The 144,179-nt window shown below is 30.8% G+C and overlaps 10 protein-coding genes, 1 non-coding gene and 1 pseudogene across 22 annotated transcripts; 6 read left to right on the top strand and 6 right to left on the bottom strand.

The window, feature by feature from the left end:
- Positions 1-3,648: 3,648 nt before the first annotated feature.
- LOC113848416 (probable 2-oxoglutarate-dependent dioxygenase AOP1) lies at positions 3,649-7,078 on the top strand. Its single transcript, XM_027477906.1, has 3 exons — positions 3,649-4,041; positions 5,763-6,093; positions 6,565-7,078. Exons 1-3 carry the CDS (start codon positions 3,662-3,664, stop codon positions 6,805-6,807), a joined length of 954 nt encoding a protein of 317 aa, XP_027333707.1. The 5' UTR covers positions 3,649-3,661; the 3' UTR covers positions 6,808-7,078.
- Positions 7,079-12,227: 5,149 nt separating this feature from the next.
- On the bottom strand, positions 12,228-12,335 carry TRNAS-AGA. Its single transcript has 2 exons — positions 12,299-12,335; positions 12,228-12,272 (listed from the first exon to the last, which is right to left on the bottom strand). It is a non-coding gene; the product is annotated as a tRNA-Ser (tRNA).
- Positions 12,336-16,886: 4,551 nt separating this feature from the next.
- Positions 16,887-18,814, bottom strand: LOC113847832 (gibberellin 3-beta-dioxygenase 1-like). The gene is made up of 2 exons (XM_027477127.1): positions 18,342-18,814; positions 16,887-17,445 (listed from the first exon to the last, which is right to left on the bottom strand). Exons 1-2 carry the CDS (start codon positions 18,812-18,814, stop codon positions 16,887-16,889), a joined length of 1,032 nt encoding a protein of 343 aa, XP_027332928.1.
- A 14,955-nt stretch (positions 18,815-33,769) lies between these two features.
- LOC113847530 (pentatricopeptide repeat-containing protein At5g11310, mitochondrial-like) lies at positions 33,770-36,325 on the bottom strand. Its single transcript, XM_027476698.1, is given in 3 exon segments — positions 33,770-34,021; positions 34,023-35,140; positions 35,692-36,325. Coding segments are annotated over 3 exon segments (1,830 nt in total). The 5' UTR covers positions 36,302-36,325; the 3' UTR covers positions 33,770-33,919.
- Positions 36,326-39,662: 3,337 nt separating this feature from the next.
- Positions 39,663-43,185, top strand: LOC113847873 (photosynthetic NDH subunit of subcomplex B 3, chloroplastic). Its single transcript, XM_027477171.1, has 6 exons — positions 39,663-39,898; positions 40,012-40,125; positions 41,004-41,057; positions 41,528-41,590; positions 42,395-42,457; positions 42,913-43,185. The coding sequence occupies exons 1-6, from the start codon at positions 39,749-39,751 to the stop codon at positions 42,946-42,948; spliced, it is 480 nt and encodes a 159-aa protein (XP_027332972.1). The 5' UTR covers positions 39,663-39,748; the 3' UTR covers positions 42,949-43,185.
- A 4,962-nt stretch (positions 43,186-48,147) lies between these two features.
- Positions 48,148-54,754, top strand: LOC113846931 (cyclin-A2-2-like). The gene is made up of 12 exons (XM_027475697.1): positions 48,148-48,273; positions 48,796-49,038; positions 49,665-49,944; positions 50,443-50,579; positions 50,915-51,010; positions 51,794-51,927; positions 52,529-52,604; positions 52,706-52,782; positions 53,635-53,668; positions 53,787-53,936; positions 54,032-54,166; positions 54,378-54,754. Exons 2-12 carry the CDS (start codon positions 48,805-48,807, stop codon positions 54,438-54,440), a joined length of 1,416 nt encoding a protein of 471 aa, XP_027331498.1. The 5' UTR covers positions 48,148-48,273; positions 48,796-48,804; the 3' UTR covers positions 54,441-54,754.
- Positions 54,755-58,878: 4,124 nt separating this feature from the next.
- Positions 58,879-62,728, bottom strand: LOC113846710 (serine/threonine protein phosphatase 2A 57 kDa regulatory subunit B' kappa isoform-like). Its single transcript, XM_027475272.1, has 2 exons — positions 60,976-62,728; positions 58,879-59,560 (listed from the first exon to the last, which is right to left on the bottom strand). Exons 1-2 carry the CDS (start codon positions 62,131-62,133, stop codon positions 59,228-59,230), a joined length of 1,491 nt encoding a protein of 496 aa, XP_027331073.1. The 5' UTR covers positions 62,134-62,728; the 3' UTR covers positions 58,879-59,227.
- A 6,833-nt stretch (positions 62,729-69,561) lies between these two features.
- LOC113846372 lies at positions 69,562-88,147 on the top strand (annotated as a pseudogene).
- Positions 88,148-88,925: 778 nt separating this feature from the next.
- On the top strand, positions 88,926-94,620 carry LOC113846371 (nicotinamide/nicotinic acid mononucleotide adenylyltransferase-like). Of its 5 annotated transcripts, none has more exons than XM_027474546.1 (11): positions 88,926-89,218; positions 89,403-89,457; positions 90,904-90,983; positions 91,089-91,159; positions 91,994-92,079; positions 92,403-92,486; positions 92,682-92,766; positions 93,272-93,351; positions 93,676-93,777; positions 94,162-94,220; positions 94,346-94,620. In XM_027474546.1, exons 3-11 carry the CDS (start codon positions 90,907-90,909, stop codon positions 94,446-94,448), a joined length of 747 nt encoding a protein of 248 aa, XP_027330347.1. In that variant the 5' UTR covers positions 88,926-89,218; positions 89,403-89,457; positions 90,904-90,906; the 3' UTR covers positions 94,449-94,620. The 5 variants fall into 5 exon arrangements, with proteins under 5 accessions (XP_027330347.1, XP_027330349.1, XP_027330345.1 ...); XM_027474548.1 differs by having other exon boundaries at positions 88,928-89,218; positions 94,175-94,220; positions 94,346-94,611; XM_027474544.1 differs by having other exon boundaries at positions 88,946-89,218; positions 91,086-91,159; positions 94,346-94,533.
- Positions 94,621-95,308: 688 nt separating this feature from the next.
- On the top strand, positions 95,309-102,888 carry LOC113846384 (E3 ubiquitin-protein ligase At1g63170-like). Of its 3 annotated transcripts, XM_027474566.1 has the most exons (6): positions 95,309-95,590; positions 95,775-95,829; positions 96,195-96,831; positions 98,052-98,177; positions 98,261-98,543; positions 101,942-102,888. In XM_027474566.1, exons 3-6 carry the CDS (start codon positions 96,221-96,223, stop codon positions 102,161-102,163), a joined length of 1,242 nt encoding a protein of 413 aa, XP_027330367.1. In that variant the 5' UTR covers positions 95,309-95,590; positions 95,775-95,829; positions 96,195-96,220; the 3' UTR covers positions 102,164-102,888. The 3 variants fall into 3 exon arrangements, with proteins under 3 accessions (XP_027330367.1, XP_027330368.1, XP_027330366.1); XM_027474567.1 differs by lacking the exon at positions 95,775-95,829 and having other exon boundaries at positions 95,318-95,590; positions 101,942-102,711; XM_027474565.1 differs by lacking the exon at positions 95,309-95,590 and having other exon boundaries at positions 95,669-95,824; positions 101,942-102,711.
- A 5,448-nt stretch (positions 102,889-108,336) lies between these two features.
- On the bottom strand, positions 108,337-110,947 carry LOC113847298 (polyadenylate-binding protein-interacting protein 5-like). Of its 3 annotated transcripts, none has more exons than XM_027476305.1 (3): positions 110,808-110,947; positions 109,692-110,166; positions 108,337-109,007 (listed from the first exon to the last, which is right to left on the bottom strand). In XM_027476305.1, exons 2-3 carry the CDS (start codon positions 110,112-110,114, stop codon positions 108,849-108,851), a joined length of 582 nt encoding a protein of 193 aa, XP_027332106.1. In that variant the 5' UTR covers positions 110,115-110,166; positions 110,808-110,947; the 3' UTR covers positions 108,337-108,848. The 3 variants fall into 3 exon arrangements, with proteins under 3 accessions (XP_027332106.1, XP_027332108.1, XP_027332107.1); XM_027476306.1 differs by having other exon boundaries at positions 108,653-109,007; positions 109,692-110,161; positions 110,808-110,917; XM_027476307.1 differs by having other exon boundaries at positions 108,340-109,007; positions 109,692-110,923.
- A 1,764-nt stretch (positions 110,948-112,711) lies between these two features.
- LOC113845923 lies at positions 112,712-143,784 on the bottom strand. 4 transcript variants are annotated; one of them, XM_027473629.1, is made up of 24 exons: positions 141,885-143,784; positions 141,563-141,683; positions 137,425-137,623; positions 137,267-137,326; positions 136,274-136,378; positions 135,290-135,430; positions 133,489-133,551; positions 131,574-131,804; positions 131,396-131,479; positions 130,790-130,947; positions 124,297-124,819; positions 123,026-123,196; positions 122,809-122,868; positions 121,910-122,032; positions 120,890-121,162; positions 119,784-119,849; positions 119,505-119,636; positions 118,601-119,422; positions 118,241-118,521; positions 117,814-118,070; positions 115,367-115,614; positions 115,047-115,238; positions 113,794-114,066; positions 112,712-113,326 (listed from the first exon to the last, which is right to left on the bottom strand). In XM_027473629.1, exons 1-24 carry the CDS (start codon positions 143,497-143,499, stop codon positions 113,180-113,182), a joined length of 6,345 nt encoding a protein of 2,114 aa, XP_027329430.1. In that variant the 5' UTR covers positions 143,500-143,784; the 3' UTR covers positions 112,712-113,179. The 4 variants fall into 4 exon arrangements, with proteins under 4 accessions (XP_027329430.1, XP_027329431.1, XP_027329428.1 ...); XM_027473630.1 differs by having other exon boundaries at positions 142,506-143,784; XM_027473627.1 differs by having other exon boundaries at positions 141,563-143,784.
- Positions 143,785-144,179: the final 395 nt, after the last annotated feature.

Here is a 144,179-nt window from a genome sequence, read left to right as displayed (position 1 = left end):
TTTCCTAATAATGATATTTAAATGTAACTTATCTGAAAATAGGGTAACCTTCGAAGCCTTAAATTTTATAAAAAAGAACTAATTATATATATGTGGGAAGATTCTTTTATGAACTACATGATCAGAAGAAAGCAACCAAATACTATTTAATGACAAATTCAAAATAATAAAACACTAATTATTCTTTGTTTACTATATATATATTGTGCGTATTTTTTTTAAAAAAAGGAAATAGTTTTTATTACATAGAAACCACGCAAGTGTTTATATGGCTATTTTTGAACAAAGAATTAGACATAGACGCATTCAATAAACTGCACTTGCCTTGCTTGTAAGAAAGGGGTACGGTTACAAATAGTAATAGCCAACCAAGCATTAATTGGAAAATAAATGAAAAATAAAAATTAAGCAGACATTTATTGTAATTTAATAGATAGCATATTTAATTAATAACGAATCTAATACAAATGTCTTGCATGCATGAACTTATTCGGGCTTTACAGGGTGGCACCCTTCAGGCTCCATACCTCACTCTTCCTATTATTTTACAAACTTCAAAAAGTTTTAATTCGTAATGGGTTATGTTTTATTCTCTTCTACTATTTTTTATTTGTTTGATAAATAGTTAAATGAACATTATATTAACATTTTCAAAATATAAAAAAAATATTCAATGTTTTTCTCTGTTTAATCCAACTAGTAAAGAAATATTGTAAGAAAATTGAAAATTATTCTTCTCAATTTTTTATAATTCTTCGAGTGCTGACTTTTTTACACCAATTTTATTACACTTCAACCCCCGTCTCTTCAACTATGCTATTCTGAATAGTATATTATATTGGTAAATTTATTGAGTATTATTAACTTAAAATAACATTTTGATGAGTTTATATATTAAAAAAGAGTAAATGTTTTTATGATTAATAATAAAATTTAAATATATTAAATAAGAGTGAATAAAATAAATAAATAATTTAAAATTAGAAATACATCATAAAAACTTAAAATTTAAATTAAGACTTAATTGAAAAATGTAAAGAAGAGTGGTGTCAGATTATTTTCAAACAAATCATTATGTTATACTTTTAGAATTTAAATTATGAAGTGAATATAAATAATAACTTGATTTTTAATGATAATGTAGATATTATGCGATTAACTGAGAATGCATTTGAAAAAGAGGTTGATCGAAATGCGCCTTTGTTGGTCAAAACTTATAAGAAAATGAATTGATATGATATGGGAACTGATGAAAGATTATAGCAACTAAGTGTTATTGACAAAAGACCAACTGGAGGCAAAGATGTGACATAAAAAGAGTTTATTGATAAATTTAATGACTTGATTATTAGAACTTTTCATAGGTAAGACAAGGTTAATCATGTATTGAGTTAAGGACTAGCGTCTCCTTAATCTAATATTGTTGTTAAAGTGATAGTGAAAGAAATAATTAATGTTAGAAGTGCACTTCACAAGGTAAGAAGGAAGAAGCACAATTCCAGTTTTAAGTTATGAGCTCGATCTAAATTTATGAAAAATAATTATATGAAAGAATCAAAATTTGGACTAAATGTTTGATAAATGTATCTTGATAGTTACTTATAGCAAAAACTTTGAAAAGATCTATTGTGAATTGGATTAATAATTGTTTGATATGTATTGTTAATTTCTCTTAGAGTTACAACGTGTTAGAGTATTCTTATACTCTGAATATCTTTAATAAAATATTGATGTTTAACAAAATATATATATATATATATATATATATATATATATATAAATTAGATGGTTCAATAAAGAAAAAAATAGAAACTAAATTTTATTATTTAAGATAATTTTATTTAATAATGACGATTTAAGTTTAATATATATATTGTTAGACGATTTTTAATATGCATCCAAGAAAAAATAGTACATGTATTAGTAATATATTAATAAATAAATAAAATTAAACAGATAAAATTTATATTTAGACATGTTTATCCTTCTCATTAATATACATCAAATTCAATTTAATATATATTTTAATATATAAAAATATACTAGTATTAAAATAGATTTTTATCAACTAAAATAAAATCTTTAATCTTTCATAAATCAAATAATATTTATATTTACAAATCAAACATTTTGAATTATTATAAATCAAGTAAGAAGCTTACAGTTCAAAAAATAAATAATATAATACTCCTCTCTTCGGTATTTTGTAATTCACATAAATGGATATAATCTATTTTTGGGATGACATTAAAAAAATTTCATATTTTTAGTAAAGAATTCAAATTAAAAATTACAAATTGAGTTTAAAATTAATTGAACCAAGGTTTAAAAAAATGACCCATAATAAAAATTAAAAATTATACTTATAATATTGTACTTTTATTATTTCCTTTTGTTTGAAATTTATAACAAGTAATTTTTATTTGATTGTCGTTGCACTATAGTAAAAAATAAATACTTTTATTCTATCAACATGAGATATATTAAATTATATTTAGAATGTTAAAATTAGATATTTTTATAAATTATATACCTTAATTTTAAATTTTTTTAAATTATATATATTAAATATATATAATTTTTAGAAAACTCATAAAATATTATTAATTTAAAAACATTTAGAACTTTAATTTTTATTGAAATTGATTTTAATTTAATAATTCTTTACCCGTAGAAATGGATATTTCATTCCCTTTTTTTACTTTCTTCGCTTTTAAGTCGGTTATGGCATCATCCAGAATTTTTCGCCTTTTTGGTGGTTGTGGCGCAACTGTCAATAAGGCTGCAAGTCTCAGAGAAGTACTTTTTTTTAAATTTTATTAATCATTTTAACATATTTTTATTTGCGGTACAATTTTAACGGACCCTTTTAGGTGTCGTTTTTATATTATTTTTAGTTTTAAATAAAAATTATTTTAATTATTGTATAAAAATTAAAAAGTATAACTACTTTTATTAATATCATCAAATTTATCAGTAATTTGACTTTTTAAACTTATCTTTAAAGTTATTAGTACTTATTATTTTATTCTTTTTATACTTAATTATTTTTTTTGTCTCTATTAAAAATAGTTTTACAAAAAACAATTAATGCAAAAAATAACTATAATGAACTCTTTTAAAGAGTCTTTAATTTAAGATTAAATTTAATTTTTAGTATGTATTTTTAAAATACAAGTAAGAGAAAAAAAAAGTAAAGAAAAATAAAAATAATTTTATTCAGTAAAACATATAATATTAATTTTTTAACGGTTGAAATAACAGAAGTTTCAAATAAACATTGTTATATTTATCACATTGGAGTTCGCACTCATACGTAAGTTACAAACAAGCAAATAACTCTAATGTTTGAGTTATTGGACCAATATTTTGAGGTAAAAGTTTGAGTGATTATATGAAAGTAATAAAAACAATAATGTGAAAACATATTAACATCCTCACATAAATATTTATTTAAACGATGCCATTAAATAGATATTCAAAGAAATTTTCACATTGAATTTGATATGTGACGAGACTTTATCGATCTCTCATTGTCCCTTTCCATAAATGTAGCTTTGCTTTTGTCTCTGGCCCTGCTTTTATGTTAGGCTTTTGTGTGACTAACTCGCTATATATAGAAGAATCTTGTGTAGTGTAAGGAACTACCAACAAGAGAGAGATGGGTAGTGAGAGTGATGACATTGTCCCATGTCTGGATTTTTCCATGGATGTGTTGGGTTTAGAGGAAGGGAGTGAGGATTGGAAAAAAATGAGCAAGAAAGTGAGAGAAGCATGTGAGAGTCATGGTTGTTTTCTCTTAGTGCATGATAAGATACCTCAGAGTCTACGTGATAACATGTTTATTGCAATAAAAGATTTGTTTGATTTACCAGAAGAAACTAAGAGGAAACACACAAGCCCAAAACCTTATAGGAGCTACAATTGTGACAGCCCCATAATTCCTCTGAGTCAAAGCTTTGGTATTGATGATGCTCCTCTCTTGGATAATGCTCAGGCCTTCACTAACCTCATGTGGCCTCAAGGAAACCCCTCTTTCTGGTATTTCTTTTCCTTATCATTTTTTTAGTTTCACACACACAGTGAGGTATACATATAATATATATATTTTTATGAATTAACCTCTTGTTAGTACGTATATTACCTAGTGTATGTTTAACTTGTTTTCTCTCTCTCCTCTCTCTCTCTCTCTCTCTCTCAATTAAGACTGCTAACTCAGGTTGATTAAATGTGGTGTGTGTTGGTATGATAAAAGTTATAATATCTGGCAAACAGTAAATTAATTAAATGAGGCAACCAGTTTGTATCATAAGACAGTGGTACATATTTGCATCTCTAAGATTGGGGTGCAATGGTATTTCCTTTTCAAGTTATGATGCTTTTACAATATGTTTTATAATCAAGCCATTTGTTTTAATTAGTTTACAAATTAATTATAAGGTTTCTAACAAGACACATTAATAAGTTCACAAATCCCAATCCTAACCCCATCTTCATTTCATTCCACTTTCTTCTTTTGAACCTACAAATCCTCCACTTAAGAAATAATTTTAATTAGTGAATGTGTTTAATAAAAATTTACACGAGAGAGAAATGGATATATATATATAGAGCAGTATTTAATGTTCAGCTAAAGTTTAGAGGAGTGGTGCTGAGGTCAATTCAGTTTCCTAAATTTTACAGTAGGAGTTAAGATTGGCAATTAAGAGAATTGTATTATATTGGGAACAAGAATCGAAAATGAGCGATATGAACGAAGTGTTTTGATCCTTATCGAATTAATCTCATTGACTGTAACACCCACCCAACTCCTTTATTATCTGCCGTTATCATATTAAATTGGGCTTATCCTTCAAAATGTTTGTGAATCCACACTCCACATGGCATTTTTGTCGTAATTTTTAAAAATAAAGAGAGTGCTTGACTAATATCTTAAGAATACTAGTTAAAAAAATATTTATTTTTTTAAAATGACGTTAGACTGTGCTAAAAATTATGAAATAAATGTATTAATACACTCGTTTCAATCCGTAATTCTTTTTTAGAGTTTTCGGCAGTAAAATTTGAAACATAGAAAGGTTATAAAATGTTTGGAGTTGTTCTCCAGTAAGAGTAAACTTTTTTATAAAATTAAAAATAACTACATTTGATAAAGTAACTAAAATAAGTAGTTATTTACATTTTTTTAACATTACTTTAACTAGTATTTTTTAAAATGCTTGTTTTTAGCTATTAGTTGGAAGCATTTTTTATTTTTATCCCTATTATTTTTTAATAATTTCTTCTTTACTCATTTGATTTCTATAACTTTAATTAATATCTTTCCTTCTATCATGTTCAAAATAATAAAATTATTTAATAAAATCATCAAAACCTATTTTTTATAATAATAATAATTTATAAACACAAATTTTTAATTTTTTACTTTCATCTTTTAGTTTTCAGGTAGCTTATCCTCTTATTTTTTTTCCAAACATATCATAAAACATTCTTTTAATAAAGCAATGCTTGCATGTAAGTTGTGTAACACTGGAATATATACCTAATTAATGAAAATTATATTTAAATACATTAAAAATATTAAAATTATAAAAAAATACATTAATAAATAATACTTTAATTTTTATTTTCCAATTTCATGGAAGTTGGATGAATTTTAGTAGCAATGATGGAGAAATAGTCAAACAACTTATTAATATAACTACGTACGTGCATATAAATACATGTTTTTTACAATCTTCTCGGGTTGGAATGGTATATAGTGAGACACTGAAGTCCACAAGCTCCAAGTTGCATGAACTGAGTTGGGTCATCCTAAAGATGATTGTAGAGGGTTATGACCTTCCAAAGCAATACACTTCGGATATTGAAGAGATGAACAGCACTAGTAACTTACGGTTGATGAGGTACAAAGTTCCTGAAGGCAACCAAGATTTTGAAGCTGCCTTATTGCCTCACACCGACAAAAGTGCCTTAACCATTTTGTGCCAAAATGAAGTCCATGGTCTTCAGGTTCAAACTAAATCAGACAAATGGATTCAATTGAAGATACCCGAAGAAGGCTTTGTGATCATTGTTGGTGACATACTGAAGGTATACATATATCCCCCATATGACATTATACTATAGTATATGAGTTAAGAGCTTGTTTGTTTTGATTATTTTGGTCTTAAAAGATTACTTTTGAAATATGTTACCATGTTTAATTTGGGTAAGCTTCTTTTTTTCCTTTAAAAAAATAGTTTAATTTTCATAAATTATTAGTGTAATTTTTTTTTACAATGTTACTTAATTAAAAACTATCTTAAATATGAATTTTAAAAAATAATTTGTGATTTAATAATAGTGTATACTTCAATTAAAAAAAATCATAAGGTTAAAATAATAGATTTTGAATTATTTTGAGAAACTTCAAAAAGTAGTTTTGAAAAAATCTCTACAAATGTTATTTTATTTACATAATCTCTAAATTAATTGTTTATTTAAAGTTGAAATCAGCATACCCTAACTCTTGTACATCTAGTAAGATGGGATGCTTATTAATTAAGGATAATTCCTTTATAGGCATGGAGCAATGGGAGACTTCACGCAGTTACACACAGAGTGATAATGAGTGGAGATAAAGAAAGGTACTCATTTGGATTTTTTGTAATGCCAAAGGAAGAGGTGAAGATTGAGGTACCCCCTGAGTTGGTGGACGACAAAATGCACCCTCTACGTTACAGGCCATTTAATTATGGGGATTATTTCCAGTACTTTGTTTCAACTCTCAACGAAAATGCACTAGACGTGTATGCAGGCGTTTGATAGTTGCATATGTATATGATGCTACTATTATATGTGTCACTGCCATAAAATTAATGTGTTTTCCCTTATATAGTGTATCCAATAAATAGATTAGGGGAATGCTCAGAAGAGTTATAGTCCTAATTAGTAGTATCTCTCTTTCTGTATCTTAAGTTTGCGTAATGGGATCAATTACTAAGACTCTACTTTATAAATAACGCAAGTATTGCTCTCTTGTGAGTTTGTAATCTTTGTTTTAAAATCTTTTTCTTGCTTCTTTAATTATTATTATTATTATTATTGTTGTTTTTCAACCTTTATTTTCTTAAACGTTTTGTTCGTTATGAATGAAAAATTAATTTGAGATTTTTACGTAAATAATCAATATGTAATAGTCTCTTTATTGGCCATATTATATTATTTAGAGGTTTTTAGGTACTAAAAGTATTGATCTTAAAAATTAAAATTTATAAAATTATAAAGATAAAAAATATATTTAAACAAATGAATAATACAGAGGCATGTTATCTCATACAGATTCTCACGTAAATACATATATAAAAAGTTTTGAGTTGTTGATCACAAATGCTTTAAATGAAACAACTTTTAGACTATAGTCTCAACTCAATCACATTTCATTAGATATGATAATACTAGTGTGATTAACTTAATTAGTAATATATCATAATGCACTCTAAAATAAAACACATAAAAATAAGATACCACATTAAAATTGTCATTCAAAATAAATGTTTACTTAACTGAGCCTCGTTCATGTATTCATCTAAACAAAAATAGGATATATTTAGTATGATACCAATATTAATTGTTTCAAAATCATGTTAAGTAGGATTGATTTTCCAAGTTTTTATTTCATGCAAAACTAATGTCATTGAATTAGCTAGTGGATATTTTTTAATGGTTTAGTTAATATAGTAACTGATCCCTGTATAGTACAAATAGATACTTTCAGCTTATCACTTTTCTTCATTTGAGAAAACTTGCTAATTTAGATAAGTTTATTCTTTAAACAGTTAACATTGGCAATAATATAGAAAAAAATTGACTTATTGGCCTTTACAATTGAAAAGATAGAAGATAATATTCAAAAAGGTTCTTCATAAACAAGTTTTGGCATTTTTAAAACTATTTATAAGAAAAAATCTATCTTCTCATTAGAGAAACAAAATTCTTCTCCATAAATCAGGAATGATAAATTGATTCTTGAACGGTGTAGACACAAATAAATAACTAAACTATGATCTATACTTATGCTTCATGCACAACAATTACTTTCAATGCAAATAAGAAAATGATCAATGTTCACCAATATACTTTAGCGATGCAATATTAATATTTTAAAACTATCTTGAATTATTAAAGGTGAATTGCAAATCAAATTATTCCTGAGTAGTATTGTAACAAAAAAAATTAAAAACAAAAAGGATAAAACTTGTTCAAATTTTGAAGATTAAGGGGAAAAAAGTTAAAGGTAAAAACAGTCATTTAAACTCAAAATTAATAGTTTCAATAATTTACCTTCAAATAAAAAATTTATGAATTCTATGTACTTTGAGAAGACAACTATAATTGACCGAATTTTTTATATACACCACCGTATACCCTTATAACACTATGTACAGCAATAAAGTCATATAATAAAAGCATATTTAAAATATTGAGTTACATATGAAAATAACATTTTTGTCACATGACTAATACTCAATCATGAAATCTTGATCACATGGTAAGAGCAAGTGAGGCAATATCTTACGACTTCTACCCTTTTTATAAATACTTAAATCATGGAGGTGCAAGGAAAAATCAACTCTTCTTTAAAATATATATATATATATATATATATATATATATATATAAAAGATCTTCTTACACTGCTATAAGTTTAAAAACTCTTTCACTCAATTTAAACTTTTTATTTAACTTAAATATAACAGTTAAGTGAAGTAATAAATTATAACCCGTTAGATTTAAATTAAATAAGAGTTTTTGCACTTATACCGATGTAAAAAAATCATGTCCCCCACACACAGATATATATATATATATATATATATATTTATATTTAAAAGCATATCAAGGACATTCTTCATTTGAAGATCAAATAATTTAACTCATTGAATCTACTTCCTCTTCCATCCAATTCTTAGTGCTAAGAAAGCGTTAGACAAAACTAGGTTACTCTCAACTCAAGACAAGTGAATCATCAATAAATTATTCACATAGCAAAGATTGGTAAAATAATGAGTAAAGTTCATTATGCTTCTAAATAGATGTTAGGCAAATGCATTATCTAACTATCTACATCTTCATTGCTTCAAATTGATTGACTTCTTATCTATAGACTATTCTTGATAACAATAAAGTCATTTTACTCAGACATCACTACTCCCTATCTCTTAACAGATGAAGAACTACGATTACTATGGTTACAAACTAATGCAAATGAAGTTGACGTCAATTTTGTCCTTTTAGATCACATGCCTCCAATAATGGTTGAAGCATCTTCATGTGGTCTCTTTAACATTGACAAAGAGTCTACTACGACTTAACCCTTTTACTGTGCATCTCATACTCTACATTCTCTTTTTTATTTCTTTCACTCTTGGCCATTAATAAACCTCCAAAAGATTTTATGCTATTAGTTTTTGTGGCTACTCCCAAACTCATCTTTCTTTTTTATTTTAAGTTATTATTCTACTACCTCATCCACAATACAGAAACTATAAACATTCTCGTGCATATGTACCTTCATCTCTATTTTTTAATCATTCTTACACCTTAACTTACCATCAATAACAAACTCTATAAGCTCAAATTAAATAACTGAAACAACTCATTCGTCACGAGTAGATTGTCATTAAAGGTCTCTCTGCTAGGATCCTTTAATTGGAGCATCTTGTCTCAAGTAGACAATGATGCCATAAGCTTAAGGAAAAATCTTTTTTACTATATTCATTTTTTGTTTATAAAGACAGAGGGGGAGAATATGCAAATGTACATATGTTGTCTTTGGTTCATAAGTATAAATATTATTGATTATTGTATATAAAAATAGTTTTATTTCACAAATATGAGTATTTGTTCAATTATGCTATAATTCACCATGTCTTGTCATTTATCTTGAAATTGATTTGTATTCAATGATGAGTGAGTTATTTGTTCAATAAATATTCAATATTATTCATTAAAGAACATAGTATTTGTCATTATAAAAAGGGAGAGATTGTTGAATCAAGTTTTCAAAAAGATGGAAAGCCTAAATTTTGATGGAGAAAAAAACATATCTATCTTAGATGAATTCTTTGAAATCCTAATTAGTATGTTCAAACATTTTAGTATTGTTAGTAAGATAATATACGTATAAGCTATCTAGAAATAGAGTGCAAATTCTCTAGAAGCAACAAGTTATCCAATACATAATTTACCATAATCTTTGAAGATGGTCAAGGCATCAAACCACTAATACAAGCTACTCAGTCATTGGAAAGTTATTTTAACTTCAAAGATATCAAAATTGAAGATATACTAGGAGTTGACATATAAAAGCTAAAGCTAATGTTGAGAAGAACAAGAGACAATAATGTAGAAAAGACAAAAACAATTTTTTGTATTTTTCTTTGCACATTAAATAAAAAAGTAGAACAAGTCAATAATACAAAGTGTTTAAAAGTACACTTAATACAAAAAGAACCTAAACACATTTAGAATGCATTATAGAAAAGCAACTTGATGAGTCTAATTGACAAATAGTTGCGTCTAGTGTAAACATTTTCATGTCTCTATAAATTAAAGACACTTCTATGTAAAAAAAATATAAAGAAGAAAAATGTTCAAAACATTCTCAAAAAATCTTGCACAATTACCAAATTTTTTATATACTTTCTTTGTAAAAAAAATTTATTGTTAGCTTGAGGAGGTAGAATAGAAAACACTTAGAGTGTGATTTGATTTTTCTTAAAGAGTTTTAGACAATATTATAAATTATTTAGAGTAATTTAATTTTGAGTAGATTTATTTATTAATAATTAGGTGGTGAAATATCTACCTTATGTTTTATATATAATAGAAATCTTACTATAGTGTTAAGGATTAGACGTAACTCCTAGATTTGAGAGAAACTAGTATAAACTTATATACGTCGTTCTTCTATTTTTATATATATATATATATATTTTACACTTTATAAAATTAAAATTTATAAAATTTTAAAAAAAGTTTAACATTTCTTCTATTTTCTATCTTACTATTGCATTAAGTGAAGAATATTATTTTAATTTTTTTTATAATTTTTTTTAAGATAAAATTTTAAAACACAAATAACATTAATTTAAACTTGAGTTTAGCTAAAATTAAATTTTCAAAATCAAGTTTCTAATGTCATTTAAATTTATTATAAGATGGTAAGTTGTTGAGCCAATAACTTTTTTATTAAACAAACATCGATGATGATAATAATAATGATAATAATAATAATGTGTTTTACTTTAACAATCAAGAAAAATAATTTATGAGAAGAAATACGAACATATGAATAATATATGATGACTATAAAGAGCAATGTTAAAATAGAAAAAATATAGTATCAAAATGCACGAATTAAAAATTACTAAATAAAGTTTTACATATTTAATCTCGAAGGAAAAAAAATGAACTGTCGTGAATTTTTGTACTATTTAGCATTATTTTGATTACAAATAAATTTAACATGTGAACATCGATGATAATAATAATAATAATAATAATAATAATAATAATAATAATGTGTTTTACTTTAACAATCAAGAAAAACAATTTATGAGAAGAAATACGAACATATGAATAATATATGATGGTTATAAAGAGTAATGTTAAAACAGAAAAAATATAGTACCAAAATGCACGAATTAAAAATTACTAAATAGAGTTTTGCATATCTAATCTCAAAGAAAAAAGAACAAACTTTTATGAATTTTTGTACTATTTAGTATTATTTTAATTACAAATGAATCTAACATGTGAACATCGATGATGATAATAATAATAATGTATTTTACTTTAATAATCAAGAAAAACAATTTATGAAAAGAAATATGAATATATGAATAATATATGATGATTATAAAGAGTAATGTCAAAATAGAAAAAATATAATATCAAAATGCACGAATTAAAAATTATTAAACGGAGTTTTGCATATTTAATCTCGAAAGAAAAAGAATAAACTTTCGTGAATTTTTGTATTATTTAACACTATTTTGATTACAAATTAATCTAACATATAAACTTTTAATACACTTTTTGAGGTAACACTAAAAATTCTGTAGCATGCATTATAATCATTTTTCTATTAAAAAGATTAGGGAAAATAACTTGAGAGTAAAGGTTTCCAATAAAGTAACCATGAAAATAAAAAAATACATAAAAATAGGAATAGTTTGAATCGTGAGCAGCAGGATTCGAACCTGCGCGGGCAGAGCCCACATGATTTCTAGTCGGGCAGAGCCCACATGATTTCTAGCCATGCCCGATAACCACTCCGGCATGCCCACTGGAACACTGCTCATTTGATGCTTATAAACTAAAATTATGACTAAAAATTAAACTTGCCCGGGAAATTTTCGCTTTTCAGAAATTTGTTCGACGTTAGAAAATGTTTTTTTTTATATATATAATTTATCAAAAAAACTGAATTTTTTTATCTTCATTATTTTCTATACAATTTTTTTAAAAAAATAAATAGAATTAAAATATTATAAAAATTTTATAATTTTAAAAAATAGAATTAAAATTTTAATGCTTCTTCTAAAACTATGGATTATTTTGATCCTCTAATATAAGACACTAATAAGCACTTTTAAATTAACAGTTAATTTAATAAAATTTATTTATTATAAAAAATTATTAATTAATATAAGAATTTAATTTTAACATTTTATGTCAACATATTTTGACTCAATTTTTAAGTGGTGTAAATATTTAAATTATATTGAGATAAGTTATGCTAATTTTTTATTAGATAATTTTTTGAAAACTAATTATTAGATTAAAAGTTATATATATATATATATATATATATATATATATATATATATGAAGAGAGTATTTTTTTATGTAAGGGTAAATGAAACAAAATTTGACTATTAGATTTATCATAAATGGTTGAAATTTAAATATATAAATTATATAATTTTTAAAAAGTTGCATAATTTTTTTAATTGATTATATGAATTTTTAAATGTTATAATAACTACCTGTAAATAATTATACGATCCATATTTAGTATCAACTCAATAAAAGGAATAAGACAAAAAAAATTATAAAAGTATAGAAACAAACAAAAACAAAATTAAAATTAAAATCAAATATCCGTAAAAATTGTGGACATCACAAAAACATGTTAAAGACTTTCCAAAATATTCTCTTAATACTTTATAAGTAAGTAAGAATATTTAACATTTTAAAATATAAAAATACTCAATAATTTTTATTTAATAAAAAATTAGAAAGAAGACAACATAAAAGTTAGACTAGTCCTATAAAATATAAAACGCTTTCTCATTTTTGGACTACTCTTTAGTTGTTTTTTCCCCTACAAACCAATAGGTAAAACAAATAAGTGATGCAATCCTTATGTTGGTGACAACGTCTTTCAATAGTGAAAGTTTTGCTTTATGCAACAAAAATTGAAAATTTGTGCGTAGATATACATCATGCTCAACAAATGCGAAAAGTTTCATACCTTCATATTCTAAAGATTTGTCCTTATGTAAGACCTAATTGATGACAATTCTTTTCACGTCATTGAACGTGATTTTATAATTATAAGCTAAGTTCATCTAAGCACGCAACTAAACCTTTGTCTTTCTTTCTAATGAATAACCAATAAATTATTGAACACACCTTTGAAGAAACATAGGATTACTACTTTGTAATTTGATGTATCAAACTGTGTGGTTGACATACAAACAACTTATTTTTCACTAGACATTTTATGTATATATGCCAACTTAGATAATCTTAAGATTTAACATTTTTTCATCAATTGGTAAATGACATATTTTGTAGTTTCATTGTGTTGTGTAGCACTGGTTGTGGCCTTGTTTCTGATGCAAGTAGGAGTATTCTGCTGTAGTCTTGCAGTTGTACTACTATACAGTGCTGCCTATTAACTAGACATTTGTTGATTAGGATAACAAAGTGTGAACGCCTTCAAGGAATAAGAAGATGCTTCATATTAGTTTAGTGAATAAATACGGATATATAGATTGAATAAATTTTTAATTGAATTACAATAAGTATATTAAAAACAAATTATTAATTTATTTGGGACCTATTAAAATTATATTAAAAAAATATAATCTATTTATTTATACCTTATTTAATAAAAATTATTTAATCTTTTCATTAATCATATATTCATTCATTTAAAGTATATAATATTATTTTTTTTAAAATATTTGTATTGAATAAAATTTAATATTAGTACCTCTGCATTCTTTTATCTAAATACTGTAAAGTTTAGGATTCATCTCTTTTTTATATATATAATAAATCAATTGAATTAGAAGCAATTACCTAATTAAGTAATGTGTTGTACAAAGTAGAGATTCTAATATTAAATCATACTGAAGCTTATGAGGGTATTAATATTAATATTATTTAAACTAAGAAGAGAAGGAAATGAGAATTCAATCCAAGGATATTCAAACCTTATATTGAGAACTAATAGAAAAATCAAACAATCATAATTTCTAAAAATATCTTTTAAAAAATAAAATAATTTTTTAATGAATAATGTAAAATGTAGAAGAGAGAATATTATTTTTATTTTGTAAGTGGCTATTTACAGTTATATAGACAGTGTTACACATGAAGAAGAGAAATAAAGAAACTAATAAATCAGAAAAAAAAATTATAAAATATTCTAAAAAATAATCAAGTTATTATTTGATACTTTTGTATATTTTAACACTTCTCTTTAAACTAAAACTTTTAACTTTATCTTGTTACAAATGAATATATATGATGGATGGATCTCCAAATGGTCATGCCAAGGACTGCAAGAATCATTTTCTTCAACACGTTGGATTTCAATTTAACAAGAAAGCAAAAATGACTTCATTTTCGGTGTGATTTGGTTTTTTCTGACGATTATAAATGATTTTATTTTAATAATCACCAAATAGATTCTAATAAAGTGCTATAATCGACAAAATTAAGATGTTGGACATGAAATGGAGCTAAGATTGATGGGTTTTATATTTCGTATTTCATATATGATCTGTTTGATAACCTATGCCTTGCCTGAAATTTTTGAAGTTAGTATTATATTATGCAATTACTTGTGAAACTACTTCTTAGATTGGGTGAAACTGGTCAAGGGATATGAATTAGGCAAAACGAAACCAAGGCACAGCAATTAAGCGAAACTAATTGAAAGTAACAAAAAGCTTGGCAACAGAGCAATTTGTAAAACATGATATAGATAACGGTATATACAACTCTATAATAGCATGTTAAAAATAAGAAAAGAAAATGAGATATAAGATTTAAGAATAATGTGTATTATCATTGATGGATTTTCATTTTACAAGAGAATAATTACACTTATGCGAAAAGATAAAAGAAATTTAAAATTAAGAAAATTCATTCTAAAAGTAAATTTATGATATTTAAAATGATTAAGATGTTATTTAATATTTTTCATATATTTTTACAAAAATAATTAAAATAAAATAATAATTCTAAAGACTTATTCAACTGGCAAGTGTCAACTAATTAGGAAGCAGATACGTGTGGGGATTAGGTGTTGTTGTTTACATTACAAAACACAGTCTTGCCTATGTTCACAACCATACAAATGACTCCACATAATCAAGGAAAAGGTATCTACGAGTCTACGAGTAATGCACAGATAAATACAAAAAATGGGTAAGCTGGATTTAAAGTCTTGCTGACAGAGACTAATTATATATCATTTTATTATAAAGCATCCAAGCATAAAAAAATAATAACTTAATTTATATATGGTTAGCTGGGGGCTGGGCATTGAACACCGAGTAAGGACACGTGCACGTTCAAACTATATATGAAGCTCAAGATCAAAGAAAATATTTTATTTTACACTACCTTTTTTAAAAATAAAGGTGAGAAGTAATATTGATTTTATTTTATTGTAAAAATAAATTAATGGGAAATGAGATAAATATCATTATTGAAGTTTATATGGGACATCAATTTTGTACTATAAAAGTATAACTATGAGAGATAAGTAGTAACTTCATTTGCATTTAAGGAAAGGTTTTTTCCTCATCCTTTCTGGATGTGAAATAATGCCGAAAAAAAGAAAAATAAAAAAATATAATATAAAAATAAAAAATATAAATAAAAGTTTATGTAACAATATTATTATTATTATTATTCTTTTTTTCTGCCACATCCCAGGATAAGTTCTGATGCATAGGTAGGATTATAGGAACCAAGAGCATGTTTTGATTTTCAACGTGCGTCCTAGTTTTTCAACTAATCGTGATGCAAACTTTGAAACGAAAATAGTATTTGAACAATCATCGGGGACAACTATTTTTTAGCTATGTTTCTTAAATATATGTATATAAATAAATAGCAAATATATAATAATAATCATGTTCAGTTATTTATATAATAAAGTTGAGTTAAAAAAAAAAGCAACTCATAAAGCTCACTTATTCTCATAAAATAACATGCTAACAAAAAATAAAACTTATTAATCAATAACATCATGTTTTAAAAAAAAATTAATTACACTTCATCGATATTATCAATATTAACACTCCGTATTCACACTGGACTTGTGTCTCTTCAATTATATTCATTCTTTTCTCTCATAAAAAATATATATCAATGACATAATTTTTTTATAATGTTAAAATCATCATATGATCATTCATTTTTCTTATAACTATTTAAAAGGCATACGTGTTTTAGTAGTTATCTAATTAATTACCAGCATAAAAGTTCTTATATTAATAATGTATTAAAATGAAATCCTATTTTAAAATAAAAAAATAGGAATAGATGATCTTAATCATTCAAAAAAGGGGCAAAAATTATATGTGGACTTAGCTTTTAAGCATACTAATCAAAGACAATGCTCCCCCAAGATTCTTGGCTTTAATGCCAATATACTCCTTCACAGTCAAAGTCCGAAAATGGGGTATGGAATTAACGACCAAAGGAGACACTACATAATCTAATGGGGGGCTATAAAAATAAGCCATTGAGTATCTATGCTTAGTACTATTAACTGTGACACGATGTAGAGCACAACGGAACCTTGAATTGGACAAAATATGAAGAATGTCACCAGTGTTCACAACAAGGGTGTTAGGGTGAGGGTGCACCGGAACCCATCCTGCACCTTCCTTGAAGATTTGGAGGCCATTGGTTTGGCTTTGGTGGAGGATTGTGAGAAACGATGTGTCCGTGTGAGGGGCTAGACCCATGGCTCGGTCAGGCTCTGGACAACATGGGTAGAAATTTAGTTGAACAGCTTCACATAGGTTGGTTGAACCAACCCACCTCTTTTGTTCCTCAGAAATTTCCAATGAGTTGAATATCATGTGTGTTAGCTTCTCAGCTAGTGCCTTCATTTGCTTTTGGTAATTCTCCATTATTCCACTGCACAAAAACATATTTATTAGCTTTTAGATATCAAGGTTTTGTATAAAGGTATTTTGTTGAATGGATAAAGTAATTAATTAGCACAATTCTCTTACCTTCTTAATATCTTTTCTCTAATTAAATGATGACATGTTTGAATTTTTAATATAAAGTTTTATAATTCATATTTAATAGAGATTATTTAATATCGGAAAGGTCATTTTATTAGAAATATTTAACGACAAAAATATATAAAGAACTTGATTTAAGTATTGCCTAGCATTTTGAGTTAATTTCATTATGTTATATATATATATAGTAAAGGGAGTACAAAGAATATTCTAACACCAGTTTATTACGATTAGACTACTAAGAGGTCTATTTAGATCATTGCTTGATACAATCATTAGAATTATTAAACCAGATAGAAAACCTTAAGTTATGATTTTGTTCTTAGGTAGGTGAGATGTTGTAAAACATCAGACTGGAGTACAATGTGTATAATATTCAAAGGATATCTTTAATTGCATATTTAAAGCTGATACAAATCTCTAACCTTACCTTTTATTAATTATTTTATCATGCATGTCCATGTGATGGCATAAAAGGATTTAATCATAAAGCTAATGAGGACAAAACTAACAAGTTTTATTTATTCTTTCATGTATTATTTTATCTGGGAGAGAGAGAACTAATGAAACTAAGGCATGCTTGTTTACTGTATGAGTTGTTCAATGAATTATTTAAAATTCAAATTGATAGGATTCACTAATTCCAAGTATAGACTCGAAACAGCAACATATTGTAATGGCTTCCTTTCCGAGAAAAACTTAATGTTATCAAAGTAAGTCTCTATTAGCATATGGGTGTCCACGTTGCATGGAAGTGCATGAGATTGTAACATTTGTACTTACCAAAACCGTGCATAGTCATTAGGCCAAATTTTTTTGGCATCATCACATGGAGAACCCATGATGGTAAACCCCTCATGCCACATGTGCTTGGGGAAAAATGGAGATATCCGAGCTCGGCCGTATCCGGTGGCGCCAGCGGCAGATCTTAGGGCCTTCAATTTCCGGTCGGCGGGGAGAGCAAAGAGCCTCTTTGCCTCTTCTTCAACCTCTTCAATAACACTCAAGTTTATGCCATGGTTATTCAATTGGAAAGCACCCCATTTCTCACAAGCAAGGCCTATTAGTTTCATGGCATTAGGATCCATGAGGTCAATGATGGGTATGCATGATTCAGGTCCATCATTATCATAATCTTCAGATTGAGGCCATGCATGGGAATCAGGTAAGGTCTTTATTGAAGAAAAGTCTAAGGGGATAATATGATGGAGGTGGAGAGGGTAGTCTCTATAGGCCTCAGAGAGAGTAGTGGCCATTTCAAAGTTGAAATTGCAAGGTAGAAAGCTAGAGATATGTTGGGTGTGGTTGATTGATTCTAACCTATGTATATAAATATTATAAGAATACGAATAATACAATACAATTGGGTGAAGGTTGGCTATTGGACTATGTTGTGTCGGATTTTGGCTACGAAGGAATATCGTTGAGTAAGACAAAAGAAGGAACAAACAATTCAGAAAGATTGTGGCATCTCAAAGTCTTAAATATTAAAAAAAAAAGAAAGGAAGAAATAAAGAAACCTTTTTCTTTATTTCATGATAATGTTTCACTCATTCAGCAAATGGGGAAAAAAACAGAAAATTTGATAGAGTATCCCTTTTGTTTCCCTTTAGCTTTTGTGGACAAGAATAGGGCACGCTTTGTCTTGTAGTAGGAAAACCAAAGTGAACGAGGATTGGCTTGTTCTCCCAAATATGTCAGAGAATTTACAGGTGTTCGACGTTGGAGAAAGTTGAAGCATGTTTATTGCATAAATGTGTATAGTTAAATATATATAATTTCATTTTGATGAAATATCTCACAATAAGTTTTTCACCCTATTTTTACTAGGAAACAATCATGTTTGAAATTCAACTGAACACTTAATGAATGTTTCTCTCAACGAAGATTCAACCTGTGGTCTGCTGCTTTACGGAAAACCAATCTTTTGATTAGACCCAACTTTTAGTGGTTTGTAAATGATTATTAATTACTAGCGAATGCTAAACCAAAAATAAGTATATGCTGATGAATTTGATAAGATTGTATTAATACTCAATTTATGTACGGATTTAATAGTCTCACTAAAATGAAATGAGCCAAGCAAAAGTCAATGTGATCTCATTGATTGAGTAAATCTTGCAAAATTATGCAAGTGCCCCATCTTGATATATATAATATATATTATTGAAGGCTGCCACTATCTGAGCATACGGAGAACTTTTGTGCTACTAAGCCTTAGCCTTAAAAAAGAGGATGATTCCCATTTCCATGACATAGGCTTAAAAGTTAGAAAGTTAAGGTGGGAATGCTTTTGAGGTTATATCAGACCATTATGCGTATATAAAATTGGACATTTTCATTTGTTGTGTGCGTGGGAGTTCCAGGTTGACAAGATTTTGAAACTTTTTTCTAAAGCTCTCAAAGGTGGAAAGTTAAATTATTTGAATAGTAAGTGATCTGATGGAAAATACAAGAGCGAAGTCAAGCAGAACATGATGAGGACAAAACAATTCAAATTCATATTCAAAGGTGAATCTCATGGAAAAAAATTTGTGTGTGCTAGCTTTCAAACTTGACCTTTCTACGTCTTTCCTAATACTTGTAGAAATATAGAAGGGATTGTAATTATAGCTCCATTTTATAGCGTAGACATTTACTCTACATGTAGATGAAGGAAAATATGCCAATTAGATTCTTAGGTTGGACTTAGGAGGTGCTACTATAATTACATTTATGAATAATTTTTCTAGATATACATATATACATATGTAATTTTGCAAAGCTGTTTGAATATTTTTTGTTTATTAAATTATATTCATTAATTAAGAGGTGTGATGCTTCATTCATTTGACTAGTTCAAAAGTGTATTTGTATAGATATTATATTTTAAGAAATGATTTTCACATTGGAATTTTGTCCAACATTGTAGATCTTAATAACGTGCAAACTCCAACCTAAAATCCGTGTTTGAATTTCATTGTTAATTAGTTTGAATTTGGTAATTACAAAATTGATTGCAAATAAATTTTGTATTAAATGAACTATATATAAAAGAAGTGTGCGCCCATAAAGATAACTATAATAGTTTAATCTTACATCATGAAAAATATATTTAAGTAAATCAATCTTAAATAATTTCACAAGGATCACGTTATATCAATTTCGCATTCTTATCACTAGAGATGAAAATGGGTTAAGTCGAGTTAGGCCAGAGATTAAATGAGTTTGACCTACTACATAAAATTAGAGTCTAAGCCTAAACTTATGACTTAACATAGGCTAAATTTTTAAGCTTGACCTCGTATTTTTAGAAGTCTGACTTAACCTAGTAGCTTATTTAATAGTAAAGCTTTCAAATAATACTAATAATTTAAATTTAATGGGTCAATAGGCCAATGAGCTAGTAACCAACGGGCTAACAAGTCAAAAAACCTATTATTAGTAAAATAGAAAATATATGATAAGTAATTATATTTAAATACCATATTTAGTAAAAAAAAAATACATAAATGACTTCACAGATATCATATCTTAAAATGATCATATTCAATAACTTCACAAAGTTTTAAAGAATTATATTAAGATTAAAAAATTAAAAAATTTAGAATAAGAATTGAGAAATAATGAATTCTAATAATAAATTGAGATATTTTAAAAATCAGACAAAGTTTAAATTGATATTTTTTTTTATGATAAATTTTATTTTTTGTACTCTAATAGTATAATTATAATTATTATATTATTATAGACTACATACTAAATTATGTTATATATATATGTATAATTTTTTTGGACAATTATATTTATATTAAATTGTTACAAATAAATAAATAAAATTATAAAATAAAATAATTATTTAATTAGACTACTCAATAGGCTTGAATTTTTTTAAAAAAATTTAAGTCTGATCTCTTTATTTAAATAAGTCTTTTTAAAAGTTTAAACTTAACCTTTTTAATAAACGAGTCAATTCAGTTTAAATCTTAAATAGGCTAAGTCATAGGTCTCCAACGAGCAGTCTGATCCATTTTCATCCCTACTTATCACATAAAAACTTTATATATATTGATAAAAATTTTCTAAATGAATATTATTAAATTAAAATAATTTTTGTAAATAAATTATGAAGATATATTACATATTTTTTTAAAATTTTAATAAAGTTTACCAATTTTAAAATGAGAAAATATTTTTACTTGGTAATAAATACCTTACTATATTAAATAAAACTAAATTAAATAAAAAATATGAAATTAATTATATATTGAATATAAAAAAGTAAAATGATATAAAAAAGAAAAAACAAACCAAAAAATACATTTATATAAGACAGTTTCTAAAAATAGGATCCGAATTCTCTCCAGTTCACGCAGGAACTGGACGTCCAGTCATTTTTTTCGCTTAAGCGAAAAAATTTGCTTAAGCCAAAATGGGTTATTTTTGCTTAAAATCATGACAAAATGGCTTAAGCCAATTTTCATAAAACAAATGGCTTAAGCGAAAAAAAATGGCTTAAGCGAAAATAATAGGCTTAAGCGAAAAATGGACAGAGAGTTTTAATTTTCACTCAATTTTCTTTTTTCCTTTCTCCTAAACATAACATTTCCTCCTCAACAATATTTCGGTACTCTACTGGTTATTACTTGCCGTGTTTGAAGGAAAATAAACCAATACTCTTATACTTAACTCTTCTCTTTCCCTCTTAACTCTCTTTTCCATCAACCTCATACCTAACTTCTCTCCTCTTCTTCTCATTCTCACATCACCAAATACCTATCTCTCTCTTTTTTCTCTATACTCAACTCTTCAATTTTCTCTTCTTCCACCGTCACTACTATATCACCCGCTCTCCTTGTCTACATCCATTCTTAATCCTCTCTTTTCTCTACACTCAGCCTTCATATCTTCAAATACACAACATTCACTTAAGATAAAATAATTCACTTAAGCGAATACACAATTCGCTTAAGCCAGAAAAATTAGCTTAAGCTAATTTTGTATAAAAAAATTTTGACAGTGGAGGAAGAAGAAAGTGAAGAGTTGAGTGTAGAGAAAATAGAAGATTAAGAATGGATGTAGACAAGGAGAGCGGGTGATATAGTAGTGACGGTGGAAGAAGAGGAAATTGAAGAGTTGAGTATAGAGAAAAAAAGGGAGAGATAGGTATTTGGTGATGTGAGAATGAGAAGAAGAGGAGAGAAGTTAGGTATGAGGTTGAAGGAAAAGAGAGTTAGGAGGGAAAGAAAAGAGTTAAGTATAAGAGTATTGGTTTATTTTCCTTCAAACATGGCAAGTATACCGGTTCTGTTGTAAGTAATAACTAGTAGAGTACCGAAATATTGTTGAGGAGGAAATGTTATGTTTAGGGGAAAGGAGAAAAGAAAATTGAGTAAAAATTAAAACTCTCTGTCCATTTTTCAATTAAGCCTATTATTTTCGCTTAAGCCATTTGTTTTATAAAAATTGGCTTAAGCCATTTTGTTATGATTTTAAGCGAAAATAACTCATTTTCGCTTAAGCGAATTTTTTCGCTTAAGCAAAAAAATGATTAGACGTCCAGTTCCCGCGTGAACCGGAGGGAATCTGGATCCCTAAAAATACTATAATTTAAGAACAATAACTTACATCTAATAAAGAAAGATAAATATAATTTTATTTATTTAATCATTAAATTTTAAATATAGATATATTTTTGTTTCATCAATTTGGTAGTTGGGATAAAGACATTTATAAGCTGCATGATAAGTAAATGGATGAGTATTTAATAAAATTTCATTATTATTAATTATTTATCTCTAATTTTAAGAGTTGAAGTTAATAAAATCTTAAAAATTATTATCTTTAGTCTTTTTTATAGAAATAAAATGAAGTATTTTTTTTGTTTTTATTATAAAAAATAAATAATACATTCAAGATGCATTAATTGTTAAATTTATTTTATATTTTTTTATTAATATTATTAAATATACAAATTATTAACTACACTTAATTACTTTTCTTGGTTCCAATTGTTTCTTATAAAAAAGATTAGAAGTAGTATTAATTTTTATTTTGTACCTTTTAAAAATATTTAAGATGAATTTTAATTAATTGATAAAGTTAAATTTTTTACCCTTATAACACAATTAAAATTAATCTTAAATTGTTATTTCCCACTAAAAAAATTGTTGGCATCCAGCTATTAAGCTCAGTTTTCAATGGAGTCGGTTGTTCCTGTCTTTTAAATTAATAATGAATTAAAAGCAATATTATAAGAGAAACTGTTTTTTTTTTGTATATCTCAATTGAAATAAATATCTTTAGGTCTTTATATCATTTTTGTGTGTAGTTCTAGAATATACTTATACAGAAAAAATAAAAAATACAAGTAATTATATATAATATATTACATATAATGTTAACTTTTAATAATTTAAACAATATGATTAATTGAGTAATGTGTAGACAGAATATCTGTAGAGGCATAACATTGAGAAAAATGAGGGTATAAGTTATTAGTCAAATTGAAGCATTATGGGCACTGAGGAATTAAAGTACCAATTGCAAAGGCTATACCTACATAATAAATATATATTAACAACCACCACCACCATGTCGGTACCGACACTGTGTCTCTGTCTAGCAGGGGACCTTAAGAAACACTACTGTCACATATATATGTCAATACGAGGATACATAGATATATAAATTTAATCTTAATATGTTCATTTATAAATATTTTTATAATATTGACTAAATAAAAATTATTTTAACAAAACCCTTTACATTAATTACTATAAAAATTAATAATTCTAATTATAACTAAACGATAATAATTTAGGATTTGAATTTTGAAATTTTACTATTTGTTTTTGTGCTTATATTTTGTTCAACAAAACCTACATATATACACAACAGCAAGTCGGTACCGACTGTCTTGACCCGCCCGTGTCCACATGTATATAGAATTTATTAATTTAATTATAAAATTATCTTATGTTATTTTTATAATTATATATAATTTTATATGTGTAACTATGAATTTAAAATTTAATATTTATTTCAATTTAAAAATATATTATATGTTGTAATAAAATAATATAACAAAGTATTTTTAATTTTATTTTATATATAAAATATATAAAATTAATTTATTTGATAATTTTTTAATATATTTTATATTCTATAAAAAAATTATTAAGTGACATATATATATATATATATAATATTTGAACAATTTTATTATAGATAAATTTTATTAATTTAATTATTAAATTATATGTGATAATATCTATAAAAAAATTTATATTATTGAGACATTTATAAATATATGACCGAAGAGAAGTAGATCTTTGTTTTTTTTTTAGAAATTATTATATAAGTATATTTTTTAATTTTTTAAGTTTATTATTTGTTTATTTATTTACACTTAATTTTTTAGTTTATTGTAAATATAAGTAAAAAGACTTAAAGATGTTTTCTTGGAGAAAAAAATTAAATTTAAACTAGAATTTTAGATTCTACAAGTGATGTTTACTTAAGCATTTCAAATTTAATAAATATGCTTAGTATGAATCCAATACACTTAAACGAGCATAATTGTATTTGTTGTTGGCATACATAGACTACACTGCTAAAGAAGAATTCTCAATATGACTAGGCTACAATGAGCATGGTCATGTTAAAGTCATGCATGACCACCCTGTTCCTCACTAACACATTTATATTTCATCTAAGCTTTACTTAATTTAAAGCTTAACACATTTGTATTTTATTTAAATTTAGAGATTTTTCTTTCTAGTTCCCTTTTAGATAGGATTATAAATTATTTTTTGACTTGATTTGATTTGTTTTCACAATTTGTTTAGTATTGTATATTAATTAATATAAGTAAGTGAATACATAGCTTAGAATTTTTTTTCCAATCATATGATGTAATTGAATTTTAACCATTTCTTTTAATAAATGCATATCTCTTCTCTGCCATTTGTATTTATCTCATTACTTTCATTCAATTATTACAACTAATTATTCTTGAGATAAAGAAGTAATTATATCATTATTTAGTTAACAAACTCATAAGATAAATTGAATATAGAATTTTGGATGATGAATTAGAACTCTATGTTTCTAATTAATTATTCAATTAACAAATGTGTTAGATCACTATATTTTTTTAGTTAATTTTATTTTACATTATTTTGTTAAGGGTATTATATAAGAAAAAATATTCCTATTATTGTATAATTATTAGGTAATATTAGAATTAGAATGAATGATTAACAATTGACCAAATCATAATTTATAAGAAAATTAAAGAAAAAATAAAGAATTTACAAGTGAAATTAAAGTCTTAAGCCCATTCATAATTGCTTTCTATCACACTATTTAGAAATGAGTTACCTGTAAGTCAAAATTAATCTTCAAATTAAATGCTTTACAAGTTATAGTTACCATGTGATTCCTAATAATTTGAACACAAAAAATACAAAGACATTACTACATATTAGTTAGCATCTATGCATTAAATATACTTAATAGCTAAGCAACAATGTTGATTTCTTAGCATCTAAAGAAAAATTTAAAAATAAATATTGATAATATTAAATACAAAAACTTAATCCTCACACTTTAGAACAAAAAATTTAATTTCTTAAATCAATCCATACCATGAGTTAGTATCTAAAATCCTTAAACAACAAGTGCACAATCACAAAAGTCAACTACAAGAATAACCAAAATAAGTTAAGTTGTGCGTGACTCAAAATCAACTAGATACTTAATATCACATAATACTTATGAAATACTACAATATAAAAAAATATTTTGTGAACATACTTTTAATGCATAATTTTCTATCTTCAAGAAATTTATAATTTCAGAAACTTTGAAGACATATATATAAAATATTAAGAGGTATTTTTTATTTTCAACAATATTCCTCACCATAATAAAGTTTTATTTGCCATGAGCTACATATAGTTGGGCTTTATTTACTAAGAGTTTGCCCCCTAAAAGATAGGAATTCAATTTGGTCCCTAAAACAAGAAATTATTAAAAAAATTTAAGGGCATGATTTGTCATTTATTTTATTTTCTCTATTAAAATGTTAATTAAGTTTTATAAAGGTGGATAAAATGGGACATTAAATACAAGACTAAACTGTCATTTGGTCTTCGAGAGAATTTGCGTCTTGCATTTTATTCCCTTAAAAATTTAAAATGTCACGTTAGTCCTTAACTTTCATTTCCGTCGTGCATTTAAGTTCCTAAACCCAAACATCGTTAATAGACAGTAACAGAATACTAATATATCACGTTAATTGACACGTGTCATTGCTTACGTGGTAAAACGACGTTGATGTGTCATGTTAAGTGACATATGTCATTGAATACATGACAAAAACGATATCGTATATGGTATAATATATATTTTCGTTTCATTTTAGTTCTTAAAAATATAACTTGTCAAGCATTTTAGTACTTAAAATTGTTACCGACAGGCATTTTAGTCCCTAAGATTGTCACAGACAAACATTTTAGTCCCTAAAAGAGAGAAAAAGAAGAAGGGTGGTGGAAGTTCTATTGAAAAAAATTTTATGGAGGAGATGATAGAGAAGGTTTATGTGGAGCTGCATTTGTAAGATGTTTGGTGGCTTTGTAAGAAGAGAAAGGGAAGAAAAATTGGAGTTCTTACACTCGTCAAATGATAGAAAAGTCATGCTGAAACTTTTATTGTTGTCCTAACCCATTATAAATTGCTGCAGTATTATCAAAACCAGTCGTTGCTGTTCAGAATCCAACGACGCATCATTTTCAAGTTACATCCATGTAATAGATTACCCTCACATCAATAATAACTTCATTGCTTACAACTCAAGATTTTATGCTCAAGTGAAGCTCAAAACTAGTATGAATGCATGCATATATATACAAAGGAAAACTATAAAAAAGAAGAGTATGTAATCACATTTATACAAGAAGATGCTAAAGAGAATGTGAAGGAAAGATATGAAAATAAAAGCAAATTAATTAATATAAGCAAGTGAATACATAGCTTAGGATTTTTTCCAATCATATGATGTAATTGAATTTTAACCATTTCTTTTAATGAATGCATATCTCTTCTCTGCCATTTGTATTTATCTCATTACTGTCATTCAATTATTACAACTAATTAATCTTGAGATAAAGAAGTAATTATATCATTATTTAGTTAACAAACTCATAAGATAAATTAAATATAGAATTTTGGATGATGAATTAGAACTCTATGTTTCTAATTAATTATTCAATTAACAAATGTGTTAGATCACTATATTTTTTTTAGTTAATTTTATTTTACATTATTTTGTTAAGGGTACTGTATGAGAAAAAATATTCCTATTATTGTGAGTGCACAGAAACTTAATATTAAGTTTCTGAGTGTACAAAAAATATTCCTAAATATTGATAATATTAAGTATAGAAACTTAATACTCACACTTTAGAACAAAAAATTTAATTTCTTAAATTAATCCATACTATGAGTTAGTATCTGAAATCCTTAAACAACAAGTGCACAGTCACAAAAGTCAACTATGGTGAGAAAAGATTGAGCTCGTCGCCACTCTCTAATGATGGTTGAGGTTCGAAATGGGAGAAAGAGACAATCAAGTATGTGGAGGTTGGAGGTGAAAAGGAGAATTGGATTAGATTTTTTGGTAAAAAAAAATTAAAATCCTAAAATTTTGGTTCAAAATTCTCACTTCTCATATCCAAGCTTACCTGCGTACTCACCACCTCTTTTAAATGTTGTATTATTTTGGCAAAGAAAAAAAGTTACGTCTTATCCTACTTCATCCTCCTAATTTTTTTCTCCTTTTTTATCTCTAACAAAACTAAAAAAGAAAAATCATACGCTTCGGCAGGAGACTTAACATGGATGATGCAATTTAGGATATCAATTTTTCATTAAAAAATATTAACTTTTATCTTTAAAGTTGAGTTTAAATAATTAACAATAATATTTTATTCAAAAATTATATTTTACCATTTAAATTCAATATAAAAATCAAGGTTCGTAAAACCGATTCGTACCATAGCATGCAAACAAGAACAATAGGAAAGGTAAAAAAGGTAAAACTCCATTGAATGAAGTATACGATAATTAGATTAGATTCCAAATAGGGTTGAGCCATATACTTGGACACAAACACCATAGAGAGGACCAAAAACATCTAAAAGCAGCACGCACTAAGGAAATTTCCACTTGGAATGGGCTCCATCTCGAAAGCTTCAAAACGACAAAAGAACGAAGAAAATGGTATAAAAAAAAGGAAAGAGGTTAATCAAATACAGGAAGAAACCTTAAATAGAATCAAACAGAGAAAATTAAAATAACTTAGAATGTTTAGTGGTAGTAAAAGACTCAACTATTTCCCATGACCCATCAAACCAAATTATTATGAGACTAAACCAAATGGTAAACCAATCAATTGCATAAAACAAATTTACTTTACATCATAATTCTGAAAATAAATCTTCAATAGTTCTTCCATTAAATGAGACAACAATCATATGCTTTATAAGTCCAACGCTTATACATTGTTGACATATTTTAGTAGACTCCGAACGATTAAAGAATTTTGGCAATCATTAGGTTCTATCCATTGGCATATTAAACACCTAAAAGTTTGGACCGAAAATAATTCCGAATTAAACGATTAATTATCGCACACCATAGTCGGTAATATAAGCACAGATATATCAAATATTTACCACCACAATTATATTAGGTATCGATCCCTAAATCTTACTTTCAATATTATTATTTAACTAAATTCACAAATCAATTTTTGTCAAATATATTAATTTTTAATTTATTAAAATTATCTCGTTAATTTTTTTTAATATAGTATGTCAATTGTATGAATATACAGTAAAATATGTTAATTTTTGTCAATATGTCACTTAACGTGACATGTGTTATACTAACTTGGGTTCTTGGGTTTAAAACAAACGCCTTCACTTATAACTTTGAGGATTGTCCTCAAAACAACATTTTACTCAATGTTAATGGTGTTGGCCGGTGTAGTTTTTTTTCTTTTCTTTTTTTTTGTAATGTGAAAGAACTCACAAGTAAAAAAGGAGGTTGTGAAGAAGATAAGTGAGTAAATAGAGGAAGCAGTAAACAACAGATGATGCTAGAGTATGAAATTTTATCCTTCTATGAGCGACGAGGAAGCAGTAAATAATAGATGACGGTGACATATCACATGTATACAATAATAAGAACAGAGGTTGAATCAAAGAAGTAGATGTTTGTGTTAGGAGATTTTATTCATGCTTTTGGTTTTTCAAGCTAGTCCTTGAATCTATTTGGGAAAGGAAATGGCTTTTATGTAAATGCAATAGTTGGTTACCAAAATTTTGTGGCAGTTCATGATGGTTCCAAAGTAGGACTCAACTTCATTTCCTTCTTAACATCCCAAATATGACAACCTTATAAATTTTTCATCATTATTAATGATGGCAGTGAAAATGACACTAATTTGATGTTCGTCTTGGTAGCACCAAAGTTAGGTCTTACAGTATTGTTGAGAGACGACTCTTAGTATTAAGGATGAAGGTCTATTATTTAGGGTCAATTTAATATTACATATGTCACTTAATGTTTTAAAATCAATAAAAATTAACTATTTTTACACATCTATTAATACAAGAGACCTAACTATCTGACACACTATGATATGAAAAATTAACAATATAATTTTAAAAAATTAAAAACTTATATGCTTAACTCTTTTAACTATTTTCACACATCTATTAATTATTTATGAATATAAGAAACTTAACTACTTTACACATTTTTTAAAAAGTTAGAAATTTGTATGCCTAACTTTGTTTATCTTAAAAACCTATTTGTTAGTTTACTCTTTATTATCCACATGACATAACTAAAAAAAGTGACTAAAAGAAGCTATCACAGTACTCCAAATGACAACAAACAACACGGGACAAAAATATGCATCAAATAAAGTTAGTACAAACAAAATGATTGTTATCAATTATTCCTGTAAAAAGAGTAAGCATGAATTCTATTGTCCTCTTTCGTTCGTGTGCCTTATTTTCTTCTTTAATGGAAATGAAATAGCACTAGCAAATACAATTGGCCCCATACGCACAAATTCGATGAAGAAATGTAGCATCTAAAGTGCTTGTAAATAATCAAGAAAGCTCATTAACAGATGACGCAAGCAATACTTAATAGATGCCAAATAAAAAGTTAAATGGGACAAAATCATTATGAACGAATGAAAATTGCAAGCAATAACGATATTCTATAGCTTGTTAGTGCCATATATAAAAGCTCAAAATCACAACGATTGAGCACAGAACTGAGAGCGACCCAGAATTTAAAGCCCCGAGATTATTGTGCAAACAATTCAATGATCTCAAATACACACATTGATTATAAAATTACATATGATTGATTTAAAACTTAATCTGAATGCTACACATAAACATGTTACTTTATTAACAGTTAGATTGACAAAAAAAAATTAATTACGGTGATATGTATCGTATATTCTTCTGTATATTATTTTTCTTATTTTCGAATTTTAGAATCAATTCTATTATGGGAGTAAATCTATTGGGATTTGTTGTATTTTTTTTAGGTATTATGGGAGAGATTATAATTTATAGGAGATTGTTTAACTTGATTTTAGGAAATATGACATGGGCCTCTTGTGTGTGTGGATATATACCTCTTTCTTTATAAAGAGACGGGACAAATTTTCCTTAAATCTCTTTATTAACCAAAAAACTTGAAGTTGATAATTTTTTATTTAAAAATTAGCTCAAACTTAGTGAAGTCTGACAACCCAATTTTTTTTCCACCTCAATATTATAATGCGAAATGTGTATCATTTTTTTCCCCAATATATACCAAGAATATCTCCTAACCTACAAGTAGAAACTAATCCTTTAAAACTAAGAAGTAAATTTTATCTTTCTAAATAAAATCATTTTCATACATAAGCGATCAGGAATTGGACACTTGTTTGCATTTTTTAAAAACACCTGCGTTGTATCTATTTCCTGTGTAATATCCATAGCTTCTAGTGAGGGATCATTCGAAATGGATTCCATTAAATGGTCAAATAAGTTTCATATACAGATGATCCATTTACTTTGCAAAGTGTTGTAAACTTTTCGAGACAAAAACTGTGTGCAGTCTATAAACATTTATTTACCTTCCCCACTTTGATAATTCAATTGAGCAGTGAAGACCAGTGCCAAAAATTACTTACCATCAACAAACAACGAAAAGTAGATAAAAACCAAAGATATGAAAGGAACATGTCATACAACTTATTCCACATTGCCACTCTTCAAATATATATAGGATAATCCATGATCACTAACAATCTATTATCACAATCACTATCAAATTCTAAAAGAAAAAAAATAAAATTTTGGTTACTTAGCTAGTACCAAAAGGGACGGGCTAGCATTTGTGTAAAAGTTATTAAAAATATTTTATAAGGTTGTTATCGAGAAAATTATTAAGTCAAAATTAATAATTTTAAAATCAAACTAGTAATGTTACTGATTCAAAATGTAATGGTTCAATTGTGATTGTATCGTATTGGCACCAGTGATAATTAAATATTTGTTAATATTATATCTAAAAAGCTTATTTTAAGCAAACTTTTAAATTAATGTAAAAGAATCATATTGCATGTTTTATTAAATAAGAATAATAATAAATAGTTAAATGATAGCAATTCATGTAAAAGGATTCGTGTGGGCAATGGCAACTCCTCTCTGTAGTATTCAGATTGGTTGGAAGGAGGACTCCTCCGTGCGCAAGTATCTCGTGTCCGTATGAGTGATTCTCAACTTAAGATCATCGATATTTTGCAAAACCATAAACTGAATGTTGCTGCCCTTAGAACTCCTCTTTGTCAATATTAGAAGAAAATTGGAAGATGTATATATTCCGGCGGCCAGATACTCTTCACTTGCTAATTTGTAACCATAGTTTAAATGGGAAATATTGTTTCTTGAGGGAGTACTGGATTCTTACAACTATAAATCTAAACTGGGACCTTGGTCTTGGATTTGTAAGCTAAAAGTGTCAGAGAAAATAAAGTTCTTCTTATGGCTTATTTTTCATGATGCCCAACTGAATAATTATCTTAGGCATATGTGAAATTTATGCCAGCAACTGACTAATGATTTATGCTCATGGGATATTTCACAGAGATTGGGTCCTTCAAATTGTGCTAATTTTATAACTGGAGTTGATAGTAAAGATTGGATCTCTCTTTTTTTTTGGTCAACAGATTAGATCTTAAACAGGGCGAAAAACATTGGTGACCCTTTTCTTTTCTCCCTCTGGCATATTTTGCTTGATAGAAATAATCATCTTTTCTAACAAAATGTTATATTTACTCAAAAAGTGTTTCAAATATCCAACTAGTTCTTTGTGAAAATGCTTTTGCTGCAGCAGACTTGACAATTACTTGGATGAGTGGGAGATGGGTTAGTTGAAAGTTTCTTCAATTAAATTCTTCTCCATAAATGTTGATTGTAGTAGCCTTGATAAGTCGAGCCATGCAGGGTTTGGATGTCTCATTTGGAATGCTTCTGAGGATTGGATTATTGGTTTATGGGATATATTGGTGTGACTGATGATTATTTTTAAGCTTAAGTTTTAAAGAAAACATCTTATGTGTTCTTATAAAGCACCAAATGAGAGGTTCAATCCTATGTTGGTCTCCATTCTTATGATTTGCTCTCTTTTTTTTATGGTAGCCAGTTAAGATAAGGCCAGAAATTTCACTTCAGCAGCCCCCTCTTTTTTATCGATCAGAAGATTACTAGGATTTTTATCAAAAACCAAAAAGAATTCCAGAATTTACACCAACCTTCTGATCAAAAGAGAAATGCTACCTACAATGTCTCTAACACACTCTTCACTATTAGTTAAAATTTGTTGAAAACTACAAAATCATGTAAATCCTTCTATTAATCCCTCCTAAATTAATATTTTTTTTTTACTTTTTTAATTTTCAATAAATTTTAGCCAACAATGGAAAGTGTGTTAGAGAGTGTGTTCATAGCATTACTCTCATTTATAAATATCCACAATTTAGCTCACAAATTATTTTCTGTACAAAAGACCCTGTTAAGTTAGCACATGCAATGTAGACAATATTAAATCATTTCACTTATCAACTTACTGTTGCTGTGATGCCTACAAATTTCATAGGGAAGTACAGGAAAAACTTTTTGGACAAAAGCCTCTGAATCCATACTGTCAATAAATGTTATCTGGTTCCCATATGTTCAAACTGTCCATAATTTGCTACCTGCAGAAACTGAGATGACAGATGCTCATCCAGTACTTTATTTTCTATTATTACCCTCTATCAAACAGTTTGCACTTGAGACCACATTTTGTGATAAATTTTTATACTTATCAAGTTCACTAGGGTCCTTACAGTTTTTTCAGCATATCAGAAAATTGTTTGGCTCTCCGAAGTATAGATTTTCTTCGTGCGTGTTCTTCATCTCTGGCTTCACCATAAGTAGTACTTGGCAGGTTGGTAGAATGGGGAACAGAAGACATCAACTTGCAAAGTTTTTGAGCCATTTCAGTCATACCTTGTCTCTTTAACTCAGAATTCATTCTCTGGAAAGTGAGATACTGAGGAACTAAACCCCTACGTATCATGTCTTCAAAATCCACAAAAGCCTCTTCCAACCTATGCATTTTGCAAAGCAAATGAATTAACATGGTACTTGTCGCCAAGTCCATGTCATATCCATTATGCCTCATTTCCTTGCTAACTTGAACAGCCAAGTCCAACTTCTCCTCTTCACATAACATCTTCACCAGAAGATGGTAAGTTAGCCGATCTGGAGTATAACCAGATTCAATCATCTTGGTATATAGGTTCATCCCCTCATCAATTTTTCCACATCTTGAAAAGTACCTAAAAAAGTAGTTATAGGTGGTGGGACTTGGGAGGAAACCCCTGCTTATCATCATTTTAAGAATCTTACTAGCACCTACAAGATCTCCCGCCTTACAAAACCCTTTTATCAGAGCATTGTATGTTGAATCAGTAGGGCCTATTTCCAAAACATGAAAACGCTCCAACATACCTAAAGCCTCTTTAAATCTCCCAGCTTCTGCCAGTGCATCAATTATTGGGTTATAAACAATTACATTTGGTTCAATTCCTTCCCTGGTCATTTCACCAACCATTTCAAGTGCCTTTTCCACACGGCGCATCCTACAATATCCTTCCACCAGGGTACCATATGTCACAACACTTGGTCTCACACTCTCCTCCTTCATCGCTGTCCAAAGTCTCTCACCCTGCTTGAGTTTCCTTGATCGAAACCATCCATTTAACATAATATTATAAACTCGGATTGACGGAACCCAATCTAAATCCATCTCCTTTCTCCTATGGAAATACTCTGAAGCTTCCCTCACACACCCCTCTTTACAAAGTGAATCCATCAATATCTCAAATAAAGTTGTTTCTGATCCAGAATCCACAATGGACTTGTTATTTCTAGCAAACTCAAACGTTCTAATAGCAGGCTTGGGCATACCTGAAAAATTAAAAATTAAAATTTTTAAAAAGGTGCATTCTTCACCACATAAAGAAACAGATAAACAGAATAATTTTAGGTTGGATAAACCCACACACTTTTTGAGTTACGAAAATTTGTTAATGCAGTGGCAAATCTACACTTCTACTTGCAAGTTGCAGCATACCAAATCTAAAGCGATCAATTCGAAAAACTAATTTGCATGAACGTGCTGCCAAAACGCAAAGCCACAATATTTGTTATTTTGTAGGTTAAAAAAGGTCTAGTTAAACCTGTTTTTAACAAAACTATCTTCATAATTTATTATATTGTTACTTACCTATATTAGTAACATAATTACACTTCACAAGTTTACGTTTTAAATAAAATTTTCAAAATATAAATCATACTTTACACCAGTCAGTGAAACCAATTTTAGAAAACAAACTGAAGTAAAATCAAACCAAATACACACAATGCAATTGAAAATTCGCCAATGCATGATCACTTGCAACACACCAAATTCAAATTAAACAACTTCAAACCCTAAATTGCAAAATGTCTTCCATTACCTGCACGAGCATAGCGTCGAATCAAGATAGTAAAGGTACCAATGGAAACCAAGCCTTCTTCCTGGTTTCCATTGACGTGATCGTGAACGAGGGTCCAAGCAGAGTCAAAATCTCTCGATTTGCCAAGTACGTTGACCATAGAGTCAAAGAGTTTTGGGCTGGGCCTGAACCCGGTTCGCTTTTGAGCCCATAGGAACAACGAGTGCAGCAGCTTGGGGGACGAGTCGAAATGATCGAACACGGCGAGAAGGAGAGGTGAATCGGGTTCGATTCCGGACCGGTCCAGTTCGGAGTGGAGAACCGAACCGGGAGTGATGGAAGGGTCGGTGAAGAGAGTGGCAATGGCAGAGAAGTTCGGGTCCGAAGCAGCAGGGTCGGGTTTTGGATTCGGGTTTGGAGCGGGTTTTGGTTCCGGTTGGGTGATTGGGGGTAGTGAGGGCCAGTGGATGATTGGGTTTCCGGGTAGGGAAAGCCATGAATTCGACGAAGAAGAAGAGAAACGGTGTGGTGAGACCCGAATTGAAGGGATAGAGTTTGGTGTGAGCGTAAACGGCAATAAGCGAAGGGAGAAGAAAAGTGTGTGACTATGTTTGAGAGAGCGAGAGAGCATTGCGTTAGGAAGTTGGAACTCGGAACTTCGAAGCAGTGAGTGAAGTATTGAATGTGACGCAAGGAAAGAGATGCTTCCATACGACGAGTCGTTTTAATTTTAAGTAAATTTATTATTAATTTTAATTATGTTTAAAAGCGTAAAAATTTTATTAATTTTAAAATGAATAGGTTTGAAATATATAAAATAAAGAGAGATAAAAATATGTAGAAATATAATTAATACAATGACGAGGAATAATGAAAATATAATATTAAATAAATAATACAGTTTTTAAATAATGTGATAACTCTCGTTTAAATTGATTGAGAGAATGATTTTAGTTGAGTCTTGATATTTGAAATTAAAAAGAAAAACTCGTAAAATTAGTTTTAATGAATTATTTTATGTTACTGCTTAACTAAACTTTTTTTTATTTTTGTAAATAAAAAATTGACCATTTTTAAAATAAATATATTTTAAAGTATTTTTATTATTTTTTATTATAGATAGATTTATCAAAATATATACTATATGCTATTATTATTATTATTATTAGCCTAGTATAATAATATAATTTTAGTGGCTTTTCTATATTTTTTAATATACATAAATAACAATAAATATTAGAATTAAAACTCTTTTAACTTTTATTTTATTTTATGTGTATCAAATTCTTTCTAAACTCAAATTCATTTAAATTAAAATCTTCAATTTCTTGGATAATTTTAAGTCAAGCAAGCTATACTCAAAAAAATCATCAAACATCATTCAACAATTAAATTCTATTTTGAATATAAGTTATTCAACTGTTACTCTAATTCTAAATCAATACAAGTTTTTCAACCATGTATTTACATCTCAAATTCTCTCCTAGATGGACAATCCAAAAAAGAAAAGTAATCACACCAATTGAGAGAAGAGAGAAGAAATTAATTTATATAAAATTTAAATTACTTCATCCGTAACACAAGAATTTTAGTTACTAATTATAGAGATTTGAATTATTTTCTGTTATTCCATTTTTATTTAAGCAAATTAAAATTTACTTAAGCAAATCTTACAAAAAGACACAAAAGTAATGTAAAATTTATTTAAGCGATTATTTTCTTTTTATTCACTGTCAAATAATGGAGATATCAAATAAAAGGTAACGTAGAAACATAAGTAAATTTCCAAAACCCATTATAGTGAAATCCAACAAAAAAATTCTTCAACACAGGATTTCTTGAATGGGATTCATAGCTGATGATGGGGGTTCAAATACAGGTTACTTAAGGGTTGAACATCGTAGGTGTGTGATAGGGCAAAGCTTTTGATGCTTAAACCTTCTTCTTCCATTAAACATGACAACTCTTTTGTAATGGAAATGCAGTTTTGATTTTTAAGTTTGCATGTGACTATTTCTGTTTGTGATATTTATTTATTTTTTGTTCATCTTTTAGTACAAGATAATTCACTTAAACAAATAATTAAGTAAATATAAATTTTCATAAGTAAACTTTGTGTAATTTACTTAAACAAAAATAGAATTAGACATTTCTGTTTCTATTACAACAGAAGAGAATTTAGATCTAAATTATATATGTATGAAGAGAAGAAACTAAAAACAAAAAACCAAACTCTATAAAGCTTGATAGAATTTAATTCTTCAAAATCTGAAATTTGTACAAAACTATTTGAGAGAAAATACAATAGATTTAAAGAAATGTTTTGTACTAGAGAAAAAGGTTAGAAAAAGAGCCTCAATTACATTACTTAAATATGATTTATATTATAATTACGTTAACTCTTTAAAAATTTTGTGACTCAAGCCCTAGACATAAATTATGTGCAATATTTATCTGTGTTATACAAAACTTTAGTATCTACATAACTTACATAACAATAGATCCTCTTTTAACACTTTGAAATTGTGTTTATACATAAAATTTTATGTAACTCATGCAAAGTTTCACAATATAAAATTTTAACTTCTTGTTCACTTGTTGCTTTTCTAAGACTTTGCTAAAGTTTTTAATTATGAATTTTTTCACTTATTTGGTAAGGTAAAACTTTATTAACTAACAAAAACATAAGAATTAAAAGAAAATCAAGATTAAAATGTTTAAAAAAATTAGGCCAATTAAACTTTTTTTTACGTTTAAAGCATGTATAAAATTATTTTTGACAAAGAAAAAAACAAAGAATATCAAATTAACTTTGTGATGGACAGGACGCATACTTGCTTAGAAAATTTTTGGGTCGGCCTTAGTGGGCCTTTGCAAAAATCAGTGATATCATGAAAGCAATAATATATTTCACTGGAGTGCTTTGTGTAATACTCGTAAGGATATTTTATATTCTTCTTAGATTAACGGTTGTGATTTTTTTAATATATTAAATATGAGAGGATATTAATGTTTTTTTTTTAATTAAATCACTAACTTCATGATCTCAATTAAAAGGAATATCATAAATTTTACCTTAAATTAAGTAAAAAAAGTTTAAAATGAATATATTCAAATATTTTTTTAAAAAATCTTGAAAAATATTTCATATGTTTTTTCTGTCAACGGATATATTATATAAATTTAATTAAAAATATTATATTTAATAATATAGCATTTTTGTTCATTTAAACCTTCAAATATTTAAAAGTTATATAATTTTCTTATAATCTTTTATAATTTTTTATTTCATCATTGATGTCATTTTATATATTTTTAATTTTTTTAACCAACTTTTATACATAATTTATGAGTATAAATTTTTAAATAAAAATAATTTTAAAAACTTTATCAAATAGTAGCACTTTTAGAAGTTGATTATTTTTCTCATCACTCTAAATAAATTTTTATATATTAAATATTTTTTAATTCAACATTAATTTATATTAAAAAATTTATATTTATTTTATTTTTATATATAATAAAATATTTATTGTTAATAATTACAATGTTTGTCCTTTTTTAATTTATAAATATTATTAAAATTTTAAAATAGTTATATAGTATATTTTTAATCATTTTTATAAATTAATCTTATTCAATAATATTCATACCGTACATAAAAAATATTAATTACTTATTTTTAGTTCTCACATTTTAACCAATTTTTACTTTAATCTCTTTAAATAAATTTTTTTTTTGTTTTGGTTCTTACAATGTTTTTTTTACAAGTCTTGCTTCATTAAAACTCTCAAACGTCAGTTTTTAAAATTAAAAAATCACTACAATATATAAATAAAATATAGAGATTGAAGACATATTAAAGTCTATACAAAACTATAAAGAAATATTGTATAATAATCTACAATTTAGAATTTTCCTTTATTTAAGAGAAATTACAAAATAACAAATCGTTATTTCTTGGGGGACTAACGAGCGAGTTCTAGAGCCGCAATCTCATCAATAGGAAAACGGAACAGTGTAATTAATTCATAAGGTGATTACTGAAAACACACACAAAACCATAACACAAAAGAGAATGGCTTCCATGAATATATTCCCCGCCATTTCACTCACCGCCGGCAGCCGGAATCCGACCACCTATTTTCCCCGGCGGCGATCCAGTTCAGTCCTTTCCGCCGCCAATTCGCCGGAATCTCCTCCTGAAATAGAGCTGGAGTTCATAGGGGTATAGTTCAATTAATGCTACCTAGCTTAAATCAAATTTCACTTATTCACTTTGTTCTAATGCAGTAGATACAATTATGATGATTGATGTTGAAAAGTGTGAAATTGTTGCAGCCAAAACCGGAGAACGATGGGTCGTACCCAGTGGATAAAGTGAAAGCAATTAGCGGAGAGAAGCTTCTGAGGAACATTATGTTGGATAACAAGATCGAACTTTATGCCACCTATGTATGTCTCATACCACATGCTCCCAATCCACACTAACATGTTTTTCCACTGCTATGTACTTTTTCTCTTGCAAATTTCTTTTTTTTTAAATAAACAAGCACTTAATTTTGTTAAACATGAGTGATTTTAATATTTTTGTGTAAAATATTAGTGAAAAATAAATTATTTAAATAAATTATCTTTTACAAAGTTAAGAATTGCCTAAATTTTTTAAAAATTTTAAGGATTATTATTACCGATTTATACAATCTCGAGAATTAATTTAACAATTTATCAAAAAGGCGAAAACATGTGTTCTTGCTCATTTTTACTTGTTCACGACAAATGTAAGATATTTAATAATTTTTATGGGATTAATATATTTAATAACGTGTATTAAGACACTTATGAGCCGAATTCTTTTTTTATATTGTTATTAAATTTAAATATTTTTCTGTAAATAAAAAAATTTTATTTCTATAAAATTTGAGATTTTTCATATCTTTATTCTTTAAAATAGGCACAGATATTATAGATCTAATAAGTAATAATGTGACAAATTCTTAACTCAATGCTAAATTACATGTTATCATTTAACTGATTTATGATAACGTTAGGGACAAAATTACTCATTAATAGAAAATAAGAAATAAAAAATTTAAACTAAAGTTTCTTTGGAATGAAAAGAAAATTTTAACATATAATTATTTTCCAGCCTAATATGATTACTGTAACAAAATTCCTTATCAAGTATTTAACATAGTTGTATTGTTGTTGATAACGGTTCTATCAGATTCAGATAGTTATCATCTGTGAAAGATATAAGTGATTTACATTTAAAAAAAAAACATTTATTATTATTTATGCTTCTGCAAAAACTAGTTTAACTGTTTCAACAGGGGAAGGTGATGAATTGTGGGGGAGGTGGTAGCTGCGGAACTTGCATTGTAGAGGTACATGGAATTGTGTTGTCATCTTAACATATCTCTGTGCATTCTTTCGCTTATTACTATAGTTCTTACAATATGTTTCTTTGTCTCTGTTTAAATTGGAAGATTTATGTTTGAGAACAACTTCTAGCAAGTGCTTTAAACAATGTGTCAGAAATCTCTAAAATAAAATACTTTAATTCTTTTACAATTTAATTCTTGTTAGAAAATTCCTTAGAACTATACTGATTTAGAAATCAATTAATTCATTAATCATAGTGTGTAATTTCAATCAAACTTTCTATAGATAGTGTTCTAAGATCTAATTTCTGATCACCCTCAAATGTAGTTCTAGTTTTGACTGAAACATGAATATGTTGTCTTAGGTCAATCAATCACCTGAGTTTTTCATATGACAAAATATAGTTCTATTTTTCACCAAGTATTCACTTATTAATCTCTAATTGCAATGCATATTGATTCTTTTATTGCAGATTACTGAAGGAAAGGATCTTTTAAATGAAAGAACAAATACTGAACTCAGATATCTTAAAAAGGCATGTTCGCTCTCCCTTCCATGGACACACAAGAACACTTTCTTTGTTAAACTCATAGCTCAATTTGTTGTTATTGAATTGAATAATTTTGGACTGGATGACATTCACTATTCAGTCTTACCGATATAGTATCTTTTTGGTTTTAAATTGAGTAAAATTGATTTTCAACCATTGAATGTGATTCAAATGTGTATCTAAATTAATCTAATCACATATTTTTATTGAAACTTGTGTTTTCATTAGAAAATGTGAGAATTGATTTTTTAACTTTAAAAACATACACTGCTCTAACATGCAAATATGTTTTTTAAAACAGTGATTGGAAGTCTCCTATCCTAAGCCAATATAGAAATTTCTTAATCTCTGTGAAAGTCATTTGAATATTGGTCCTTGAATTTAATGCATTTTCAACTTATCATGTGGCTTTCATATAGTCTACCATGAGTAGCAAATTTGTCCTCCAAGTGTTTAATGCAATTTCATTCCTAGGACTGAAACTAGCACAAAATTGTTCCAGTTTAACTAGTCTCAAGTTCAAGTCTTTAGTATTTAATGGTGTCATCAGAGGAAGAGTTTTGTTGTCCATAGTAGTTTTACTGGACTCGAACAAAATTGATTTCACAGAGAGGTGGACTTGACTGAAAAATATAAATTTTGAAAGGAGATTCCGAGTGCAAGTTCCTATGAAGTATCAGTAGTTTATCCTTAATACCTGCTTCTTAAAGAGGCGCTTTGTATTTTTGAGGGAGATATGATGCTAAATTTTGTAATTTACTAATCTTTGGAACTGTCTTTTTAAAACAGAAACCAGAATCTTGGAGGCTGGCTTGTCAAACCATTGTTGGAAACAAAGTAAACTCTGGCAAGGTATCCTTCAAAATATGTCAAACCATTGTACTATAATGTGTTCTGTGCAGTGAGTGTGGTGCATGGAGTGATGGTTATAAGTGGAGACTTTCAATATGGATATTTAAATAAAAATTTCTTTGATTTAATAATAAATTATTCTGATTTGATGCCATATTTTATAGTGTCAATATCTGCTCCCAAGTCAATCCAAGTAACATGTTTTTCTTTATATGAAGTCTATTATGAGACCGTTAATGATGAAGGCAATTACAGCATGGAGAAAGTAAATATGCACATGCTTGCTTGTCTCTTTCACCTTATAGAAACGAAATTTAATTAGGGAATCTTTTTCTATTTGCTAGCTGTCTTAAAGAATGAGGCATAGAAACATTAAAAGCTTCAAATCTTTGATTTGTTTTCCTTGTGTACTCTAGTTATAGTGGATTAATATATTTGCTATGATGGACTTCTAGGTTGTTGTTCAGAGGATTCCTCAGTGGAAGAAGTAATAGACAATGTACCTCTTGACGTTAGAAAGAAAAGCTCCATATGTACCTCTTCGTTTTAACACAGTTGGAAGCATCACTACAGATCACTGATGTTTGCATCATAAATTTATGAAAACTTTTGCTTTGGTTCTTAATATAATCATGCAGATATCTTTAGTGTATAATTTCCCTTCATGTTTTGTAATGCTAGGAACTTGGTTTCTATTCTTCAGACTAAGGTACAAATCTTTGTTAGTTTAATGTGCTTTGCCCGAAACCATGAGCCACAGTGCAGTGTGTATGTGCAAAGAAAGCATACAAGAGAAAAATCACCAGTCAATGCAATTTTGATCTTGTTTATATACTTCATAATGTATGGTAGATTATCTAAGACTAAGAAGCAAATGATACATTATCTTTGATGTGCTATTCACAAAAAAATGATGTCTTCTTCTTCTTCAAACAAATTCTCTAAAGTACAACCATGTCTTAGTTTTCCTATTGGCCTACCCCCTATAATTTGAAGTCTAACTCTCAAGAATGCACAAGTTAGTGCATGGTGTCTAAGTGAGATTAGATCTATTTCAACATATAGTAACCTATTTTCAAATGAAAATTGTTATTGCACCTTATAATACCTTATACTGTGGCCAACATGCACCCTACCTTGAACCTCTTTTTGCAAGTATCAAGACATGCTCTCAAGGTGTGGCAAGGACTCAAGAATTGGAGTAACTTACATCTTAATAGTGGAATTAGCATTACTCAGCACAAGCTCGTCACAATGATATATAAACCAAAGTATATATTGTTCTCAAAGCCTCTACAATTTCTCAGGTGTCATGACCCAAAATCCAAACCGTGATCGACACACAAACTAAGTTAACTGAAATACTCCTTAGCATAATGCACTTAACAGTAAAATATAAACTTTAACTAAACTTTCAACTGAATGCTTAGCCTTTTCAAAAATAGTTCTGGAGTAGCTTTTCTTGGTTTGTAGCTTGTTATTTTCGTCTTATAGTTGTGGTAACTCGTTAAAGAATGTGGAAGATATTAAACAGTGAAAACTTTGACACAATAAGCTACACCAATCCTTCCTGTGATATGGTCCATGCATATGCATTTGCGAAATATATCGTTTGGAAAGGCATTGAAAGCTTTTCTCTCTTTATTAAAATTATATAATTGATTTTCAATTTTAATTTTGAATACTATTTTGTCCTCTTATTCATACTTTTCTCTCTCTTTTTTACAATTTTCAATAACATTTAAAATATTTAACTGCACAATGACATAAATACACAATCAAAACTTAACTTAAATTCTCTAGTATGCTACTTACTTAACTACTCATATATTTGTGTAAATGTACCTTTGTATTTCCATGTATGCATAAATTTCCAAGTCTGAGCATCTATCACCATTAAAAAAAAACTTCTAAAATAAAAGTTTTTAATTTAATAAGAAAAAGTAAGTGCAATAGTCAAGAGACATGCTTAACATGCTAGGAGTAAAAAGAAAAAAAGTTATTTATTCCTTTTTAATTGTAGAAAGAGAGTTCTAGACCTCTAGTTGAAGCTCCAAAATTGAAGATTGATTTTAAATTTTAAAATTTCTGAGTTGGGACTTCACTGTTTGATGACTTGAAAGATACGTCGCAGAGATTGGTTTTACTCAACAAAACGGGGGTCCCAAAAAGTGGTTGCTTTGAAATTCTTGGCCTTTTATTATGTGGGGATAGATTTTTGGAGCCTTTTCTTTGGCCTTTCTCAAGAAACACAGAAGCCGCCAATCCGCGGCTTTGTAGATTGGGAAACTTGTATCCACAGGAGCCTCACATTGCAAAACTTTGAATGGCTTTTCCTATATGGGATTATTAGGCTTAAAAATTCTACTCTCTCTTTCCTAATTAAATAAAAATTGCAGACAATATATTTTTAGTTATAATAAATCTAAATTTATTTTTTTGACATATTAATTATTAAATTTATTTATTTTGTTACAATATTTGTATTAATGAGATATTTATTTATTCTACGTACAAATTGATGCATTTAATTATTTAATATATAAATTTATAATTTTTATTTATTTATTTTTTTTAAATTAATTAATTATTTTATAAAAAAATTGAAGAAGTTTAATTAAATAAAGACAAACGTTAATCAGTGTTATTATAGATAAAAAAAAATTCTAATTTAATTTGTAGGTTTGAGTTTGAGTTTCAGTTAATTATATTAAATATTTAAAGAATAAGTTTCGTTAAAAAAATATTAGTTAAAAATTATTAAAAAAGTATAATGCATATTCTTATAATAAATTTATACACTTTCTATAGTTTTTAATATTTATTAATTACTTAATCAACTCCTTTAAATCATCAATTAATAAAATGCTTAAATAGAAACCAACATAAAGATGTAAGTTAAAATATGATATCTTAACATTGCCCCCACTTGGCACTTAGCTTTAGCTTTAAGGGTGAGTACAATTAACATCTCATTCTTTATATCCTTAGGAGCTTAATAGGACATATGGGGGAGCGGAGAGCTGAAGGAGACTCTTCTATGGCGGGTCCATGCATGAGTTGTGGTCAATGTGTCTATACTAACCTTATTCCAAAAAATTTAAAATTAAGCTATTGATGCAGTTGGGGTAGTTGAATATGCACCCATTTTCCAATGCCCCTTGTGTTTCAAAACCTTCAATTCAATCACATTGGGGGGCCACATCACTTTGATATCATACTCTAATAATTGTACCACATTCAATGACTACAAATGTAGGGAAGCCTCATTCAAGCATAAAGGATCATTAATGTTGTAAGCTTCTTTAGCAACAAAACACTCCAACATGTCACACCACAAGCAAAGCAAAGGATGAAATGCATCTTAGGATTATCAAGTAGGGTGTATGAGAAAAAAAGATGTAATTAACTTCTGTTTATTGTTAGTATACTTATAAGTGGATTTGGTGATACTAAATGAATAAATAAGATAGGAAAATGTTGGACAATGCTGAGGATTAAATATTTTTCTATGTTTTTTTTATCACAGGAATTTTTAACAATATTAAGTTTAGATTTTTTATTGATATAAAATTCTAGTTTTAATTTAAAAATAACATAATAAATACTTTTAAGAATTACAGTTAAATTTTATCCAATCTAAATTTGAATTATACTGTAAAACATTATCTTCTATATTTACTTCCCATGTATGAAAAAAGTAAATTTCTTGCATAGGCCACATTATTATTATTATTATTGTGCCTCATTAGTCAATGACTTTGAGATTTGTTTTAAAAAGGTGATTTATTTGTTTATTTATACTCAGGAGATAATTTTGAATACAAGCAAACAAAATAGTTGCTCTATAATAGTATATTTTAGATTATTCACTATTCAAGCAATTGACCTTTGATCACATAATCTTTTGTGGGTATCACATTCCCCTTTGTTGAGTTAGTTTGACTTTTTACCATTGGGCTTGAAAATTCGAGCTTTTTTTTTTTTTACAAAATTGGTGCAGTTTAGGGTTTACTAAAAGTTGATTATGCGCCCAAAAAAAGAGAGAGATGATTATAAAATTCAGATATTAACATTTTTTTATTTATTTGTGATAAAAATATACAATATTACAATGTGTGATTTTGTCACTTAATTAAAAATAAATTTAATTATAATTTTGATTCCTATATTTTAGGGTGTATATAATTTTGATCTCTTTAATTTTAATTATTTATATTTAGTTTTTTTATTTTTTTTAAATACTCAAATTAAGTTCAAAAAATTTTATTTAATAATTCTTAAAAATATAATGAAAGTATGATATATTATTAATTTGTACAAAAAAATAAAAATACAAAATATTTAAATAAAAATATAAAATAAAATTTATAAAATATAATAAAAATATTAATTTTGAGGTAAAGGACTTAATTTGAATATTTGAAAATTTTAAAAATAATTAAAATTAAATACCAAAATTACACGTATATAAAAATATAATTGTCTTAAAAATAAATTCAGGAATTATTCCTTAGCGATTCAAATTAATTATAATCCATATCTAATAGATAATACATGTGGTTTACACCCAAAATTAATTATAAAATAAAATCATTTTTATCAGCAATTTAACTTCAAATAGTTTAACTTTTTGATATTATCTTGAAATAGTTCAGTTACATGTAATATTTCAAAACAGTTAGTGTATTTTATTCATTACATTTTGAAACACAATAACAAAGATATTTAGTTTAATCTCATTAATTTTCTTATCTGTACACTTTTGTTCAGTTATTGAATTCTATCACAATTTTAATAAATTCAAATAATTGCAATGATCAAATATGTTACTATGGAATTAATTAATACGAGTTATTTCACAAATATAATAAACTAAATTTATAAATTTAACAAAAGTTATCTCATTGCCTAACAGAGAAATTCAATTTAATAAAAAACAATTATACTACAATCATGAAATTTTGGTTAAATATAAAAATAATTCCATAGATTGAAAATTTATAAGGAAATATATTGTATATATACTACGGATAAATATAGTTATACCTTTAAACCATTCAAAATTTGTTCAACGTCGCATCTGCCTTGGTTTTTAAATGTGCTATTACATAATCACATACTTGAATAAACAAGGAAAGTCATGTTTTTCTTTTATAATATATATATATATATATATATATATATATATTATTTGAATATAATTTTTAACCATTAAATTCACTCGAATTTCACGAACTATAGCATAGATATACATCAACTTATCAGATAAATTTTTTATGATGATCATCTTCATTTAATAATATATATGAGATACACAAATATTTAATTATTATGGGATAAAATGATATATATTTAATTTTTTTTAATTTGTCAAAATTATAAAAAAAAACAGATGATTTTTTAAAAGTGATCATGTAACAACTAACAACCCCAAAATATTTTATTACATGATTTAAAAGTAAAAAAAAATAATTTGTATTTTTAAATCAAAAAGAATTATATACTATTTATAAAAAGTAAAGTAATTAACATTCTTTAAGATTGAATTCTTAGATATGCTCTAAAAAAAGTATATATTAATTTAAAATATTATTTATTTCTTTTAATGTTTTGACAATAATATGGAAAAGTAGCCTTTGGATTTTGACAAGTTTAAACTGTGGCTGTCTCTCACTCTCTCCCGCTCTCACAAGTCTCACGCTCAGCTTTTATTATCATTCATTCATCACTCTTTCATCTTTCACACTCACACCCTTCAGTTTCACTCTCTCTCCTTTCTGCCATTCAGATACCAATGAGCTCTGAAAATCGCAGTAAGCATAGCTCACAACTCTGTGCCCAGTTATAGTTTAGTTATTTCATTCAGGATCATTACCCAAAATGAGCTTTCTGCCCGAATCCAGTTCGTGGTCTTTATTCCTTCAAAAACGCTATCTTCATTCATTCTTCCAGAGACTTGATTTTTTTTTGTTTCTATTCAATTTGTTACGGTTTTCATGCAGATCTGAGTGCATTCTAGAACCTTCTTGTTACATGTTGTTGTAACAATTAAACTGTAAATTTCATATTCAAAATAATTTTTCACCAATAATGAAAATAAATTTGTTCCTTAATTTCACACTCACTCACTACCTACTGTTAGATAATAGAGAGGTTCTTGAAGAGGTTTGCAATGTTGGAAATGAACTTGATTTTATGTGCTTCTTTATTATTAGATTAGATTTATTGATGAGTGTTTTTTTGTTAAGGAAAGGTGAATTGGTATTTGGAAACAGGTAAGAGAGAGATTTTCACATGAAGCACTGATTTTCAGTTTGTTGTTGATGATGTTCAAGGTCTGCAAAATGAATAGAGAAAATGCTGCAATTAGTGGTGTGAGAGATGGTGGACAACTAGTGGTTCGAGTTACTCGAGCAATGGCTAGATCATTGGGAGGGGTATCTAACTCTTCCAGACCCTCTTTTAAAAAGGAAAGCAAAGGCCAAGCTTCTATTGATAAGAACAGGGCAGTGTTAGGAGATGTTACCAACATCTGCAGAAAATCACAGGACAAGTGTGTTGAGGCAAGGAAATTTCAGGTATGCAATGTGAGTGTCTGAACCAATTTTTTTTTTTTTTTTCTGCTAAGAAGGAATTCCACCGTTGAGCAGAGATACTGCAAATTCAATGACAAAGTCTAAATAACAGTTTAGCAGATATACTGCAAATTCAATGACAAAGTCTAAATAACAGTTTAGTATGAGTTTGAATTAACTAGCTTTGAAGGAACAAAATCCCTTTTTAGCAGATTAGATGTTTTTAAAAAAACCATTATTGATGAATTTGAAAACCTTTGTTGTTGATTGTTTTTATAAAAGAAGATTTGGGGTGATGTTATCTGCATAATTAGTCATAGGTTGTAACCTCACCTATGAAATTTAGTGTGACTTTGTGGAAAATTCTCGTGTTTAAAATACAAAATTAAAAAACTGTTATTTGAATTTGTGTAAAAGTTATTTCATGATTTTATACTACACTAGTTCTTCTTGTATCTCACTTTAGTCCTTCAGAAGGACTAGCTGAATATGGATTTTGTAAATTAAAGGAGTAACTGGCTTACATAATCAATTTAGGGACTAAACTGTAAGTGAATGATAGTTTAACTTGCCTATTTAGTCTAATTATAGTGTGAGTTGGTGATAATGGTTAACTATGCATTACATAGACAAGAGGAGGTTATAAGAAGAGAAATGCAAAGGGAGCTTCAGATGTCTCCATGCAAGTTTTGTCAACCCAAGAGGATGTTAGAGCAAAGGTAGCTAAAGACTATTCCACAATATTGATGGAAGAATCACATGACAACTTCGTAGCAGAAAGGCTGGAAGACAGAGCGCCACTACAACCCTGTATGGCTGATAACATGAGAGAATGTGGTATGGCAGTTCCCCTGCTTTCAGTGCAGGACTCTAAGAAGTCTGATGAACTTCTGAGTTCTCCAGATAAAGGTTTTTCTATGATCTTATGTGTTACTATCAGTATGCATTAATAGACTATAGGAATGCGATTTATGAGATAATAATTGTACAGATGACAATTACAATTGCACCTCTCTGGTTGAACTCATGAGTGTTTCATTGTAGTGTAAGTTCATCCCATTTTTTTGTATTTCTTCATTTTTACTTGTTTCCTTGCATACAGGGTATAATATAGATGCTTTCAAGCACTTTACCTGGTGGCTATTAATATGCTTTACATATTATTTGCTAACTATTCACTCAACAGTATTTTATTGATTACTAATTGGACATTGCAATGGCAATATTAATATAATTGGAACTTTCAAGTTCATGGAGTGGCAACTTATATGATTGCTCTTTTGCTAAAGTGAAAAAATAAGTTACTACAAGAACCCAGTATTCACTCTAAAGATAATATCCAAATTAGAAGTTAACATTTCATAAATTACTGATTTTTATTATATTTTATTTTATTGGATTATGCAGACATAGAAATGATTTGTGAGAAACTAAGAGCCTCAGATGGATTGGGCATTGTGGACATTGATTCAGAGGAGTTAAAGGATCCTCAAGTTTGGAGTTCTTATGCCCCTGATATATACAATAATATATGCATCAGAGAGGTTAGTATTGAAGAAATGTCATTTTATATTTGGATTATTGCTACCACTTTTGTTTACGTAACTGGTGACAATGTAGTGGCGTCTCCTTAACAATATTATGATTTAAATCTCAACTGCTTCTGCTTTCCTTGTATTTTCCTAGTGACTGTCTGACTGCATTATAACATTCCTTCGAAAAGCAGAGAACATTATTTATTCAGTTCAGTAACAGTATAATATTTTGCATAATTTAATTTAAAAAGTAAAACTATATTACTAAAGCTTAGAAAAGAAAAGGATATGCTTTGCCAAAAAAAAGAAAAAAGTGATAGTAAGTTTTGGTTTAATCTCTCCAGTATGAAAGCAGGCCGGTAATTGCCAATTACATGGACAAGTTGCAGCAAGATATCACTCCAAGCATGCGAGGAATTCTTGTTGATTGGCTTGTAGAGGTTAGTCTAGTGGCAGTTTTTTCATTTCTATACTGGTGGATATCTTAAGCTTGTCCTCTTTATCCCTTGTTGCAAATCTGTGTGTCATACAATTCAATTTCTTGTATGTATATAATGTTTGGTCTTCGTATATTTTTTATGGTAGCACTTCTTTCATTCTTCCTTTAGATTATTACAGAAAAATTTTGAAATATCAGCCAGACAATACCAACCTAAGTGTTTTTCTTGACCGTTAAATTTTTCAATATTCTTCAACTATGTTATTTTTTCATTTAATATGAAATTTTGATGAGTTGAGGGTGAAATCCTGGAAGCAGCCTCTCTATATGTGGAGGTAAGGTTGTGTAGTCTACCCTCTCCAGATCTCACCAAGTAAGCCTCATGTGTTGGGCCACCCTTTTATCAATTTTTTATGAGTTAATCTCATAAAAAGGATTACTTAATATTCAATGGTGTTTGCCAATACAAATTTTAAAACATGTATTATTTCTCTTTTGAATCTGCTGTTACATTTTGGTACTTGACTTCAATGCCATCTCAAGTGTTCTCACCATGCTTCTTGCTATTATGCACCAAAAACTTGCTAATGTATTTTGACGGATGGCTTTCAATTGAAACCTAGCTGAATTATTGATAGTGAGAAAAGATGGACTTCTATTACTTATTATCCATGGTAAAGGCGCAATAAAGATAAAAAAACAAATATTTAATTACTGTTAGCTGAGTTGCGCAATCCTTGGCTGCTGAATGGATTAGTTGAAGCTTTGTTATATTCTCTTTCAGGTTTCTGAGGAATATAAGTTAGTTCCTGACACTCTCTACCTGACGGTGAATCTCATTGATCGGTTTCTTTCTAGATGTTTGGTTCAGAAACAAAGGCTCCAGTTGGTGGGTGTTACATGCATGCTGCTTGCATCGTAAGTACAAAACTATGTAGTTGTCATGGTTGGCCCTGATTAAGCAATATGCAAGTTCCTCATGCTCTAGTTTTACCTTTTTGTTCTTCTCTTTGAACTCAAAAAATATTGAGCTCATTATGATTGAGTTGATATCACAACACTTTGTACATCTTCAATCTAGTATGATATTGATGATTATTATTTTACAGTTTCTTCTATAATTACTTCACTTGTAAGTCTTCAACTTGTATATGTGTGTTCGTTAACAGATTTTACATAGTATAACTATGTTCTTGTTATTTTTTATGATATTGTTAATGAGCTTGCAAGGAATTTTATTTGGATTTCCATTCGTAAATCTGTTACTCCCAGCATATGTGTAAGATTTGTTTGGAAATAGTAGCATTTCTCTTGTTTTGCGTTGCTAGTCTTACATAACCATGAAGAATTGAAAAATAGTGAATTGCTGTATTATAAATCCTTCCAGACAATATTGATGTTGAATGCATTTGGTGAATCGGATAGGGACAGTTGCTAATGTATGAATGTTCTCAATTCTTTTTTTTTTTTTAAATATTATGAGGAAATTTTAAATTGCTCTTTTTTCCATGGCTTTAAGAAAGTATGAAGAGATTTGTGCTCCTCGAGTGGAAGAATTTTGCTTCATAACAGATAATACATACACAAAAGCGGAGGTATGACGTGTGGTAGTATAGCTGGAACCTTCATCTTCTCAAATTGTATTCATTATGGCCGACAGTGATATATAAAACACCTAATCATTGGCACTTGACAGGTATTGAAAATGGAGAGTGAGGTTCTAAATCTTTTGCATTTTCAATTATCTGTTCCCACCACTAAAACATTTCTCAGGTGCGTATTATATATTCAATTTTTGTTAAGATGATGTGCTAACTAAGCATTCTCAGGAGTCAATGCCATGATGCATGCTTTCTGCAGATGATATAGTTGTAGTTGGAGAAGTTGAGAAAGAAAATAAAAAGGAAGATAGTATTAGTAATGTTATATACTTTGGAAATGCAAAGCTTTTGTATGTGTAAGTATGACAAAGTACATGAAAATGTAAGTTTATTAGAAAGCACATCAATCCTAGCATAGACGTGGAAATAATAGACCCTACCATGCGATACCATAAGTTAAGTCCTTCAGTTTGACTATTATTGGGTCCACCATACAAAACAACAGAGAAAGATGGGGATGTAAATCATAGGATTCAAGCATGGTGGATGAAATGGAGAGTAAACTTCATTAGTACCATTCAAGCTTAAGGAAAAAATTTTCTGCACAACAGGAGAATAAACTTAATGTTGCAGAAATCAGAATGTTGTGTTGGATAAGTAAACATGCCAAACATTATTCAATTAGATTAGAATGAATTAGAAAGTTGGAGTAGCACCTATTATAGAAAAGATGGTACAAACTAGCCTTAGGTGATTTTGGCATGGTTAAAGAAGAGCAGATCTAATGGAGGGTGGCTCAATCACCAGAGCAAAGCGAGATCAAGAAAAATAATAGGCAAAACCATTAAGGAAGATTTATAGGCAAAAAATTTGTGTATAGATATTATTTACAATAGTTCTTCATGCAGCAAGCCCTGCCTCATAGAAAAAGCAGCACTTGTTTGTTACTTTTATTGTTTCGTTGATGTCATTTAGTTGATACTTAAAACGTAATTGAACCATGACAATCTTGTTTGACTTTCAGGAGGTTCATCCAAGCAGCACAGTCTTCCTACAAGGTACTATAGCCCGTAGTAGCTATTAAGCAACCACAATTTAACTTTAGAAGGTGCTTCTATTATGCCCAAAAGGAAACCAACAAAACCAATTTGGTTGTTAATTTTTCCCGTTATACAGGTTAGCTATGTTGAACTGGAGTTCCTGGCAAATTATTTAGCAGAGCTTACTCTTCTTGAATATAGCTTCTTGCAGTTTCTACCTTCCCTGATAGCTGCATCGGCCGTATTACTTGCCAAGTGGACCCTCAACCAGTCAGAACATCCATGGGTCTGTGCTATATTATGACTACATACTTGCAAGTTGACATATTATGCCTTATTATAGACGTAAATAAGTCTAAAAACTCATCCATTTATTTGCAGAATTCAACTATGGAGCACTATACAAATTACAAAGTGTTAGAGCTTAAAACTACTGTCCTTGCGCTGGCAGATTTGCAACTTAATACCAAAGGCTGTTGCCTGAATGCTATTCACGAAAAATATAAACAACAGAAGGTTAGAATAATACATACCAAAAGGCAAACTCTTCTTCCTTTTTTCTGTTGGTCAAAGGTTTAACTCCACTGGTGACACATCCCAATTGCACTATATCATAAGGTCTATTAAGTAAATTGTTCTGCTGTCTTTAACCTTCTCTCCATCTGATTAAACTGAGTTTTGGCTACATGAAGATGCTCATAACAGTGAATTTTACTTCTTATGACAGTTCAAGAGCGTGGCAAATTTGTCTCCAAAAGCGGTGCAGTCACTTTTCCAGGTTCAAGTGTAAAGTTGTAAATGATGGGTCTCTGAAGACTAAAGTTTGACATGCAGAATTGCTGATACAGGAAAGGTGTATTATCATTGATTGAAATTATTTGACCATCTAATTATTGTCATGACATGTACTCATGTAGGATGGTGCCAAACATTTGTGCTTCCAAATCTAATTGTAACGTGAAATTGATACATAATGATTTAGTTCACGTAGAGAATTGTACTAACATCTATTTCAGAATCCATTTTTGGGTAGCCGTTATGAAAGCTGAAGTGCTTCAACATTATTTTTGGACTGTATCAACCATCCATATATAATAAAAAAAATGCCGTGAAATTGGTGTAGTTTGTTGGAGTGCTATCCTACTATACTGATTACTATCCATGTTTATGTCACTATTTTGTTATTCTTATGACAATTAAGTGAATGGAGGTCAAACGTACCTTAGATTCTGGTACAATGTCGAAAAAAAATGCTCCCATTTATAGAGTCATTCCTTTATTCTTGTCTCATGGAAAATAGATTTTTGAAATTCTAGTGGCACACCGATTTTGTGATGGAAATGTTTGTTTTTTAGAAACCCAAAAAGCCCAATTATTGTCATGGACTTCAGTTTGTGTCGAGGTTATTGGTGGATGAACCTTCTGGCTAATTAATTGATTGGTTATATCATACATGAGCTTAAGGTTAAACAAGCAGTGACTTGATCATCTCTTCATTAGAGTCACTAGTATTACTTGTCAAAGATCGTTTCACCTCTTGAATATTAGTTTGCTTCCTTGTCATGTCATCCATGATAACGCCTCAAGATGAAGCTTTGATACCAGTTGAGATGAAAATTTGTATTAAGAGAGAAATAAGCTCCAAGAATTCAATTAAACCAAATCATGAGGATAACTAAATTTGATAATGTTCATTGATTGATTTGTAAGAGAGCAGAGATAAATTGGTGTTTAGAATTTGTATTGATCATATTGTGGCAACATGGTTTTAAGGGAGAAGGTTTTAAGAAACCTTCCCATTATAAGTGAATTGCATATCAACAAATCACGCTAAAAGAAAAACTCAAATAACTGTGCTAACATATAAAGGCTAAAAGAATATATAAAGTGTGAACATGAAAAGCATAGGTTACAACATTTAAATGGTGTCATCTAGAAATATTGTAACGGCTTCTGATTAAAAGATGCTGCGACCCGATCTAAGGAAGATGATGATATGAGAGCAAACCAAATTAAGCTACCAGTTCAATTCTTGATTATTATTTTCTTTTTGGATTTTTTAATGTTAAAATTCAACAATTAAAATTAAAAAATAAAATAAAGTGGACAAAAAATAAAAGAGCATTGTTAAATAACACTAAAAGGAGTGTATTGGATTAGAATTTTAAAGGACATTTTTAGTTGATAAAAGTCCAGCAGATTTTTAAAAACTTCGCAGAATTTTTATAACTTTTAAGATTTTGCAAGACTCTAAAATTAAGATTTTAATGGATACTGCAAGACTTTTAAGTCAGAATTTTAAGAGATTCTGCGAGACTTTGTGGACTTTGCAGAATTTCGTAGATTTTTTACATAAAGAGTTTAAGATTATTTTCATACATTCAAATTTAAAAAGAGTTAAAGACAAAAATAATAAAAAAATAACAATATCTGAATAAATAATAATAATAATTCTTTGTAATATTATGTTCTCCTAAATAATATTCACTTACATATTCATAGCTATACTAGTCCTTCAAGCATTAGTGTTTTCTCGTTCTTACTCTTGGGTTTGAATAATAGGCTCAAAACTATGACTTTCATTAACCGGTAATGTTGAAGATGAAGGTTCGCCTATCGGTTCAATTGAAAATTCATCGCCTATCGGTTCAATTAAAAATTCATCAAAACATTCTTTGCGAAAAAAGTTATATAGTGCTGTACATGTTAACACAAGTTTTACTTGTGTCTTAAATAAAAATGAAGGTGTTGACTTACAAATTGTGAACCTTGATTTAAAAATACCAAATATTCTATCAATCACATTCCTTAAAGAAGCATCAGGAAGATTAAACAATTCTTTCTCATTTTCGAGATTATTACCCTGATATGCAAAATCTTATAGATGATATCTTACACTTTGAAATGGAGCTAAAAATTAGCATCAGTTAGGAAATTCACAATCCACCAAGAAATATTTACCTAATTACATATACAATATATATATATATATATATAATAATAATAATAATTATTATTATTATTATTATCATTATTATTATTACTTAAAAAATAAGTACTTACCTTAAGTCACTTTAAGTTCATTCTTCCTTGTTATAGCATCATTTAGTAGCTTAGAATTATGACGCGAACCCTCCCACCCACTAAGAACATACATGAACTCCAAATCAAAATTACAAGTGATTAATATATTTTGTGATATCTTTCCATGACAATAACGATAACTGCTTACATCTCGCCCCCTCACCATTGCTGGAATGTGTATCCTGTCAATAACTCCAATACAATCCTAAAGGTACTAGTTAACTATTTGAAGATCTATAGTTAGATTGTAGATATCATGATATCAATTTCAGCTTTTATATTTTCCTTTTCTTGACAGGTGTCATAAAAAAATTAATACTTAAAAGTTAAAATTTCAAGCATTTTTTGTGTTATATATCTGAGGAACAAACTCAACTAAATAGAACAACTTCATGACACTGTCATTTACTTTTTCACCAAATAGGGGAATGAAATGAGAACAGTAGTACATTATTATATATGAATAATATTGCAGTATTATTAGCAGAGAAAAAAATAGAGAAGACAGGAGCATAAAAAAAAAAGAGATGAAAAATTTATCGAAAATTCTTGAAGTACTTGAAAAGTCACTTCAAACATTCCTCCAAAATCTGATGAGTTTGGATGGAATTGTTTTATGAATTTGGTATTTATATATACCACTAAAAAGTCCTTTAAAATTTCTCTAATACAACAATCCTTTAAAATCCTTATATTTTTTAATACTAATAGATTATTTTTAAGTTGTAAAAAGTCTTAATACCAATAAATTTTAATGAACTTTTTAAAAAATCTTAAAAATTCAGATTGAATACCACTATATTGTTTTTAAGTGATATAAAATCTTGATTAAATAACAACAAACTTTTTTACTTAAAAAAAGCCTTTTAAAATCCTAAACCAATACATCCTCCTAAGAAGTCCAAATTCGACATAGAACAATTTTATTGGCTAAATAATAAATTTTAGAACTAACAGAGGTGGGTCTGAGTGGCAAGCGACTCAGTATTGTTTAAGTTGAGTTCGAGTCCTTGTGTATACAAAAAATCTTTAGTAGTAAACCCACCCATCACATCCAAGTGTGCGACTCGGATTGGATCTGGATTAAACTAGAATCATTTGTGGGTCATTTCTATACTTTTTTGTCAAAATTTGTTTTATACTATTTATGATTTTTGAAAATAAAATAAAAGGCATAAACTACATAAAAAATTAAAATAAAATAAAAATTCAAGGACAAAACAAAATGAAAAATATAAAAATGTTCAGACAAAATTAAACATTCATGATTAGTATAATTTCAAAGACTAAAGTCATTGACATTTTATGCATTAAAAAAAATTATAATTTGAAAGACTAAAAGAACTAACACTCATTGTTTAAGGACCAAAGTTGTCATGTTACTTCGTATTCCGGTGACTCTTCTGGTGGGCAATCAGGATACCTTCTAACAGTAGGAGATTTATCATTTTCAGGATGTAGACATTTTTAAATTAAATTTATCATCTTATGACAAAACCTTTAACCATAAAGACGGGGCCATGAGTCAAATCTTAGTCCGCAAATTAAAGGAATTTAATTATCCACCAACTATATCAAATTTTATTGATATATACTTATGAATGTTCAATTTTATTTTTCTAAAATATTGTACACGAAATGCGACGCCTTAATTATTTAAATTATTTTTTTTATTATAACGAATAATTAATACTTAATCTGATGGAGCAGAAGAGCATGAAAACTGTACTTTAAATACAACTATTAGCAAAGACTAAATAAGAGCTTGAGTTTGAATACTGCTTGTAAATAATCCATGGAACTACTAGAAGTATTAAAGAAACAAAACAACTACTAATTTATCAACTGATATATATCTAAAATGTCAAAATCTAAGAGATAAATTTTTTGTGAAATCTTTTAAGATGTTAATCGATAAAAAGATTAAAATTAGTTAGATGTATTTAATAAAATAAGTTAATCCAAAAAAGCCCCGCATAGAAATATGCTACTGTCGTAACATAAAACTAATGCTTGGATAGTATTTATATCATCGAGCACAACTAACAATATTGTACATGAAATGGCAACGCCTTAATTATTTAAATCAATTTTTTTTTGTTATTATAACGAATAATTAATACTTCATCTCACGTTGGTTGTTAGTCTTCAAACAGCAGTCTTTATAGCAATTCAAGGTAATGGAGCAGAAGAGCATGAAGACTGTACTGTAAATACAACTATTAGTACATACATACTGAGAATATTTTGGAAATAAACTTGTACAGAAAATGGTTTCATTCACTGCATGGTCCTCATCATGAGGTAAACTTTGTACCACACAGTAGCAATCAAAACCATGACACTTCATATTGGCTGCCAGAAGCATCATAAGAACATAGGATCCAAAAACAAAATGCAACTCTCAATAACAGCCATTCCACATTTCTTCAGGTTTGCCATCAAAACATGAGGAAAGTGAAAAAGGATTGGGAAACCAGCACGCAATGCAAATCAGGACACTAAAACAGCTGTGTTTCCAATGACAGGCCTGAGACTGGCTGCATGCTCAAGTTGTTTCCACGCCTCCTTTCGCTTCTCAGCCGCTGTGATTATGATTGCTTCTTCTTCCTTAAAGTGATTATGACAAGAAATGAAGAGCTTCTCATCCATCTCCAAGAACATCTTTCTGATATTGTGAGTCAAGTTGACAACTGCTGGGTTCCAATGGCATTGAACATTCCTGTCTAAAGCTGGAAATATGATGGGCAGGATCACTTGACGGTTATGAGCAATCAAATTGACAATGTGATCATTGTTCCATAAGAATAGGGCCCTTTCAGCTACCTGCAACAATCAGTGTAGACAAGAAAAAAGAAAATGTATTTTTCAGCTATTAACAAGTATGTCTACGGAAACAACTGATTCTCAAAAGTGTGATAACGCAGGCAAAGAAGAGCCAAAACAGTTACAAGCACCTAAAGGTAACAATAACAGCTTCCTTTTCACAAAAGGGTTCAAGGAACATGAATATTGTGGAGAAAAAAGAGCTCTGTAGAAAGAAAAAAGAATGTTTATCCTCATTCCCTGAAAAGATTAAGATCTAACTAGAGTTTTCAAATGAACCAAGGAAGATGAGACAAACGGCTTTCACTGTTTCACATCCTATCAGGAACTCAATTAACACAATCACATTACACAGTGCAACAGGTATTATCTTTGAACCCAAAGTAAAATATTATCAAGGAAAGACCCACTAATAGTGCCTCCCAATTAATCTTCAAAGATTAACATATTCCCAATTCTCATTGAATGGTTGTTAAAACATAAAACAAATTGTCCACAAACAACAATAATTTTGAGATAAAGCAAACTCCAAGACTCCATGTTTATTTCATCGTTGAGTACAATTCCCCTCTTAAACAATCAATAAAAAACAGATGACCTTGAGTCTCTAATCTAAGTTTGGGCTTCCAATAACTCAATTCCTACCAGTAACTAACTAACCATATCAGCTATTTCCAGTATAACTTGATTCCATATCAGTAACAGAGCTAAAACAACATATTCACAGAAGGCAAGAAAACTGTTTTCCGAAAATCTGAAGCCCAGGAAAACCTTGGTAGAAACTAAATAGAGGTGGGAAATTAGGACATATAGTAATATTTAACTAAATTATCATCTATAGAACCCTTAATATTTAACTAAATGCCACTGTAGTTTACACTAAAATTGCATTTCATAAAGAGCATAATAGGCCACAAATGCTACAACAGAAACTATCAAACTAACTGAAATGTGGAAAAAGAAAAGAGAAAATCTAGAAAAGTCAGGAGTTTTTTCCATGGGTAGATCTCCAGCCTTGATTATCAGAAATAGTTAAGTAACTGTTGTGAGCACTTCTATAAAAAAAATGTTCAAACTAGCTTGCAGAATCGTGGTAATTAACAAAGAACTAATCCAACCACATTGCAAGACTAATTGCTCAACCCTATCAAGAATTCACTTATATTTTCATATTTAATATGAATTACAGAACATAAGTAAGGAAGATCTTCACATCTGTAAATTGTAAAAAGAATGCAATATACTTATATATTATACATTAACAGAAATAAAACCTGCTAGAACATGTAAATAAAACAAAATATAGAGTACCACTTAAACTATGAAGTACGGATCTAATCCTTTTAAGAGAAAAAATAACATAGAAGTATCCAATTATGAGAATTTGCCAAATGAATTCAGCATAACAATTGTACCTGAAAGTGTAAACTGTTAATGCAGCATCCAATTCGCCAAAACAATGGGACCATGACCCTCTGGAACTCTACCATGTTAATTACTTCCAAAATTTCTTCGAGTTCACCCAGAAACATCACCTCTTTTTGACTATTTGTTGCCGGCCAATACTTCAACAAACCCCTAATCACAATGCTCGCTAACTTTGGTTCCTTATCTATAAATTGCATAACACAGTAAGCCAATTGTTGAAAGTACACCCCCATAGATTTCGGTTTGTGCAAGGGGACTAAAACTCGCCACAAGAAGATTTTGTGTTCCTCTTTCAACGGCAAAGCAAACCCACTAATTACACTCCCAAAAATCTCCAACAACTCAGCAATCCCATTGTGCTTCTCAGTCTCAAACACAAACCGATAAAATATATTGTTCATAGATTTTCGAATATATGGTCTATGCACCATGAACTTCCCATAAATCCTATGCAGAATTGTCTTCAAGCAATCCCTTTCCCTAGGATCCTCTGAATCAAATAATTCAAGCAACCTCGAAATAAACGAATGATCAATATACTTTTTTGCTACCTTAGCATCGAGGCTCGAAGAAGAGATAAATTTAAGCAGCAATTCATACACAAGTTGCAAATGCGGCCAAGCGGGATCAAACATAGGTTCGTCATCATCATTCTCACCACCACCACCATTAGCCCTATAATTAGGAGGAAAAACTCTAAACAGATTAATAGCACACATTCTACACATAGCAAGGATAGCAGGCTCACTAAACTTCATTGACCCACAAGCCACAAAATCAACAAGTTCAACCAAAGTCTTCCTTTTCACATCTTTATCCGCAATGTTCTTACCAGGGTCTGTGAAATCAAACGTGACACAACAAAGGCTCAACTTGCTCACAAACAGGTTCATCTTCTCAGCGTTAGGAACATCCTTAAACGGCACCAAAGGTTCAATCCCAGACACCATGCTCGCCGGAAACACTGCTGACGACGAAGCTCGCTTCAGGGCGGCTGATGTTGAACATCCGCCCCCGTGAGGTCTGTGGCTTCTGCCAGAGGCGCGTGGCGAATAGGTGGAATGCGACGAGTCACCCCGAGTTGACTCGTCCGAGTCAGGTTTCAACGATTTTCGAGGAAGCTTGCTGAGGATTTGCTTGAGCATTGCGACCCAGAAGCTGAAATCAACGGATTGCAAACCTTTTAGATGGAAAACAAGCCCATGAAGGCAGAATCGGAATCAATCGGACCCGAGAGTGATGATTTCTGCACGAGCAAGGGAAAAGGGGAAGCATAAACCCTAGATCTCGGTCACCGGAAAATACAAGCAATGTGGGGTGCAGCGTGAAATTGAGATCCACATTTGAGATGGGTTAGAGGAAATTTTCGATTTTGCTGCACACATTGATGGAAAAATCAAATCTTGAAGATTGTGGATTGTGGGTGAGGAAGAACAACGTGAACCACGAGAGAGGAAGCGGTGAAGCAGGGAAAAGAAAAAGAAGGGAAGCTAAAGAGAAATCAAATTGTTTATCACAAAAAGAGTGGAGAATAATAAAAATAATAAGAATTTTCTATTCGAACCTTATCTCAAATTCTCAACATTGTTCCAAACTTTCTCGGGAACGTGATAAGAAGATAAACGAAACTTGTGGTTGAATAAGGAAAACGAGGGATCTCAATGGAAAATTATGAATGTGGTGATGAAGATTCAGATAACGAAGTTCTAAAAAGATTTTGGGTAACGTTGTTAATGATCCATTTCCGTGAAACTGAAAAAAGAATAAGTAAATGAAAGAAGTATAATAATGAGTTGGTTTTTGTTTTAATTTGCAACCAAACAGAAAAAGGTTACTTTCTTTAGCTTGGTTGCTGTGAAAACGATCAGATATCAACCCAGTCTCACTTTTACGTATAAAAAAATAGTGACAATGTATAGTATTTTCTACGTTATTATTGCAATTTTTTATGATGTTGGATACTTGGCAATAGAAAAAATAGGGACATCACAATTCACATGATTCATTCGTGTCCACGCAGAACGTGTCACCTTTTTCATTTACAAAATCTTTTGCCCATTCCTATACTCATTACTATGCCTTACTCTTCGATTAATAATTTTGTTAAAAATGTGAGACGAAACATTTTATAAGTTATAAAATTCATCAATCGATTAATAATTTAAATATTAATTTTATAAAAATAAAGTTGATAAATACTTCATAAATAAATTTATAAATTTAATAAATTATTTATCAATTTTATTTTATATAACATTTTATAATATTAGTTTATTTGATAAAAAATTTCAAACTAACGATTAAAATAGTCAATTTTATATTTTATAAAAAATTATTAAATGATATATTTATTTAAGTTTGACATTTAATATTAACAATTTATTTAATCTCTGCTAACAATTATAATAAATAATGTGATGTAGTTAAAAAATTAATAATAATAAATACTTATAGAAAATCATATTAAAATACACTAAAGAATTTAAAAAAATAGTGATATACCCCTTTCATTAATTTTAATAGATTGTCATCAAAATTTCAAATAAAAAATTAATTATTATTTTTTTAAAATTAAAGTCTTTCTTTTTTATTTTAATATTGTTGTCCTAGTTTCATGATACATGTTATTGTTGGTGGACTACTTGTTATTAACATTTAACCATCTTAAACTTGTAACTTGTCAAACAAGTCCATACATTAAGGTTAAAGTTAATTTTAGTAAAATGAACTGATAGTTGATATAAGTTTATAACTTTTAGTTGTGAACTTGTAGATAAAAGTTTATAATTATATAAATAATTTATAATATTAAATTTGTTTGACAAATTAATTATAGAGTTAATTAATTTATGTTAAATAACTTAAAAGGATTATAATGTTATCAATTTTATATAATAATTTGAATTTATTTTTAAAATCATTAATTTTAACATATCATATCAATAAAGGATACATGAATTGATTTAAATGATTTATTTTTATAATTTATTTTTTAATTTTTAAAGTATTATTTATTTAATTAATTAATTTTTGTATAACAAAATATATTATTAATAATAAAAAGATAAAAAAAATACCTTAAAGATGAAAAGAACAACAATAATAAAATTAATATACTAAATTTTAATTGTGTGAACGATGAGTTATCTTTCTAAAAAAAATGAAGAATAAAAATGTAATAAAAATTATTAATAGCTAGCTTTTAAAAATTTAAAATTTTTCTAGATAACTTTTGAAAAGTTAATTTTCAAAAATTATAAGCTCCTTTTATTTTGTATTTACCAAATAATTTTCTTAGTTTATTGATTAAGCCAATGAGTTAAAAATACGTAAATAAGTTACAAACTATCTTTACCAAACATAACTTGAACTTATAAGAAGCCATATGTGAAATTGAATTTAAAAAAAATAATAATTTAATTTAGATAAAATTATTTATTTAATTTTTTATTTTTTGTAAATAACTATTAATAAGTTAATCCAAATTAAGTTTTAAATTAATTTTACTTATTTATAAATCATCATTTGTTACACATAAATCATTTCATCACATTTCAATTATGTTTTTATTTGAATGGCATGCATTTTATTATTGGTTTACGCGTACAAATAACAACATTCTTCGTTTACTATGAATATATTCAGGAGTTATGTTTAATTAAATATTTATTTAATAAGGTATTTTTAAAGTTGTAAAAACTGGAGGTGTCCCATACTCTCAAAATTGGTGTATGTAAATTGTTAATTAGGTGAATTGGCACCAAATTTACTTGGAAAAATGGAGTAAAAAATCCAACTCCTGTTGACATTCAATGGGTGTTTGTGTTTTCGTCAATAATATCATACTCAGCCTAGAAAAACATTGAAAAATTCATCATCATAATTTTTATTTTCTTACTAAATTGTTTCTAAACTAGTGAATAAAATTCAATTAAATTTATAATTTCAACGGTAAATTAAAAATATTTGTTTTCATGCACAGAAGTTACAACGGGTGGATCCTAAATATTTATATCTACAAGTTCAAATAATTCATTAGTAATGGAATTACAATTTTGGGAAGGTAATTTTACTTGCTTAGCTAAGTAGCATAAATCACAAATAAATTCAAAAAATAATTTTAACATATGAAACTGTTCAGTAACTAGTTGTAAGACATTCTTAGAAGGGTGATCTAGTCTACAGTGGCATAGTTTAGAATTAACCAAACTGTTTGCAAGAACAGAACATTTCATTGAAAGAAATCTCGTATTGAATTTTACTTTGTTTTTGTGTTTTATGTTTTATGTTTTATGCAAGTACTGAATTGCATTATGTTCTTAGCAAATTTGTTTAAAATTAAAAATTAAAAATTAAATTATCTGTGTATCCAAATATTAGAGTGGTTGATTTAGTGAAGAATACAGCCATTAATCGGATTAACATTCAGATGGTCGTTGAAAATGGGAATAGCTCAAACAACATTTTTGCCTGGTTTCAAATAATGCACATCTTGGTTGAAGTCATTTTTAGATTATTTTTGCCATTGTATCTTTCAAGTACAGTATAGTAATTGTTTTTCTTCCATTTTGATGTATAGACATTTTTTCCTTGTACATGCAATTCTCTTGTACAGTACAGTGGCAATTTTATTAGTTGTATGCAGCATCATGCTGAAATTTTTATTTTACATTTTTCAAACAATTTCCCATCATCAATTTGAAGATTAAGAGTATGCTTGCCCTTGATTTTCTTTGTTTTACTTTAGTTCAAAATTTGATGATTATGAAATGTTAACAATTTTTGACAAAAAAATATTTGCTTGTATAGGCATATAAATAAAGAAATAGAAAACATAAGCATTTTATCTACAAAATTAATCATTTAGTATTTATCTTATTTATTCTCTTTTACTTATAATAAAATTAAGAATTTAGGATGATATGATGAGATCCAATCACTATCTGTCATTATTTTAGAAAAAAAAAATATAAATATATATATAATTTGGTCACTAAAATAATTTAAAGATGACCAAGCTTGTATGTTTTGGATAGTAATTTGAAAGGAATTGTAGATTTAAAAGCATAGAGTTATAGTTACATTAAAGTGTTGAAGTGATCTTTGGTATAGGAATGTGCAAATTGTTCCTAGAGTAACTTCAATCACCAGTCCTTGCTTCTTTGAAGAAGAATGCAATCGGACAAGAAAATTTAAATAAAAAGTGGAAGAAGAATAAAATGGAAATTGGCGTCACTCTCAAAGGGAGATAAGCCACATGATCTTTACTATAATAGAAGGATTCACATGTAAGAAGTAAAACTCAATTTTTGTATCTAAATTCCATAAAATTTGAAAAATGAACAAAAGTTACCAAAATACAAAAAGAAAATGTCTTATATAAGCAATGAGCTACACTAGCTATTGGGCTGGGTCAACTATACAAGAAGGTAAAAGCCTAAAATTACAAAATACACTATGAGACATATAAGAATCATAAATGATACAAGAGAAATAGAATCTGTAACATCCTTAATTTTTAATTACCATGATAAGGGTATAAATTTGGAATAAAATGTAAAATAAGTTAAATTATATTAATGGTTAAATATGACAATATATTAATTGTATATTCTGTTCAATTTTTTTATTTAAATATTTTTTAATTTATTATTATTTTTAAACAATTACAAGAGCTTGAATAATAAAATCATAATGATTAAACCAATTTAAGAAAAACATCAAAATATCTTAGTCCTTCAGTGTTCTTATAATATATAGAAATATATCAATAATTACAAATATTCATAAAAGTTACCAAAATACATTAGGACTATCTATTCAAAATAATATAGGTCCTAATGAGCAATTTATTCATCACATGACCAAGTGGCACTATCCCTGTGCCAACCCTCTATCATCGCTATGTCTTCTGCATCCAAATCGTCATCCGAGCCAAGATACAAATCACCCGAATCTGCAGTGACCTGGGTACCTGTGATCCGCTCGAATGTCCATCGCGATGGTCTCCCGAAGTGATCATGGTCATGATATGTAACCAGATAAGTCACTGCTGTTGGAGTCCTCACAGTACCAAGGAAGATATATATGCAAAGAGTATGATGGATTCTATGTACAAGGAAATCAAAAGGAACACTAAAGGCAAGTTCCATTTCCATTATAACCATCTCACTAGGTACCTCACTATCACATACAATAATTTTAAAGAAACTAAGTCTCTGATACTCATTAAATATATAGTTCAACCTATTTGTTACAGAACCATCTACTAATCTAATGTTCTCGAGTGGTGCTGTCATCTGGATTCCCTGAAAGGTTTACGTAAGGATGAGTCTCTATTCATATTACCAAGTATATATTCACAATTTGTCACATAGTAAAACAAAGATCATACAACAATCAATCATGTTATAAAGTTATACTCATATACATGCAATAATCTCTAACTGTTTGGCTTATTACTTTTCATCTCTCTCTTAATACTCAGGGTTCTCATTTCACTTTCACTGCCCCTGGGATTCTTTGAGGTCTCCCTTAGCATAGATAGTCATTGGATAGTCGCAGCTACAAAAATACAACGTGTGCCTACCCAGCCCCTTTTAACAAAAGCATGGTCAAGAATATAGAGGAGCATCTATCACCCTCGTTTCTCCAAGACTTCTCAGTCTTCTTCATCTTTCACACTCCCAGTGTACCTCCGAACTATCTATACTCGTCATTATCATATTCCTTTCTCATTTCATTTCCCTTTATCTGTATTTTCTCATTTCATCTCTATATTTCTCATTATCTGTTTACAAATATATTATTCACACTTTTATCTCTCTATTTTACTCTAGTTTCATTATTACATCATATATCATTTAATCATTGTCGAGAGTTAGTCCCCTCGAACTCAGTCTACCACATACATGCATATACACTCAAATCAATGATCATACACTTCATTAAACACTACAAAACATGCTTCAAACATGACAAGAACACGTTCTCATCTAAAATACACTCAAAATCATGCATTTCATCACAACCTTTTCATGAATACAAACATATCACTTTCTTGGTAACAAAATGGAGCTCTCTTTACCTTGAAATGGAGGTTTAGTAAAGGGTTTTTGAGGGTTCTTGCTCAAAACGTGAGGTTCTTCATAAATATCACAAGAAACCTCATTTAAAGAAGGAGAATCAAGAAAATAATCAAAGGAATGAAGAACCAAGCTTCAAAAACTTACCAAAGAACAAGGAAAGTGAACTTCTAAGTTTTGATCGAAAAATAGTTGGGGTTTTCTAAGGATTTGCAGAGAAAATGAGGAGAGAAGTCAGAAAGAACATGTGAGAGTTGTGATTTGGATTATAATCCAAGTTTCATAACTTGAAAACACTTAAATACCCCTCAACTCGTGACATTCTCGCTATAACGAGCCAATTCTCGCTACAGCGAGGAATTCTCTCTACAACGAGACTTTCTCTCTCTACAACGAAAAAAATCAGGCAAAATTGCATTTTGATGTTTGTCATTCTAGCTACATCGAGAGCTCCTCGCTACAGTGAGAATATCCTTGTTATAGTAAGAAGATTCTAGCTACAACGAGAGAGCACCAAAATAATAGTCTTATTCAAGACCAAGTCATCAAATCAAACTTCTTTTACCTGATGGCATGGATGCTAGATGTACAAATAAAATTTTAAAGTATTATAGCCAAAATGTTTCTTGGACACAACAGCTATACATTCTTCTGAAGCAACAAAATAATGAGTTTATATAAACAAACAAACTATAACCAACAAGCCTAAATTTGTCCTTCATAGTCCAAAGAGACATAAGTTTGATTAGATATAAACACTTTCGTACTAAGAAAATCTTTTATGTAATTGTACATGGTGTAACTAGAAAAGCAATGTCAAGATGTCATGAAGTTGGGTAAATTGCATTCTCTCCTAAGAGATGCTTAAACTATTTTACACTACCCTCAATTTTGAAAAATTACACTTCCCTTCCAAAAGATATTAAATGAGCTACACGTTTAGTCTATTTTAATGTCAATGAGTCTCTTAGGGGCAATTTTTTTTCCATTGCTCAACATCACCAATGGCTAACTTGAACCCCTTTTATAAACTTTTGGACTTCATAATATGAAATTAAGATGAAGTTCCAAAGCCATTGGTTTGGGTGTTAAAAATTTCATTATCATCTTCCAAAGTCTCAAAATAGATAACAATGTTGAAACAGAGAAAGAGAGAGAGAGAGAGAAAGTCTGTGAGAATGGTGTTATTATTGCTTGTTCTTGGAGCATCCACAACTATGTATCAGAGTAGTGGACAATTCTCATTAGTGTTTGTAGGCAAAAAAAGAGATATCTCATTAGAGTTTCCAACTTTTTCTTTCTTTCTTTTTCTTCAATTGTACTTGTAATATTTGTTAGCCAACAACACCGCCAGGCTCAGACTTCAAAGGCTCTCATATTCTCTAATATTTTTTATTGGACTTTTTTCATTGATTGAAAGCAGTAGTAGATATAGGTCCTTCTCTATTATTTTAATTCATTTGGTATTACTTGTAATGGTTTCAGGTTATGAATGCTCCATTGCCATTGGATAAATTAGTTTTAAATTTGATTAGTAATGAACCTTCCCCTAAAAACACAATAAGGTATGTTCCTTTACTATTTATTGATTTTGGTTAATTATGTGATTGAGTTTATGTTGACCATATTATAAATTATGACATTCTTTCTCTCTCTGTAAAAAATAGCAGCAAGGTATATGTGATTCTGGTTGCAACTGGAAGCTTTAATCCATCTACTTTCATGCATTCGAGCATTTTTGGTGAGTTGTGTTGAGAGCTCACATTCTTTCTTTTGTTTACACTTCCCCATGTTTGTATTAGTGAAAATTGTTGTTCCACTAGCCTTTGACATCAATATTGCTTGGGCGCTTATTAAACTAAAATCTAAATAATTTTAACTCCTTCCACTCCTTGAACAAAGAAGAAATATCTCCAATGTAGATTCGTTCTTGAATGAATTTATCATTGAACAACTTGATTTTTATTTTTTTAGAAGAATTAAGGACAACAAAATATTAAGATTTCAGATAAATCTATATCTGGTAAAAAAAAAGAGTATGGTTTCTTGATAGTGTGGTAGCTAATGATGCATGACATGATAATTACTTTACTATTTATAGTATTTTTAAGGGGAAAAATATGTAGAACTCCCTATGATGAGAATATAAAAGTACAAAATCTGTTGAGTTGGCATTTTGTGATCAAACATATGAAAACTGTTGATAAAGTTATACTAATATCGGCTTCTATGTCTACCAGTACCAGGATTAATGTGTGTGTGTGTGTGTATTGGGCTTTGTTTTGTTATTGAAATTCTAAGCTTTACAAAAATGTTAAAAAGCATTGGTTTTGCATGGAAGCAATTCATACCTATGCATCTTCCTGTATTGTTATTTGTTAGTCATGATCTCTATCTTTAGATTTCTACTTTCTAAATGATGGTAAAAGGAACTATATATTTAGAATATTTCCTCAAATTCACTTCAAATACTAATTCACTGATTTTCTTTAACTTAATTTCTTGAATTATGTGCAATGTGATGTTCAATATAATGTATCTTTTGCTTAATTATTATTATTTTTTTAAATTGTGGATGTTACCCTTCTCGAGCTTGCAAGAGATGCGTTGATTTCAGAAGGATACTGCGTAATTGGAGGCTACATGTCACCTGTAAATGATGCATACAAGAAAAGGTACATTGTTGAATTGTCAAGCAAGGGGATAAAAGATCCTTCATTCATTATATCCATTCACGTGCATCTGTAAAACTTGTAAGCAAAATAAATGATTGAATAAGGGAAAACATCTGCTTGGCATATGGGTAACAGTGAAGTTATTATGAGTCGGTGAGCAATCATTTAAGGTTTAAAACACTCGTTTGATTTTTTTTTTTTTCCTTTCAACAAAGAAATTAAATCTTTAGATGTTATCCATGTAATTATCATTTGTATTTTCTAGCTTGTGTCAAGTGATACTATTAGTTTCACAACCACATATTGGTCTAATTATATTTCGCTTGTACGTAGAGATAGGGCCTAATGTGTGCTGAGCATCGACTACAATTATGTCATTTAGCCTGAAAAAGTTTAGATTTTATAATGATTGATCCATGTGAAGTAAATTACTCTTTTTATCTCCTAGATTACATATCTATCTATTCCTAATGCATGTAAAAAGCTTTATTATTTAAAGAATTGAATTTGAGAGACCATGGTATGATATGATTATCATGGGCACTACAAGAAATACAAGAGTCTGACTAACCTGATTTCTTAATATTTTGCATTTTATTTGGATATAAACTCCTACAGGAAAATTAGAGCACATATCAACGCACTTTAACTATTCTCTCCAAAGTCCACAATTCTATTAGTGAGACTGGGTTGGTATCTAAAGGTAGGCTCAATAAAAATGTCTTCAATTAATTGAAAACACATTAGTCTAATTACCAGCTTAGATTGTTTTCTTCCCTTAACCCCTATTGTTGATGAACTTCTGGAAAATATGTGGTGACGTGGTGCTACGGATTAGGTTTTAGGAATACTCTGAGATTGAAATGATTAATATATGGATTTTACTGTTTGGACATGTTAACCTCCCTCTAGTATTTTAGGTGCTTAAATAACTCCAGTGTTTTGAGGAATTTCTTAGTGTTATATGTAATATTGATACATGCTGACCAAATAATCAGGTTTTGCATGGTACTAAAGCCTTCAGAAGTGATTTATGCTATATATTCATTATTTGTAAATGTGACCTAGTGTAAATTGTAAAAGAAGCTTTAATAGTTCCTTTCATTGAATTAAAAATATTATTTTAGGCCATGGTTTCGTTCTATATATGTGACAATGTTGGGGTTTTTTTGCCTGCAAGGGGTTAAATGACAAACTATTTGTCTGTATGGGTTTATTTGACAAGAAATTTTTTGTCTAGGGTGATTTGTAAGTGTCGTACAAAATGTTGGTGACACATTGTTAGGTTTCAGCAACTACAATGCCGACACAGTGTTAAGTTTTAGCAACTAAAATACCGACACAAATTGTAAATCGGCTGGTTGTGTTTCGACACGTGTGTCGGTTATATTTTTGCGACACTTGTGTGTCGGCTGAAAGAATGCCAATACTAGCTGTGTGTCGGTGTCGTTCACTCTTACACTCACTGAACAAAACAAAAGACAGACTTTTATCCAGAAGTTTTTATCCAATTGAAATGCATATATATAAAGGCAGAGGAGGGTGTATCGGAAGCAATTGTGACATTTTTAAGCTATTCCGCTGGAAGAAACTTCAGGTTAGAATGTTATTAATTTACTGTTTTAAATTTTTTAATTATTGTAAATAAGTTTGAATTAATAATTTTAATATTATTATAAATAAATAAAATTAAAAATATTTGTAGTAATAAATTTAATTTATTTAATGTTAATATAATATTATTGAAAATATAAATGTAAAAATATCTTATTTTAATTTTTTGGTAATTATTTTTGTTACTATTTGTTTAGGTAAACTTTTGTAATAATTTTGGTTGTATTTTTTAATTTGATACACAAGATGACTAAAATTTTGGTTATTTTTTACTGGAATGGAAGAGTGTATGAAGGAAATGAAGGTATCATATTTGAAGGGAATAAGAAAATGATTAAAATAGAACGTGGAATTACTTTTGAGATGTTGAAAAAAAAAATACATACAAAATTGAGATTATGCAATAGTAATGTAATTTCTAGACTGATTTCACGAATTTTAGTTGATTCAAGGAGTATAAACTACACAATTTTAGATGTATGTGATGATAAAGACATTGACTGTATGATAAGTGCATGTCAAGAACGACATCAAAGAAATATAGTTGAGTTATATGTGGATATTGCGGTTGGTAAAACTTCTCATGTAGGTGAAACTTTCATATATTTAAATTTATCACTGCCAACTGTTAATGTTAGTGACAATGAAGAAGAGTATGCAATTGGAGGAGGTAATGTATAATATTTATTTAAATTATATGATGTTTAAAATATTATAATTTATTAATAAATGTTTGTTGCTGCATCTACAGATGAAGAAGATGAGTACGATGATGACTATGAAGATGAAGGAGAAATTCCTTTAGATAGTTCTTCTGATACTGATTTGGAAGATGGCTTTGATTCAATGATGACAATTCCAAACACTGAAAGAAATAACGTTATGCAAGGACAATCTACATGTATAATTTTATATAATACAATAATTGTTAAATATTTTTAACTAACATTTGTTGAGTTTAATATAGATTCTATAACACCTTTGTGGAACATAAGTTCACATTACACTACTATTAATTGGGAACATCATGATCAAGAATTGGGTTTTTTTGAGTTGCATTCGTCACAATCATGGGTACAAGGAAATACATTATATGTTGGACAACTATTTGACTCTAAAGAGGAGGTAAAGATGGTGATAAAACATTATGCAATGAAGAAATGTCAAACATTTTTTGTGATTGAGTCAAAAGCATCAACTCATTTTGTCAAGTGTGTGAATCATATTTCCGAGTGTCCTTGGAAAGTAAGAGCATTGCTACCCAAAGTGAAAAATACGAGATGGGGTGATATGCATACTTGCGTTAATACTATGATTTCTCAAGACCACAAAAAGTTAGATTCAAATTTTATTTGTTCATGCATTATTGGTACGTGAAACTCAATTGAGATTATATTTATTTGTCTATTTACAATGATTTTGATATGATCATTAGCTGAGAGGTATTGTTTAATTTTATTGACAGGTATGGTCAAAGAAAAACCTTCTGTTCTCGTTTCATTAATCCAAGAGAGAATAAGTGGCCAATTTGGGTATTCAGTTTCATACAAAAAAGCATGGAAAGTAAAGCAAAAAGCAATTGTGACAATATTTGGTGATTGGGATGAATTTTATGCAACATTACCAAGATGGTTAAAATATATGCAATTACATGCTCCAGGGTCAGTTTACAAAATTGAGACCAATGATTATCTGAGAGGTAATGTAATGGATAATAGATTCAGAGTCTTTCATCGAGTATTTTGGTCGTTTAGGCAATGTCGTGAAGCCTTCAAGTTTTGCAAGCCTATAATACAGGTAGACGATACCTTTTTGTACCTTCAAGTTTTGCAAACATTGCTTATTGCTACAACTCAAGATGGCAATAACAGTGTGCTTCCTATAGCATTTGCCATTGTTGAAGGAGAAACATTATCAGCATGGGAATGGTTCTTAGTCATGATCCGTTTAAATGTTACTGATAAAACTGGAATTTGTTTAATATCTGATCGCCATCAAAGTATTAAAGGTGTTGTATTTAACCCACATATTGGGTGGCAACCTCCTAATGCTTACCATGTTTATTGCATTTGTCACATTGCAAGCAATTTCAATAGAAGATTCAAAAATTCCACAATGAAGAGTATGCTTATGAAATTAGGTAAGTATGTTATCATTATTTACATTTTACATTATCTATGAATATATTCTTATTTTTCACCATTAACCGTATAACTTATTTAAATGTAGCGTATACACCTTGCAAGCAAAGATTTGAAACTGGTCTTAATAAATTTCATTCGCATTCTCCTGAAGTTCAAACATGGATTGACAACATATCAAAGGAAAAGTGGAGTTTGGCTTATGATCATGAAGGGCGGCGTTATGGTCACATGACGACTAGTTTTTCTGAGTCAGTGAATATAGTTTTAAAAGGGACAAGAAATCTCCCAATTACTTCCCTTGTCAAAGCAACCTACAGTAGATTAGTCGAATATTTTGTCAAGCGGGGTGAAAGCGCAATCAATGACATGAACAATGGCAAAAGGTATTGTCGTAAATTAATTGAAGCTATAGAAAAAAATCAAGAAGAAGCATCTTCACATCAAGTTTGTCGTTATGACATACAAAGTACAAGGATCGAGGTTGAAGAGGCTTTTAATCCAATGACACAAAGGGTGGTCATAAGTGGAGTGTGATATTATCTACACGTGAATGTGAATGTGGCAAATTTCAGGCATATCGATACCCATGTTCACATGTCATAGCCACTTGTGTTACTGTAAGTGTAGACTTTTGGCAGTATGTTGATCCTATATATACTCTGCAGTATGTTATGAACGCATACTCATCTTAGTGGTGGCCACTTGGAAATGAAGCAAACATTTTACAAAATGATGAGTGGAAGTTGTTGCCAGATCAAGATAGAGCACGAGGTAAAGGAAGACCAAAAGCTTCTAGAATTAGAAATGAAATGGATTGGGTTGAGTCACAACCGCGACAACGATGTAGGTTATGTCGACAACTAGGTCAAAATCAACGTTATTGTCCTCAACAAAGCAATGCTAACATTAATCATGAGTATGATCGTATAATTGTAAAAAGTGTGCTAGATTTTATTAATGTATGTTGTCTTATTAAAGTTGTTTGATGTCAAATGTGTAGAATGTGGCAAATTATAAATGAGTCGTGCATGTAAACCAAATAAATCATTCACTAACATCATCTAAAGTTTTCAAATACAGTATCATAACATAGTCTCAATCAGAATCCAAGGACTGCTCGTGAGGTCCCTCCTCATGAGGTGTGAGAATGCACTATCGACGACGATCTCGCGCTCCACGGTGAGGGTTACGTCTCACATCAGCTCCTGCTGCATCTGAGGCTGCAATGAATTCAACATTAAGATCAATTTCACGATCATGCCTACGTCGTAATGATGTTGTTTACTCACTACATCCAGTATGATGAGTGCCTACACCTGATGCACTCGGTGTGAAAAACATCGGCTCATATGGAGGAGGTGTCATGAAAAGGCTAGCGTTAGGAACATAAAATTCACCGCTGAAAAATGGAGATGCAGGAGGGACGTTTGATTGCTGTGATGAGTGAACATAAATTGACTGTGTCGGTTGTGATTGCTGAAACGGAAAAGGTGGTGGGACATAATAAACACCATCTCCTCGTTCGGGCAAAGGGGGCAACGTAAAATCTGTGGCCTGCAATTTTAAACACATAACTATGTTCAATGAAACATAAAGTATTATAATTTAGGTAAAATGAGCCAATGAAGCATAAGGTCATAATACCTGAATTGACGTTGCAAACCTTTGCCTTCCCGACGTTGTTCACTAATACCAATGTCAATTTCAGGCTCATCTGGATTTCCACTCTGGATAGGAGGATCACATGAGGATGAAGGCTCTAAGATGCGTTCCTGCTCATTTTGCAAGGCTAACATCGTCTCACACAAATCCTTCATCTCCTCAAATGAAAATGTGTCCCTCCCATCATTACACAAGTAATAGGCCCTCTCATGAGCATCTCCCTGCATAACCATTACATTCATATTAGATTCTATTAAACAAACAAAATCGTTTACTAGAATGATCTATACGTGCAAGTAATGCAAACACTGCAACATCTCTACTCATCCACCGTCTAGCATGAGTATGGTATCAATGCATGTATTCAGAGTTCGAACTCAGTAGACCAATCTGCGGTTCATTACTCACTATCCAATCTAATCTCCTGTCCCAATGCTCTACTACGCCCTTGAACTTTGACTCCCAATTGTCACCAGTCTTCCTTCTAAGAGTAATGTCATGTAGCTGGTCTGGCTGATAAGGAGCATGAGGAATATGTTGTACCATCCCAAATTGACGCATGGTACGATCGGGCTGGTGCCATTCACATATTTGGAAACAAATAAGCGGCGCAATTGCTCTCCAAATATGCATGCCCTCAGTGCACATGGCAGGCAAAGTATGCATCAAATCTATACTATATGGTTGCCACACAAACTGCAAGTGTAAAAAATATTAATGTAATTATTCATAATTATTAATTGATGATAACATATATCATAAACAAATAACGCATATCTCATCACGTTTCAAATGATCAAATTTGAACCTAAAGTATGCTAGATCCTTTCTCCCCTTCCTAAAATTTTGAAATCCTAACCACTTATAAAAACATAAATATCAGCATGACTGTTTGTAATAAAATGCTGTTATGTAAATATTGAATGAAAGTTTTAATATTGTAGGCATACCGTGCACCATAAGGAAGATCATTCTGTGTGTAAGGGGGATCACCTGGAGATAGAAATGGGAACCTATCCCACGCCCACAGCATCACAAGTGGAGTCAATCCTCCAATACCAAACCGATCAATATTCGTGGACATGCATAACTCTATGTATAGGAAGGCTAACGTTGCACTTCCCCAACTATATTGCCCAGTTATCTCTAAATCATCAAGTAAAGGAAGGTACCTAACTGAGACCCTGCTACTAGAATGATCAGCTAACATAAACTCACCAATAAGTCTCAAAATATATGCTCTAGCAAAGCGAGTTAGCTGAATGGGATTTTGGTTGTGCAACCCAACATGGGAAAAATGCTCATCCAACCAAGTAAGTTTCAAGCTGCTCCTCATAAATGCAGAACTAGGTGGTCTAATTCCCAATAAATCTTCAACAATTTGTGTCCTGTCACCTCCTGTAGGGGCAATAACTGGTCTTCCATCAATACGAAGATCCATCTGAATAACAATGTCTTGAAGAGTAATAGCACACTCTCCAGGAGGCATGTGAAACGCATTGGTCTCTGGCCTCCATCTTTCTACCAACGTTGTAATCAATTGGCGGTCAATAGGAATACTAGCCAACTGTGCTACTCCAGCAAATTCTGCTACTGTCAAATGAGGAATAATCTCTGCTGGTACTCCCTCCATGCCAGCATGTATGAAATGACCTCTTCTCACTCTCAATATTGGGTGTTCACGACCATCCCAAATATGCTCTGAAACATGAATAGACTGATAGTGCAGTAATGAACCATCCTCGAGGCCGGGATTTAACACCCTACTACGAGACGAAGATGTTGTAATCTAAAATCTATATAAACAAGTAAACAATTAACTTCAAATTTAAAATATAAGCAACCAAATTTAATAAAAACAATTTTATTTTAGTATTAAACAATTTGTATCTTCAAATAGACGCTATCAAACTAAATAGAAACAAAAAAAACTTTTACTAAATTTACCTATAATTAGTACATTTACAACATATGTTTAAATAATAGCTTACAACAAAATTTATATTTTTAAAATATCATTATACATAATTCTTCCTCATATATTTATCTAATTTAATTCTTTTATATTTCTTAAATCATTTATATTTATATATATATATATATATATATTTTAATTATATTATTTTGTTATTTTAACATAATAATATTTGTATAACAATAATAATATCATCATCTTTTTTACTTTTAAATACAGTTTTCTACACAAATAAAAAGAAAATTATAAATTTTAATTTAATTATTTTTCTCTTTCTCTATTTTTGTTATTTTTTACATGCATAAAATTGCAATTTATTATTATTCATTAAAATCATATAAATAACTACAAACTTTTTAAAATATTCAAATGTCTAAATTAATATTTATCTAATATTTTTATTTTCAGTCATTTATATTTTAAAATAACATTTTCAATTTTATTTAACTTACATTGCTTATATATTCATCTTTTTTTCACTTAATTCCTTATATTTTACTCTAATTTGTTTAAATAAATCTAATTTATAATTATTTGATGCATAACTATATTTTAATCTTTCACAATTTTAAATTATTTATTATTTCTGATTTATGTGATATTATATTTGTTGAAATATTATTACAAATTTAACAACTGCAGATCCTTATAATATAAATTTATTAATTAATATATTTTATTCTTATTATTTTAATTTTATTTTATTATTCATAATTTTATATTTTATTAACCTTATAATAATAATCACACATAATTCTTCTTCATATATTTATTCAATTTAATTCTTTTATATTTCTCATTTGATTATTTTCAGATTCTTTTATTTATGTCTTTTTCTTATTTGATTTTATTATTATTTTAACATAATAATATTTGTATAACATTAATAATATTATTATTATTTTTATTTTTAAATACAGTTTTCTACATAAATAACAAAAAAATTATATATTTTAACTTAAATATTTTCTTATTTTTCTATTTTTTTATTTTCCTATATTCCTATTTTCCTATTTTCTTATTTTTTACACGCATAAAATTATAACAAAATAACTACAAATGTAAATTTTTACTAACCTTTTGAGCTAAGAATCTGGACCACCACCAAATGTCCCTTTCGCAATAGCCTGGACCACCACCGATTGCAATATTCTTGGGACCAAAAATAGATGCAAGAATGAATATTTTATATTTATATCTAATATACGCCACAATCTTTTATTCTTACCTTTCAAAGTTTTAAAAATGTCCAATCCGTTCACCCTGCTTTCTCCTCTGCGTTTTCGATTTGCAAAACTTTTTCACCTTTACAATGAAGAAGATGAATAGCAAAAACAGAAGCACAAAGGGAGAAGATGGAGGGCCGACCGGCGTGCCTCCTGCAACTTGCCACGTGGACCAATCAGTGTGTGTCGGTCCTAAACAACCCAACACTGGTGTCGTCAATAGTAGTTCCGACACTCAAGTCAGATCTCAACCGTCCGACACACTGGAGAACCTCCACGTGTATAGTTTGCATCCGTTGATCAGTATTATCAAAATCCATCTGTTAATATTTTTTAAGGTGTCGGTTAAAAGTTTGACGACACTATTAATTTAAAAAAAAAAATTACCTGTGTCGGCCATGTATTTTCTGACACTGCTTCCACCGCGTCATTCCGCACCATAGACATGGTATTTGTTAGGAAAGAGCCTTATAAACAGAATTTGTTTCTACATTAACCCTATGCGGGCAAAAAAGCCGACAATGTTGTAGTAAAACTAATATGATCACTTGTTTTTGTATTGATTAGTGTAGAATCCCTAAAGGTCATGCTTCTCTGTAGTTCTGATCTCCTTCATTCTTTTGGCATTCCTGGAGTCTGGATTCGTGACCAAGTACCTATTCATTTAGTATAAATATAAAAATCTAATATTGTTTATCATAGATTTGTAAGCACAAATTTAATAGGATCTAATTACCTGAATTTAGAATATCAATTGAAGAGCAATTTGTAGAGTCACTTACTTGTTGTAGACATCGTTAATTATGTGTGAACTTACGGAGAATGTGATTCCTTTCTAACGAGAAGCCAAGAACTTTCTTTACCTATTCATTCTCTCCTAATCTTAGGTTCTCAATGGGGCAAACCTAGAGAGCAATGAAATGTATTACTGTGACGACAAAGGGGACTTAGCCACTATATTTATTAACTATAGGCACTTCTCATCATGGGCCTAGAGGTTAGGCCTACACTGAATTCCACTATAGATCAACATTAAGTGTCTAAAGCCCAAATAATTGATCACATTATTAGCGGACTTAAATATCATCAAATGGATATCAATATTAGCCTATTTTTTTTATAAAATAAAAAATCACAATTGATTATAGCCCATAATAAATTTTATAAGAAATTATAACATTCTCCCACTTGGGCAAAATCAATTGTGCAGTTCATAATTTTTGAAATAACACTTAACTGAGATTCCATCCAACAAAATCATGCAATATTGAATCATGGCAGCAATTGCATCCTTTATTGATGCAACTCCTTCTATAGTTACAAATACTACTGACTTCATTGACTAGTCATCTATGTGGAGTGTGGTGAGAAAATGATATGCCAATGTGATCAAATAGTCATACTATCATTTTCTACATCAGTCCCTAATTTCTCTCAAATGCTTGAAAGCCAAAGAAATTATATATTTCATTACGAACTATTATGCCTCAGCTCTAACTGGCATCGACCACCGGCATAGTGGTTCCAACGACGTCGAACTTAATAATTCACATTTGATACATACATACATATATATATATACACACACACACACACACACACATCTTATTACTCATTCATCAAATTAAATGCAAAATGTCATCAACACAACATTTACTAAGGTCTAAAAGAAGAATTCAATAAACATGAAATGACATAAAATCAAAAAGAAACTCTCACTTAACCAAACACATCAAAAGAACTCATAATGCCCATTTTTTCAACATGCCTTTTGAAAATAATAGGCTTAAGTCCCTTGGTCAAGGGGTCAGCTAACATAAAATCTATGTCAATGTGCTTTATCAAAATGGAACCATCTTTCATAAGGTCTCTGATAGTTAAGTACTTCAACTCCAAATACTTAGATCCACTAGAAATCTTGTCATTCTTTGTATAAAATATTGTAGCTCTGTTGTCACAAAAAATCTTTAGTGATGCACCAATCGTATCCACAATACGAAGTCCTGTTACTAGATTTCTCAACCAAATAGCATGAGTAGCAGCTTCATAGCAAGCAATAAACTCTACCTGCATGGTAGAAGAGGCAACGAGAGTTTGTTTCTTGCTCCTCCAAGATATCACACCTCCAACCATAAAAAAAACGTATCCCGAAGTCGATTTTCTATCATCAGGGCACCCGCCAAGATCTGAAATCTGTGTATCCCACAATCTCAAGGTTGTTTACTCACAAGCATATACTCTTTTGTCTTTTTCAAGTATCTCATTACTTTCTTAGTAGTTATCCAGTGATCACTTCCAAGATTTGATTGATATCTACCTAGAACACCAACAATAAAAGTGATGTCAGGTCTAGTGCATACTTGAGCATACATGAAACTTCTCAATGCACTTACAAAAGGTCTGTCATTCATTTCTGCTTGCTCAATCTCATTCTTAGGACATTGATCTTTGTTGAACCTATCACCTTTAACAACTGGAACATCTCCTGGTTTGTAGTTCTGCATATTGAATCTCTCTAAGACTCTATCAATGTAAGCCTTTTGAGATAATCTCAGTGTACGTTGTGATCTATCTCTGTGAATCTCAATTTCCAACACAAAAGAAGCCTCACCCAAATCCTTCATGTCATATAATCGGGTCAACATTCGTTTTGTCTCATGTAGCATGCCTAAATTATTACAGGCCAATAATATATCATCCATATAGAGCACGATAAAGATAAATTTGCTCCCACTGACCTTGAGTTATATACAATGATCAACTTTATTCTCCTCAAACCTCATAAAAGTCACCACTTCATCAAAATTTAGATATCACTGTCTAGAGGCTTGTTTTAAACTATAGATTGATCTTTTGAGTCTACAGACCAAGTTCTTACCATAATTAATATGGAAACTCTCTGGTTGTTGCATGTATACTTTTTGATTCAATTCACCATTCAGAAAATCAGTCTTCACATCTATTTGATGCAACTCTAAATCAAAGTAAGCAACCAATGCCTTGATGATTCTGAAGAAGTCCTTCTTCGACACGGGCGAAAAAGTTTCTTTAAAGTCAATTTCCTCCTTTTGTGTGAAAACCTTGGCCACCAGTCTTGCTTTGAATCTTTCAATCTTACCATTTGAGTCCTTTTTCATCTTGAATACCCATTTACAACCAACTGTCTTACAATTCTTAGGCAATTCAACAAGCTCTCATACATCATTTACCAACATAGACTATATTTCTTCATTCATCGCATGCTTCCACATCTCAGATTGTAGATAAGATATAGCTTCTTGATAGTTCTTTGGGTCAACAATGTCTTCAATGTCGTATGCATCATCACTGAGATATACTACAAAATCATTACCAATAGCAAATCTTCTCTTTCTAGTTGATCTTCTCAAAGGAATTTGTGCTATTGGCTAAATAGGCTGTGGAATACCCACTGCAGCAGAAAGATCACACACATTATTAATTTAAGGAGCAGCTACATCTTGAATCAAATTTTTCTTTTCAATTGGAAGATTCTGAACCTCAACCTCATTTGGAACAAGTGCTGGGATGCCAATTGCAGAAACAGGCAATGGCAAGACAATAGTCTTAGGTAACAAAACATCAGTCTCTTTGAATATTTCAACATGATCAGCTACATCAAGCTTCAAGAACTTGACATTCATGGACTTTATTATTTTTCTCTCCTTACTAGAACAGAAGAACTTGTATCCTTTAGTGCGATACGGATATCCAATGAAAAAGCAATGACTTGTCTTGGAGTCTATTTTTCTCTACAAGAGATTATAAATCTTTACTTCAGCTAGACACCCCCATACTCGAAGATGATTCAAACTTGGCTTTCTTCCTGTCCATAGTTCAAAGGGTGTTTTGGGAATAGATTTACTATGAACTCTATTAAGGATATAAATGGCTGTTTTTAAGGCTTCACCCCATAAAAATTGTGGCAAGTTACATTCACTCATCATACTTCTCATTATATCTTTCAGCTACACCATTTTGTTTAGGACTCCCAGGCATGGTGTATTGTGGAACTATTCCACACTCTTGCAAGTATAAGGCAAATGGTCCCGTATGTTGTCCTGCAATACCATACCTACCAAAATACTCTCCACCACGATCAAATTTTACAATTTTGATCATTTTTTCTAATTATTTTTCTACTTCAGTCTTAAATATTTTAAATTTTTCAAGTGCTTCAGACTTTTCCTTAATTAAATAAAGATAACCATATCTAGAAAAATTATCAATAAATGTAATGAAATAAGTTTTACCACAAATTGTAGGAATTAGAGACCCACTTATATCAATATGAATGATCTCTAAGACGTTTTTACTCCTAATTGCACCTTTCTTTTTTGTCTTAGTAAACTTTCCCCTAATACAACTAACACAAGTTCCTAAATTATCAAAATTCAATGGAGGTAGTATATTTGTCTTTGTCAACCTTTCAACTCTTTCCTTAGAAATATGACCTAAACGTTTGTGCCACAACATTAAGAATTTTTTCTCAACCTTAGATCTTTTAGCAACACAATTTTCAATGACTAAAGATAAAGAAGTATCATCAGAAGCTAAAGACAATTTATATAAACCATCAACTAAAAGTCCATAACCAACAATTTGGGAGTTTAATGTCAAATTTATTTTTCTATCTCCAAAAATAACATTAAAACCAAGTTTATCCAAACAAGAAACAGAAATCAAATTTCTCCTAAAAGAGGGTACATAAAATGTATTATTCAAAATCAACTCAAATCCATAACTTGAAACTAAACTGACATCTCTCACTTTCTTTACTGAGACTTCAAGATCATTTCCTACCCTAAGCTTGTTTTTCCTCAAATTGGGTTCCCTCAGATTTTTGAACCCGTGTAATGACACAGCAATATGAGTTGTGAAACCACTATCAATCCTCCAAGAGTCTATAGGAACACCAACTAGATTAGATTCATAACAAACAAGAGCTAGACAATTACCTTCAGATTTGTTATTATTTTTTAGCCAAGCCTTGAACTTTTCACAATCAAATTTCTTATGTTCTTTCTTTTTAATCAAAAACACCAAATACTCTTCTTAAAGACTATTGGTTTAGGTCCTCCTACATTGTGGCATTGACTCTTACCTAGTTTTCCTGAACCTCAATATTGATGAGAAGCATTAGAAGACTTATTTGCATTTTTCCAATTTCCCTTGCCAGAAGTGGGTTTACCATGGACAGATAAAAGAGCTATGTCACTCTTTTCTTTCTTAAGTTTCTCTTCCTCAGCAACACACTTGGTAATGAGGTGGTTCATACTCCAATTTGCACCAATGGTATTATGGGCAGTTTTGATTTGGGTAAAATCAACAGGTAGGCAATTTAAGGCATATTCGACAATAAATTTTTCATTAAGGTCAATTTGGTGAGATTTCAGCTTGGTTTGAATGTGAATCATCTTCATAATGAACTCCCTTACTCCCCCAACATTGTTGTATCTCATGTCTATCAACTGTTTCATCAAACATTCGAACTCAGCGTTATCAGATACCTGGTATCTCTATCCCAAAGCAGTGAGAAACTCCTTAGCTGTACCTTTCTCTGGAAGACCACTCAAAAGATGTTCAGAGACTGTTCTCTTGATAGCGATTAGGCTCAACATGTCAGACCTCTCCCACTGAGCTAAACGCTTCTTTTGTTTAGGTGTGCTGTTTGCATTAATTGCAGGCTTACTCTCAAGCAAGGCTAAGTGAAGATCAGCAATTCCCAAAGAGAAGTCCAAATCTTATTTTCACTTGCTATAGTTTGACCCAATTAGGATCTCAATGGATGCAGAACAATTATTCATAGAAAAATTCACTGATAAGATAAAACATTAACGCATTAGATCATATCATAAGACAAGATATACCTTAAGATGAAAAAATAAGCTATCAAAGTGAGGCCCATAAAATAGCTATTCTTCGTTGGGTAGAATACACTAACCAAGGTGATTACTCAGGTCAATACCTCAGGTGGGTTAATCCATGAACACACACCAAGTTCAGAAAATTATCTCCTTTGGGAGGACAAATCTCTCAACTTAATGCATTTTCCAATAACTCCATCCAAATTCAACTTTCAACCAATACATACAACTACCCCTTTTGGGCAGGCAATCACATGCAAAGATTAAAAACATTCTTCAAATTACAAAAAAAACTTTATGAATTAATACAAATGGTCCCACTTTGGTGGTAACGATTTATAGCAATTCACAAAATTCTTTGCACAGGAATCAATATTCTCTTGTCCAAGTTATGAAACAGACGAATGCATCAAAGTTGTTCTTATTTATTGTTCTTTAATCATCAATTACATTTACAACATGTTTATACTTAAACAATAACAATTAAATATTAATAATGAATTTATAACAACAGAAATTTGAATAACAAGTAATCATAATCTCATCAATTATAATGCAAGTATACGTGAGATAGAATATCTTACCATAATAATGTAACAAGAATTTTAAATTTTAAAGTGAAAACATTAAAGTGATATCTCAGCAATGCATTTGAAACACACGCAATGAAAAATTGAAAACAATAGACGTATTTGAATTCAACACATAAACATAATTGAAAAGTATTAAAATAATCAGCAATATGTTGCAGCAATTGAAATATATGCAATAACAACAGCAACAAAAAAATTTTTAACGTGAATTTGAATTCATGCATTTAAAGGCGGTAGCAATTCTTAGAATCAACATTACAATTCAATATATATTAACGACGCAAATAGGTAATAATTCAATAGATAAACAATGAAAACATAACTGAATACAAGCATCGTTGATACGTCAAACGCAAATAAGTAATATATTAACAATGCAAATAATATTGAATTATTAAAACATCATTGAATACAAACAACAAAAGAAAACAATACATTACTTACAGTTTAATTCAAATTCAGATTAATTAAAGGTTAATAACTGAATTCCAAATCATGTAATTCAAGCTCTGATACTAAATGTAGCACAAATTTAATAGGATCTAATTACATGAATTTAGACTATCAATTGAAGAGCAATTTGTAGAGTCACTTACTTGTTGTAGACATCGTTGATTGTGCGTGGACTTATGTGGGATGCGATCCTTTCCAGCGAGAAGCCAAGAACTTTCTTTGCCTAATCACCTTCTCCTAATCTTAGGTTCTCAATGGGACAAACCTAGAGAGCAATAGAATATATTACCGTGACGGCAAAAGAGACTTAGCCACTATATTTATTAACCCTAGGCAAATAGAATATATTACCGTGACGGCAAAAGAGACTTAGCCACTATATTTATTAACCCTAGGCACTTCCCATCATGAGCCTAGAGGTTAGGCCCACACTGAATTCCACTCTAGATCAACATTAAGTGTCTAAAGCTCAAATAATTGATCACATTATTAACAGCCTTAAATATCAAATGATTCTCAATATTAGCCAATTTTTTTGACAAAATAAAAAATTATAATTGATTATAGCCCATAATAAATTTTATAAGAAATTCTAATAAGATTTAACTTCACATTGAGTTACTTGAAGATTCTTGGAACATGACCCTGTCAATTTAAGCCATATAATATTCTTTATAAATCAACATTAAATATTCATGGGATTCAAAGTCAGAGGATTTAGATTGATTTAAGAATTGACAAGCTTGTATATGAAGTGATATTATTTTGTCCCACATAAATACAAGCATGTATGGAGTGTATATATATTACTGAGTACTGATTTGCCATAGGTGGACACAATGGACTATAATCTTGTTATTATACTTTAGGTTAACACTATATGCAAGGATTATGGAGTAGTCTGCATTCGCAGAGAGGGACAAGATGTTAAGACTATATCTAAAGATGAAATTTTGAATGAAAATCAAGTATGTCACCTTTCAAACTTGTCCTAGTTGCCTATATGCATCTAATGAAATGTTGCTTATGTATTTTGGACATTTTTAAATATGTCTATTCATGTATTTGTATTTGACTGTATTAAGGTCAAATTATAGGCCAACTGATGAAATAATTTTTGTGATGTCCCATTTGCAAATGCATAATGATGTTTAGTCGACATGTGAATTTCAAATTGAATGCTTAAAATTGATAACTGATTAGTAATGAAATAAAGATTTTCGAGACCAAACTTTGTTTTAGCATTTTGATATGTTATTTATTGAACAATAATGAGGCTTGGATTGAATTTCTTTGCTTGTCAGCTTTTATGCATATATAAATATAAATTTGCCACTACAATTTTTTAGGATAATATCAAAGTTGTGGATGAACTTGTACCAAATCAAATTATCTCAACGAGAGTAAGGTAAAAATTCTACGACTTTGTTTACTTGTTAAAACATTAATTTTTATTTTCTAAAAGCACCATAATTTAGAAAGGAAAAGGGAGGCATTGTTCAATTTTCTTATTGTATTTTTCACTAATTTCAGGGATTGCATTGCAAGAGGGTTATCAATAAATTGGATCTGGATTTAGTGCAGTTTCTGCCAAATTTTTTTATGTATTTTTGCATTTTCGCTTCAGCAAAAATGCAAATTTTTGCCAAAATGCACGATGCAATTTCCACGGGAACTGCACTGAATTCGGGTCCCAATAAATTACCTTACTGCGGATGAAGTGATTGACTATATCAGACAACAAAAATTATACTTGAACTTAGACGATAAATGATTACTATTGTTGTTCATGACATTCTGTATGATTCAGTTTGGGTCTCTGCAATCCCCATAAATTATTAACTGAGCCTATTTTCAATAAACAATTGAATATTGAGTTGTAGATTTGCAGATAAGTAAACATTGAAAAATCAATAAAGCTAATATCAAATATTTTTTTGAGTATTGTTAAATTTGCTTGCTTTAACCTAATTACATCCATTCTCAAATGAATAATCAAAATACCAGTACGATACTAATATTTATCTTAATTGGATATTTGAATTTTGTTATCTTCTGTCAATAGTTGCATATACAAGCACATAAATGACAATATTTTTTCAGACAATAAAAAAATGAGAATATATTAAGATTTATATATTTTTTATTTAACTTATCTTGTATTTATTTTTTTATTTTTCAAATTTTAAAAATTATTTTCAATTTTGAAGATCTTATTTCTCTAATTTAATATTATAAAATACTTATTAAGAGTAACTTTGTTTTTAATTTTGAAGATCTTGTTTCTCTAATAAATAATAAAATCTATTAGCTATGTTTGTGGAGCTTTAGTGTTGTAAACAATTCACTAAAGCAGAGAAAGAATGTGAAAGAAGGAAGATTAATATATGGTGAAGTAACTAATGTTAATTACTCATATTTCAAAAGTCCATTAATGAATGTTAATTTAAATAAAAATAGTCATACGGAAAGCTTGCAATAATGGCATTATAAAACTTATTAATAGCAATGAATATTTTGAAATGTAAATCATTATAGTAATTATCATAATTTTTAAATAATAAATATGAAATTGAAATTAAAAAAACTTGTTACTTTTATGGGTTTTGGAAGAATAAAAAAGGGGGGGGGGGGGGGGGGGAAGCAAACGGAGATGTGCATGACAGCCTTGTGATTGTGACACCGTTCCTCTTTCTCTCCGTCACCGTCCCTCAAACCCCATACGGCGCCGTTTCCTCTTTCCTCTGTCGTTTCTTTCCCTTCTCCCCTCTCTCTGTACCTCTCGATGCGTTTCTTTATCTGATTCCGCGTTGTCGTTTTCTCTCTGCTTTGCCTTCGCTTCGAGTCAACGCTCCTTTTAATTGCCGTTTCGTCGATTCATACACTCAAAGCACCCTCTTCACGCGGTTTTCTCTCAGGTACTTCCCTTCCCAATTTCCCTCTACTCATCGCTGAAATTTCCTATAGACGCGCGCACGTGATGACTCCATATCGCACTGTTATTTCGTTGAAAGAAACCTCGTATTCAATTTTACTTTATTTTAGTGTTTTAGGTTTTCATCGCTGTGAAACGGTGGTTAAATTTATTTTCATGTTCTGCAGGTTTTAATCGGTGTCGTTTCATGAATAATTGAGTCACGTGCGGGAATTAGTTTTGGTATTTTTCCTTTCTCGTTTTGCTAGTAACCGAATTGCATTATGTGCTTAACAAGTGTTTATAATTTAAATGTAAATTGTTATTGTTTATGTAAGTATATGTAGTGGAAGATTGGAACTGTGAATTGTTTTGGAAATAAAGGTGTTCTTATTTGATTCCTTGTTTGTAAATTGTGTTGGTGGTAGAGTTTGATGAATTTTCTCTCTCTGCACAAATAAATAGAAATACGGATAGTAGTTTTTAATTACTTATTTTTGGTTACTGGAAGAGCAATGGAAGGAAATAATGTCCAAGCCCTTTAAAGGCTGAAAGCTAGAATTTGAGAACTAAAATGTTCAAATTTCTTAATATATCCTAAGGACAATTGAAAATTTCTGATTATATCCTAGGCTCTGAAACCAGTTTTGAATAATAGTAAAGAGGACTATAAAAATATTAAACTCTATGAGAAAGGCATCCTACAAACTACAGTCTTCTAACACTGTGACATTCAGTAGCATAAATTAAATAATAGTCTTATTCAATACCAACACATCAAATCAAACTTCTTTTACCTGATGGCATGGATGCTACATGTACAAATAAAATTTTAAAGTACTATAGCTAAAATGTTTCTTGGACACAGAAGCTATACATTCTCCTAAAGCAACAAAATAACGAGTTTATATAGACATACAAACTATGTCCTCCATAGTCCAAAAAGACAGAAGTTTGATAAGATATAAACACTTCTATACTAAGAAAATCTTTTATGTAATTGTGCATTGTGTAGCTAGAAAAGCAATGTCAAGATGCTATGAAGTTGGGTAAATTGCATTCTCTCCTAAGAGATGCTTAAACTATTTTACACTACCCACGATTTTGAAAAATTACACTCCCCTTCTTAAAGATATTAATATGAGCTACACGTCTATTTTAATGTCAACGAGTCTCTTAGGGGCAATTTTTTCCCATTGCTCAGCATCATTAATGGCTAACTTGAACCTCTACTATAAACTTTTGGACTTCATAAGATGAAATTAAGATGAAGTTCCAAAGCCAATGGTTTGGGAGTTCAAAATTTTATTATCATTTTCCAAAGTCTCAAAAGTGATAACAATGTTGAAAGAGAGAGAGAAAAAGTCTGTGAGAAGGGTGGTGTTGTTGCTTGTTCTAGGAGCATCCACAGCCATGCATCAGAGTAGTGGGCAATTCTCATTAGTGTTTGTAGGCAAAAAAAGAAATATTTCATTAGAGTTTCCAACTTTTTCTTTCTTTCTTTTTCTTTCTTTCTTTTTCTTCAATTGTACTTGTAATATTTGTTAGCCAACAACACTGCTAGGCTCAGACTTCAGAGGCCCCCATGTTCTCTGATATTTTTGTATGGACTTTTTTCGTTGATTGAAAGCAGATATAGATCCTTCTCTATTATTTTAATTCATTTGGTATTAATTGTAATGGTTTCAGGTTATGGATGCTCCATTGCCATTGGATAAATTAGCTTTAAATTTGATTAGTAACGAACCTTCCCCTAAAAACACAAGAAGGTATGTTCCTTTACTATTTATTGATTTTGGTTAATTCTGTGGTTGAGTTTCTGTTGACCATATTATAAATTATGACAGTCTTTCTCTCTCTGTAAAAAATAGCAGCAAGGTATATGTGATTCTGGTTGCAACTGGAAGCTTTAATCCACCTACTTTCATGCATTTGCGCATGTTTGGTGAGTTGTGTTGAGAGCTCACATTCTTTCCTTTGTTTATGCTTCCCCATGTTTGCATTAGTGAAAATTGTTGTTCCACTAGTGTTTGACATGAATATTGTTTGGGTGCTTATTAAACTAAAATCTGAATAATTTTAACTCCTTCCACTCTTGAACAAAGAAGAAATATCTCCAATGTAGATTCGTTCTTGAATGAATTTATCATTGAACAGCTTGATTTTTATTTTTTTTAGAAGAATTAAGGACAACAAAATATTAAAATTTCAGATAAATCTGTATTTGGTGAGAAAAAAGTGTGGTGGTTTCTTAATAGTGTGGTAGCCAATGATTCATGACATGATAATCACTTTACTATTTACAGTAGTTTTAAGGATAGAAATATGTAGAACTCCCTATGATGAGAATATAAAAGTACAGAATCTGCTGAGTTGGCATTTTGTGATCAAACATATGAAAACTGTTGGTAAAGTTATACTAATATTGGCTTTTATGTCTACCAGCACCAAGATTAATGTGTGTGTGTTGGGCTTTGTTTTGTTATTGAAATTCTAAGCTTTACAAAGATGTTAAAAAGCATTGGTTTTGCATGGGAGCAATTCATACCTATGCATCTTCCTATATTGTTATTTGTTAGTCATGATCTCTATCTCCAAATTTCTACTTTCTAAATGATGGTAAAAGTTATATTTAGAATATTTCTTCAAATTCACTTCAAATACTAATTTCCTGATTTTCTTTAACTTAATTTCTTGAATTATGTGCAATGTGATTTTTAATATAATTTATCTTTTGCTCAACTGTTTTTTTTTTTAATTATGGATGTTACCCTTCTAGAGCTTGCAAGAGATGTGTTGAATTCAGAAGGATACTGCGTAATTGGAGGCTACATGTCACCTGTAAATGATGCATACAAGAAAAAGGTACATTGTTGAATTGTCAAGCAAGGGGATAAAAGATCCTTCATTTATTATATCCATTCATGTGCATCTGTAAAACTTGTAAGCAAAATAAATGATTGAATAGGGGAAAACATCTACTTGGCATATGGGTAACAGGGAAGTTATTATGAGTCGGTGAGCAATCTATTTGAGGTTTAAAACACTCGTTTGATTAATTTTTTCCTTTCAACAAAGAGATTAAATCTTTAGATGTTCTTCATGCAATTATCATTTGTATTTTCTAGCTTGTGTTAAGTAATACTATTATATTGGTCTAATTGCATTTCGCTTGTACTTTGATATAGGGCCTAATGTGTGCTGAGCATCGACTACAATTATGTCATTTAGCTTGCAAAAGTTCAGATTTTATAATGGTTGATCCATGGGAGGTAAACTACTCTTTTTAGCTCCTAGATTGCATGTCTATCTATTCCTAATGCATGTAAAAAGCTTTATTATTCAAAGAATTGAATTTGAGAGACCATGGTATGATATCATTATCATGAGTAATGCAAGAAATACAAGAGTCTGACTAACCTGATTTCTTAATATTTTGCATTTTATCTGGATATAAACTCCTACAGGCAAATCAGATCACATATCAACGCACTTTAACTATTCTCTCCAGAGTTCACAATTCTATTAGTGAGACTGGGTTGGTATCTAAAGGTAGGCTCAATAAATCTGTCTTCAATTAATTGAAAACACATTAATCTAATTACCATCTTAGATTGCTCTCTTCCCCCAACCCCTACTGTTGATGAACTTCTGAAAAATATGTGGTGGCATGGTGCTACGGATTAAGTTTTAGGAATACTTTGAGATTGAAATGATTAATATATAGATTTTACTGTTTGGACATGTTAACCTCCCTCTAGTACTTTAGGTGCTCAATTGACTCGAGTGTTTTGAGGAATTTCTTAGTGCTATTTGTAATATTGATACGTATTGACCGGGCAATCAGGTTTTGTATGGTACTAAAGTCTTTAGAAGTGATTTATGCTATATATTCATTTTTTTGTAAATGTGACCTAGTGTAAACTGTAAAAAAAGCTTTAATAGTTCCTTTCATTGAAAAAAAAAAAATTATGCCAGGCCATGGTTTCGTTCTATATATGTGACAATGTTATAGTAAAACTAATATGATCACTTGCTTTTGTATTGATTAATGTAGAATCCCTGAAAGTCATGCTTCTCTGTGGTTCTGATCTCTTTCATTCTTTTGGCATTCCTGGATTCTGGATTCGTGACCAGGTACCTATTCATTTAGTATAAATAGAAAAATCTAATATTGTTTATCATAGATTAGCTTCACATTGAGTTACTTGAAGATTATTGGAACACGACCCTGTCAATTTAAGCCACATAATATATTTTATAAATCAACATTCAATGGTCATGGGATTCAAAGTCAGAGGATTCAGATTGATTTCAGAATTGACAAGTTTGTATATCAAGTGATATAATTTTGTCCCACATAAATACAAGCATATATGGAGTATAGATATATATATAATGCTGAGTACTGATTTGTCATAGGTGGACACAATGAACTATAATTTTGTTATTGTACTTTAGGTTATGACTATATGCAAGGATTATGGAGTAGTCTGCATTCGCAGAGAAGGACAAGATGTTGAGAAGACTATATCTAAAGATGAAATTTTGAATGAAAATCAGGTAATGCACCTTTCAAACTTGTCCTAGTTACCTATATGCATCTAATGAAATGTTGCTTACGTATTTTGGATATTTTTAAATATGTCTATTCATGTATTTGTATTTGACTGTATTAAGGTCAAATTATAGGCCGATTGATAGAAATAATTTTTGTGATGTCCCATTTGCAAATGCATAATGATGTTTAGTCGACATATGAATTTCATATTGAATGCTTAAAATTGATAACTGATTAGTAATGAAATAAAGATTTCTGGAATCAAATTTTGTCTTAGCATTTTGATATGTGTTATTTATTGAACAATAATGAGGTTTGGATTGAATTGCTTTGCTTGTCAGCTTTTATGCATATATAAATATAAATTTGCCACAACAATTTTTTAGGATAATATCAAAGTTGTGGATGAACTTGTACCAAATCAAATTAGCTCAACGAGAGTAAGGTAATAATACTACAACCTTGTTTACTTGTTAAAACAATAATTTTTATTTTCTAAAAGCACCATAATATTAAAAGGAAAAAGGAGGCATTGTTCAATTTTCTTATTGTATTTTTCACTAATTTCAGGGATTGCATTGCAAGAGGGTTATCAATAAAGTACCTTACTGCGGATGAAGTGATTGACTATATCAGACAACAAAAATTATACTTGAACTTAGACGATAAATGATTACTATTGTTGTTCATGACATTCTGTATGATTCAGTTTGGGTCTCTGCAATCCCCATAAATTATTAACTGAGCCTATTTTCAATAAACAATTGAATATTGAGTTGTAGATTTGCAGATAAGTAAACATTGAAAAATCAATAAAGCTAATATCAAATATTTTTTTGAGTATTGTTAAATTTGCTTGCTTTAACCTAATTACATCCATTCTCAAATGAATAATCAAAATACCAGTACGATACTAATATTTATCTTAATTGGATATTTGAATTTTGTTATCTTCTGTCAATAGTTGCATATACAAGCACATAAATGACAATATTTTTTCAGACAATAAAAAAATGAGAATATATTAAGATTTATATATTTTTTATTTAACTTATCTTGTATTTATTTTTTTATTTTTCAAATTTTAAAAATTATTTTCAATTTTGAAGATCTTATTTCTCTAATTTAATATTATAAAATACTTATTAAGAGTAACTTTGTTTTTAATTTTGAAGATCTTGTTTCTCTAATAAATAATAAAATCTATTAGCTATGTTTGTGGAGCTTTAGTGTTGTAAACAATTCACTAAAGCAGAGAAAGAATGTGAAAGAAGGAAGATTAATATATGGTGAAGTAACTAATGTTAATTACTCATATTTCAAAAGTCCATTAATGAATGTTAATTTAAATAAAAATAGTCATACGGAAAGCTTGCAATAATGGCATTATAAAACTTATTAATAGCAATGAATATTTTGAAATGTAAATCATTATAGTAATTATCATAATTTTTAAATAATAAATATGAAATTGAAATTAAAAAAACTTGTTACTTTTATGGGTTTTGGAAGAATAAAAAAGGGGGGGGGGGGGGGGGAAGCAAACGGAGATGTGCATGACAGCCTTGTGATTGTGACACCGTTCCTCTTTCTCTCCGTCACCGTCCCTCAAACCCCATACGGCGCCGTTTCCTCTTTCCTCTGTCGTTTCTTTCCCTTCTCCCCTCTCTCTGTACCTCTCGATGCGTTTCTTTATCTGATTCCGCGTTGTCGTTTTCTCTCTGCTTTGCCTTCGCTTCGAGTCAACTCTCCTTTTAATTGCCGTTTCGTCGATTCATACACTCAAAGCACCCTCTTAACGCGGTTTTCTCTCAGGTACTTCCCTTCCCAATTTCCCTCTACTCATCGCTGAAATTTCCTATAGACGCGCGCACGTGATGACTCCATATCGCACTGTTATTTCGTTGAAAGAAACCTCGTATTCAATTTTACTTTATTTTAGTGTTTTAGGTTTTCATCGCTGTGAAACGGTGGTTAAATTTATTTTCATGTTCTGCAGGTTTTAATCGGTGTCGTTTCATGAATAATTGAGTCACGTGCGGGAATTAGTTTTGGTATTTTTCCTTTCTCGTTTTGCTAGTAACCGAATTGCATTATGTGCTTAACAAGTGTTTATAATTTAAATGTAAATTGTTATTGTTTATGTAAGTATATGTAGTGGAAGATTGGAACTGTGAATTGTTTTGGAAATAAATGTGCTTCGTAACAGAATTGCAATGGACGTAACTGATTTTGCCACGTTCCGATTTGCTGGTGCAAGGAGAAGCATTTGTTTTCTGTCAATTTTTATTTAGAGGTGGTGTAAATGTATGTGTCTTGAGTGTGTTTTTAGCCTGGGTTCTTCTATGATTAGTTGGTAGTAAGTTGTGTGGGTGGTGAATTTAGTTGGATGTTCTCTCATTAGAACTGTGTCTTGAAGGTCCGAACGACACTTTGCCGTTGTTGATGGAGCGGCTGGGGAGCTTCAATGGCAGTCAGCATGTTATAGAAATAGCTGGTAGTGCAGATGCTTCCACCTCATCTGCCTCACCTCACGATAGACATTTTAGTGGTGTAGATGCTGCACAGCATGAAGAAAGAATAAGTGGAGTGCGGATGCCTCTTTCTCAGCCTTCGGTTTCTACCTCCAGTGTATCTAATGGAACAAATAGTAGGAATTCTTCATTTATAAGACGGGGGGATACTCGTCGGAATAGGAGTCCTGTGCATTCAGGGTTATGGATATCTATTGAGCTGGTCCTCTTAGTGGGCCAGATTGTTGCATCTATAGTTGTTTTGTCTTTGTCAAGGCATGAGCATCCACGTACCCCGTTGTTTCAATGGATCGTAGGTTATGCTTCTGGATGTGCTGCTACCCTCCCTCTGCTTTATTGGCGGTATTATCATCATAACCATATGCGAGAGCAAGATTCATCTCTATCGCGGCAAACATCTCCTCGGATTAATGATCCTTCAGGGACACTTCTTTCCAGTTCCAGAACTAATGGAGGAGAAGATGGTCATCCTATTACTGTGTCCTCCAGAAGTATTCAAGCTTCAGTGTTGATGAACAGAAGGTAGTGAGTTAGTTACCATTTTTTAATTACTTTTAACAATGTTTGAATGACACCTTTCTTCTTTAGCATGAATCGATGAAAGTTCTGTTGTGAATTCATCATAGAGCTTAATATTTCTTTAGTCCTCTTTTCTATTATTGAAAACTGGTTTCATAGCCTAGATATAAATTGAGCTTAGAACACATTAAGAAATTTGAACATTTTAGTTATCAAATTCTGGTTTTTAGCCTTGGAAGGGATTTGGTTTGGACACTGTATCCTTCCCTTGCTCTTCCAGTAACCAAACCAAAGTAACTAAAAAGTATTACAAAGTGCTATTGCTAGGCATCTGTCTTTTTTCTTGTGTTGCATCCCTTTAAAGCCAACCAAACAATGAAAATGATGGATTACTTTGAACTATTGCTTTGACTTTCACAATGATCATTGTCTCAGTTTGGATGTAAAACATATATTAATGTAAAATCATTCTTCAATATCCTTAAATGTGCTGATAACACTCGATAAAAAATAAGGTCATGTAGACATTGTTTTGCATTGTATCACTGCTTGTGGTGCATTTAGAAGTTTGAAGTTTGCTCCTCATTATTGTGAATACAGTTGTATCAAAATTGCTTTTAGATCTTTGTAGTTATATTAAGTTAATATGCATTCATATATACAACTGTACAAAGTTTGTATGGTACATCATACATGCTGACATATTCACACGTATATAAATGTTCTTTTAAGCATATATAAAGACATCATGCTTCCTGCATAATACAAGGTGTGGTGGGCATAATCCATAACTGAAAAGTTGTGGCTAACTTATAATTAATGCATGCTAAGTTTTTTCTCTCTTTTCTTTCTATGTGTAATTGAGGTCACGTTTTGTCAAGAATACTTAAGTTATCAATGTTAGCCTTTTTTACTCTATTTTGTAATGAAGGTGTGATACTGATTACCGGATAAAAATATTGAAATTGATCTTGCCTGTAATAGATATTGAAGAAGCTAAGGTTGCGTTTTGAAAACTGATATGAAGGAAACATCCTATTGTAATATCTACATGTTATTTTGCCTCTCCATCGCTTGTTACCATGTTCCCCCACTCACTCTAATTTCACTGTTTATTCATTATGAAATTTTAGCATATTTTACATGGTTATAATTTCCAATAACATTGAAATTTGTAAGTATCTTTTGACGCTGCTAAGCCCTTGTCCACTCTTGCACTGCAGAATGAAAACACTAGTGGAATACTTCAAAATATCCTTAGATTGCTTTTTTGCTGTATGGTTTGTTGTTGGAAATGTATGGATCTTTGGGGGACATTCGTCTGCTGATGAAGCTCCTAACTTGTACAGGTATAGCCTTTCATTCACTTGTGGGTCTAATCTTCTGTTTTTTTAGAGGCTCTAAATTATATTTGCTTCACTTCACTTGGCAGGTTATGTATAGTGTTTCTTGCATTTAGTTGTATTGGCTATGCTATGCCCTTCATTCTCTGTTCAACAATCTGCTGTTGTCTTCCTTGTTTAATTTCCATCCTTGGGGTTAGAGAGGATTTGTCACAAAACAGGGGGGCAACCTCTGAATCCATTAATGCTCTGCCAACTTACAAGTTCAAGACGAAGAAAAATAAAAGAAATGGTGAAGGTAACATAGCTGCTGAAGGTGGAATTGTTGCTGCAGGAACTGAAAAAGAGCGTGTGATTTCTGGAGAAGATGCAGTAAGTACCATCTGATCTTTACATATTTAGGATACTTCACTAAAACTTTATAGGGTAAATTATGCTACCTGCTTTGGGAAATGCATAAATTACACTCCCCCCCCCCCTTCCCCCTCCCCTCTTCAAATTTGAAAAATAACATTCCCCTTCCGTAAGAGATTAAAATGTACCATACTTTAGTCTGTTTTAAAATGAATGTCTTAGGTGGATTATACGTGATGAGATAAAAATAAAGTATGAGTTAGTTTCTGCTAGTGACAGCCAAGTGGTTAGGAATCTCTAATTGTAGTAGTTGGGAGGAGGCAAGTAACAACCACCAAGCCTTATCCCACCGGGTGGGAGAGGAGTGCATGTCATGACAGATTTTTTTTGGGGGGGGTGGGGGTGGCTTTCGTAATTCTCGCCAGGACTCAAATTGTAGATCCTGGAACAAGAGAAAATTGCAATAAGATTGGAAATAAGAATTGAAAGAAGGCGGGAGAGGAGTTCATGGCGTGACCAATTATAATTGAAGGAGGGAAGGGTAGCTCCTGTAATTCTCACCAGACTCTGGTCTACTCTGTCGGATCAAAATTTAGATCCTTGAGAAAATTGCAAGAAAATTCCATTCTTTATGTGGAAAGAGGCTTTAAAAAGCTTGATGAAACAATTGGATGAAGATTGATAACAGGATGGGAGAGATTGGGAAGTGCAAGAAATATGTCTTCCAAAATTGGAAGAGATTTTTGAAAGATTATTGCAGAAAGCCAGAAACCTAAAGGTGGGGGAATTGGGTGAACTCATCAAGAGAAGGTTGCATGGTAGAAGGGGGCACAAGGACTGGAAGGAGCAAAAAGTGATGGAGGAAATTCAAAATTGCATTGTTATTGAGAGATGACGCATGAGGATGGTCAATTGGGTTGGTCAATATTTTGACCTCATGGGGTGGCTATTAGTGAGAGTGCAGGCTAGGATGGAGGTTGTGGAGGGAAGAGCCTTGTAGTGGTGGTTCTGATGGTGGAATCTCTACTCGCAGAACCCAACATGGATGGACTTTTGGGATGCAGTGATTTGAAGGTTTAAACAGCGTGACAAGAGATCTGCCCAGACCATGATTTTAAAATATGCACTTCCATATAATGTTGATGCAAGAGAGATGCAAGAGAGGAAAGAAGGGGCAAATGAAGAGATGCTGGAGGAACAAGAGGAAATGGACTCTAAGATGATTTTAAAATATGCACTTCCATATAATGTTGATGCAAGAGAGGAAAGAAGGGGAAAATGAAGAGATGCTGGAGGAACAAGAGGAAATGGATTCTAAGACATTGCAGCTGTCCATGTACTTCATGGGATTGAATGGGAACGCACTGAGAGGATCATAAACAGTTTGTGGCAGTGTGTGACATTTTCAAAAGAACAACTCTCAAACCTTATCACCTCTTGCAGCCATTACTAATGCCCACAAAGATGTGATCAAATATCTCCATGGATTGAATTGAAGGGTTCCCCAAATCAAATGGGAAGACACAACATAGTGGAGGTGGACTAATTAATGAAATACCCTCATTTATTATACCTCATGACAACACATCCATTTTCTGCCAAGGATGTTGCTGAAATCTTCCTTAAAGAGGTATATTGTCTACATGGAGTTCAGGCCTGATAGCCTTCCCTGTTTTTGCAATAAGATAAACTCTTCCTCAGTAACTTTTGAATTGAGCTGTTTTGTCTTGCTGGAACCAGGCTTAAGTTCAGTTTATCATCCACAGTTCAACGGCCAGATTGAAGTTGTGAACAGGGATGAATTTTTGTACAGTGCCCATTATCGCAGATCTATCAAAGTTGCTCCTTTAAAACCCCTATATCGACAGGATTCATCCTCTGTTACTTAAAGATACTACAATTCACCCACAGTGAAAGTGAAGAGCTGTTGGAGGAGTTGAAATCTAATTTGCTTCAGGCTCAGGATCCAATTTGAACCCAAGCTGATAAATATAGGAAGGTCATTGAGTTTATCTTAAGATGCAACCTTTCAGACTTAAGTCCCATGCCAAGAGGGATGATGAGTGAGAGTTGAAATTCGTAGGGCCTGTTGTCTATCACCTACATAGCCTGATCACTGTAAAATTCTCTTGCGGTTCTAAGTTTCTCTCTGAAAGGTGTTGTACTGCTGTAACCTCATGTTTCCCTACTTTTGCCTTCAATGTTGACTAAGGAGTGGAAGTTACAAGTTCAATCAGCCGAGTTCCTAACTCCCAGACTTAACACTTCTGGTATTGTGACGGTGCTCATCTGATTGTAAAATATACAAGATTTTGTGAATACCTGGGTTTTGGGAGTCCTTTGTGGCAGGAGCATTTTCCTTGTAACCTTCATAAGGACGATATGAAACTCTTTTTGGTGGTGGTCATGAAAGAGAGGGGGGGGGGGTGTTATTCATAAAGCCCCTTACTGAGTTGGGGAGGGAAAATGCAACATCCAACTGAAGTAGTTGGGAATAAGAGGGAAAATAACAGAATAAAAAGGTGGGAGAGGACTATAGGGTATGACAGATTGTAAATTGGTAGTGGGGCCAGGGTTCTCTAATCCAGGAATTGAGAGATACTTGTACTGCAAGTCTGTAATTTTCAGTAACTCCCTTTAGGAACCAAATCAGATCCTGACAAGCTCTCAATAAAATTCCATACTTTTTTCATCATATTTTCTGATCCAGTTATGAACGAGCTTTTCAAAGACATTTTCTCTCTCTCCTTGAAAATTGTTAACTAGAGACTTCAGATGATAATGAAATTGTGAACACCATAACCATTGGCTTTGGATCTTCATCTTACTTTTATCTTGTGAAAGTACAAAAGGTGATAGTAGGGGTTCAAATTAGCCATTGATGATGCTGTTATAGGAAAAAATTACCCCTAAGAGACTCATTCACGTTAAAAGTGACTAAACGTATAGCTGAAATTAATCTCTTTTTTTTTTTGGGGGGGGGGGGGGGGTGTAATTTTTCAAAATAGAGGGGAATATATAATATAGTTTAACCAACTCTTAGGGTAGGATGTACGTCATTACTCAAATTCATAACATCCTGACATTGCTTGTTTGGTTATAGTTTGTATGTCTGTATTAACTAATTTTTTGTTGCTTGAGGAGAATGGATAGCTGCTATGTCTAAGAAACCTTTTAACCGTAGTATCTTAAAAATTTCATTTGTAGAATGCTTCCATGCCATCAGGTAAAAGAAGTTTGGTTTGATGTATTGGTGTTGAATTTGACTAATATTTAATTTATGCTACTGAATGTCATAGATAGTGTTAAAAGACCCTGTACATGCCTTTCTCGTTGTAACCAAGACGTCGATTGTTTTCTGAGTCTGTCTGCTGGTTATGATTGGGAATGTTGGTACTTTGTGTTGTTGTCTGCAGGTTTGCTGCATCTGCCTGGCTAAGTATGAAAATAATGATGAACTGAGAGAATTGCCTTGTTCGCATCTTTTCCACAAAGACTGCGTTGATAAATGGTTAAAGATAAATGCATTATGCCCTCTTTGCAAGAGTGAGGTTGGTGAGAGCTTAACAGGATTGGTCTCGGGAGAGGATGCCAGCCAACAACGGGTTGAGAATGGCCTCACGAATACCTCAGTTTAATCTGGTTATATACAAATACACAATTTGGATCCTCTCATTTTCCTTAAGAACTGAGAAGTGGATAATCTCCTCTGGCGAGTTAAGAGAGAGAGAGAGAAAGAACAAATCACCTATTTATAAAACTGCTGGACCCCGCTGGAAGTAGTGGGTGATACAATAAACTTTGTTTTTCTCTCTCGTAACATGATACTCATCTTGAGGAAAAGGAAATAATCCAAAGCTCCTTTTATACATATCCACACTTGTAATTTTGTAAAGCTTTTTCTATGCAATCCACTCTTTCCTTGGAAGGATGTTTGGTTGAGTCCATCCTTTCTATTCCATTTTTGTTGATAAGTTTTTTTTTCTTGTCGGAACTGTAAGTTGGCCGATACGAGGCATTGCCTTTTGTAGTCTATTTGTGATGGATGCAGCTGATTGTTCAAGGGAGGCTCATCATGGCCATAAGCTTTATGGTATTGACAATGGGAATTAAAACGCATGGTTTCATGTAAATGGTTCAGAGGAATATATTTAAAATGAAGTTAGTGCCATCTTCATTAGTCGGCAATTATCATGTCTTTGTAAATGTGTTTAGTTGCTATTTTTTTTCTTTTCAGGAGTATTATTTATAGGTATCTTACTAGTTTATTCTATTTTGGCCTTCATTTATGTTCAGTGTTAATCTTGAAACATTCGAGTATAAAACATTTTATTATTTAATCCAATGGTATTTAAAATTGTTCGACATTTGACGTAGTAATAATTGAAGCTGAATTTTTAAACTGGCTATTGAAAAAAGATCGGTGAGTTGATGACAATTAAATCCATATTTAAGATATTTTACGAAAGAATACGCAACATTTTACTTTGCAGCTGTTTTGCTGCCAGTGCGGAGTGAACTGCAATAGTAAGGATGGTGTTATATTTATTCTTATTAGATAATTTAATTTTAAAACTAACTATTAAACTAAAAGTTTTAATTACAAAAATTATATGTATAATTTGAAATTAATTTAAAATTATTTGATACATACACATTAATTAAACATATTTTTAAAATTTATGAAAATAAAGACCTTTTAATTATCATATTTTATATAATTAAAATTTAACAGTTGAATTGATTAAAATTATTTTTTATATTAAGTTATTAATGGTGTAAGAATAAGTGTAACTTACGGTAATGTAATTTGATTCTTTTAAAATAAAAATAAAAACGTATAAATTAAAATATTAAAATTTATCTAAAAAAAATTACACTACTTGCCTAAAATATTGGTTTGAAATATGACATTTATGATTACATAATTTGGCTTCAGTTATATGTTAAATTTAGGAAATTTCTATTTTTTTTTTTGGGGGGGGGGGGGAATTAATTTTAAATTGTTAAAATTACATTTCAAAACTGACTATAAATAATTTTCTGAAGTTTAATTTTTGGTGTAGTAAATTTCTTTTAAAGATTAAGTTTCGGAAGTGATTATAATTTTTTTAAAATATATTAAACTCTTAATAAATTTATATTCTACAAGTGATTTATAAATCACTTTTGAAATTTAAATTTTAAAACATTAAAAAACTCTTTTATTGTATCATAAAAAGGAGGGTTCAAAAATAGTATTCCTAGTTTTTTAACAAAAAAAATATTATAATGTTATCCGATTTTAGTTATTCACATTAAGAATTACATGCTATAATATTAGGAGAAAAAAAATACACCATGAATTTATAATGTGTCAATAGTACAAATTAAACCATGTTTAGTAATGTGGGGGCAAACGCTCCCACTCAATTTTGATATTCTATAATATTCTTATTGTCAACTTGTTTGCATATAATCTAGTTGTAGTATCAATAATAAAGGCTAGCATACGAGAGTACTTTTAGAGGTTCGATCCTATAGTTTTTTTAACTATTTAAGTAAGAATTACATTTTATGAGAATTACTGTTTAGGTTTGTAATATCTCTATCACTAATTATAATATTGTACTAAGGCTTTGCATAGCTTAAATACAATGTTAAATGAATCAGAACTATTTTATCGATAGCTTGATAAGGTTAAATGAGTAATAGTCCTTATATTTGTTTAGACAAACATGGATAAAGAAGTTAATTGAAAAGTGTTTGATTAGGTTTGGTATATGGAGCATTGGTATTTTGACAAACAATTCTTTAGTAGTGATGGACAATATAATTTGAAGAAGGATACAACATCATATGTCATCAAGAAACTAAATAGATTTTGAAAAAGTTAAGAAGCTAAACACTATAAAATTTAAACTTTGGTATATAAAAAAGTTAGAGGAAAGAACAAACTAGGTATAATCATGAATAAGAACTAGAAAAAGAATTTAGTAAATATTAAAGTTAATGGTGGCATGAGTGAATATCCATATCATCAATGTTTTTGCCTTATAAATAAGTTTGGAACTTCTTTTGAAAGAAAAGTTTTGATAGAATTTGAAGAGATTAATTGAAGGCAATCCATCAAAAAAAATAAATTTCATAGGTGGAGATGTGAACAATCATGTTAGTTGGGGCAAACAAATTTACAAAATCTCTTGATGATTTTAGCTTTAGAGACCTAAATGAGGGAAGACAACCTATTTTTACTTTCTCAATGGCATATACTATATTTCAATACCATAAACACTATTTTAAGTTTGAGAGAAAAATCTTATCATTTATAAGAGTAAATTTTCAAGATCCTAAATTAATTTTTTTTTTGAAAAAAAACCTAAATAAAAGAGTTTTCAAGGATTGCAAAATAGTTCCAAGAAAGAGCCTTACAGTATAACATAGGCTCTTCATTTTTTATAACCTCACAAGCTATAATAGATTAAGAAATCAAGCGGCATGAACTCATAAATGATATATATATATATATATATATATATATATATATTAAGAAGTTATTGAAAGCAGGTAATTATAAAGTATAAGGTAATGCTAACCTTGTTTGAGATACTAAAGTAATATTGGATGAATCTAGAGGTTTTGAAGGGAGAGATAAAGAATTTCCCTAATGGGATAGAATTATGAAAAAAAGGGGGGGGTGGTTAAAGACAAATGGAAATATTTTAAAGCTTTATATAAGTGCAATAATGGAAAAAATTAGACCTAGTATCATAATGATACAAATCAGATAAGAAAAGCTTTGAATGAGGGAAGATCTAAGGGTTTTGAGGAGTTTTACTAAGATCTTGGAATAAAAAATAGAGAAAGAAAGATTTACAAGCTTGTTCAAAATAGGAAATAGAAATCAAGAGATTTGAATTAAGTAAGATGTATCAAAGATGATGAAGAAAAAAATTTAATTATAGATCAAAATATCAAAGAAAAGCAAGAGAATTACTTTACAAACCTTTTAATGATCAACAAGGATCAAATGATAATATAAAAAGATAAAAAAACCCAAGTGGATGAACAAAGTTTGACATATTGTCATGAGTATAGGAAAAGCACTTCAGTATCTATATTTAAGAACTAGTTAGGGACACATTTAAAATTTTATAAATTATAGAGATACACTTATGAATCACTCTATAAAATTATAAGAAAAGAAGATTGAGCAAAGTCTAAGAGAAGAGACAATGATTGTAGAGAATCAATTTTATTTTATAGTAGAAAGATCTACAAATAGAAACTGTATATCTTCTAAAGATGATAGAAAAGTATTGAAGTAAAGAAAAGACTTCTTTTAACTTGAAAAAAATATATAATTGTGTGTCGAGAGAAATATTATGAATGAACTTGTAAAGAAAAGGTACTCATGTAACTCCTATTTGGATAGTAAAAGACATATGTGGTCGAGTAATTAAAAGTGTGAAAACTTCTAATGGTGTATCTTAGAAGTTTCCTATGAGGACAAATTTTCATCATAACTCAATCTTGAGTCCTTACATATTTAACCTATAGTCATAGACATTTACAGGTGATAGATAAAAGAAGTTAACATAAATACCTACTTATTTAACCTATAGTCTTTACATATTTATTCCTAAATATACTTTTTGTAGATAATATAATCCTAGTTGAGGAATTAAGAAAAAAAAAGTTAGCTATAAATTTGAGCTCTAAGGTCAAATCTCAAATTTTGAAATATAAAAATTTTGCCTAAGTAAAAGTAAAATAAAGTATATGCATATTTAATAATAAAAAAAGACACAAAATGAAAATATTTTAGAGGTAAAAATTATATATATATATATATATATATATCACAATTTTTAAAGTTTAAGTATTTAAGATTAATTTTATAAATGATGAAAAAAAATTGAAAGTTATTTGTAATTACAAATTACCTATTAAACTTAAAAAGAAAGATTTATCAAACTATTATATGACTAACTATTTTTTATTAGCGTGAGCCTTTAAAGTGAGAATATAAAAACAAAGTAGGAATTATAAAAATAAAAATGTTTAGATATACAACTATAGAAGAAATGATCGTATAAGAAGTAACTATATAACAAAAAATATTAAAAATGTATCTACTAATAAAAAGATAGAAAATCAATTAAGATAATTTAGATATGTACAGAGAAAGTTGTTGAAGATAATAGTGAGAAGAGTCAATTGCTTAATTTTTTAAAGCTTGTAAAAATAAATGAAAAGAGACTTAAAATAAATTTTATAAAAAATATTCAAAAATATTTCGTAATAAATAATATTTGTATTTTTATCAAGTTGAACAAAATTGTCTCTTATGTAGCTAACTATATACTTCTAATACTCCATTGATTCAATAATTATACAAATTCACGGTTGGTCAAATTACCATGATAAGATAAGCATGTTATAAATAATATTAATAGTTTGATATGAGTTTATAATAAATTAGTGTAGCTCTGCACAACCAACGAAGATTTTCTAATAAATTAATGTTAACTAAAATTTCTTTTATTCTTGATTTAATAATAAATGTTATTTATATAAATGCATATAACCAATATTGATTTATATTTTAAAAAATATATTATAAGTTAAAATAATTTTGCTTGATAAAATTTTAAATACTTTTAAAAATTAAATTTTGTAAATTTCATCAACTTATTAAAAATTCTTAAACTAATAATTAAATTGATGAAATTTGCTTTCTCTAAATATTTTATTAAACAAAATAAGTTTATTTATGTTTGATAAGATTAGCTGAAAACTTATAATTTATAATTGATAGGCTAGCTAAAAATTTATAACTGACTTATTGGATTAAAGTTATTCTATAAAACTAGTTATACAAGCTAAAAAGTTTTAAATGACTAAAAGAAAGTGTTAAACTAAAAGCATTAATTAATTAAAAAGTTAAGGATTAATATAGAAAAAAAATTGTTAAACTAAAAGCTACTTGAAATAACCTTTTCATAATTTAGTTTCAAAAGTTATTAACTTTTTTTACTTTTTGTTTATTAAAAAATCTACTAGCTTATTGAAAACAAATAAACTCATCAAAATTAATTTTTAAAGTGAATGATGTCTCTCAATCATACACACATGCGCAAGTAAATTCTAAAATTAGTCTTCAAAATTATATGAATTGGACAATTTGACCCTTCAAAATTTAAAATTCATTTGATAGCCTTTAATATTGTGATCCATAGTCATGTGATTATTACCTAATTATGAATTACTGAGTTTTTCCTCATTAAGTGACATGTAGACAGCATGTAGAAAGTTAATGTGGTTATAAAACATTGTCAAAGTTTTAATATGACTTTTCTTTTCTTCTTCCCTTGTTCTTTTTCTTTTGTTGCTATTTTCCTTACTTTTGTTGCTACTCTTCCTTTGCTATTCCTCTTTTACTATTTCTTGTCTTCATCCATCATCAACCGTATGGAGTCTATGGACCAACGAGAGAAGAAAAACAAGTTCCTAGACGAGTAGGATACCTTATACCGATTTGTTCATGTGATTGAAGCCTTAATGAACTCAGGAATGAGGAAACAATAAAACTCCTTTGAAATTGTCGTCAATTACAACAGAATTAGAGAGATATCAGACAACCCCAAGAAAGACCAAGTGGCAAAAATTAGGATTTTTTCGGTAACTTTCGTTCTTCTGCAATGAAATGAGCATAAAGTTGAGTTAAGCCCTTTTTTTCTTATACAACAATGTCATTAACACGTGAGATCTAGGCAATTTGTAACTGACAAGTAATGTTGTTTGATAATAAGAACAAAATAAATGGATGGATATCAAGACCTATCAAGTATATTTTATAATTTGAAGGACTAATTGCCCAATCCATACAATTTCAAAGACCAATTTGAGAGTTTCCTCATATATAACATTATCTTTAGCACTCAACTGAACTTTAAGATAATAAAGATGTTGTATTGTAATCTATTGCAAAAGCTCCAAAGTAGCTCTCACCATGGTACAATCCAGCAAGTCAACAAACCACTTATCTGTCCCAAGCGAAAATCACCTTTACTTATGTGTTTTTCTTTTACCTCTCTCTCTCTCTCTCTGGATTCCCTTCAGGGCCTTCCAATTCACCAATTCATGCAATTGAAAGGGTCACGATTGCAAGAGGCACAAGCAAATCATCAAAAGAAAGCATTTCAAACCACAATAAGCAAAACAAGACAAAGCTGGGAACTATACAAACCATAAAATCCATGAGTGAGACGTCACCACTAATATTTTCCTATTTTTACACTTATTATATCCAACCAAACCAATTGTGAATAACAAACCAATTCACGAGACATTGGCTGATGCCATGTGACTAGATGAAGCACTGGCTTCGCCTGCTACATTCTTCTGTTTCAATGAAGCAGAATCAGATGATAATCCAGATTCTGAAACATCACCAATATCCAGTGTCTCTGGAAGACTTCCAGAAGATTCAACACCGTACTGTAAGATGAAAACAATAAACCCTCAGTTGGATTGGCAACTAAAAGTGTTTCAGAAGTAATTCATTCACTTCCATGTGATATGACTACTTAAAGTATTCACTCCTAACCAAATGTTCAACAATTGACATAATTAAATTAGATAATTCCATCAATTAATTATATCCAAAAATTGATAAACTAACATTAATTGGCATAGCGGATTTAAAACAGTCACAAACATTCAAAGCAAACCGAGTGTTGAAACAAACATACAGAGAATACATAAAATTTGAATAAAATATGTCTAACACAATTTAGAGTTAAAAAAATGGAATTTAAAAATTTTGAACTTGGCGTGCAATCTCAGATCATTTTGGCAGGTTCAACAACCAAAAGATGAAAACTCTTTCTGTCCAATGTCATCTGGAAAGACAGTCTTCAGGAAGAAAAGGAATGGAAGCAGAAAGGGGAAAAAATGGATGTGGTATCAATCAACTGTTTCATCTACATTTAATTACATATTGTAATGGCATCACGTGATCCGTGTAGCCAATATTGGTTGTAGTTTTTATTTTAAACCAATATTTCCAATCAATGTCACAGCAAATTATGTGACTCAACATACATAATCAATTGGAAGAATAAAAATGTCGCACTCGATGAACAAATCTAAGTCCAAAAGCTAACAACTTCAAAACTATACCTCAAGTTGGCTGAGCATGTCAATAGCAGCATCCAAGTCACCCTGGTTTACATTATAGACATCTAAAAGGGACTGATCAGATATACCAGGAAATGCCATCCTAAGACATTCTATATCCATATCAAGGTCTTCATCTAGCAACTGCTTATCTGTCAACTCTGCCGCATTCCGTGATGGTGAGGTGTAGGAGCTTGAAGCAGGCTGGCTTTTCACTAGAAAAGCGTCCGGTTTCAAGAGCCTTTCCGAGCTAGAGTCGATATGTTTCTGATCATTTGCGGTTTCATGATGAGTCTGAAACCAAACAGTTCCATCATAATTCTTGGAATCTTTTTCTGTCAAAGATGTTCTACCAGCTGCCTCCCTTTTAGAGAGAGGAATATAAGCAGCTGCATATGGATTCAAAGATGATGTTTGTGGCTTCATGACTTGAATTAGATGTAGATTAACCACAGTCCTTCTTCTTGATCTTCCTTTCCTTTCCACATATACAACAGAAAGAATTAGGGGTTAAGTCAAACAAATTCAAAAGGTAAATTCTTTTCGTGGAGGAGGAAAAAATAACAGAAAGAATCCAAAGCAAGATAGAAATAGAAAGAGTGAATAAGCTCTAAATCAGTAACTACATAGCCAAAACACAAGATATTAATGGTGATTCAATAACTAGATTTTCTTGAAACGCTTTCAACAAATGCATGTGTAAGTAACTAGTAAGATTCAAATTCAATTATATATTTACTAAGTAAAAAATTAAAATAAAACCCGATCAAGAACTGGTTCTGGGAAGATCAAGAAACACTAGTAAACAAAAACGGTGAAAATTTGACTTTTTCGCAATCCCTTTTAAACACTAACCCGGTCAAGATTAACAAAACATCAAAACCAAACTTCAATCAAATTTCAAAATAACGAGTGAAAAAAACACAGAATTTGCAGTGACACCACGATTCAAAAATTATTGACTCGAAACCAACAGTATCCAAATTTATTTTTATTTTAGTTGTTTCAAATTCAGTGATAATCTGATCGAAACTTCATCGCCTGCAAGAATTTTGATTCGAACTGCAGACAAAACGACAAAAAGAAGAAGAAGAAAGGAAATAAAAATTGGGAACAAACCAGTTAGAAAGAAATCACAAAACCCTAATTTTGGAGATCGCTGTGATTGGAAGGGAGAGAAAACTAAGATCAAATGATTGAGACAGAAACTATTATTTTCTCTTATGCGTAACTGTGATTTGGATAGAAATGGATGTATGCATAAATACATAAATAATTTTATATGCAAAAAATATATTAAAAAATTAAAATTAAAACCCACGAATGTTTTGGCTTTTAATTAAGGAGTAATCGTGTCATATAAAATAAACTCAGATCTACATGTTTTTAAAGGAGAAAATTTAAGTACATTTCATTTCAATTATAAGTTTTTTGGTGTTATATTTTAATTAAGGTTATATTTAGATGTGTGGTAGAAGATAGAATGGAGGGTAATTAAATAGTCTTATTGTTTAAATTTTATCATCTTCTATTTAAAATTTTCACTTTTGCTCTTCTCATTTTTTATTTTTTTTTTATTTTTGCTATTTTTGTTCTTCTCAATTTGGAGATACATTGTCAACCTATGTTTATAAAGTTCTATTTAGACTTTTTCACTTGTTGGTATCGTAGAGTAATGGAATAAAAGTTTTTTTAGAAAATTTTTTTTAAAATTTAATTATGGAAAGATGTAAAAATAGTTAATTTTGAAAAAGTAGAATATAATTTCTTAAATGTAAAATCTTAATTCCGAAAACTTCTTTTCAAAATGTAGAATCTTTCAAACAACTTTTTTTTAAATAGTTAATAATTTTTAAAAAATGTAAAAATAAAAAATCTTAATTTTAAAAATTTATTTCAGAAATATAGAAACTTAATTTTGGAAATTTTTTTATGAATATAGTTAATAATTTTGAAAATTAATTTAATTTCAAAAACTTACTTTTGAAAATGTAGAACTTAATTTCAAAAGCTTGTTTTAAAAATTAATTAATAATTTCATGAATTAATTTTTAGACGTGTAAAAACTGAAATTTAATTTAATTTTAAAAATTTATTTCCAGAATTTATTTATTTTTTTGGCTAAACGTCAACATTTTATTAAAGACACTATATTAAGTGTATTCAAAATATAGTCTACTTTAAATTTTCAGAAAACATTAATAATTATTTTTAAAAAAATTGCAAGTTTAGAAGCCTAATTTAAAAAATTAATTCCTAAAATGTAATATCTTGTGAAAACTTATTCCCTAAAAAAATGTAAAGGTTGATAAGTTGAAAGAGAATACAAGACATTATTTGAAAAGTAATCAATGCTTAGAATATACTTAAAAAAATGTGGTGACAGAAGAATAACAAAACTTAGAACAATAAAAAAAAACAAAATACAATAAAATTAAGAGTGAAAATTCAAAAGAAAAAAAATTATTTCAAAATCTTAAAACAAAAAAACTGGAGTCATTAATTTCAAAAAATGTTTTCTATTGTAATTTGTTTAATAGTTTAAGTCATTGTTAGGAACATTTTAGAAAAAAAAAAATAATAAAATTACTGTAGCTTGAAGAAAAAAAAAGGTTCAACAATCAATCCCCTTGTGTTTAAGATTCAAGCCTAGCTTATTTATTATTTATTTAAATAGATCAGCTTTTAATATTTGACTTGACCTTTTTAAAAGTGCAGTATAACCTTAGTATACCTAAAGACTTAAATTGCACCTTTTATCCTTATAATTTGTTCTATTTATAATTTCTTACATTTTATCTTTATGACCTAGTTTTAAACACTAAAAGCACCCAAAATTTTTTTTTAAAGGTAGTCAATTTATACTATACTTTATTTTTAAAATAAAAAAACAGTTTTTTTTTTTAAAAAAAAAATCAAACATGCTAAAAAACTCATCATTCTTGCATCCATTATTTTCATCCCTGCAACGTAGCAATCAATATATTAAATTGGATAATTAACGATGCAAGGGAGGTTTTGATGATTAAATTGGATATTTTCTTTCGCTAAATTTGAATTTCTGTACAAATATAATAGATTGAATTATTCATGAATTGAGCAATCTATACATTAACATGCTCAATCTGAAAAAATATGCATCTACACATTCAAAGAGCATCCAAAAATTCTCCATCTCTCCTTTAGAGCTGAGTATAAATAACTAATAATCATAAGTTTTTATCAGAAAACAAAGCATTTATTACGTGGCACAGTATAAAAGTATAACAAATGCTTTATTTTTCAACAAAAGCTTACTATTATTAGTTTCTTAAACTCAATCCTAAGGGATAAGATTAACAAAACCGTAAAAAATATGGAAGGTAAATCTGAAGAAGAATACACTTGAGCTGCATTTACAAAGGGCAAGATCTATGGAATGTACTAGGGACAGTGCTACAATTTAATCTTGGTGGGGAAAAATGAAGGTGCAAATGTTACTTGAATGCTATTCAATCTCGCGATGTAGCAGAATATTCAAAAAGAAGGCGTTTGGATGGAGCAGATTGTAGGAGAACGCGCAAACGACTTGTAAGAAGATAGCTCAAGGTCCACTGCATTGCCATCTCAGACTCCTTCATTTGCCTAACAAATGTGGCCTGGAAGAAAAATAGTTGCTTTAGATAATCATGAACTAGTACAAGGGAGTAATATTAGAAACCTGCAGCTTTAACAATGGTGAGGGATTGGTGAAAACCAGTGAAAGGATTTGGTGTTTCACTGTACAACAACTAATTGATGCTTCTATGGATGTAGCAAGTAGCCACAAACAACTACATTCTGCTTAATGGAAACCAAACATCTTCCGAGTAAAATATGATCCAAGAAAATTTACTGGCCAGGAAAAATGACAATATAGGCATATACCACAACATTTAAATCTAGGAATTTTTTGAATGGGTATCTTCTGTTTATTTATAAGGAAAAAGGAAAAGAATATAGTTATTCTTTACCCTCTATTGATACAGTTTTAAATAATCGACACAAGAAAACTGAAATTAATGGTAAAATAGGTAGGTCTTGGGAAGCAAAGTTTTGAAAGATTTGCAAGTTTTATTGTGATTACCTGAAGACGTTTTCCAAGCTGGACTTCAACTTCTGTACCAAAAGATATATTACTGGCAAGCGACTTGAGAGGATCTGCAGTAGGATCAACAGAAACCAAACTAGGGATCTGGGGTGCATAAACTAGCCTCCACCTAGCCTGGCCAAACTCTCCTTTCCCTTCTATTCGCGGCATCAATTTTTCCAGGGTTGCAGTGGCAAGCTTTTCGAAAGCAAGCTGACCATTGCCTTCCAAAATGGATTCAGCTAGCTGACTCTCAAATCTTCTGGCAGCCTGCATAGGTAGAAAACATTTAATAGGATCATTCTGCCTGAACATCAAATCATGAAGGCATTGATTTTCACACATGACACTATTAACTGACTTCACACTCAACTTATTTAGAGAAATATTTATATCTAGCAGCACATGGTGATTTTATGTGACTGGAATGTAGAGAATCCGTTAATTCAGGTAACGATACTAGGCTCCAAGTATTTTGCCCCAACCAGGGAATTTTGAGAGATTAATCAACATGAGAATCTGATTGAATACTAACCGGATTCAAATAGTGTATATGAAATCTAAGATTTCAATTCGATGTTTGTACTCGAGATAACTGTTACTCGGATGTGAAACAGACAGTATATCCTATCCTTAAGTTAGTTCATATATCAAGAAAACAACTTAAATAACTCATTTACAATATTTCATTTTGTTAGTAATTGCTGAGTTATATTTTTTTCTTGTAATTGAATGTTTCGATTTATTTGTGTTAGAGAAATGTGAAATTGCAAATCCAAATAATAATAATAATAATAAAAGGCCACATTTTTATGTCAGAATTGAAGTGCAAGGCTCTCTTAGAACAGAAAGAGCAAGGATTCAATAGAGCAGGAGCAAGAAGTCTGACACAAACAGTTAAATAGTTTCATCATAGTTTCCGGTTATATTTTGGAATAGGAGATTAGGAGGTAATGTCCTTCATGTTTCCAACTCATGGTGAATGTCCTTCATGTTTTCAACTCATGGTGGAAAGCTAACGTTTCTCAATTTAAATAGTTTTTTCATATTTTCCCTTATTATTTTTCAAACAGATAAAAATTAGGCTAAACTTACAGAGTAAGTGTAATTCTTAAACAATATCATCTTCTCTATAGGCACTTTATGTGTGTTTGACGGACAGTAACAGCACAGATTACAGGACAAAAAAAGTTGACTTTCAAACTCCAAATTGAGTGAGCGGGATAATAACATGGACATGTATGATTTACCTCAGTAGGTGAGAGTGAATCATGTTCCACAGAACGTGTTGAGGTCACCACAAGTTTGTCCTGCCAATTGCTAGCTCTACCTTGAATTCTAAATTGCCACTCGGATCCAACCAAAGCTAGATCTAGCATTGGATCTAGTCCATACTCGGGCTCAAACTTTGCAATATTTAAATGCTCTCGTTTCAACCTCACCTGCATTTGAAATGAATTGTATCAATATCAACAGTGTTATACAAGACAAGTCAAAAGAAAACTAGCCAAAACAAGACTACCGCAGGATACAATTTGTAGGAGTTATAAAAACAATATGTTACACATACCTGTGTTGCAACTAGATCAACTTCACCATTCTCAAAAGTCAAAATGCCTCTAGGTTTAATCCATTTAGGATGGGCCGGACCATTCAACTCAAGCTCTCCACTTACAGCAAAATTAAGAATCAAAGGATAAACTATCTTCAACTCCGGTCCAAGCACCAGCTTTAAATCACTAAGGCAGATTTCTACATTTGGTTTAATCTGCACTTGCTCCATCTCCTTTTCAACTTGAGTTGACTTATTAACTGCTCCTGTTGGTTTTTAGGAATAAAATATATCATAATATATATTAACAAGTCATTGTGAAAAACTCAATTAAATTGTGAACAACATAAGCAAAAGTAGAAGATCAAGCAATCAAATGATTGATCCCAGTATCTCCTAAGGTTTATGATGAATTATGTGGCACAGTACAATATAGTCTAAAATAGTTGTCATTTGAAAATGTTTAACCCTCCTAAGTATTCAGCCCTTGGGGACTATTTTTGGAAGGTTCATTGGACAGCAATACATAATATAAGTATTACACTTGATTAAGAAGCAGTGCAAAACATGCACTGATTCAGTGCCTTTCATTTGGTTGGAGATAATCGCCAGAATTCTAACGGATAGTTTCTTAGCAATACCAATTCTTTCACATAAAGCTATCTTAATTTCTCTGCTCTGCTTGGCCCCTGGCTACTTTAGAGGGGTTTGCTTGTTTGGTATGCAGGAGATTGGTGTGCTTTGCCCTATCAAATTGCTTTGTTTTTGTTAAATGTATTTAAATATGTTATTTAGAGAAACAGTGTCCATGTAATTATAGTAATTAGGTAACCGTATATTTGTCTTTAATTTTGTAGCTATGATTACTATTACCGTTATTAATATAAATATACATCCGTAGTGTAGTTGAAACACTCGAAATTCCTCTCATGCCTTCTCATTTTCTCTCATCTTAACAGTTTTCTACACTAATGAAGTCATTTCTTAGCTTTTCATCCTCTACTTGTTTGTTTCCTCTCTAGTCTAATGTGTTTCTTTCCCTGGAAAAGTAAAAAAGATTTGTTGATTGTTTAGCAGTCACTTTACTTTGTGAGGTTGTTTAAAAGTTGAGAATTAAGCATTTTTGGTGAATATTGGTGTTGCCGTCCCAACTATCTATTTGATTTGAAGGTTTTAACAGTTGAGAACGCAAGGTTCTGAGAAGTTTTGTCATTTTTGCTGAATTGTGTTGCATTGACAGAGATTGTACCTTCCCAACTTGGGCACAGGCTTGAGTTTCTAATTTATATACTTGACCAGATTCTTTTCTTTCTCTCTTTTACATTTGCCTATGTTTATCCTTTTTCTAATATTTGGGAGGATCAAAGGTCCTCTTGAGTTGTATTTCTTTCATCTCTTTGTCAAATGTTTTACTAAAACATAATAAGATAGGTGTAAGCAAATAGGAATTTATACTCATGGGTCCCATTTTATAGTTAGTTAAAAATTAAGGTTCTTGTATCAAGAGTGCTTTAGAAAGGAAAGACTCAATGCATACCTAGAGGCTGTATAAGCATATATGATGTCAGATCGATTATAGATGTGGCCCAAGTAGAACTTATAAAGGCTAAAGTAACCTTCACCTTGTAAGCTAACTTATGGAATTGAGTTAGCCCTAAGTCCAAATTCAAAATGTTATTAGAGACTTAAGAGTCTATCATAGATCCGACATAAGGACACCCTTGACTACTAAAAAAAAAAACTTGCCCCCACAAATTTTCCAGTACAATTAACTTGACCTTGTGGATTTCACAATGCAACCCACCTGGCTACATAGCTTTTCCAGTACAATCTACCTCAGTCCCTTAACTTTCTTAGTGCAAAAGGTCTTACAATGCTCCAAATGTCCAATCCTAAGTGCGATGGCCAAAGTAGTGCTTATAAAAGGTTAAGACACCTCTCACCTTATGAGCTAGCTTTCGAAAAGAGTTAATTCAAGAGGTTAAAACAAAATTATATCAATTTAAACAAGTACACTAATTCCTTTGCATCTTATCCTCCTAAATTATTATAACTTAAAAGTACCACCAAAAAGCTGTGATCATGGCAGTTACCTTCAAATTGTTGAAGGGGGAAAAAATTAACGAAGTTCATGGTAGGTAGCATTATGCATATGATTTAAAATCATTTAACAGAGGTGAGTGTGATCATGGGATTGAACATAGTTTGTAAGCTTAAAGCTAGGCCCACAAATACAATTACTAAGGTGTAACAAAGGAAGAATATAGAGCATTGAATCCTTAGGAGTGATGATAACATAGTGGGGGGAAACCCTGCCAGAGGTAAATCTAATGATGCAGAAAGGAAAGCAAGAGTTTTTCATTTAATTAATTGGAAGGGAGTTCATTCTGATTGCAGAGCATTCAGCACCTAATTATAAGCACAAAAGATATCACAGGCTAAACTGATAGAGATGTACTTAATACCAGAGCTGGAGGACTGAGAGGTTTTGGCCTTTGAAGCATAATCTGAGCTGAAAAATCGTGAGACATATCTTGAAGCAAACACTTGACTTACACCACCAGCAGGAAGCACAGACTGATTTGTTAGGAATCTATTGGAAGCAGAAGCACCACCTCTATCATGTGGCAAATATGCTTCTCCTTGACTTAGTTTGATATTCCCCGATATGTTTGGTTCCAATATTGAACCAGTTATTTGCATTTGAGAATCAACCTGACCACTGGCAAAAGTAGAACATTTAGTTTAACAGGAATTATACATAGGGGAAAAAAAGGATAGAGTTCTAAAAAATGAATAATACTAATGATTTAAAGGGCACATCATCCACTTTAAATCCATAAACAAGTGATGTTAACTTAAGAAACCTTCTACAGAAGTTAAGAAAGCAACCTTAATATTTTTTGTGCCCGTACTTCCAGAACTTCGCACTTCAATTCAATCTTGTCATCTGGGGCTGCTTCACTAGTTCTTAGTGGCAGGTTCCCTTTTACAAGAAGCTTTCCTTTTCTGCTAACCCTACTCTCCAGGGAGGTGATGCATAACCTGTTTGATTTCACATTAACAGTTCCACCAAAGTTGGTTAGTGGCTTTCGGAGCACTGGTGAAGAAATAGATGCCCTGTGGAAAGATGCGTGTCCATTAAGTACTGGTTGATCAACTGTACCTCTGACCTATTAACTCAAGCCATATGACAAGACTCAGAGAAGTAAACATCAAACATATAAGGAAAATTATATTGATTTCGCCCACCTCAAGCATGACATCTGCATTGCCATGAAGCCAATTGGCATGAGGAGATAAAGCTGTAACCAAAGTCATTCCCCCATCTTTTATATCGGCATCAATCCTGACTTCTCCAGCATCCAAAATTTGCCAATTTAAACCTTTAAGGCTTTCTGCTAATTGAGTATTCCAACCTTCTTCATTTCTCTCTCTAGAAATTTTTTTGTCACTAGCATCGTCCGTGGTCCCTCTATTCTTCTCCTTCACCCAATCAGGAATCCAAGTAGCCTGACTCTTATCTAATTCTGAATCTTCCTGCAACATGTTATTTTGCACAAAAGCAACAGGAATGCTACCTTGAACGAGTACATGACCATTTTGGATTATAGGTTCAAATTTGGCATTGAATAGAAAACGACTGTTTGAGGTTAGAGAAGCAACAACTTCAGCTCGTCCAAGATCAACACCACCAATGGCACCATCCAGAAGCCTTACTTGCACGTCACATTCTGGTTTTGCTAAACTTCCTCTAAGATCTCCTTCCATATGCAATATACCCTTAATGGGAGCCAGCAATTGCCGCAGAGAATGAACAATATCCATTGCAGTAGATTCAATGATCTGAACTACAGTTGGGACCAGACTAACAGGAAAATTTAAGACAGCAAAATGGAGATTGGTTTTAGGCCCTAACAATGTTCCATCTGCATGGATGGTGGCATTATCCTTCTGGATAAAAATTTTTTCCAGGTACATACCATCATCATTACTGTAAGCACCAACTGCCAACACACGCTGAGTTTTGTAGTCTCCCCACTCCCAGTCCTCCCCATGAAAGTCAAATTCTGCCTGAAATGACAGAATAAGAAAGTCAATATTAAAAATAAATTATTTCATGCAACTCCCAAGAATACAAAACTGAAAATTTTACCAGGGTGTCACCGTTTCCTCCCCCACTAGCATCAAGAGATCCATGCCAGTGACCTTTGAGTTCAGATAAACCGGGCAGACTTAAATCTTCAAGAACAACATCATTTGATGTAGCATGAAGCCCCCTCACTGTCTGCATGTTGTGTATAGCATTGACAATAGACCAAAAAAAAAAAAAGAAACAGAACTTCAACTTTCTCAATTATTGGGATAATTAACATTATCAATAAACTAATACCATTGAAAGAAAACTAAGATAATAGTGATTCTTTGACAATACCTCAAGCAGTTGTTGAAGACTTTCAGTATATAATCCCACTGACTGCAAACTTTGAATGAAGAAATCCTGCATACATCGGGCCAAGCAACATGCATAATCAATATTTCTTAGAAAAAGAAAATAACTATAATGATCAATACAGGATTTTGGTGAAAGATACAATTAAAAAATCATATCATATCCTTTTGCTTCAGGGAAAAAAAATTCTCTAGGCAACTTGATGTCAGAAGCATAGTTATCATAGTGCTTCCATCTAATTTGCTAGAGAAAGAAACACTAACATAACCAGTAAAACAAGGGCCTTTGCCAGTGTCCTTGTGCACATTGGAACTCAGAAGGACCAGTACCAGCCATGGGTTAGATCATGAAATCCAAAAATGAAAACCTCAAGGTAATGCAGTGTCTTTTAATGACAATGTGTTGATCAAATCAAGGAATGAATGGAGGTGGTCATATCCAAAGAAAGGATGTCAAAGTAAGCGTAAGGACACTAGCAGCCAGACCCATTTCCATGTGAGATCATAACAACAAATGCATGGGATGAGATGCAAAAGCTTGGGGATGTGCATGGGCGTGTGGAGCTGCCTAAGTGGCTAGACCAAGAAAACAGAGGTAATTTAGTGATGGGGTTTCCAACTGCAAAGGTAGCTAGAAAAATTATCAACAGTGACCGGAGGCAGTTATCACCAGAAACTGACGTGGCATTGGTCAACAAAGCAGATTGAAAGTATGGTTGACAATAAAAGTCACCAGTGGGCAGTGGTCCACCAGGCATGCACAGCTTTGGGTTTCATCTCTTCTTATTCAGGTTAATATGTTGACAGAAAAGAGAGAAGCACATCGTAAACTGTATGCGTCCAACATCATGAATTCAATATTAAAGAAAAAACATTATAGATACAAAGATACAATTTCCTAAATTACTCTATTTACGCAATACAATGAACCTAGACACTCACACTGAACCTAGACAGAAGATATACATTTCTAACAGTTACAAAGATGAAGCCAATAGAAAGCATCTTAATCAACTAAGCTATGTTAAGGTGGTTAATTTTGAATATATGTAACCACCCCCAAGTCTTAAATAATGATAGTGATACAACCTTAGATCTTGAGTGAACAGCAGGATCCATACTTCGAGAAAGAAGCCTGGCAAGAGGAAGCATCTCAGCAACCTCAGCTCTGCGAACTTCAAGTTTCATTCTCCACCTACCCATTGAGGATATAACACTACCAATATGACCAGACATTAACCTTTTCAAAAGGCCACCTTCTCTGTCAACTGGATTACGATCTCTGGTGCCGGGCAACACATATTCACCTTGAAGTTCATAACAACTGTAGTTTTGTTGCAAAACAGTTTTTTCAATAGTGATCTGAACAATAATGCATCAAGTTGTGATCAGTATTAAGAAAAAAAAAAAGTATTAACAGCTCCAAAAGCACTGATTTCATTCAATGGTGCTATTTGCATTCCAACATAAAGAAAACAAGAATCTTCAATGTTTTGACAGAATCAATTGACACTAGGTATCAAACTTATATGATGTTCTCCAACTATTTTATAGGTGCTAAATTTATCAATCTAACCATTAAAAACTAATGGATGCTCCATATCCATTGCATTCCTGTATTTTAAGGTATCATGTTAATTAAAATATAAGTGAAGTTCTACTATTATATTACATTACATATCGACAAATGTCTAAATTATAAAAAATTTGATACACATGATCATGAAGATAATATAATATGATTCAACAGTTGAATTAATTAAATTTAACACATAAAACTGTTTCTAGTAAATTCGTACTATTTCATATGTTCATATGTGTGTATGTGTAGAGAGAGAAAAATGCATACCATCAGATCTTACATCAATGGTTAAGATTAGATTTAGAACATAAAAAGTCATGGATTTTTTCTGTGGTCATGTGACCTTTAAGTAACTTTTAATCATGATCATTGATAAAGAGGTTGTAAAATAACCCTCTCACTCAACATTGTCTACACACTAACACAACAATCAGATAATCAGATAATTCCCAGGATAGCAATAAATAAAGAAACAGGTAACAAAAGTTCAGGTACAAACAAATAAAAGGATGGTCTTATGCACTCACAACATCTCCGCTCCACCGAGCTGCCACATCTAGAGCTTCACCAAGCACACCACTGAATTTTGGCTGAAGTACAGATAGGACTCCATGCCCTCTTCTTTTTTGAAGATTAAGCTGGATTTCTGCCTGAAAGCAAAGAAGCATCCAGTTGAAGATCATATATGATTGAATGACAATGACTATGAGATAATGTCTCAACCAGGTTATAATTCAGGTTGGACTGAAAAAAAAAATGGACAAAAGTTGAGGAAAAGCAATAAAGTTGATTGAAATGTCAAAGATGCATATTAGAGTTTTTGATTCTCCATTTTGTTGAACTTGTCCATCTCTCCTCTAAATGTATTTGTATATTGATGTACTTTATGTTAGATATATTAATTTTCTGGGCCTTACCCTATCATCTAAGTTTTGGGTTTGTTGGTCCCATAGTGGCATTACAGCCTCTGATTTGTCACATTTTAAGCCTAAAGAGCTTTTGCATTAAGGAGCAACAGAGATATTAATATTCGTTGGCCTTCTCCTAATATCTTAATGTTAAGACCCAATTTCAGGTATAGGATTTAAGTACTACATCAGTAGTACAGAATTCTTGTGTGAGGCTAACAAGGCCTTGAGCTCTCCAACTTCAAGCGCAAGCTTTTGTAGTGTGGTTCTCCCAAGGTTCTAATCACTTAATAATTTGGAATGGTACAAACTTGACAATTAATTCTTGCCAATAAACTAGCGAGTCATCTAGAGTTCTCCTAGATGGAATCAAATGTCAAGTTGGATTGCTCAAAGAGATACTCTCCCTGACATAATTGGACCAACTTTGCAATGATCTAGATATGTGCAACAAAGTACAGCATAGAGCAAGGACAGTTAGTGAAAATGAGTTCAAATAGGCTGATCTGATGCCTTACTCTTTGTATAGTTCCCCTGAGAGAAGCAAGCTCCAATTCATCAAGTGGAAAATGTCGTACCTAAGTAAGCCACACACAAAAAAGGAGAAAGAAAAGTAAGATTTTCAATACCAAGTACCAACTTTTGGCCTAATACAAAGTGACCTAAATAATAAAAGTGGAGAAACAAATAGATCTAGATTCAAATAGTGGGGCCCAAAATTTAAATATGGTTTACCTCCAAGTTAGCAGAATGAAATGGTTGAAAACATATGTTAGCCCTCAATTGCCCTTTCTGAAGTGAAATAGACAAAAGTTTTCCACTTTGCAGACCATCTTCGCTACTAGATTGTAGTGGCCCAACAAACTCCACTGCAAGACTTTCATCAGGCCTGCCAGAGGCATCCAACTGTATTCCAAAAGTAATTGGAAGTTACAACAAGATATAATAAATAGAGCCAGATGATCTGTAAGCTGCCTCACAGAAACCCAGCCAAAACTTGATGACATAAACATGTTACCTCAAAATAAAAACCTGTTACATGACTAATTGGTTATGATATCTAGACTGCAGGTAAAAAAATCTACTTTAGAAATGTGTGTGTATATATATATATATAGCACAAAGGAGTGTTCTGATCAATAAGACAACTAGCAAGTGGATGAATCAACTTACTAAACTTAAACTGTAGATATCAATTCTCTAAACTAACAAAATTCATAAAGGGAAGCATGGCCCACAAAACTACAAAGCAGTATGCCCAGTTGACCATGTTCTACCACAGACAAACCCAGTCAATCTTAAGAGAAGAGTTTGATCCTGGCTACAAAGATATGCCAGCTATCAGCTGCTTAACACAAGCACCAAGAATAAACATACTGTATGAAAAAATGTTTTAAGTGAATAACATATTCACACTAGAACCAAAGATTTTCCCCATCAAATATGACCAATATTCATGGATCATGTAATAATATAGGGGGAATTAGAAAAAGGATTTCTTGGAATAGAAAACCAACCAATCGCTCAAGTGGCTGATTAAGACAATAAATGATTGTTCAAAAAACCATTTTTGAGTATAGCTACCTGATTGATAGGTTAATTATTACTGAACTAGGAAAGTCATTACCAAGAATTCATTTTTTGTAATTTATCCTGTTGAGAAAATGAGAAAACAAGAGACATATGATGGAATTCCAGTGTCTAAACTACACAACAGAACATATATTTATATTAGGAATTATTAATACAAGAATGCATTACAAGAATGTATAGTTACCTAATTACCGTAGTTACAAAGATATAACCTTACCTATTTATAGCATTACTATAGTTACATATTTCCAACACATCCAATATTAAATTCAAACATCTTCAGTGGACACCATGTCCATGAATGATGATACTGTAATGTGATACGATATGGCTGGGCAGTGAGGTAAACTTCAACAAACCTATAATATTTCAAAACAAAACCTATTTTATGAAGAAATAGTTTTGCGCATCACCTTGATACGCTCAGGAGAAAGTTTCAACAACCCAGATAACTGAGGTGCAAGCATTAGTTGATTCAGTTTGAGACCAGAGATTGAAATTTCACCAACGAGACTATCTGCAATTCCTTTCTCCAATATTTGCACATGCTGCCTATTCATCTCAAAATTTTGTTCACAAATATTGCCATTAGGTTTATAAACCTTTCCCTGAAACTTGATCCTTCCAGCTGCTTTCAAATGTAAAGGCCTTGGGGAATCCATAGCGTATGTTGAAACCAAACTGAAGAATTCAAACCCACGCATACGCAAGTCCAACTCAACTCCTTCAATAGTAAATGGAATTTCTCTTGGAGCATTAAATTCTTCTCTTTTAAGATAAAATTCATCAAGGTAAGATGTTTGAACCCTGATATGCAGATCAAATGCAGCTGAAGCAGAATTCACAGTAATAAAATCATGTGAGATTATGATATCCCCACGAGTGTCACTGAAAGAACCTTCCGCTGTAGGTGCAGTCCATTTTATATCAAACCTTCTGCAATAAAATATCATATAAAGGAAGAAATTATGATAAAGGGCGAAAAGGTTACCAAGAATAAAATTGGCACCAAGTGTTCTTAATCGTGAATGGCAGCCTTTGGAGGCAAGCCAAAAATCAAAGATGTTTGGTGGATTGCAAAATGGACAACAGTGAAATCATGGTGGCCATGTTAAAAAAATGTAAAATATTGTAAAAATACTTGCAGAATATCAATAAAAAATTTCACCAATGTAACAATAAGCATAATTCAAACATTCAGTAGTTAATAAAAATGATCAAAAGCAAGATAGTTAAATCGGGATTCAAATTGTAAATCGTAAAACCTGTTTTTGGAATCACGAATCAAATCATATCTCAAATCCTAAGATTCAAGAACAATAATTTAAAACATAAATATAAGAGCATTGCAACATAAAGAAATATCAAAACATCTATATTAACATCTTGAAATCAGATAGTATATAAGTCAAATATCATATAACTAACAAGGTGACAAACACTTGTAAGCAAGTTAGGATTCAAATTATTATAATAGTCAGTCACTTTAACAAAAAAAAAAAAAATAACTGCTTAAATTCAACATAGAGTCTTTCAAAAAGATAAACAAAAAATAATAGCAAGTAACTATAGTGTATGATCATTCGTCATCCTCAACACTTGATTCATTGTCTTTTGCTTGTTAGCTTTACAAACAAATGAGTCAATTATTCCCCCTTTTGCAGTAGTATCTTCTTTTCCTTCTTCCAAACACTCAAGACTCATTTGATCTTTTTTCTTTTCTTTGTTTCTCAATATTTTGCTGAACATTTCCTTGATTTCATCTAGAACACTAGTACAGGCACTTACTTCTCTAGTTCTAGCAAGATGATATTTCATTCTTGCTATACTACCCCAAAAAACATAAGAACAATAGAAGTCTATGTGGGAGAACACTTTCACAATGGTTCCAAGTGATATCAACTTCCTTCTTTGATTGACGCATTCTTCACTAACAAACAGAATGTGGCAGTAAATACAAGAGAGAGGGGAGACCATTGGACAATCCAAATAAAGCAACAAATACAAGAAAAAAAAGGACCACTAGACCAGCCAAACAGAGCAAACAGAGGGAGACACTAGAAAATGAGTGAACCACAGACCAGCACACACGTAGCACAGAATAAGAGACAGGGGAAAGGACCACTTACCATAAGATATCAGCTAGTGTAGTAAGGAAATAAGAACAAAACAGAAGTAATAGAAGAGTAGAGAAAAAACACCAAACAAGCTAACACATGGACATGTATTGTCAAGGTCCTCAGAGAAGAAGAAAAGAAACTGAAATAGAATTTTTCTACTCTTGATATTATGTTTGACATACTGGATAAAATTGGAGGAAAAGTATTAACTCACTCTCAAAAGTTAAATCATACGAAGAAGACTACCTTAATCCTTATAAGGAGTATTCTAACTATTTATAAGAAACGTGGAACATCTTAACACACACCTCTCCCACTGAGATCAAAGCGAATTTGGAGACCTCAAGTAGGATTTTTGAAGGCATCTCTAGGGGATCTACAAGAATAATGTATTTCTAAGGGAGAGAATATGATTCCTTGTTTTTCGTTCCCTACTTTTTCTTATTCTTGTTTCTATTCATTGCTTTGACTTGTAACCAAACAATACAATAATAACAACCATGTCTTATCCTACTAGGTGAGATCAGTTACATAAATCACACAATAGCATTGAGTTTGGTCAAAAACCAAATAATTGTAACCAAACAATAATTGAGTAATTTTTTTATTCTAGGAATTGGAAGTAACCCATATTAGATAGATGTGATGTTTTGAATATTTCATGATCTTTCTTTTGTTAATCGTGATTTTCTTGATTCAATTCTTTGTGCTCTTAATGCTTGAGAATTTGTTGAGTCCCTTATTTGCAAGATATTAGATGGTAAAGGAAGGACTGAAAAATAAACCTTATTGCCAGAAATTCTGAAGTTGAACTAGATTTTAAATCACAAAGTATGCTAAGTTTATTGAGCACAATGTATTTTGGGGAATGAAGCTTACTATATGGAATGAGCAAAAGAGTTGCTGAATAAATGAATTGGATGAGATCAAATTGGATGCTTAGGAAAACGCTAGAAGCGCGTAACAAGCTAAGATGTAGCATGATTTGATGAGTGCATATCATGCATAGGATTTATAGGTCAAATTCACATTTAAATCATTCATAATCATACATTTGAGGTTGTGTTTATCATGCATTTTGTTGTGATTACCATAATTAAGAGAGATTCTGATTACCATAATTAGACCAGATTTGTTTTCTGTAATTAGGACAGATTTGATTGGCTATGATTTGTACAGTTTTTTATTTGATATGATCCTCTTGTAATTACTATAATTAGGACAAAATTAGCCTATAAATACAGTGAAAAACTCCCATATATGAATCAATTAGATACAGAATTATTCAAATTCTTCCTTCTATAGTTATCTTTTCAAGTCATTTTTATTTGTTTTTGTTCAAGTTCCTACTTTCACATATTTTGTGTGTATATGAATGCACTATAAGAGTTAAAATATGAAGATTTAAAGGTCCATGGTTAAAGCATTTATGAAGCCCCAACCTATTTCTAAATGGCCCTATTTGTATTATCTGATTTATTTTTAGAAGTTCCTCAGCTAAATTAAATAGGGCAAAAGCAGTTATAAAGTTCAAATCTAATTAATCATAAAAGAAACATTCTAAGGAACTGAAGTTATATAGCCCCAGACTAATTAAACCTAAAAGAATCGCATTCTAAGGATTTCACATCATTAGCAAGCCATCAAGAACTCTCAATGAGATCAAAGTGAAAATGAAGACTTGGGGTAGAATTCTCGAAAGCATCTCTACAGAATCTACAAGATCAACATAATTTCAAGGGAGAGCTTAGAACTTCTTATTTCTTCACTATTCTGTCTTGTTCTTGTTCTTTATTGTGTTTCTATTTGTTGCTTTGGCTTGTAACCAAATCATAATTGAGTAGCTAAGGATAAAGAGTAACTGAAATTAGATTGATGTCAATATTTTGAATATTTCTGATCTTTTGTTAATCTTGATTCAATTTTTGGTGCTCCTAATAGTTACAAATTTGTTAGCCCCTCATTTGCATGATATTAGATGTTAATACTTTGTTCAGTTGGAGGGAGAGAGAAGGAATTGGTCATTTGGATAGGAGGAGAGAAGATGGAAAAAGCTTTCTTTCTTTTGTGTACTGACTTTAAAATAAAATTAATATAATATAAAAATATTTAAAAAATGACTTGTTCATTAAGAAAAAAAAATCATAAAAAATTGAATTTTGTGTATTAAATTTAATTCACTTATTATTTCTTTTCACTCTTTTTTTTTTTTAAAACAAGAGAAAGCAATTTTTTATATTTCTTTTGCTCTTATTTTAACTTCTCCAAATAACACGTCTATTCCACTCAATTTCTAGTCTATTTCTCACCCTCTTAATTCTTTTCTCTTTATTTCACCTGTCATTCAAACACACCATAAGAAAAGGACTGAAAGGTGAAACTTGCCAATAGAAACCACAAAATTAAACCTGAGATTCTAGACCACAAAAGTATGCTAGGTTTCTCAAGAAATCATTGAATTGCTATTAAAATCAATAGGTTTAATTAGATATAACTACCACAAAAATAAAAAATAGTTTAATTAAATATGTTAGTATATTCTGAAAGAAAACAAAATCACTTTAGGGTAATTTGCCTTTACAACAATCAAGAATTAGCATAGCCTATTTTGGTTAAGTTCATCAATTTTTATTTGCAGTAAAACTAATCCCTAGAAGTTTCCTCAAATTTGAATTCACCCTTTTAAATTGATTTACACTTCAATTTTCTGTCTTTTTAAAATTTCTTTATCTTAATTATAATAATTGAGCGAGTTTAGATAGTTGAATTTCAATTATTTAGTATTTAATGACATTTCTTGTGTAGACAATATTTTTTATTACTTGAAAAAAAACCCTTGCACTTTCGATTCATCACTAAGCCTCCAGTTCCTATTGGCTCATTTCTAAATCCTCCTCCTTAGTTTACATAATCATAATAATATTGAGAGAGAGAATAAAAGCAATCATATGCAGAAACCATGTGTCTCAATTACACATTGGGCAGCTAAATATATATTAATATGATGATTCCATGATGAAGAGATAAATATATATTACTATGATAAAGAGTTTATAATAACTCCAATATTTATAAGATAGCTAATGGGCTAACTGCTATATGTACAATGAACCTAAACAACAACAGTAATAATAATACAAGTTTCTAACACTAGTCCCTCAATGGAGCATACAGATCATAAGCACTAAGCTTGTTACACAAATAACATATTTGAAGACCTCTTAGGGATTTGGTGAAGGTAGTGACGATATCTCTTGTTAGGGACTTTACACTGAGGAAGTAACATTCTAGTTATTGTGCTTGGTCCACTCATGAAACACTGAATTGCCTGCAATATGAAAAGTTGCTTGGTTTTCACAATGATGCAAGTCATATGCATAATCTCCCTTAGCCAAAGTTCTTTTAAAAGTTATTTCATCAAAATGAGTTTGCACATCTTATCTATTCTTCTGCTGGGTTCCAAAAATATAGAACCCCTTTTTTGGGTGCCTGATTTTATCATATTCTAATTTCAGTGGTTATCTCATTTTCTAGCAGCTTACTCATCAGTAGCATGTGTCCAACTATTTGCCCGATAATTCTTTTCCATGCAAGTTTAGCTCATCTGTTTTGGCCAATCCTAGGCCTTTATTATTTCTTTTCTCGTTGGAAACTTGGCAGTTCCATAACCAAAAATGTTATCCACAGACCATTGTCATTACCTAACATGCATGCAGTTGCATACATGATGGAATACTGTTGCTGGAAAACAGACCTTGGGAGCCACTCTCCAATGACTTTTCCAGCCATTGGCAGATGAATGGCATACTTCTCTGGTCCAGTTTGCCCCAGGGCCAACCACAGAACACCATGTTGCTTTTCTGATAAGCCTACCTATTTCAGCTTGGCTGCAAGTTGCAACACCCTCACAGGATGTTTGTTTCCTTCAGCCTTTGATGATCACCAAATTGTGGGCACAGGCAATCTCACCTTTCTGGTAACAACAAACATGTCATCTGACCAGTTCTTCACAAACAGGTTTGTCTCCATCACTCCAGTCACTCCCTAGCCTTGATCATTCCACAATTCCACCTTCCTAGAAAGAGCTCCTATATCTATCTGTCTGCATAAATCATGCTAACTCCACCATTCAACTCCTTTCTGGGACCTTTCCAAAACTAAAACAGGGTGTGCTTCTTGAGAATACAGTAGGAATGTAATTTGTGAATTGCCTTTTTATACACCAAAGAATTAATTACAGTGTGTATTCAGAAGAATAATAAAGTGGATTATGAACATTCCCATGATCCAATGTTTCCAATTCTACTTGAGAGTTGACACTAATTCCGACAGTATATGAATTCCAATTAATGAGATCCTACATCGACAACAAATATGGCAAAAGTAAAACTTGTAAAGACTAAGACATCAGTACCATACAAGCTAGCTTTTGGGATTGAATTAGACCTAACATGAATTTAAAATGGCTTCAAATCCTATCATATATCTAATAATGAGTCACCCTTGACTGCAAAAAAAGAAAAAGGACAACCTACACATGTGGTTCCCACGAGAGAAGCATGGGGGGTGTTCAAATGTATTTAACCTAACCTACAGGAGCAAAGAGACTGTTTCTGGTTTCCACAACTAGATCCCAAGGTAACAATTTTACTATTGCCTCAAGGCTCACCCTCCCAAACAGATGTGTTATTGTAAGCAATAATAATGCTAAAAATTATAGTCAATAAAAACTAATTACCAAGAACGGTAGACATTATAAAAAAAACTGGAGAAAGGTTCATCTTACGGTCTTAAAAGAGATCCTGATAGTTTTGTTTCTCCATTTAATACCCCTAATTTAAGAGGCATTTGATGATAATAACTTGGTATATAACGAAGCACAATGTTATCAAAGGCCAAACTTCCAGATAAGTTCACATCTATTGCTGTCTCATCCTCCTCACCCTGCAAACAAAATTGGTATACATTAGTAGGGGTTGGGAACACAGTTCTAGAGAGACATTGTTTATTTTTCTTTGGGAAGGCAAACTATTAGGAAAAGATATTCAAACAAGTTATGTTTAGCCAAATGATTAAACCTCCTAAATTCCAGATTAGTGTGAGAATCACTACATTTCCACACACAACTATCACTTCATTGTGTTACATAGAAGATATTTAAAGCTGATAAAGAGGATTAAATCAGTAGCTTTTGAAAACTAACAGAAAAATTTGATGATAAAATTTCCTTTTTACCCCCAAAGAAAAGGTCAAAAAGTGAGTGTATATATGGTGGATATGACAATGCTAAGGCATCCAAGTAGTTCCAGTTCAATAAAATCAGTCCATGTCTGAATATGGTATAGTAAAAAAAATTATAGAAAAAAAGGCATTCTAACAGGCATCTGCATACCTCTGGGCATATCCATGCATTTCCAGCCCCACGAATTTCACCACCATCTACAAGGCATGCCCTAATTCCATATAAATCAGCAACCTACAATATGCAAAGTGAAGCCATAGTAACACTTTTACAATGAGTCACTACACACAACCAACCAATGCTAAATTATTATTCCATGTCAACTTACGCAGTTATCAGTGTTGAAAGTAAAATTAGCAGATACATATGAGAATGGGACACGATCAAATGCTGCCAGTGCTCCAGCTTCCTTACTTATAGCAAGTACTTCAGATGCTACAGATGCAGGAGTCTCAGTCTGTAAATGAGAGAATGTTCTAGAAACCATTCCAGTGCCAACAAACACAGGAGTATCAAGCGGTCCTTGACAATTAAATAAAGCAGTTACTGATCCAGCTAGCTGCAATAAAAAATTATGTGAAAAGAAAAGAGAAACATAGAGATTAGTATTTTATAAGGAAATATAACTTCCTATTTTAAGAAAGGAAAGAAGTTTAATTGATCCTAGGGGTTTTTGCCATGACTTACAAATTTTGAAAATCTACATTTCCACTTTTATTATGTAAATCTGGAATAACTAGTTCAGTTTGTAGTAATTTTATTTTTTTTATCAAAGCTCGTTATCAGCTATATCATCTATCAGATATATGAATTTCACTGGCAAAATGTAATTCATTTTTTAGAGAAAATAATAATTATATAAAAAGAATCTTCTGAATGTGAAGAAGGTTATAGAAGGTAAGCTTGCATAAAGTTGATCCTTCCAACCAATGTTGTTAAAATCGCGATTAAAATTGCAAGATCATACAATCTTACGATCTGGAACCTCCCTCACGATCTTGATCGGAACTGGGATCAGACATCAGCAAGATCAAATGAGATCCCGATCTTCTTCCTTGGGATCGTAGGATCAACGATCCAATCCGATCATGGGGCACAATTTTCTGGGTCAGTTTTTGAACTTGGGTTTCTGGGTTGGGCTTTTGCGGGTTAGGTTTTTGGGTCGGGTTTTTGTGACCCGGATTTTAAAAACAGTTCTAGGGTAATTTTTTTCCATTCTCAAGTTCTCTTCCGAGCAACAACACCCCATTCTCTCATCTTCTCTGTTCTGAACCGTGCGACGAGTCAACAACACTCAATCTCTCATCTCTCTGTTTTGAACTACAACAGCACTCAATCTCTCATCTTCTCTCTGTTTGGGTTCTGATTTTGCACTTCTACAGTGTGGGTTTCAAGCTTTCAACTGTTTTGGTTGGTTGGTATTTGCTGTTCTGTGCGATAATCTCTCAATCTTTCCTTTCTTCTTCCCACTGATTTTTTGTTGGTTAGTGTTTGTTGTTCTGGTTCACTGCTTTGTTTCATAGTTTTTTGTGGGTGTGGCTGGTTCTAAGTGTTTGATTATCCTAATTGGGGGTTGCAAAATTTATTGTAATAAATTAGTGCTAGTTTGACTAATTATATTTTGTATTGGATCTAGAATCTATGACTTTTAAATTATGTTTAATTAAATTATGTGATTTAGATGTTAATTTCCTTATGTATGTTATTTTTTATGCTTATATATATGTTTAAGTATAGTTTTACATGTTTGGTAGTATCTTAAGATCTATTTTACAATCCCACGATTTAAGATATTTGACCCCCCCTTCCCGATCCTAAGTAAGATCGGGATCTTGACAACATTACTTCCAACTTCAAATTTAAAATTTCACTTTCATGAAACAGAAAGTATGCCAAACATGAATATGCAAATACTTGACTCCTATATATCAATATATGTTTTAGAATTGTCTTGAAAATTCCCTATTTATGATCTGCTCCAGAATTATTGGTAATACACTTAAGTGGTATCAACAACTTTAGTATTGTAACAATCCCACATTGGTTACATTTGTAAACCAGTAAATAATCATTTACTACAGATGGAGCTTGATTTTAGGAAAATAAGCCTAGTCTATATAGTGTGATGTTATGTACAGTTTCAAATTAATAAGAACAATCAGTTTTCACTCAATCAAGTCAAGTTCTAGTTTATTCAAAACTATCATGTATTAAAACTAATGCACTGAACTAAAGAAATGTACCGGGAATAGGAGAGGTCTCATCTTAAAAGTTCTCATTAAAGCATTCACTTCAACACTAGGAACCTGGAAATTTGATCATACAACTGTTAGAAAGATGAAAAGAATCCCAATCATATCTCACAAAATTGATCAAGGTGTGAATATGTAAAATAAACTTGCCATAAAGAATCCTGCTAACTACTGACTAGATGCAGATTTTACACTGCTTCCTCATTTATAATAAAAGCAATATTGACAGTAGTTTTCCATAGCAGAAAAGATTAAACAATATTTATTTTACAATTATATCATATGGCCCACTCAAATTCAGTTTTCAACTGTGGTTTGGAAATTGGAATACAACTTTAAAAGATACATGCAAACCGTTCTCACTACCAGTCATGACTGAATCAGATGTGTAAATGATAGGTTCTGACCAGAATTTGTATGTTCATAAAGGCAAGATATATATACAGGAAGAATTAAGCAAGATCAATTAGTAAGAACTTTGAGAGAACCGCACCAGCAACACAAAAGCTTATAATTGGATAGCCAAAAGTCTTATAAACCCCACACTAGAATCTCATACTTCCAATGCGGGACTCAAGTCCCATACCTTGCAATTAGATCGTAATATCCCACCATCTTTGCAGAATAGATGCCTAACATGGGTTGGCTGTGCACTAGCCATTTGACTAGTCCTAGGCAAACAATACAATCATACCATGCTTACTTATATCAAGACTAATGCTACTCGTTTGCAACTAAGAAACATGGTAAAATGCTCTAATACCAATTGATTAGAACCATACCACAAAATTTAGCCATTGTAATTGGAGGACTCAAGGCTTTATAAACCTTACACTAGAATCTCATATGTCCAATGTAGAACTCAAGTCCCATACCTTGCACTTGAATCCTAATAGATATTTATATAATTTCAGTAGACAACCTCCCATAATTAAGCAGATTAATGATTATGACATAGTCTTTAGGGTGGTTGGTCTCTTCTTATGTGTTATGACTTAGGCTCTCATCATGGCTTAGGTACCACGTTGTGTTTTAGGCTCTCATCATGGCTTAGGTACCACGTTGTGTTTTCTATTCTACCCAATGTGAGATTCATAACAGTGACACCTGTTTAAAAGCTAATGTCCATAACAGCTTTATTCTATCATCACTGTTAAATATGTAAATATGTTAATTAAGAAAACTAGTATCTTTGTAATTATGGTAATTAGATAATTGTATATAATTATTTTGTCATCATTACTTTGCCATTATAAATAAAGCTCTCCACTGTATATCAAATACACAGACATTCCATCAATGCCCTTTTGTTTTCTTCTCTTAACATGGTAAAAGAATCTATCTAGTTCAAATGTTTGGCCACTTACAAATGTCTGGTCCCCTTGAGCCACCTGCAAATATCAATTCTGCAAACTTCACCGCACCAAAGATGCAGTCCTAGGCGTGAGGGGGATGTATTAAGAAGTCCTACATTGGTTAGGAATAAAGGCAGAATACTCTTTATAAAGCTTGGTAGTCCTCTCCCTTCAAGTTTGGTACCCTTCTCTCTTACATTCACAGCTTCACCCATCCCTTAATATTTGGTACATCATACCACAATCCAGGCTATAGGTAGCCTTTTTTGCAGCTCAAATCTAATGTCAATTAGTATGATTGAAGCACTTAAGGAGAGCTTAATCCAAAAGACTAGTATATTAGGTGAGAACCCCATGGCTTAAGTACCACATTCAACTTCCTACTATTCTCAATATGGGTCTTGTAATTGTGTGTGTGTGTGTGAAAGAGAGAGTACCTGACACATAAGATGAAACTCCCCTTCTTCAGGATGAATGCCAAAGTCTCCTGATGCTTCTAGAGGAACACTACCAAACCAGCCATTTGCATTGTGTAAAAATATTCTTTGACCACGAAAACATAAACTTGCTGATATGTTCTTCAATGACATACAAAAGACATAACAAAATGAGGAAAAGCCATATTTCAGTTTATGTTCATCGACATGAAAAATATTTAATACAGTTGCATATCTATATGCCTAAGTACTACATATGCATATGTGATTTTTGATAAATCCAGTATTTCACTAAGGTAAGTACAGATACAAAGAGATCTAAACAGCACTTACATAACAGTTTGATGCTGACACACTTGTTGGACAAATGTCCAACACAAACAATTGTATGACACATTGATGATGCATGTAATTCAATTTTAAAATAACTTTTTTCCGGCTATGACACAGCTTGATTCAATTATCTCAATAAATGCCTTTTGTTGATAGGAATTTAAAAAAAAAAAAACAGAATAAGAACAAACAAAAGTTTCTATTGAAATTTTACAAAATATGAAATTATAAAGAGAACCCCATCAAGAACAATATAAACTAAAACTTTCAAACTAGAGGATGTAAGAATGGATCCCTCAGAACCTTTAATTTTTCTGGCCTCCCAATATATCATATTTCTAATATTCCCAATCGATGGACCATATGAGACAAGAAAGGACAACTATCCAGAAAAATATTGCCACCTACCTTCCTCACACAAATCCTTATTTGACTAAATAATGCAGAGAGAAAGTATTTTTTTAGTACTGCAACTGCACTTAACCAATAAATAGAACTTTTAATATTACATTGTTCAGTGACGAATATCACATAGAACAAGTATGCAATTGTTGGGTTACCTTTCAAAAGACACCAAGCCTAATTACACCAATGAAGGGACATCAAATATATGGAAAAGAAGCCAAAAGAGGAGAGTATAGGAAGTCATACAGAAAAGTATGAGGGAGCATCCAATAGTTGGAAATCCAACCCTGTCACATCAAGCTGTCCATGAAAATTTGGAAAAGTCTCCCCCTTTGACATGCACAAGTGAACCTAAACAAAGTGTAATAAATATTACATAAGGAAAAGTTATATATATCAAGAAAAATTAGCATCACACCCAGATAATTATATCAGTCTGAAGAACAAGAGGTAAAATGCGATATAGAAGTTCCACAACCTGAGCCAAAAATGATAGCACTTATGTGCCTAGGAAATAGCATATTAATTCATCAAGTAGTATAGTAATATACTAAAACTAAGCAATTGAATCTATAAAACAGGTGGCATAGAAGTTTCCATTAACATATCAAAACTAATCTCCACATGAGTATATGTATTGTCAAAGAAACCTGCAAATAGCTTTAATAGTATTAATAGCAAAAGTGAACATTATAACAGAGGAAATTAAATAACCAGATAATCAGAATACCAGAATGATAGTCTAGGATAGTGACACTCCAGTGGGTTCAACGACCATGTCAGATAAAACAACAACCAATTACTCACATTGCTCAGGTCACTCTAGTTCTTTAACTCAAACTAATTTTCCCAGCCATGAGGCAGATTTTAGGGTTATAGAACCACTAAAAACCAGTCACAACAAGTAAATTCAGCATTTGTATTTAACATTAGGTAAATTCTACGGTACTCTGTAAAATGAGAGAGTATAGAAAAATTATGACCGTTAATTTTATATTAATAGATATTGGAGTTAGTCGTTTATTTGAAAAAGATGTAAATACTCTTTTAATTTCTAAAATATTAAAAGAACCACAACCTTCAATCTAAAGAGAGTATTCAATGCCCTCTCAAGTTTAGGAGTACCATAGCAAGCACCTTAACATTATATGTAAGAAATACAGTTTTTAACTCAAAAAAAGGTCTTATTAAACTATGAAATTGAATAGAAAAGTAAATGAACTAAAGTTAGAATGGCACCTCGCCACTGGCCCTCCCTTTAGACCATGTAATTGGAATTTCGAGGATTCTTTCAAACAGCTGCACGAAACTCAAGTCAGACAAGCTATATAAGCAATCTGCAGAAATTAAATGACTAAGAAAGAAATATTGGAACTTTAAACTACTATAAACCTTACCGGGACAAAAAGACTATCAACTTTTAAATTAGCATGCCAATTCTGCTCAATAGTGTCAACAAAAACATTGGCAGACAACCAGCCCCCATCTTCAGACATAATATCTGATCTCCAAGTATTACAATTTCCACTCAGATGTACATGTATGCGACTATAGTGGTTTTGGAACTTTACATGTCCATCGACATTCTCCATCTCTCTGAAAGTAAGAGTAAAGAACACTTCAATTCACACATACCGTCATTTTTAGGGATAAGATTTTTGTGCCCAGTGACTACAATTTAAGATACAACAGTGACATAACTAAGTAAATAGTCTTTAGTACCAACATGACAAGCTAAATTGAGAACCTTCATGATGCAAAAGTATGCCAAATCCAAGTAAAATATGTTACAGTTAAAACTAACAGTAAACCCAGCAACAGTTGCCATTTCTTAAGATTAAAATAAAAACTAAGATATTCAATAACATTGAGTGATTAAAACTCATTTAATTCATCAATCACCCCAAAGATAGAAGTAATGGCATTGTGGTCCACCAAACAAAACGAACATGAATTTAATCTCTCAGTGATGGAAAGTGACATCAAAATTACCTTGTGTTATACACCAAAAACAGAAAATCTTCCTTCAAATAAGTATTTTTACATACTCTTTTAGAAGCTGAATTAAATTTTTCAAGCTTCAAGGGTACACAAGAAAGATATGTTTTTCCGTATTACAATTTTGTCAAAAGTCAAAACTCAAGAAACTATTGCCAAATGGCAGCATGAGTATTTGATAGAACTAGATAAGCAAAAGCAAAATTTTGGGATGTTCATCTGCATTCTGAAATATGCATATACATATTTGACTCACAGAAGAAGGAAAAAGGAAAATGAAAATATATAAAAAAATAAATTCTTGAAAGGAACACATAGGATCAACCAAAGATAGAGACCCACAGTATATTGATTTAGGGTTGTTAAGAGTTATTATATTAAAGGTTGGTAGGGTTTATATTGAGTATATGGGTTTGGAAACCCTTCATTAAAAGGGTCTACACTGGGTATAATAGAGGGGTGGTAAGGGACAGATCCCTGAGGTCTTGTAACTGTACAACAGAATATTCTACTATAATAAGTTGGTATGCTAAATGTATAAATAGAAAGGAGTCTGGGGAAGGGAAGGCAGGAAATTAATCAGATCATTTCATGTTTTGAGTATGATGTTCGGTACAAGTAAATAAGTTGGATCTGAAGTCCTTGAAGTGTGTGTTCTTGAGTTACTCATAACTAGAAAATGTATTGTTGCTTCTCTCCAAAATTGGATTGCCATCCTGTTTCTGCTAATTTGTCCTTTGAGGTCTGCCCATTTTGTGTTGAGTTAATCTTCCTTGCCGGTCTGTTAGTCAGGTGATTCATTCTTAACTCATACCCTTATCAACTCTACTCTTCCAACTCCTATTGATGTACAGGTTTCAAGTTATTTGAGCAGACACACTCTCATTGTCGCACAAAAGTTTCAAGTGATGCTCCTCTAGAGGATACTCAACCTCCTCCTCCTCTGGTGCCCGCAAATCCTACTAATAACCTTGATCTTCCAATAACCTTACATAAAGGTAAATGTTTTGGTACCTATCCTATTCCTCTTATGTCTCTTTTGCTTATTTTGTTTTCTAATTCTAAGTCCTTTCTGTTGTTGGCATAGATTTTCTTCGTATTCCAAAATCTCTTTTAGACGCAGCAATAAATCATGATGGACGGAGATAGGCTATAGAAGAAGAAATGATGACTCTTTAGTAAAATGAAACTTGGGATTTGGTTCCCTTTCCCACTGAGAAGCAGGCTATCGGATGCAAGTGAATTTATATTGTCAAGGTGAATTGTGATGGTTTTGTAGTATGCTTAAAAACAAGTCTAGTTGCCAAAGGGTATCCCAAACAAATGAAGTTGACTATACTAACACTTTTTCCCCTATTGCTGAGCTTCCATTTGTTCGCCTTCTTGCCTTTCTTGTTGCCATTCATTACTGGCCCTTGTTTCAATTGAATGTGAAGAATGCCATCTTGCACAGTAACTTACAAGAAGTGTAGATGGAGCAACCACTTAGGTTTGTTGCTCAAAGGGAGTATGAACAGGTGTATCATCTAAAGAAATCAATGTATAGCTTGAAGCAATCACTAGATCATGATTTAGGAAATTCAGTGAGGTGGATTCTAGAATTTGAACCAAAAAGAAGTCAGAGTGATCATACTATTTTTTTAAACACACTAATCTAGGGAACATTTTACTTGTGGTGTATGTTGGTGATATTGTAATTACAAGAAGTGATAGTGAAGAAATTGACAAATAGAAGACTTTTATCCATACCAAGTTTCAGACTAAAGACCACATTGGAGTACTTCTTGGGAATTGAAGTTATGTATTCAAAGAAAAGGATCTTCCTTTTGAAAAGGAAGCATGTTCTAGACCTATTGACTAAGACTAATCTAATGGGAGCCAAACCATGTGAGACCCCTATGGAACTAGGGTTTAAGTTGACAGCTAATGGAGTTACTTCATCTAACCCACAGAAATATAAAATATTGGTCACGAAGCTGAACTATATGACTATTATTAGGCTGATATTGTTTTCCATTAACTATTGTAAGTATAGTTATGTCTTATCCAACTGGCATTTATTGGGAACCACTAATCCACTTTGTTAAGTATTTAAAGAATGCATTAGGAAAAGGGACTGTGTACCGTGATAATGGAGGACACATGCAGGCAGAGGCCTTTTCTAATGTAGATTAGGAAGGATCTTCTATGAACAAAAAATCCACCAAAAGATATTGTGTATTCTTAGGAGGTAATTTAATATTTTAGAAAAGAAAGAAGCAAAATGTGGAGGCAAGATCCAGTGTGAAAGCAGAATACAGATCTATGGCTCAACTACTTCTCAACTAATATGGGTAAGACAAATCTTGGATGAGATGGGATTTGAGAACACATCTCCTATGAAACTGTGGTGTGATAACAGGCTGCCATACACCTTACATCTGTTAAAATATCCCACCATAGCTAGAAATAGAGTCAAGAATACTCTTTATAAGCACTTGGATAGTTCTCCTCCTACGAGCTAGTTTTTGGGAGTGAGTTAGGCCTAAGTTTTTTTACTATAGTATCAGAGTCTATCCAATTTAAATGTTGGACTGCCCACAGATGCTTAGTCCTGTTGAACCATCCACATATGTCCAATTCTGCAAACTTCACATACTAAATGTCCACTCTTGGGTGCAAGAGAAGTATATTAAGATGTCTCACATTGGTTAGAAATAGAATCAAAATACTACTTATAAGTGTTTGGGTAGTCCTCCTCATACGAGCTAACTTTTTGGGACATCAAATTCAGTTTTTCATGGAAGAACAAAGCACATTGAGATAGACTGTTAATTCATCCAAGAGAAAGTTCAAGAGCGTCTTGTATCTACCTCCTATGTTAGGCAAGTGACCAACTTGCAAATTTGTCCACAACCGCAATGGCCTCGAATTGGTGCATAGTGATTTTATTTGTGACAAGCTGGGCAGGATTAATATCTCTGCTCCAACTAGAAGGGATTATAGAGTTATTATATTAAAGGTCAATAGGGTAAAGTATTGAGTATACGGGCCCAGCTCAGCCGCAGCCCACTTGTGTACTACTCACTTAACCTAGCAATATAAATATTGGGATTGCCAAACTTTGTAGTGTATCCTATTACAGGTTTCTCACCTCTCTCTCTCTCTCTTCTCTACAATTGTATTTGAACATCCTATGATTGGCATTCAGAGGATGTTCTATCCATTACAAACATTAATTCTTCATACTTCTAGGTTTTTCATAATATCTGAGTTAAATTACTTTTAACAACTTCCTGCAAGAATGGCTCATCAAATATGTCAACTAGAGATCCACACTTTTAGAAGAATAACTTCCATACTACTTTAAAACTGAGCTATTATTATTAGTGTTAGCAGGTTAACTGTGAATGTGATGTACTTCTAGAAGAAAACCTAGCACAACCTCTCTAATTATGTACATAATATTAAAACCATAAGCTGGTAAGTGGGTCTGACATCACTTCATCTATAGAGTTGGTTACAGATTAAGTAGTAAATGACAAGATCATTTCTCACCTAACTTCCCTGTCACCATATGCAAGTAGCATCAATGTTGCACCTCTGAAACGAACTGAATCCAATGTAACAGGCAGGGTAATGCCTTCAGACTGCACAAATTCTGCCCCATCAACATGTTCTGAGACAATATCCTCAACTTTCAGACCCACATCAGACTTCAGCTTTTCAATGGGACTAGAGAGAAAGCTAGATATCAACTCAATATTTCTTAAAAATGAAGTTAAGCCAAATTTCACAAGCAAGGGTTCAAATGGAATTCGAAAATATGTTGCCAGCTGACTCTTAGGCTCCCCAAAAACAAAATCTTCAGATGTCAAACCTTGGCCCCCAGAAAAATTATCATTATCAATATGATTGTCAGCAACATCAACATGGCGTACAAACTCCTCATTTTTCTCTGTACTATTCGGATTAGTAGGTTCTGCAACAACATCACTAGATTGCAAATTTTCAAATTCACTCCCTCTGGTCTGTAAAGTTGGATCAGAGACAAATTTAAAATAATCCGAGTGACTGCTATCATTTTCATTTACTGAAGGGGACTGGATTCCCATATCTTTTAATCGTGTTCCACTTTGGCTATCGTCACTTCTAATTTCATCACCAACAATAACAGATTTTGTTTTTCTGTCAACCTCACTTTTCCCCAAATGCACATCATGACTCATAAATAGAAAACATTCAGAAGATGATGAAGGTTCCACTAACTTCCATTGCGATAGATCATGAAAGTATGCATGAGCAGCTGATGCACTACGTTCAAACATTCTTTTTTTTATTGCAACACCAGATGCACTGATGTTACTCCCATTAGCCTTTCTCTTGAATTTGTGTTTCCTAGGCCCAGATATTAATCTGGACCAAAATCGAAATCCTGATCCGGGAAATCTCACTCCAAATGATTTTTCCAAAGCTGCATGTTTCATATCATAATTAATACCTTTGTCCATGAACCGATGATCGTGCTTCCCGTCATTCACACAGAAAAAGGGTGCAGACTCGGTTGATTCTGTTATGCGAGTTTCAATCTCCTTTAAACCATCATCACCTTGGGATAGACCACAACTCCACTCGGAAACAAAGTACCCCACCTCAGCAGCTTCCCGGGCTGCATCATCCCTTTCTCTTTCCCACCGCGAAACAGCTTCCTCTCGTGCAAGCCTCCTGGTTCTTGTACGATGATCAATCCCTTCTTCAGCTGAAAACCGCCTCTCCCTGCCACCTTCACTGAAAGGAATTCCCAACCAAGTAAAATCCTTCTTCTGCACTACCAACAAACTTGGCTGCGACAAAACCGCGTCAATCACCAACTTCCCCCTCCTCAGGCTTGCAAAAGGACGGAGGCGAAGCTTCACCGTGGGAGCCTCACCACATGAAAATTCCTCCTTATGAGGGCCAAAAGAGCAAGACTCCAATGTAATGCTCAGTGGCGAGATTCGACGAACCTTGCCAAACACAAGGTCACGCTGAATGTGCTCGCTAATTGCCGTACAAACAGAAGGTAACAAATTTGCCTCAATATAACCCTTAGCCTTATTCTGCCCATACCACACCAAAACACATATCCCAGAAAAAACAGCAGTGAACACAGAAGCCCTGAGCAAAAGAAGACCCTCTTTCCACAAAGGGTTCAAATAACTCACCAAAGTCTTACTCCTAAAAAAGGGTTCTTTAGCACATTCTAACCTCGACCCAGTTCTCAAAATCAGGTTTTTTCTTAATAACCCAGCGTTTTGCATGCAAAAATGTGAAGACAGTAACGCCTGGCTTACCAAACGACACCGTTTTGAAGACACGCAGCACCTGCAACCCCAAAGTCCCTTCTTTGGTAACTTTCTTTTGTCCAAACGAAAAGGGTTCCTCTTGCTGGCGCCACATTCCAAAGAACCATGGAAGGTAGTACCCAAGAACAAGGAATGGCTTTTCAGACTCATTGTGGGGTCTCATCTAACAGGAACCGTGGAGCAATGATTCTTATTCGGAAGAATCATTGAAGCGAAACACGGCTATAGTGCGTCACTTAATCAACAACGTTGGTTATTTAGGAGGAAGTTGTGGACATGTGAAACTGTGTTGTTACTCTCTAAGCCACAGACAACCTTAGGGGCGAAGAATCAAGGGTGTGAAGAGTCTGAGATTTTTGGTTTGTCTGCGTTGGATTTTGCTTATGGGTGTGAGACCCTGCGCAATGCTTCTGATTGACTCAGAGAAAGGACGTATGAAATCGTTCGGTTGCGTCTCGAGGGAAGGGAAACAAACAAAAATGCATTGGCTTCTACATAATAATGACTTATGAAAATGGTAATTTATTTTCAGATGATGGTCGTTTTATATTTAAAACATGATTTTTAAAAGTTAAAATTAAGAATGTTATACTTTTATATATATATATATATAACAAAATAATAATTAAAATTATAATATTTTTAATTCGATTTTGTATACAAAGAGTTGTCAATAAGTTCTTAAATAAAAAATTAAAATAGTTCATGTTAATAACTTTTATATAATATTGTTATTTTAAATTTAAATATTATTTTATTTTATTTTTTGAAAAATAATTTTTTATTATAATCTTTATGTATGATACATTTTCTTTCTGATATTTACACAC

Source organism: Abrus precatorius, unplaced genomic scaffold (assembly GCF_003935025.1).
Source record: "Abrus precatorius isolate BTA unplaced genomic scaffold, Abrus_2018 Scaffold8, whole genome shotgun sequence".
Lineage (NCBI taxonomy): Eukaryota > Viridiplantae > Streptophyta > Magnoliopsida > Fabales > Fabaceae > Abrus > Abrus precatorius.
The sequence above is the reverse complement of the archived record's forward strand: the minus strand, read 5'-3'. Positions and strand labels throughout refer to the sequence as shown.

Excerpts from the sequence above, each read along its gene's own strand:
- LOC113846384 (XM_027474566.1), top strand. The coding sequence starts at position 96,221 with ATGGAGCGGCTGGGGAGCTTCAATGGCAGTCAGCATGTTATAGAAATA. Across the intron at positions 98,178-98,260 it reads GAAGCTCCTAACTTGTACAG|GTTATGTATAGTGTTTCTTG; the intron begins GTATAGCCTTTC and ends TTCACTTGGCAG. Across the intron at positions 98,544-101,941 it reads TGATTTCTGGAGAAGATGCA|GTTTGCTGCATCTGCCTGGC; the intron begins GTAAGTACCATC and ends TGTTGTCTGCAG.
- LOC113846371 (XM_027474544.1), top strand. The coding sequence starts at position 90,907 with ATGGATGCTCCATTGCCATTGGATAAATTAGCTTTAAATTTGATTAGT. Across the intron at positions 92,487-92,681 it reads TAATGGTTGATCCATGGGAG|GCAAATCAGATCACATATCA; the intron begins GTAAACTACTCT and ends AAACTCCTACAG. Across the intron at positions 93,352-93,675 it reads GATTCTGGATTCGTGACCAG|GTTATGACTATATGCAAGGA; the intron begins GTACCTATTCAT and ends ATTGTACTTTAG.
- LOC113847873 (XM_027477171.1), top strand. The coding sequence starts at position 39,749 with ATGGCTTCCATGAATATATTCCCCGCCATTTCACTCACCGCCGGCAGC. Across the intron at positions 39,899-40,011 it reads TAGAGCTGGAGTTCATAGGG|CCAAAACCGGAGAACGATGG; the intron begins GTATAGTTCAAT and ends AAATTGTTGCAG. Across the intron at positions 41,591-42,394 it reads AACTCAGATATCTTAAAAAG|AAACCAGAATCTTGGAGGCT; the intron begins GCATGTTCGCTC and ends TTTTTAAAACAG.
- LOC113847832 (XM_027477127.1), bottom strand. The coding sequence starts at position 18,814 with ATGGCCACTACTCTCTCTGAGGCCTATAGAGACTACCCTCTCCACCTC. Across the intron at positions 17,446-18,341 it reads AATGACTATGCACGGTTTTG|TGGAATAATGGAGAATTACC; the intron begins GTAAGTACAAAT and ends GTTTTTGTGCAG.
- LOC113848416 (XM_027477906.1), top strand. The coding sequence starts at position 3,662 with ATGGGTAGTGAGAGTGATGACATTGTCCCATGTCTGGATTTTTCCATG. Across the intron at positions 4,042-5,762 it reads CAAGGAAACCCCTCTTTCTG|TGAGACACTGAAGTCCACAA; the intron begins GTATTTCTTTTC and ends AATGGTATATAG. Across the intron at positions 6,094-6,564 it reads TTGTTGGTGACATACTGAAG|GCATGGAGCAATGGGAGACT; the intron begins GTATACATATAT and ends ATTCCTTTATAG.
- LOC113847298 (XM_027476305.1), bottom strand. The coding sequence starts at position 110,114 with ATGAAGCCACAAACATCATCTTTGAATCCATATGCAGCTGCTTATATT. Across the intron at positions 109,008-109,691 it reads ACATGCTCAGCCAACTTGAG|TACGGTGTTGAATCTTCTGG; the intron begins GTATAGTTTTGA and ends TTCATCTTACAG.
- LOC113846710 (XM_027475272.1), bottom strand. The coding sequence starts at position 62,133 with ATGCTCAAGCAAATCCTCAGCAAGCTTCCTCGAAAATCGTTGAAACCT. Across the intron at positions 59,561-60,975 it reads TTAACAGTTTACACTTTCAG|GTAGCTGAAAGGGCCCTATT; the intron begins GTACAATTGTTA and ends TGATTGTTGCAG.
- LOC113845923 (XM_027473628.1), bottom strand. The coding sequence starts at position 143,499 with ATGAGTCTGAAAAGCCATTCCTTGTTCTTGGGTACTACCTTCCATGGT. Across the intron at positions 137,327-137,424 it reads TTGATAGTCTTTTTGTCCCG|CTGTTTGAAAGAATCCTCGA; the intron begins GTAAGGTTTATA and ends AGTTTCGTGCAG. Across the intron at positions 114,067-115,046 it reads ATTCACTCTCACCTACTGAG|GCTGCCAGAAGATTTGAGAG; the intron begins GTAAATCATACA and ends CTACCTATGCAG.
- LOC113846931 (XM_027475697.1), top strand. The coding sequence starts at position 48,805 with ATGAATAGAGAAAATGCTGCAATTAGTGGTGTGAGAGATGGTGGACAA. Across the intron at positions 51,011-51,793 it reads TTGTTGATTGGCTTGTAGAG|GTTTCTGAGGAATATAAGTT; the intron begins GTTAGTCTAGTG and ends ATTCTCTTTCAG. Across the intron at positions 53,669-53,786 it reads CAGCACAGTCTTCCTACAAG|GTTAGCTATGTTGAACTGGA; the intron begins GTACTATAGCCC and ends CCCGTTATACAG.